Source organism: Myotis daubentonii, chromosome X (genome assembly GCF_963259705.1).
Source record: "Myotis daubentonii chromosome X, mMyoDau2.1, whole genome shotgun sequence".
In the NCBI taxonomy this organism is placed as follows: Eukaryota; Metazoa; Chordata; class Mammalia; order Chiroptera; family Vespertilionidae; genus Myotis; species Myotis daubentonii.
The window spans coordinates 124,841,252-124,985,430 of record NC_081861.1 but is presented as its reverse complement, the minus strand read 5'-3'; the positions used below and the strand labels follow the sequence as shown (position 1 = coordinate 124,985,430).

General features: G+C 43.6%; 4 protein-coding genes, 2 long non-coding RNA genes, 1 other non-coding gene and 4 pseudogenes across 11 annotated transcripts; 9 read left to right on the top strand and 2 right to left on the bottom strand.

Moving 5' to 3' along the window:
* The first annotated feature begins 807 nt into the window (after positions 1–807).
* Positions 808–1,041, top strand: LOC132223360 (protein CEBPZOS-like). Its single transcript, XM_059678605.1, has one exon. The coding sequence runs from the start codon at positions 836–838 to the stop codon at positions 1,013–1,015; it is 180 nt and encodes a 59-aa protein (XP_059534588.1). The 5' UTR covers positions 808–835; the 3' UTR covers positions 1,016–1,041.
* Positions 1,042–4,078: 3,037 nt separating this feature from the next.
* Positions 4,079–4,611, top strand: LOC132223718 (histone-lysine N-methyltransferase NSD3-like; annotated as a pseudogene).
* A 7,295-nt stretch (positions 4,612–11,906) lies between these two features.
* Positions 11,907–33,067, top strand: LOC132223717 (OTU domain-containing protein 6A-like; annotated as a pseudogene).
* Positions 33,068–41,185: 8,118 nt separating this feature from the next.
* On the top strand, positions 41,186–41,391 carry LOC132223817 (protein CEBPZOS-like). Its single transcript, XM_059678850.1, has one exon. It carries the CDS (start codon positions 41,186–41,188, stop codon positions 41,363–41,365), a length of 180 nt encoding a protein of 59 aa, XP_059534833.1. The 3' UTR covers positions 41,366–41,391.
* A 3,037-nt stretch (positions 41,392–44,428) lies between these two features.
* LOC132223716 (histone-lysine N-methyltransferase NSD3-like) lies at positions 44,429–44,962 on the top strand (annotated as a pseudogene).
* Positions 44,963–55,855: 10,893 nt separating this feature from the next.
* LOC132223715 (OTU domain-containing protein 6A-like) lies at positions 55,856–56,801 on the top strand (annotated as a pseudogene).
* Positions 56,802–73,650: 16,849 nt separating this feature from the next.
* Positions 73,651–99,441, bottom strand: LOC132224422 (uncharacterized). The gene is made up of 3 exons (XR_009450678.1): positions 99,360–99,441; positions 75,783–75,936; positions 73,651–73,818 (listed from the first exon to the last, which is right to left on the bottom strand). It is a non-coding gene; the product is annotated as an uncharacterized LOC132224422 (long non-coding RNA).
* Positions 75,193–92,965, top strand: PRDX4 (peroxiredoxin 4). 2 transcript variants are annotated; one of them, XM_059679619.1, is made up of 8 exons: positions 75,193–75,567; positions 79,045–79,162; positions 80,980–81,096; positions 83,026–83,148; positions 88,854–88,984; positions 89,982–90,016; positions 92,586–92,632; positions 92,852–92,965. In XM_059679619.1, exons 1-8 carry the CDS (start codon positions 75,324–75,326, stop codon positions 92,853–92,855), a joined length of 819 nt encoding a protein of 272 aa, XP_059535602.1. In that variant the 5' UTR covers positions 75,193–75,323; the 3' UTR covers positions 92,856–92,965. The 2 variants fall into 2 exon arrangements, with proteins under 2 accessions (XP_059535602.1, XP_059535601.1); XM_059679618.1 differs by lacking the exon at positions 92,586–92,632.
* A 7,788-nt stretch (positions 99,442–107,229) lies between the features above and the next one.
* ACOT9 (acyl-CoA thioesterase 9) lies at positions 107,230–140,687 on the bottom strand. Of its 4 annotated transcripts, XM_059679614.1 has the most exons (16): positions 140,531–140,687; positions 132,597–132,694; positions 131,145–131,171; positions 130,494–130,539; positions 126,926–127,096; positions 126,648–126,685; positions 121,685–121,768; positions 120,721–120,824; positions 115,344–115,417; positions 110,805–110,872; positions 110,217–110,328; positions 109,739–109,829; positions 109,167–109,252; positions 108,484–108,571; positions 108,188–108,338; positions 107,230–107,530 (listed from the first exon to the last, which is right to left on the bottom strand). In XM_059679614.1, the coding sequence occupies exons 1-16, from the start codon at positions 140,548–140,550 to the stop codon at positions 107,403–107,405; spliced, it is 1,386 nt and encodes a 461-aa protein (XP_059535597.1). In that variant the 5' UTR covers positions 140,551–140,687; the 3' UTR covers positions 107,230–107,402. The 4 variants fall into 4 exon arrangements, with proteins under 4 accessions (XP_059535597.1, XP_059535598.1, XP_059535599.1 ...); XM_059679615.1 differs by lacking the exon at positions 131,145–131,171; XM_059679616.1 differs by lacking the exons at positions 131,145–131,171; positions 132,597–132,694; positions 140,531–140,687 and adding an exon at positions 131,118–131,141.
* On the top strand, positions 114,169–114,239 carry LOC132225388 (small nucleolar RNA SNORD56). Its single transcript, XR_009450901.1, has one exon. It is a non-coding gene; the product is annotated as a small nucleolar RNA SNORD56 (small nucleolar RNA).
* A 143-nt stretch (positions 140,688–140,830) lies between the features above and the next one.
* LOC132224420 (uncharacterized) lies at positions 140,831–143,305 on the top strand. Its single transcript, XR_009450676.1, has 3 exons — positions 140,831–141,005; positions 141,877–142,303; positions 142,336–143,305. It is a non-coding gene; the product is annotated as an uncharacterized LOC132224420 (long non-coding RNA).
* Positions 143,306–144,179: the final 874 nt, after the last annotated feature.

Here is a 144,179-nt window from a genome sequence, read left to right as displayed (position 1 = left end):
TGATGACAGAAAAATTCCCGTACCTGATGAAAGAAATAGACTTACAAGTCCAGGAAGCGAACAGAACTCCCAAAAAGAGGAATCCAAAGAGGACCACACCAAGACACATCATAATTAAAATGCCAAGGGCAAAAGACATACAGAGAATCTTAAAAGCAGCAAGAGAAAAACAGTTAGCTACCTTACAAGGGAGCACCCATACGACTGTCAGCTGATTTCGCAACAGAAACCATGCAGGCCAGAAGGGAGTGGCAAGAAATATTCAAAGTGATGAATACCAAGAATCTACAACCAAGATTACTCTACCAAGCAAAGCTATCATGTAGAGTTGAAGATCAGATAAAGAGCTTCACAGACAAGAAAAAGCTAAAGGAGTTCATCACCACCAAACCAGGATTATGTGAAATGCTAAAGGGTATTCTTTAAGAAGAGGAAGAAGAAAAAGGTAAAGATACAAATTATGAACAACAAAGGGACAACAAATACATATTTATCAACAAGTGAATCTAAAAATTAAGTCAATAAAAAAATCTGATGAACAGAATAAACTGGTGAATATAATAAAAGCAGGGGCATAGAAAGGGAGTGGACTGACAATTCTCAGGGGGAAGGGGGTATGAAGGGTGCGGGAAGAAACTGGACAAAAATCTTACACCTATGGATGAGGACAGTGGCAGGGGGTAAGGGCATGGGGTGGGATGGGAACCAGGTGGAGGGGAGCTATGGGGAAAAAAAAGAGGAATATCTGAAATAATCTGAACAATGAATATTTTTATATAAAAAAGGAAAGCATCCAAGGCAAGGTTGATTTGGGCTACCCAGAGTGGGTGTACGGATGGCCCAAATTTTGGAAACACTGGCAAAGAAGATCTTTAAAGGAGTTTTAGTAGCTGAATTGTGGGCATTTTTTTTAGCATATATTTTGTTTAATAAGAAGAACGCAAGTCAGGTTTATTACAAATCCATCAAATATTCTAGAATGTATGGAGTCAGACAGCAAGATCAAGAAAAATGATTGAACAACAAAAGTTAGGAATTTGGTCACTGGTACAGGTGTACCCTATTGCATAGTATCAGCCATGATTAAAATTCCAAAGTTGACATTGATAGATTTTGGAATATGTAAGGCAAAACGTAAATTCCAATTAAGCCAGAGGTTTTGTTCTTTGGACTACCTGTGAAGAAATTATGGAAGGTATATTGATCATGTTATAAATAAAGTTTTGCTTATACTTTAAAAAGGAACACCCAAGAGTAGCACCCAGGGAGACAGAAAACCCCAACAGAAAAGAGAACAGCAAAGGCCTGGGTATTTAGGGGAGTTTAATGTCCAGACAGAAGCTGCACCCATGGAGCCCTCAGATGAAGGTGGGCATGCTCTCGTACAGCCGAGTGCAAAGTACGGCCCGCGGGCTGGATCCGGCCCGTTCGGCTGTTCTATCCGGCCCACGGAGCCGAAAGAGCGGAGGGTTCTCTTGCTCTCCCCTCCGATCCTTCACCAGCAGCAGTGTTAACATGTAATAGTTCACACAAACACTCCATCCATGCTTTGGTTCCGGCCCCCCGGTCCAGTTTAAGAACCCACTGTGGCCCTCGAGTCAAAAAGTTTGCCCACCCCTGCTCTAGTATGTGGCTCACATAGGAAGAGAAGCTAGGGATGAAGATGCCCTGAAGAGGAAAGGAATGTGTTTCCAAAGTCAATATGTACTAGTACACGCTGAGGAAGCAGTAACGGTGGGAATTTTCTCCACCCCCATGAGGAGAGGACAAGACAAGGATCACCTCCTCCTGACCTTCATCAAATGAAAACAAGCTTGAGAAAGCTTGGCTCCTGTCTTCTTCAGTCAGCTGGACCCCAGAACCACTGCCTGACTCATGCAAATGAAATCGGGAATCGGGGGCTGAAAATGCCTGGCCGGACCACACAATAAGGCTGGACTGAATAAATAGGACCTGCACTTCCACCACATGCAGAGAGGGACTGTGATGGCCATAGTCCACATGAGAGCCCTGCAAAACCAAGTGTCCTCCGTTGTCTGATAAGGAAAGCACAAAGGCAGAGCACCCAGAGAAGCAATGACCCTGACACAAGTGTGGCTCAAGGAGACTAGGAGGTGAGGGGGAGTTCGGTGGCCAGTTAGAAGAAAGGCACCCGATGAGACCGGAGCCAGCAGTCTGTGGTCTCTTTAGGAAGTTCAAAATGGACCCATAAGGGCATGGGCTCGGGATTTCCTCTGTTCCCATTACACATTTAATGACCCTGCCAGGGTGTGTTCTTCTCCACGTGCACTTTTCTCCCTGGAACCACATCTGGAGTGGTGGTCAAGTGGAGGAAGGACATGACAAGAGAAAAGGCAAAAAGAAGTACTCCATTCAACCCATACACAGACACACACACCACTAGCAAGACTACAAAATCCATGAAGGGGCCAGTTTCCACTAGACAGAAATTTCCCAGTATTTAGAAGTGTAGGGTTTTGACTGGTACAGGACACTAGGCTACTAACTGCTTCAAAGGGACCACAAGATGACTGGGTATTTAAGAGGGAAAATTTGGCTAAGAGACCTTTTGGAGATTTCCTGCCAGACCAGGGAAGAGTAAATCCCAAAGGCAGCTTTCATGCATAAGTAGAAAGAGACTATGGTTACTTTCTTTTATGCTCACCAAAAGACGCTCAATGAGCCCTAGCCTGTATGGCTCAGTGGATTGAGCACTGGCTCACAGGCTGAAGTGTTCTGCGTTTGATGCTGATCAAGGGCACGTACTCAGTTGCAGGCTTGGTCCCCGGCCCTGGTCGGCGCACACACGAGAGGCGACCAATCGATGTGTCTCTCTCACAGATGTTTCTCTCTGTCTCTCCCCTGCTCCGTTGCCTTTCTCTAAAGTCAATGGGAAAATATCCTCACGTGAGCATTAATAAACAAACAAGAAAACAAAACAAAAGGATACTCAATGAATGGTTGTTAAAGACCTACTCTGCAAGAAAGCCTATCTTTTGGAAAAGTTTCTGCTTTTCCTCCAACAAATGTAATACAACAGTATCAGAAAAGTTACCCGGCCGGTTTGGCTCAGGGGATGTAGCATCAGCCTGCAGACTGAAGGGTCCCGGGTTCGATTCTGGTCAAGGGCACATGCCGGGTTTGCGGGCTTAATCCCCAATAGAGGGTGTGCAGAAGGCAGCCACTCAATGATTCTCTCTTATTGTTGATGTTTCTACCTCTCTCTCCCTCTTTCTTCCTCCCTGATATCAATAAAAGTATGTTGTTGTTGTTGTTAAAAAAAGCTACAACATTCTTAGACAGGGCTGTGCAAATGTGCAAAGGTCACTGTGGGAGAGTCGGGGTGGGAGGACTTTGTGCACAGTGGCAGGAGCAGGCAGTGGTGGCAGCAACAGCCAGAAACCAGGTAGAGGCAGAGGGGACTTGTCCACTGGTAGCCATGGACAGGCACGCGAAGGCAAAATGGAGCCTCAAACCGGGAGGACCCTGCCGCCTTGGTCCAGCCACCAGCCACAGGCTACTCTCTGATAGCAGCAGCTGCACTGCGACCCACATTCCTCCACCTCCCCTGCCTATACAACCTCCTACACCAGGGGTGGGCAAACTTTTTGACTCGAAGGCCACAATGGGTTCTTAAACTGGACCGGAGGGCCGGAACAAAAGCATGGATGGAGTGTTTGTGTGAACTAATATAAATTCAAAGTAAACATCATTACATAAAAGGGTAAGGTCTTTTTTTTTTTTTTTTTTAGTTTTATTCATTCCAAACGGGTCTTATCCGGACCTAGGGCCGTAGTTTGCCCACGACTGTCCTACACTCTTCCTCCTCTGGTCTCTAGGCCAGGCCCTGTGCCTGCCGCCATGGCAGACGCATCTGACATCAGAGAAATCTAGCCCAGAGATTTCCTATGGCCTAGGTTGGTACCATCTCCTCCCCCTGCAGCCCCAGTGGCTGCCTGTACCCAGTGCCACTCTGGGCCTCGTGTCTCTCCTGTGATAATACTGACACAGCCAGCAAGTTAGAATGGAACAAACTGAAGACCTGATGAGAGAAAGGGAAAGTTGCTGGAGCAAAACAATGGATTTCCCTTTCTCTTTCAGGCAAGGGATCATGGGAAACACCATTCAGCAACCTCCTCAACTCATTGGCTCCACCAACATCTGTCAGAAAGATGCCTTTGATGACAACAGTGACAACAGAAGATCTTCCTCCACTCACAAATGGCTTTCCACCAAAATCGGCATGTATGAAACTCAAACCAAATACCAGTCTTCTAAGCAGTAACCCAATGCATCAGCCAATGGCTTGGGTGCAATTAGAAACTTTAGCCCCGCTATTACCATTCAGAAATCCCAAACACAAGACCACATGAACTTCTGGAAAAACCTTCTCCTCCACAGCTACCACCTCCTCCTTCAGTACTACAAACTGTGATTCCAAAGCAGATTGGCTCACCTGAAATTAAACGGAAAATAACCAAAACTCACCAGGATGGCAGGGAATTGTTTGAGTCTTCCCTCCACGGATACCTTTTCAATTAAGTACAGGCAAGTGAGCACACACAGTCAAACCATGAGCGCAGAAAAGCAGAGGGAAAGCAACAAGCATGACTCTTCTATATTAGAAGAGCACAACTCACGCAAAATCCCCAAATTGGAAACCGAGGAACAATCAAAGGGTTGCTTCTGGGGGGAAAAAACAACAAACACACAAGAGAAGATCCAGCCGGACCGGTTTGGGTCAGTGGATAGAGCGTCAGCCTGCGGTCTAAGGAGTCCCGGGTTCGATTCAGGTCAAGGGCATGTACCATGGTTGCGGGCACATCCTCAGTGGGGAGTGTGCAGGAGGCACCTGGTCGATGTTTCTCTCTCATCAATGTTTCTAACTCTCTATCCCTCTCCCTTCCTCTCTGTAAAAAATCTATAAAATATTTTTTTTTAAAAAAAAGGAGAAGATCCAGTACTAAAAGAGGAAACCTTGGTTTAACCAATATTACCTTCTGTTCCAACAACAGAAGTGCCTGCTGGACAGGGAGCCCCTGCTACCTGTACAGGCACTCCCATGCCAGGAGCGGCTCTGGTGCGGAGCCCATGACATTCTGAAGGGAGGAGCAGCGGAGGCCAGGAGTGCAGCCACACCAACACCCACACTGGCCTGAGACAACACGCCAAACCCGAACAGTGAGCCATGTGCCAGCAGTAACTGGCAAAGGACCCCTGCAGCACCCCTGCAGTGAGTGGCGCACTGCCTCACCACGGGCTCCCAGGTGACTGCAGTGAGCACACACCAGAGAGACCACCTCCCTGTCCTGGTTCCAGGATCCAGCGCTCCAGGACTCCAGGCTGTGAGTTCAAGCCAGGGGCGCGCCTGCCCAAGACCCAGGACAGGCTGAAAGTGAGACCCAGGGGCAGCCAGCATGGTGCCCTGCCCTGGCCCCAGGACCACACGGAGGTGTGAGCCAGAGGTACCAAGCACCACGCCCAGGCCCCAGGACTGTGCTGCCAGTGCGTGCCAGAGGGACATAGGGTGCCACCCTCCCACAGGCGCCGGGGCTGCACTGTGAATTGCATGCCAGAGCGCTCTGGAATCTCACAGGGAGTCGTACACCAGAGAAACTATGCATGTGCCCCTACCCACCACAAACATCTGCAGCAGACAACTGAGGGACCAATCCATGGGGGAAGGGAGTACAACTCAGAGCAAAGACAATAAAGGTGTCAGACTCAAGGCAAACCCAGCCTCTGGGCTAAGGAGTCCTGGATCATTGGACCGCTGGGGGCTTCAACTTCACAGACCTCAAGCAGGTTGCCCAGGGCCACAACGAGACAGCAACTCACATTACATACAAACAAACACAAAGGCATTGCGGAAATGTAGCAGGACACAAAATTCACACCCAGAAATCTATGGCATTTTTACACACCAATAATGAACTCACAAAAAGAGAAACTAAAAACGAAATCCCATTTAGCAGTGCAACACAACAATTAAGATACCTAGGAATAAACTTAACTAAGGAGGTAAAAGACCTGTACTCAGAAAACTATAAGATGTTGGAAAAAACAGGTAGAGGAAGATATATACAAGTGGAAGAATATACAGTGTTCATGGATTCGTAGAATCAACATCATTAAAATGTCCATACTACCCAAAGCAATCTATAGATTCAATGCAATCCTCATTCAAATACCAACGGCATATTGCACAGACCTAGAACTAACTCTCGAACATTTTATATAAAATTAAAAGGGACCCCCGAATAGCCACAGCCATCCTGATAGAAGAACAAAGTTTGAGGGATCACAATACCAGATAGCAAGTTATATCACAAAGCCACTGTTCTCAAAACAGCCTGGTACTGGCAAAGAAAAACAGACAAAACACCAATGGAACAGAACAGAGAACCCAAAAATTGACCCAAGCTATCATGCTCAATTAATATTTGATAAAAGAGGCAGGAGAATACAATGGAGTCAAGACAGTCTCTTCAATAAATGGTGCTGGAAGATAAACAATCCAATCAAAAAATGGGCATAGGACCTAAATAGACACCTTTCAAAAGAGGACATCCAGAAAGCCAAGAGACATATGAAAACATGCTCAAAGTCACTAATCATCCGAGAGATGCAAATCAAAACAGCAATGAGGTACCATCTCACACCTGTCAGACTGGCTATCATCAACAAATCAACAAATGACAAGTGCTGGAGAGGATGTGGAGAAAAAGGAACACTTGTGCACTGCTGGTGGGAATGCAGACTGGTGCAGCCACTATGGAAGACAGTATGGAGTTTCCTCAAAAAACTACAAATGGAACTCCCATTTGACCCTGTAATCCCACTTCTAGGAATATATCTCAGGAAACCAGAAACACCAATCAGAAAGGATATATGCACCCCTATGTTCATAGCAGCACAATTCACCATAGCTAAGATCTGGAAACAGCCTAAGTACCCATCTGTAGATGAATGGATTAGAAAACTGTGGTACATCTACAGGATGGAATACTATGCTGCTATAAAAAAGAAGGAACTCTTACCATTTGCAACAGCATGGATGGAACTGGAGAGCATTATGCTAAGTGAAATAAGCCAGTCGTTGAAGGAAAAATACCACATGATCTCACTCATTTCTGGATAATACAGACCATTATAAACTTATGAACAAAAATAGATACAGAGGCAGAGCTGCCTCCAACAGACTGTCAAACTACAGCAGGAAGGCCGGGGAGGGTGGGAGGGCAGGAGGGGGGCGGGTAAGAGATCAACCAAAGGACTTGCATGCATGCATATAAGCATAACCAATGGACATAAGACACTGGGGGGTAGGGGAGGCCAGGGGATTGTCAAGGGCAGGGGGGAAAAAAGGAGACATATGTAATACTCTTTGTACTACTTTAAGCAATAAAAAAAAAAAGAACTCGTTGTGAATCAGAGAAATCCACTGTGGTTGTGCCAAAGAAGAAGACAAAAAGGGAGCAGGTTCAGACAGTTCCTCAGGCTCCAATGAAGACTGGATTACACAAAGGGTCAGTGCACAGGGGAGTGCAGGACTCTGTCAGATTCAAGGACAGTGCTGTCTCTGCAGCAACTAAGGAAACTGGACTGAGATTCTTATCCAATTCCATCCCAGAAATTCCAAACTTGTCATCTCCTCCCAAGCATTCTTTGCTGGCAGCTCTATAAACAGTTTCTTGGTTTCCAATTTTGATTTTGCCAGCCATCATTATTGACATTTTCCTGGATTGTTTCTTTGTCAAAACTCTGAACAATTGGTTCAAAGGATTGTTTTTTGTCTCAGCTGGATAGGTACAGCTTAAATCATGGAGCCAGCCTAAAACCACTCTTTACCTTATGTTGATCAATTTCAACATGGACTATCTTTGTTTTTAAATAAAGTATCAGTAATGCACATCAGCAGAGTTTTGCCAAACTGTATGCATTACAATAATTAAAAGCTTTTGTTTTTAACGTTAGTGTAGTTATGATGGAGCACAGCATAGCAGCTGTCTTTGACAGGCTGTGGTTTTTCTGTCAAAAATTAAAAAGGAACCGCATCTATGAAGCAAGACATGGTAACATCCCACATCACAGCTATGATGCTCAAAGAGAGCATCCAATTTCAGCCTACAGGAAATCACCTGTGTATTCCCAATGGAGCACTGTGACCTTAGCAGCCTCCATGAGGAAGGAGTTCAAAATTCCATGGATCATTCTGTCAAAAGTGTCTGAGAGCTCAAAAGCTTGGGCCAGGGACCAACATGAAGACAATCCACTCCAAAGCGCCTCCACTGCCATGTGTGCAAACTGAGGCTCGGGCTTCCTGGCGTGGCCAGAAGCCCATAGAGCCTGGAGGCCTGGCATGCTGCTTTACAAACGGCAAAAGGGATACAACTGTGAGAAACTAGTGTTCACCAAAATGAAGCGCTGCCTACACTGCCAGCCAGATGGACTAGTCACTAGATGCATGAAGTTGCAGTGAAATCAGTAACCAGAAAACACTAAGACTTGTTAAGGGGCCTTTACAAAACAGGCTTCCTGGGAGAACCCAGTAGGCTAACCGCCCAAGACTTGAAAGTGAAGAAACAAAATCACACCAGAAATAATTCAATGTGGAAATTTTCTGAGAACAACCAAGAGAGTTCTGGTCCAGACATATCTGACAGCAGTCAAATATGTGGGGGGTCTCTATGCACTCCAACAACTCCGGTGAGGATGAAAGGAAAACTAGCTTCCCTCACTTTTCCCCAGCACCACTTTCCAATATTCTCTCCTATACCCTCTTTTCTCTCTTTCTCTGGCACCTTCCCCGTTTCCCCACTTCTCTCCTATTCGCACTCATTATGCAAAGGGATATCTAGAAGAATGGAGTGCTTCTCTGGGTCAGGTAAGAGCCCCCAGGTCTACAAGAGGCCTTTCTTAAGGGTACCTGCACATGGCGTCCTAATGGAATCTATTTTCCCAATTTCATCTTACATATGTATGTTTTCCTAAAATATATACACCTACAAAGAAACCTGAGCCTTAATTAGGTGTTCCTCCCTCCCTTTTTATAACCAACTTCTATTACAAACTATAAAACCCTTCACATGAAAAACAGTTCTCTTTGCAACCACGTGTTACACATCAGTTTCTTCAGTGTGACACCAAAAGCACAAGCAACCAATGGAAAAGTACTTTAACTGAAAAGTCATCACAATTTAACAACTTTTGTGTCAAAGGGGAGTGAGTATCTACAAAGTAAAAAGACAATCCACAAAGTGGGAAAATATATTTGCAAATTATATATCTAATAAGGTTGTAGTATCCATAATATACAAAGAACTCTTAAAACTCCACAATCAAAACACAACCATATTAGCCCGAGCTGGTATGGTTCAGTTGGATATTGTCCCATACACTAAAGCAGGGGTCCTCAAACTTTTTAAACAGGGGGCCAGTTCACTGTCCCTCAGACCGTTGGAGGGTCGGACTATAGTTTAAAAAACACTATGAACAAATTCCTATGCAAACTGCACATATATTATTTTGAAGTAAAAAAAAAAAACAGGAACAAATACAGTATTTGTATTTGCATGTGGCCCACGGGCCGTAGTTTGAGGACCCCTGGTCTAAAGGCTTGCTGGTTCAATTCCCAGTCAGGGCACATGCCTGGTTGCAGACTGATCCCCGGTAGTGGGAATGCAGGAGGCAGCCGATTGATGTTTCTCTCACTCCCTCTCCCTTCCTCTATCTAAAAATCAATTAAAGATCTTTTTTAAAAAAGACAACCAGCCCTAACCGGTTTGGCTCAGTGGATAGAGCCTCGGCCTGTGGACTGACGGGTCCCAGGTTCAATTCTGGTCAAGGGCATGTACCTTGGTTGCAGGCACATCCCCAGTAGGGGGTGTGGAGGAGGCAGCTGGTCGATGTTTCTCTCTCATCATTGTTTCTAACTCTCTATCCCTTTCCGTTCCTCTCTGTAAAAAATCAATAAAATATTTATATTTTTTTAAAAAAGACAACCAAATTATACAATGGAAAGCATGAACAGATAGTTCTCCCAAGAAGATACACAAATGGCCAAAATGCACATGGAAAAGATGCTCAAAAAAGCTAAACATCATTGTCATAAGACACATGCAAATCAAAACCACAATGAGATTTCAATTCATAACTACAAGGATGGCTATATCAAAAAGTCATTAACAACTGTTGCAGAGGATTTGGAGAAATCAGAACCCTTGTACATTACCAGAATGCAATGGTGCAGTTGCTGTGGAAAACACTTTGACAAGTCCCCAAACGTCAAGCATAGTTACCTATGGTCCAGAAATTCCAGTATAGGTATATATACCCAAGAGAACTGAAAACTTATGTTCACATAAAAACTTATCTTCAAAGGTTCATAGAAGCATTATTCATCATAATAATAAAAAACCTAGAAACAACCCAAATGTCCATCAGCTCATAAATGGGTAAAACAAAGTAGAGTAGAGAGAAATACCACCCTTCCCCACAGCACCACACAGCCGGCCGCAGTTCCTCGGTCCCTGCATCTCCAGGAAAACTAGGCCCCTGTATGGGCACCAAGGGGCAGTCAGTGCACAGAGCTCATCAATCGCATCCCAGGAGAGATGGAGGGTGGGCCTGCTGGAAAACCGGCAAAGACGACGAGGAAAGGCGGTGAACTACACAAGTGGAGCCAGTAACACCCAGAAGCATGACCTTGCCACTCACCCATCAAGAGGAGTCAAGTTCTCTACCCCCTTGAGTCTGGGTGGACTTGGTGACTTGCTTAAACAAAGGAACGCAGGAGAGGTGACCTGGGACTTCTGAGGAGAGGCTGGGCAAGACCTGCAGGTCCCTTATGGGTCATCGGGGATGCTGACTCCCTCTTGGAACACAGTGCCTGCTAGAAGAAGGCCAAGCCACATGGAAAGACCAGGTGCAGACACTCTGGTCAACAGCCACGGGAGGGAGCCATCTCACATGTCCAGCCAAAGTGGACAACCGCAGTCCCGCTGTCAGCAACTGCACAACAGACCCAAGAACCACCACTGAGATTCAGCGAATTCAAAGTATTCAATAGAGGAGATCGGGCCACACACATCATGAAGACTGCGAGGTAGGCGACTTTCCAACTCCACGCAGATACATAGCACCCTCTCTAGGCGGTAGGACACGTGGCCTGAGAGGAACTCTACCCGGCCCGGATCCTGGGCCACACAGCCCTGAAATGGAGGAGTGAGTACAAAGCGACTGCTGCACCTGACTACGGCTGGTCCAGACCTATAACCTCCATGATGACGACAAGGAAGTGCCCTCACTCTCCAGGCTCATCGCTGGTTTTTTCAGCACCTGGCATTTATGAAGTTCACAATGCTTCAAAGATGAAAAGCAAGGTCCTTTCACTTCCTACCAGAATCCACAATGTGCCCACCAACCGTTAAAGTCCCCACATTCTCCCTCTGAGCCGTGCCGCCCAGCCGTGGTGCCTGCAGACTCTCAGAGGACAGAGGGCACTGGATCCCAGTGAGCATGTATAGCCTCTAGTGGTGGGTAATGGACCGTGCACAAAGTGTGGGGACAGAAAGAAACACGCTGAAAAAGTCTGCAAAACCACTAGCACCAGCAACAACCTGCTAGGTACCTTTAAGACGGTGATATTCCACGTAAAGCTCTCCACAGCTTTTTGTAGTTCTCACTCCTTCAGACCTTCCCTGGTGCCTACGCTGTGCAGGTGTTCATGCAATTCCATGGCTGAAAGAGACAAAAAGACAAAGTAGATTCCTTCTTCCTCCACTTTGAGCTAACGAGCCAGCAATATTTCTTTTTCTAGGTATTGCTATGTGATTCCAATTCCGATGGAATTTCGTGGACATGCCCATTTAAGAATGTAATAATGGGGGAAACACTCAGAATTCATGGCATCAGCAAGTCGGAAGGTATGCCAGAAATCTGTGGTTGTTCCACATGGATTTGAAGGGCGAAAAGGACACACGGGTTCATTCTCCTCGTTTCACAGGTGAGGAATCTGGGTTCAGCACGGTACAGAGCTTGATGCCTTTGGAGGGAGCAGGAGGAAGAGCTGGGACGAGAACCCAGGTTTGGGGAATCTCAGAGGCAGATTTCAGCTCTGTTGAGGATGCAATGCCAGCAATTATCTTTTTATTATATTGTTTCTCCACGGACCACCGGTTGGCGAACAAGGTTAGACGACCAAGTCCATTAGCCACCTCACACTTGGAAGCAAGCATTTCTCTGGATTCTACCAGGGGGGGATATTTAAAGGCCACATCTATCTTTTATTAAAGGGAAGAGTAAGATCTTGCTAAACTTCCAATTCAAATTTAAATATACAGGGTTTTCACGTACTACATATATTTTTAAATTTATGCTTATTTCTTATCTGTCATGGGGAAGTCTTAATTCCTAACCACCTCAACATTACTTTTACTAGTAAAATTGCTGAATCTAATTTAAACTATTTGTTAGCCTTGGAATGTATCTTACTGAGACTGTTGGGTAAAAATACTGTATTCTAGAGCAGCCCGCCACTGGAGGCTGAGATCAGCTACCTGTTGGAGGTTGGAGCAGTTGGGCTGAACTGTGGCGGGTCCTCTCGCTGCCACCAAACGTGGGTTCTCGCCAAACACCAGGCAGATCTGCAGCTTGAGTACCAGCGGCTGAAGCGTCGCCACGTCCGCCAGAAAGAAGAGCTGCAGGAACGCATCCAGGCCATGAAGAACGCGGTCCCTAAGAACGACAAGAAGAAAAGAAAGCAGTTGCTCCTTGCCGTGGCCGCCTTGAGGCCGAAATGCAGCAGAAACAGCAGCGGGAGCTGGGGAGGTTCACAGAGCTTCCCCCTGCCAGCAGCAACCTCGATTCCCTCGCTGAGGGTCTGGCCAAGATGGCTCCTGAGAACCGGCCTCCTTGCCTTCGAGGGTCCACAGAAGGCGCGAAAGCAGGGCCACGCCGCAGAGAGCGCGCCAGAAGATGGCAGCGGCCGACACCGAGTGGGGTACCTGGCCAACTATGGCCGGACGAGTAGGAGAAGCTGGCGGTCACCCTCGAGGCCAAGAACCTGGAGATGGAGATCCCGGCCGACAGCCACTGCATGTGCCGCGCCGTCCAAGACCAGCTGCCCTTCTCCGTGACCGTGGAGAGCCTGCGGGGCTGGACCGCCAACTACAAGTGCAAGCACGTCCACGAATTCCTGCCCTTCTTCAGCGACCCCGAAACCCGCGAGGTCTACACCCGCGAGGACTTCAGCTACTGCGACAACATGGTGCACCACGCATCCTGGTGAGGCCAACTCGTGCTGAGGGCCCTGTCGCATGTCCTGCAGGGCCCCATTGAGGTGATCTGTAGGGCCCATCGAGGTGATCTGGAGGACACCAAGAAGCCGCTCACCCTCCTCTACAGGCGCTGCACCTCCAGCTTTGGCGGGGAACACTACGACTCGGTGAAGCCGCCCGAAGCTGAAGCCGAAGCCGAAGCCGCAGCCGAAGAAGCCGAAGAAGCCGAAGAAGCCGAAGAAGCCGAAGAAGCCGAAGAAGCCGAAGAAGCCGAAGAAGCCGAAGAAGAAGCTGAAGAAGCCGAAGAAGTTGAAGAAGCCGAAGCCGAAGCCGAAGCCGAAGCCGAAGCCGAAGCCGAAGCCGAAGAAGCCGAAGAAGCCGAAGAAGCCGAAGAAGCCGAAGCCGAAGAAGCCGAAGCCGAAGCCGAAGCCGAAGCCGCAGCCGAAGCCGCAGCCGAAGCCGCTGAAGCCGAAGCCGAAGCCGAAGCCGAAGCCGAAGCCGAAGCCGCCGAAGCCGAAGCCGAAGCCGAAGCCGAAGCCGAAGCCGAAGCCGCAGCCGAAGCCGCAGCCGAAGCCGCTGAAGCCGAAGCCGAAGCCAAAGCCGAAGCCGAAGCCGAAGCCGAAGCCGCAGCCGAAGCCACCGAAGCCGAAGCCGAAGCCGAAGCCGAAGCCGGACCCGAAGCCGAAGCCGAAGCCGAAGCCGAAGCCGAAGCCGAAGCCGAAGCCGAAGCCGAAGCCGAAGCCAAAGCCGAAGCGGAAGCCGAAGCTGAAGCCGAAGCCGAAGCCGTGGGGGCCTTTGCCCCGTGGTTCTCATAAGCTGTGGGTGCCCCGCTGCTGTTGCTGTTCCCGCCTGTGCTGGAGCCGCCGCCTGGTCCCCTCAATAGGCTCTGTTATTCCCTTTGCCTTGCTGCTCTGGCTTTTCTCTTCTTTGTCTTGTTCAAAATTGAACAGCCCCGCTTTTCACCTGGTCTTGCTTCCTCCTCCCCCTTTCCGTCTTTGCCTCCTTCACAGGGTGGGGCACATGGACTAGGCACTGGGAAGGGATCTGTATTGTACCGCTTGAGGGGGTCAGTTGGAAAGTGCCAACCGCATCTTGCCCTTAAGGGTTTTGCCTCCCTGCCCGATGAGAATTGGTTATGTTACAAACAATGTGGGGGTTAAAATGGAAACTGGGATTGATGGCGTTCTTAACTTGGGGAAAAATCAGTTTAGCTCAGCATCTTCAGACTGTCCATGCATATATTGGATTACTTAGATATACTTGGCGTTTATGTACTCGGAATGCCTTGTGAATGCCTTATGCCTTTTGCCTAGTTCTTGGTGGGGGGAGGGATTGTTTCGTGGGCTGTTTGGGGTTTCTTTTTTTCTAACTACTGAACATGTTGACATAATTAATCACCTATCTCGTCTCCAGCTGTAAGTTACAATAATATTGAAGTGCTTCAGGTTCTCTACATATGGTATTACCACTCACTATTGACTTTTGAGATCATCTCCTTTAAGAAGACTTCTATGATTTTATAAACTTTTGAACAATAATAGATACAGAGGCAGAGCTGCCTCAAACAGATTGTCAAACTGCAGCGGGAAGGCCGGGGAGGGTGGTGGTGCAGGAGGTAGGGGGGTAAGAGATCAACCAAAGGACTTGTATGCATGCATATAAGCATAACCAATGGACATAAGACACCGGGGGATAGGAGACGCTAGGGGACTGTCTAGGGCGGGGGGGGGGTGGGAGGAAATGGACACATATGTAATACCCTTTGTAATACTTTAAGCAATAAAAATAAATAAATAAATAAAAAAGAAGACTTCTATGAACTCCCTGGAGAGGATTCCCTCCTGGATGTTTCTGTCACACCCTGTGTGTGTCACCATACCATGTGTCTGTCTCCCTCACCTAGTTGGTAGAGCCTTTGGAGCAGAGTATGCATATTTATATCCCAGCAGCTACCACATAACAGGTTCTCAGTAACTATTTAGTTGACTCAAAAATAAATATATATATATATATATATATATATATATATAGTATTCTAAGGTCAGTCAGAATAATTCTTTTCTCTACATGGTTATGTCACCAACAAAGTACAACTAGATTCACTTGTTTCTTTTTCTTTTTTCATTTTGTGTGTTTTTTTCTGGTTATAATTGCCTCAAAACTTTATTCCAAAGTCATATTATATACCAAGGTGTATTCAGATAAGTTTTGCCCCCATCCTGGTCTCCTCTACCCTGACCCCTCCCACCCCCTATATAGTTTTATTTGTTCTTATTGTCTTTTTATTATATTGTTTCTCCTCGAAAATATAAGCAAATGTGAACAAATATTAAAAAAATACAATATATCATTACAGTGAAATATTATCTATACTAATGAAAGGCTAATATGCTAATTAGGCCGGGAGACCTTCCGGATATCCTTCCGGATAAAGCCATGGTGGCAGGGCTGAGGCAGAGGCGGTTAGGGGCGATCAGGCCAGGAGGGGAGGGCAGTAGGGGTGATCAGGCCAGCAGGGGAGGACAGCTGAGGGAGAGCAAGCCGGCAGTGAGGTCCAGTTGGGGGCAAACAGGCTAGCAGGGTTGGGGGGGGGCATTGGGGGATAAGCAGGCGAGCAGTGGGGGAAAGTTGGGAGTGAACAGGCAAGCAGAGGGGGGCAGTTAGAGGCAAGAAGGCCGGCAGGCAGAGTGGTTAGGGGCAATCAGGCAGGCACGTAGGTGAGCGATTAGGAGACAGCAGTTCCGGATTGTGAGAGGGATGTCCGACTGCCGGTTGAGGCCCAATCCCACAGGGCCATGAGGGATCCCACAGGGACTGGGCCTAAACTGGCAGTCAGACATCCCCCGAGGGGTCCCAGATTGAAGAGGGTGCAGGCCGGGTGACGGACAACACTCCCGAGGCATGAATTGCATGTACCAGGCCACTACTACACCTATGAAAAAGAATGCAGGCAGAGCACAGAGGATTTTTAGTGCAGTAAAAATATTCTGTATATTATAATGATGGAAATACAGGGTGGGGGGAAAATAGGTTCACATTTATGAGTACACAAAACAGTTCATTCTTGTATTATTTGTTAACTATTGTTTCTCAAAGGAATAACGGTAAACCTACTTCTGCCCCACCCTGTATGTCAGTATACATTCATCCAAACCCATTCCCATCACACCAAAAGTGAACCCTAGGTAAACTATGGAATTTGGGTGATAATGATGAGTCAATGTAGGTTCATCCTTGGTTAAAAATGTATCCCTCTGGTTAGTGATGCTGACAGTGGGAGAGGCTATGCATGTGGGAGGGCAGCAGGTATATGGGAGATCTCTAAACTTCCCCTGGATGTTGAAATGAACCTAGAACTACTCTAAAAGAAAGTCTTTTTTAAAGAAAGAAGAAATGATTGACCTGTCCTGCAACACAGATGAACCTTGAAAACACTATGATACCTAAAAGAAATCATTCAAAAAAAAGAAAGAAAAGGAACACCTATTGTGCCCAGCTGGTGTGGCTCTGTGGTTGAGAGTCAACCCATGAACCAAGAGGTCATGGCTCAATTCCCAGTTAGGGCACTGCCTAGGTTGAGGGTTTGATCCCCAGTTGGGGGTGTGCAGGAGGCAGCCGGTCAATAATTCTCTCTCATCCCTTATGTCTCTATCTCTCTCTCCCTCTCCCTTCGTCTTTCTTAAAATAATAAAAATATCTTTTTTAAAAATCACAAGTTCTATGTTTCCATTTATAGCAAATGTCCACAATAAGCAAATCCTTAGAGTCAGAGAGTAAATTAACAGTTTTTAGGTGATGGGCAGTAGACAGAACTAAGGGTGACTGCTACGAGGTATGGGCTATGATTTTGAAGAGATGGAAATATTCTGGAATGAGACAGTGGCAATGGCTGCATAACAATGAATGTATTAAAGAGCACTGAACTACACACTCTAAAATGGTAATAGTTATGTGTATGAACTGTGTTTCAAAAAAACCTTCAAAATTAGGCAATAATGAACATTTTCCAAACTCACTGTTGGTGTGGGTCGTGAACTCAGGAACTGAGCTAGGTGGTTCTGGTCCAGGAGGTCACATGAGGCTTCAGTTGAGATGTCACCGGGGCGGCAGTCATCACAACTGACTGGAGCTGCAAGCTCTGGTTCCAAAGAGGTGCAGTCACAAGGCTGGCGAGTTGGTGCTGGCGGCTCCTGGGAGGTCTCAGTTTCTTCCCACCGGGGCTTTTCCAGGAGCTGCTTGAGTGTCCTGATCACTTGGTAGATGACTTCTAGAATGAGAGACAAATGTTGCTACCTCAAGCAAATGACAAAAAAGTTTCAGAAAGCTGTGTCTCCTGGTAGGATGAGGAACTAGCATCTGACCCACACAAGTAAAGTCTAGAGACCAGAGTTGGAACTGCCTGTGGCAGAAGGGACAATAAAATGATAGCCGTAGATGTAAACTGAACTGCCAGGAGACGCAGAAAAATATGTGTTTCCGCTGAATAGATAAGGACCCGACAAGAAACAGTAGGCTGAGATTGTCACAGAAGGAGAAAGAGCCAAGCAGGCCACCCAGGGAAGCAGATGAACCCAAATACAGGGGTGGGTCACTAATGGCCTGGGGACTGGGAGGTGGGGGAGTATAATGACCACTCAGGGGGACTAAAAACATAGGTTCACATGAAACCTGTACAAAACTGAATCAGGAAGAATCACAAAACCTGAACAGGCTGAAAACACCTGATGAAACTGAAGCAGTAACCAAAAGACTCCAAGCAGACAAAAGCCCTGACCTGGATGGCTTCACAGGGGAGTTTTACCAAACAGTCAAAAGAGAACTAACACCTATCCTCCTCAAAATATACCAAGACATTCCAGAGAAACGAACACTCCCAAGTTTTTTTTTTTTTTTTTTGCAAGACTAGCATTATCCTAATTCCAAAACCAGATAAGACATTGCAAAGAAATGGAATTACGGTATAGGCCATACCCCTGATGAGCAGAGATGCAAAAATCCTCAACAAAATATTAGCAAATCAGATCCAGCAATATATTAAAAAGATCATACATCATGACCAAGTAGGATTTATTCCAGGGATGTACGGCTGGCACAAAATTTGCAAATCAATAAATGTGATACATCACATAAACAAACTGAAAGACCAAAACACATGATAATATCAATAGACCCAGAAAAACACTTGACAAAATCCAACACCCATTTTTCATTTAAAAACAGCCCTCAGTGCCCGGCCGGCGTGGCTCAATGGTTGAGTGTCAACCTATGAATCAGGAGGTCATGGTTCCATTCCCTGTCAGGGCGCATGCCTGGGATGGGGGTGGATCCCCAGTAGGGGGCGTGTAGGAGCAACCAATCAGTGATTCTCTCTCATCATTGATGTTTCTCTCTCTCTCTCCTTCTCCCATCCTCTCTGAAATCAATAAAAAAAAAAAAAGTTCTTAGCAAAGTGGTAACAGAGGAATGATACCTCAGCATATTAAAGGCCATGCATGACAAACCTACAGCCAACATCATAGTCAATGGGCAAAAAACTAAAACCATTTCCCCTAAGAACAGGAACAAGACAGGGATGTCCGCTTTCACCACTCTTATTCAACACAGTACTGGGAGTCTTAGCCACAACAATCAGAGAAGAAAACATAAAAGGCATCCAAATTGGGAAGGAGGAAGTAAATCTATCATTATTTTCAGATGATGTGATATTGTACTTAGAAAACATAAAGACTCCAGCAAAAAAAAGAAAAAACTACTAGATTTAATAAATGAATCCAACAATGTGGCAGGATACAAAATTAACTCCCAGAAATCGTTGGCATTATTATACACCAATAATGAACTCACAGAAAGAGAAATTAAAAAAACAATCACATTTGCCATTGCAACAAAAAAATTAACATACTTAGTAATAAACTTAACCGAGGAGGTAAAAGACATGTGCTCAGAAAACTACAGGTCACTGAAAAAAGAGATAGAGGACGATTTAAACAAGTGGGAGAATACACCGTGGTCATGGATTGGTAGAATTAGCACCATTAACATGTCCCAAAAGTAATCTACAGATTCAATGCAATCCCTATTAAAATACTAACGGTATATTTCACAAATCTAGAACAAATATTCCAAAAATTTATATGGAGCCCAAAATGGACCCCAAATCGCTGCAACAATCAAGAGAAAAAAGGACAAAGTTGGAGGGATCACAACTCCAGATATCAAGTTATACTACAAAGCCACTGGCATCAAAACAGCCAGGTACTGGCACAAGAAAAAGCACATAGATCAATGAAACACAACAAGAACCCTAAAATAGACCAAGCCATTACGTTAACATTTGACAAAGGAGGCAAGAGCATACAATGGAGAAAAGACAGTCTCTTCAATAAATCGGGGGGGAGGGGAGATGGACAGGTACATGCCAAAAAAAAAAAAACCCTGGACCAGCACACACAAGAATAAATTCGCCCAAGCTGGTTTGGCTCATTGAATAGAGCACTGGCCCACAGACTGAAGGGTCGCAGGTTTGATTCCAATCCAGGGCACGAAACTCAGTAGAGCAGGCTCGATTCCTACCTAGCCCCAGTTGGGTGCAAGTGGAAAGCAACCAATCAATGTTTCTCTCCTACTCCCTTTCATACTCTCTAAAAATCAATACAAAAATAGCCTCAGGTGAGGAGTAACAAAAAAGTATAAAATAAATAAAAGTTTTTAAAAAGAATAAGCTCCAAATGCATAAAAGACTTAAATGTGAGTTGGGACCTTAAAAAATCCTAGAAGAAACCATAGACGGCAAAATCTCAGACATTTCTCAGAGCAATATGTCTGCCGGTACATTTCCTAGGGCAAGGGAAAGTAACGAGAAAATAAACAAATGGGACTACAGCCAAATAAAAGGCTTCTGCACAGCAAAACAAACAAACAAACAAACAAAAAACCCACATCAACATCCCGGCCATGGTGGGTCAGTGGTTGAGCGTCGACGTATGAATCAGGAGATCACAATTCAATTCCAAGTCAGGGCATATGCCCAGGTTGTGGGCTCGATCCCTGATCCTAAAAGGAGGAAGCCGATCAACAATTCTCTCATCAATGATGTTTCTATATCTCTCTCCCTCTCCTTTCCTCTCTGAAATCAATAAAAACATATTCAAAATAAATCAAGTTATCAACAAAATGAAAACGGAGCCCACTATATATGGGAAATCGTATTTTTCAATGATACATCTAGTAAGAGGTTAATTTACAAAATATATAAAGAACTCATACAACTTAACAAAAGAAACACAATCCAATTAAAAAATGGACAAAGAACCTAAGTAAACACTTCTCCAAAGTGAATATACAGATGGCCAAGAGACATATGACAAAATGCTCAAAGTCACTAATCCTCAAAGAGATGCAATTTAAAACCACCATGAGGTATCATCTTACACCTGTCTGAATGGCTGCCATCAACAAATGACAAGCCATGGCGAGGATGTGGAGAAAAGAGAACCCTCCTACACTGCTGGTGGGAATGAAAACTGGTGCAGCCACTGTAGAAAACAGTCTGGAGTTGCCTCAAAAAAATTAAAACTGAAACTGCCATTTGATTCAATGATTCCACTTGGAGGAATATATCCTAATATGAATGCATAAAAACAACTGTGGTACGTTTATACAATAGAATACAATGAAGCTATAGAAAAGAAGGATCTCTTACCCTTGGAGACAGTAGATAGACCTGAAGAGAATTATGTATACTCAGTGAAATAAGTCCTTCAGAGTAAAACAAGTACCATATGATCTCACTCATAAGTGGAATCTAATAAACAAAATAAACTGATAATCTGAGTGGATCCAGAGACATGGAAGCAGAGAACAGAGTGTGGAATCTCAGAGGGAAGGCCTGGGAGGGTGGGTGAGGGGAGGTACCCAACCAAAGACTTTGTATACATATATGCATATCCCTTGGACACAGACAATAGGTACTGAAGGCCTGGGGCATGGGGCGGGGGCTGGCTGGAGGGGGGGCAATGGGGGAATGAGGGAGACCTATGTAATACTTTTAACAATAGAGATTTATGAAGAAATAAAAATAAACGTACAAACAAAACAGATCCAGAGACACGGAAGCATGAGACAGAATGATGAATCTCAGAGGGAAGGTGGGGAGGGAGGTGGACAGATTAACCAAAGAAGTTATATGTATATATGCATAACCCATGGACACAGACATTAGTGTGGTGAAGGCCTCCGGGAAGGCGGCGATAGAGGAGGTCAATGGGGGAAAAAGGAGGACTTCTTTCATACTTTCCACAATAAAGATATATTTTTTAAAAACTTGTATGTAACAGGTTCCAAAATGGCGACCAGCAGGAAGGTAGGGAGGGAGAGAGTGTGAGAGCACAAGGAAGTGATAGAGGAGTGTGTGGACACGTGTCGTGTGGTGTGTGTGTATGAGCTAGGGACAGTTAGATTCTGCAGGTCTTCTAAGGGGCTGCTAAACCGGGCAGTCTTAGGCGGCAGAGTCCCGCTCCCTGCGTGGACACTCCTGGGCGGCCAGCACAGGCACGGCATGGCGACCACGCCATCTTGGGAAACAGAGCAGCTTGAGACTAGGATCCTGGCCTCAGCACCACCCAGTCTGATCTCAGACGCATACCAGGACCCTGCAGCCACTGGGGACAGAGACCTGTGACCACAGCTACAGACCTGCAGACACCAAAAGTTTAGAAATCCCCACAGCAGATCTGTGAGTAACAGAGCCCATCCCCCCTTCCTGCAGGCTTGTGGGAGCGCCAGAGTAACTAAGTGATAGACCCACCCCTTGACTGGCCTCAGTGCTACAGGAACTTTAGCCTGGAAGTGCGAAAGCACCTTGGAACTGATCCCGCATAGGGCTGGGTTCAGGAGTCCTGGGCTGGGAGCAAGCGCGCGAACCCCAGGAACTGATCCTACAGGCACTGCTGGCTTCTGAGCCCTGGGCTGGGAGCAAATGCGTGAACCCCAGGAACTGAGCCCATGCGCAATGCCGGCTTCAGAGCCCTGGGCTGGGGGCAATCACGCGAAAACCATGAATTTGTCCCGCTTAGCACAGGCCCAGGGACCCCGATTCTCTGGTCAGGAGGCAGCACCAAGCTACAGTGACTTGACTGTGTTTCTTATCACCTGTGCCTGAGATCCTGATTTCCTGTGCATTCATACTAAGAGCCAATGACTCCAATTCCTGGTGCAAGGGCACACAGGGACCCTGATTCTCAAGGCAGGGTCGCGCCAAGCAACAGAGACTCTGATACTGGATTCTGGGGAACTCTGACTCCTGGCGCACGCTAGGGGGCTCTGGTTTTCAAAACGCTTCAGGGGGGTCTCTGTTTCAGCATGGCGCAGGCAGGGTCCCTGATTCTAAGGGCACATATGAGGCCACATTGAGCGCTGACAACACTGACTCTGAGCGAGCCTGGTTCCCACCAACCCACAACAACCACACATCTTAGTGTCAGAGCTCTTCAGTGACACTAGGGTGGTGGGAGGCGCCCACTGCACACGGCCCAGCCCACGCAACTCAACGTTTGAACCATCGGGAGATAATCAGAATGAAGAGACGAAACAACACCCAGAGGAAAGACAATGAGGAGTCGCCAAGAAAGGACATTAATGAAGTTGAAGCATGCAACATGACAGAAAAAGAATTCAGAATAATAGTTGTACAATTCATTCACCGGATGGATGAGAAAATCAACAACCTATGCAAGAATCAGGAAGAAATCAAAAGTGATATAGCTACAATCAAAAGCACCATGGAAAGTTTCAACAGCAGACTAGAAGAAGCAGAGGACCGAATTAGTGAATTAGAAGGTAAGGCAGAGAAACAAGCTCAATCTGAACAGCAACTGGAGAAAAAAATTAAAAAGCAGGAGGAGAGCCTAAGGGAGCTTCGGGACAACATGAAACGAAGTAACATACGCATAATAGGGCCGCAAGAAGGACAAGAAGAGCAGCAAGGATTAGAAAATCTATTTGAAGAAATAATGTCAGAAAACTTCCCAGATATGGGGAAGAAAAAAGTTACACAAGTACAGAGAGTCCCAGGCAAGATGAACCCCAAAAGACCCACACCGAGACACGTCATAATAACGATGGCAAATGTACAAGACAAAGACAGAATCTTAAAGGCTGCAAGAGAGAAACAGAGAGTTACCTACAAAGGATCCCCCATCAGATTATCAAATGATTTCTCAACAGAAACGCATCAGGCCAGAAAAGAATGGACAGAAATTTACAAAGTGATGAAAAGCAAAGGACTGAATCCAAGAATACTCTATCCAGCAAGGCTATCATTCAAAATTGAAGGGGACATAAGAAGCTTCACAGACCAAAAAAGGCTAAAGGAGTTTATCACCACCAAGCCAGCAAAGCAAGAAATGCTAAAGGGACTGGTGTAAAAAGAAGAACTAAAAAGCCCACAAAGAAAACAGCCACACACAAAAATAGAAATATCTACAAACAAGTACCTTTCAATAATAACTGTAAACATAAATGGACTAAATGGTACAATCAAAAGACATCGAGTGGCTGAATGGATAAAAAAACATGACCCATATATTTGCTGTCTACAAGAGACCCACCTCATTAGAGGGGTCTCACACAGACTGAAAGTGAAGGGATGGAAAAATATCTTTCAGACAAATGGAAATGAAAAAAAAACCTGGGGTAGCAATACTTATATCAGACAAAATAGACCTCAAAGTGAAGGCCATAACAAGAGATAAGGAAGGCGACTTCATAATACTAAAGGGATCAATACAACAAGAGGATATAACCCTGATAAACATATATGCACCCAATGCAGGAGCACCCACATACATAAGAAAACTCCTGGAAGATATCAGGGGGGAGATCGACAACAATACAATCATAGTAGGGGACTTTAATACACCACTGACATCACTGGATAAATCCGCTAGACAAAAACTAAGCAAAGAAACAGCAATCCTAAATGACTCACTAGATCAGATGGACTTAACTGACATCTTCAGAACACTTCACCCCAAAGCCACAAAATATACATTCACCTCAAGTGCTCATGGGACATCTTCAAAAATAGACCACATATTGGGTCACAAATAAAGTCTCCCCAAATTCAAGAAGATTGAAATATTACCAAGCATCATCTCAGACCACAAAGCCATAATATTACAAGTAAACTACAACAAAAACAACTCAAAATACTCAAACACTTGGAAGCTGAATAGCACGGTATTAAATATTGATTGGGTTACCAATGAGATCAAAGACGAAATTTAAAAAATCCGGGAAACTAATGACAATGAAAACACAACAATCCAAAACCTTTGGGACCCAATGAAAGCAGTCCTGAGAGAGAAGTTTATAGCTCTACAGGCCTATCTCAACAAACAAGAAAAAATGGTAGTAAATCATCTAAATCTACAGCTCAAAGAATTAGAAAGAGAGCAAGAAGAAAATCCCAGAGTGAGCAAAATGAAGGAGATAATAAAGATTAGAGCAGAAATAAATGACATAGAGACCAAAAAAAAAACAATACAGAAAATCAATGAAACCAAGAGCTGGTTCTTGGAAGGGATAAACAAGATTGACAAACCTCTAGCCAGGCTCACCAAGAAGCAAAGAGAAAGGACCCAAATCAACAAAATCAGAAATGATAGAGGCGAAATAACAACAGATCCCACAGAAATACAAATGATTGTTAATAAATACTATGGACAACTCTACTCCAACAAACTAGACAACCTGGAGGAAATGGACATATTCCTAGAAAAATACAACATTCCAAAACTTGATCAGGAAGAATCTAAAAATCTCAATAGGCCAATACCTATGGAAGAAATTGAAGCAGTCATCAAAAAGCTTCCAGCAAACAAAAGCCCAGGACCAGACGGCTTCACAGGGGAGTTTTACCAAACATTCAAGGAATAACTAAAACCTATCCTCCTCAGACTACTACAAAAAATCCAAGAGGAAGGAACACTCCCAAGCTCATTCTATGAAGCCAGCATCACCCTAATACCAAAACCAGGTAAAGACAACACAATGAAAGAGAATTACAAAAAAGAAAAAGAAAAAAATAGAGAATTACAGGCCAATTTCCCTCATGAACATAGATGCCAAAATCCTCAACAAAATCTTAGCAAATCGGATCCAGCAGTACATCAGAAAGATCATACACCACGACCAAGTAGGATTTATCCCAGGGATGCAAGGATGGTACAATATCCGCAAATCAATAAACGGGATACATCACATAAACCAATTGAAAGAAAAAAACCACATAGTCATATCAATTGATGCAGAAAAAGCATTTGACAAAATTCAACACCCATTTTTGATAAAAACTCTCAGCAAGGTGGGAATTGAAGGATCATACCTCAACATAATAAAAGCCATATATGACAAAACCACAGCCAAAATCATACTCAAGGGACAAAAACTAACACCATTTCCCCTAAGAACAGGAACAAGACAGGGATGCTCACTCTCACCACTCCTGTTCGACATAGTTCTGGAAGGATTAGCCATTGCAATTAGACAAGAAGAAGAAATAAAAGGCATCCAAACTGGAAAAGAAGAAGTAAAACTGCCCTTATTTGCTGATGACATGATATTATACTTAAAAAACCCTAAAGACTCCATCAATAAACTGTTAGACTTAATAAAAGAATTCGGCAATGTAGCAGGATACAAAATTAACGCCAAGAAATCTATGGCATTTCTATACACCAATAGTGAATGTGCAGAGAGACTAAAAAAGCAATCCCATTTACCATCGCACCAAAAAAATTAAGCTACCTAGGAATAAACTTACCTAAAGAGGTAAAAGACCTCTTCTCAGAAAACTACAGGACGTTGAAAAAAGAGATAGAGGAAGACATAAACAGATGGAAGAACATACCATGTTCTTGGACTGGTAGAATCAACATCATTAAAATGTCCATACTGCCCAAAGCAATCTATAAATTCAACGCACTTCCCATTAAAATACCAATGGCATATTTCACAGACCTAGAACGGACTCTCCAAAAATTCATCTGGAATAAAAAACGACCCTGAATAGCTGCAGTGATCCTGAGAAAGAACAAAGTAGGTGGGATATCAATACCAGATATCAAGCTGTATTACAAAGCCACTGTTCTCAAAACTGCCTGGTACTGGCACAGGAACAGACTTATAGATCAATGGAATAGAATAGAGAGCCCAGAAATCAGCCCCAACCAATACGATCAATTAATATTTGACAAAGGAGGCAAGAACATACAATGGAGTCAAGATAGTCTCTTCAATAAATGGTATTGGGAAAATTGGACAGATACATGCAAGAAAATGAAACTAGACCACCAACTTACACCATACACAAAAATAAACTCAAAATGGATAAACGACTTAAATATACGACGGGAAACCATACAAATACTAGAAGAATCCAAAGGCAACAAAATCTCAGACACATGCCAAAGCAATTTCTTCACCGATACAGCGCCTAGGGCATTGGAAACTAAAGAGAAAATAAACAAATGGGACTACATCAAAATAAAAAGCTTCTGCACAGCAAAAGAAACCATCAACAAAACAACAAGAAAACCCACTGTGTGGGAAAACATATTTGCCAATGTCATATCTGATAAGGGCCTAATCTCCAAAATTTATAGGGAACTCATACAACTTAACAAAAGGAAGATAAACAATCCAATCAAAAAATGGGCATAGGACCTAAATAGACACCTTTCAAAGAGGACATTCAGAAAGCCAAGAGACATATGAAAACATGCTCAAAGTCACTAATCATCCGAGAGATGCAAATCAAAACAACAATGAGGTACCATCTCACACCTGTCAGACTGGCTATCATCAACAAATCAACAAACGACAAGTGCTGGAGGGGATGAGGAGAAAAAGGAACACTTGTTCACTGCTGGAGGGAATGCAGACTGGTGCAGCCAGTATGGAAGACAGTATGGAGTTTCCTCAAAAAACTGAAAATGGAACTCCCATTTGACCCTGTGATCCCACTTCTAGGAATATATCCCAGGAAACCAGAAACACCAATCAGAAAGGATATATGCACCCCTATGTTCATAGCAGCACAATTCACCATAGCTAAGATCTGGAAACAGCCTAAGTGCCCATCTGTAGATGAATGGATTAGAAAACAGTGGTACATCTACACGATGGAATACTATGCTGCTGTAAAAAAGAAGGAACTCTCTTACCATTTGCACCAGCATGGATGGAACTGGAGAGCATTATGCTAAGTGAAATAAGCCAGGCAATGAAGGAAAAATACCACATGATCTCACTCATTTCTGGATAATAAAGACCATTATAAACTTATGAACAAAAATGGATACAGAGGCAGAGCTGCCTCGAACAGACTGTCAAACTACAGCAGGAAGGCCGGGGAGGGTGGGAGGGCAGGAGGGGGGTGGGTAAGAGATCAACCAAAGGACTTGTACACATGCATATAAGCATAACCAATGGACATAAGACAGTGGGGGGTAGGGGAGGCCAGGGGATTGTCAAGGGGGAAAAAAAAAGGAGACATATGTAATACTCTTTGTAATACTTTAAGCAATAAAATAAATAAATAAATACATAAATAAATAAATAAAAACTTGTATGTGAATATTCATAATATCATTAATCATAAGTCTAAAAGTATAATCAACCTGAATATCCAACAATTTATTAATTTGTAACAAACACTGGTATATCCACACAATGGGATATTATTCAGCCATAAAAAGGAGTGGCTTTGCCCACCCACTTGGCTCAGTGCTTGAGTATAGACCTATGAACCGGAAGGTCACGGTTTGATTCCTGGTCAGGGCACATGCCCGAGTTACAAGCTCGATCTCCAGTTTGGGGCATTCAGGAGGCAGCCGGTCAATGATTCCCTCTCATCATTGACGTTTCTCTCTCTCTCTCTCTCTTCCCCTCTAAAATCAATAAAAAATATATATATTTTTAAAAAGGAGTGGCTTAATAGTTTCAAGGTTGATCCAATACATGCCACAACATGGATGAACCTTAAAACTATTAAGCCTAAAAAAAAAATTTTAATTATAAAAATAAAAACTATTACGCTTAGCCCTAGCCCATTTGGCTCAGTAGATAAGAGTGTCAACTGCGGCTTGAAGGGTCCCGGGTTCAATTCCGGCCAAGGGCACACCTCGATCCCCAGTATGGGGCTTGCAGCAGGCAGCCTATCAATGATTTTCTCTCATCACTGATGTTTCTATCTCCCTCTCCCTTCCTCTCTGAAATCAATAAAGAATACATACATTTAAAAATAAGTAATGAACCCGTTAAAAAAAAACAACAACTATTAAGCTTATGTGAAAGAAGACAGACACAAAAGGACAAATATTGTATGATTCTACTTATGAGAGGCACTTAGAGTAGTAAAATTCAGAGACAAAAAGTACAATGGTGGTTTCCACAGGCTGGGAGGAGTGGCGAATGGGGAGTTATTGTTTAGAGCAGTGATTCTATTTGCGGCGACCTTCCTAATGCTGGCACCCTTTAATACAGTTCCTCATGTTGTGGTGACCCCCAATTTCATTGTTACAAATTGAATATAATTAAAGCATAGTGATTAATCACAAAAACAATATGTAATTATAGAGGTGTTCTCCAATGGTCTTAGGCGACCCCTGTGAAAGGGTCGTTCGACCCTCAAAGGGGTCGCGACCCACAGGTTAAGAACCGCTGGTTTAGAGGCTCTAGTTTCAGTTTGGGAAGATGAAAATTCTGGGGGAAGATGATGCTGATAAGTGCACAATAATGTGAATGTACTTAATGCCACTTGACTATAAACTTAAAAATGGCTAAAATAGTATGTATATTTATCACAATAAAAAGACTGAAGTCCCAATATATACTACAACATAAATGAACTTTGCAAACATTATAGTTAAGTGAAAGAAGCCAGACACAATAGGACACATACTGTTTGATTTTATTTATATGAAATGTCTACAACAGGCAAATCCTATATAATATATAGGGAATATGCAAATTGACCATCACTCTGCCACAAAGATGAAGGCCCCCACAGTGGAGGCCGAGTTCCCCTAATGAGCCTTAATGAGCAATCAGCAGGGACCTGAGGCTTTGCCCCCCCTCTCCCTCCTGCTTCCACCATGGGGCTTGATAGGGGATCTCAGGCCACTGCCCCCGCCCTGGTGCCAGGCCAGGGGACCTCAGGCTGTGCCCCCCACCCAGCACGGCTTCACTGGTGACCTCAGGCCACGCCTCCCCACCCGAGCGGGGCTTGACATGGGGACCTCAGGCCACATCCCCAGTCCCAGCGCCAGGCCAGGGGATCTCAGGCCGCACCCGCCCACCCAGCGGGGCTTGACGGGGGACCTCAGGACGTGCCCCACGACCCTGCACCAGGCCAGGGGACCAAAGGCTTGGCACCCCGCCGGGCAGTGCTTGACGTGGGACCTGAAGGTGCGCCCCCGACCTGGTAGAGCTTGACGGGGGACCTCAGGCCGCAACCCCCACCCAGCGGGGCTTGGTGGGGACCTCAGTCCACACCCCAGGCCCCAGCACCAGGCCAAGGGACCTCAGGCCTAGCCCCTCTGCCCAGCAGGGCTTGAAGGGGGACCTTAGGCTGTGCCCCTCTCCTGGAGCCGGGCAGGGGAACCTGAGGCTGCATCCCCCGCCCAGTGGGGCTGGATGGGGAATCTCACACCACGCCCCCGACCCAGCAGGGCTTGATGGGGGATCTCAAGGCACACCCTCCACCCCGGACCAGGGAACCTCAGGCTACACCCCCCACCCAGCGCCCGGCCAGGGGACCTGAGGCTGCCACCCTGCCTGGCCAGGCTTAACAAGGGTGGGACCGGTCAGGGATCTGGATCTAGCCCAATGGGGGTGAGCCCGGCCGGGTCTGGGTTTGTGCGATTTCAAGGAGCATGTGGGTGGGCAGGGACTTGACTCTGGGTCCCGTGGTGCGCCCCAGACTCTGACAGGAGGAAGATTTTCATATACATTTTATTCTTTTTTTTTCATCTCTGACACTATTATAGAGAAAGGGTAAATAGCAGTATTAAAATACTTCCTCTAATTAATCCCCTTTGAATGTGCACAAATTTCATATACCGGGCCACTAGTGTATGTGTGCATATATATGTATGTATATGTGTGTGTGTGTGTATACACACACACACACACACACACACACATACATACACATAAATATCAGATTTGTTTTTGCCAGGGGCTTGGGGAAAGGGAGGAATTCACTGCTAACAGACATGAGGTTTCTTTTTGGAGATGACAGAAACGTTCTGGAATTAGACAGTACTGAGCACAAAGAAGAACAATAGGACTATACTAACAATCACTGAATTACACATATTGAAAGGATAAATTCTATGTCTTGTGAATTTCATCTAAAAAAATGTCTGGACAAAAAGTGATCTACATCCAAGACAGATGAAAACAATCCTTTTTATGATTTGGCCTCAGAAGTCACAAAGCATTCCTCCTGACCTGTGCACCAGAAGTGAGTCCCTAAGTCTGGCCCACATTCTAAGTTAGGTTTTACACTTATATCATGAAACTCATTCTCCTTTCAGTCTCACACGGGGAGGGTATTAACGTCACCCATTACAGATGAAAATCAGGCTCACAGAGATTCAATACCCTTCCCAAAGCCACAAGGACAGCGGCGGTAGAATTCACATTGGCACCAAGAACCAGCTGACTCCAAACCCGTGCTATTAACCTCCATCCGCCAGTGGTGGTTTTTCAGCCGACACATCGTTTGTGAAACCATAGACACTTGCGACCACCCCCCTGCCCCAGGACCTCTTAAATCATTTCTGGGGCTTGTTCTATACACTTGAATGTTTTCCAGCTCCCCAGGTGTTCTTCAGGTGCATTCTACATATAGAACCACCCCTATGTGTCTGATGGTTTTATACTATTAACATGGGTAACTGGCTCCAGCTGGGTGGTGACTGCTTTGGGGACAGTGCCCCTGCCCAAGCTTCCTGTGACTGCCACTGTGACAGCACAATGCCTGCCAGCAGGAGGCAGGCACTCAGGCAATATCATTGGACAGAAGGATTCAGAGCAAACTGCCACTCAGAATGTCAACTGCCAAAGGATTCGGCAGGAACTGAGGGGCACACAGTTGGCGCTTGGGAGCTGGCCTATCTGGCCATTCTCTAAAAGGGGGCAGGAGGTTCACGGGCCCACTTGGTGGGCAACCCCTGCTGCCAACTGGGGCACCTCAGCTCAGCCCAGAGCAGAGGTGTTAGGAAGCAACTCTCTACCCAAGCTTCCTCTCCCAGTTCCCAAACTTAGAGCCCCAGCATAGGGCCTAGAATTCACTGAAGCTGTTCATTCAACAGCCACTCAATCAACATGGATCACCAAAGCCGATCTCGCAGCAGAGGCCTGAGCCGCATCCCTGGGACTCATCCCCGAACCCCCAGTGCCTCACTCCCCTTGCATGTGGAACGGGAGGCCAGGGAAGGAGAATGGGAGCAGCGAGAGCTCCCTGGTCAGAGGACTGCTACCTACTCGCCCACGGAAACTGAAGACTTGCCAGACAGTGTTATGGGTAAGGACAAGCTCTCCCCTTCTAGGCAAAGGGAGGTGGCTTCATATTTTTCTTCCTTTACCCACAGAAAACGGGGGTCAGGGAACAGAAAGCACAACTTACAATGGACAGGACTGGGGTGAGGGATGAGTTGGGAAAGGCAGGTTCCTATCTGCCTCAAAGGGCTGCCACAGGACCAAAGATATAATACGTGAAAGTAACTGAAACCGGGACAGGCGGTTGGGAACTTTATTAGGTGTTATTTACAAAACCAAGTACTTACAATAGCAAATCCATGTGCCAGGAGCCTTGGGAAACAGATGAGTTGGACATCGACTTCGACCCCAGGTCGCTGACTATCTGATAGAGAAAAGTCAAACAGTTAGGATAGCTTCTGTGGGATTCAGAAAGATGGCAGGGGCTCAGGAAGATAGGAGGGGTCCTGGGGACAACGAAACTGCCCATGGTGCCCGTCTTTTCAGTGGGTGCTGGGTGTCACCTCTCCCGCCCTGCCCTCGTTCTCCCCTGCCATTCTAGCAAATGGGTGAGTAATGGGGTAACTGTCGGAAGATGGAACAACACTGTGCTGGGAGAGAAGGGAAGTTCTGCGAACGTACCAAGTGCTGATTTTAAAAAATAAGACGTACCTTAAGGCAGACAGTGTTAAGTCACCAAGCTGTGGCTTCCCGGCTGGAAAAGTTCCTTTCCTGCTGGAAGACAATAAATTGTCTTAAGATACCGCTTTTCAGGTTAGACTTTTGTCCAAGTTTTCCCAGGACTTACAAGGGCTGCAGCCGGTGCGGGAAGTCAGGGCACTGTTCACCCAGCTCGGCGCCAGGAAAAGGAAAAGAAATGCTAAAGGTATAAAAGGCACACATTTCAGAGGCAGAGGGTTCATTGCACCTTTGGGGAGGAGGCAGGCTGGTGTGCTGCAGTGAGGCTCTTTAGGAGAGGGCGTGGGCAAGGATGAGAGGCTGTAAAACAGGCTGAGTGCAAACCCCCGCATCTGTAGGGGCGGCAGGCCCGGCTCCTGTAATGGCCGCAGGCCAGTCTGCAAGGGCGCTTGTTGGAAGAGATGGGCCTAGAAGGGCGAGCAGGGCCTAAGACGATGCTGGAGCCCCCAGAAGAGAGGGCAGGAGAGCGGGAGACCGGGCAGAGTCGACGCCATGAAGGCATCTCCCACCACTTAGACTTCCGGCTGGCCGCAGCCTAGGCATGCGCATTGCGGTCCGCCCCAGGGCGCATGCGCACGTTGCCGTGAGGGCGGGGCATAGAGCGGGCATGGCCAGGATGAGGGACAAGGGTGAACAGGGCAGGTTTCCTCTCTGCCTCCAAGGGTCCTCGCAGGTGTAAGGACATAATACATGAAAACAGCTTGACACTGAGACAGGCTGCGGGGACTATTAGGTGTTCCTTATAAAATCAAGTGCTTACAGTAGCAAATACCATGTACCAGGTGCCTTGGGAAGCAAAGATGGAGTCGACATCGAGCTAGATCCCAGGAAGCTGACAGTCTAATAGACTCCTGCGGGATTCAGAAACATGACAAGAGCTCACAGGAGGATAAAAGGGATTCTGGCCCCTGTAATGTCATGGGATAATTGTCATAAAATGGAACAATAATGTGCTGGGACAAAGTCTGGTCCTCCGGGAACTTTTCAAATCTTGATGGAAAAAGAGAGAGAAAAGAAACCTTGAGACAGGCTTAGGTCACCTAAGTGCCTGGCTGCCCTTGCTTGCTGGAGAATAAATGATTAGGCCTTTCTACTCCCCAGTTTCTCAGGACTTAAAAGATCTGCAGCTAGAGGGGGTAGTCATGGCACTGTCACACAGATCACTTCAAGGAAAAACCTGTTAGAAGTATAAAATGCAAGCGTTCAAAGGCAGATAGGTTAGTTTCACTTTGTTAAGGAGGATGGTGTGCTTGCGGTGTTGAGGCTTTTTAGAAGAGGTGGGCTTGGAACCCTTGCAAACGGGAGTGCTTGAGGCGACAGTCAGTCACTGGACAGGCCAGCCACTGGCCACTCCAGAAAAACTGCTGAGCTGGGCTGAGCACCAGGCTGGTCCGCCCCAAGGCGCAGGCGCAAAAGTGGGCAGGAGCCAGCAGGCCAAGTGGGAGGGCTTAGAGGTGGGGGTGCAGTGAGGGTAGCTGTCAGGGCAGCCTGGAATCTCTACAGGGGGGAGGGGGGAGGGGGATGGAAAGGGGGGGAAGGGGGGAGGGGAGGGCCGTGATGGAGGGCGGGGCAACTCTCACAAGGCCAAGCCCAGTCTAGCAGGGGCTTCCAGCCAGGGACTGTAACTGCCTGGTGGCGGGAGAAGTAGCACTGGAGCCAAAGAACATATATCTGTGCTCGCGTGGTCATGGAGGTGCCGGTGCACAACATGAAGGGCTCCCCACAATGAGAGACCTAGTTTGACTTGGTGCCTGAAGCTGCAGTGACAGACAGCCGACAAATACCAAGACACTGTATGTGGCTTTTAAATATACAGAACAGGCTGCCTCAGAAAATCCCCAAGTCTAAATACCCAGGTTTGAAAGTGCAGGGACAGTATCATGCTGGAGCTATTCCAATATATAAATTCTCTCTAACAACAATCGGGAGGACTCAGACCTAGAGAGAAATGAAAGCACTCCCAGATGTGGAAGGTCTGCATTCTCCTTGACTACTATATGGATGAGAAAAGACACTGGCTTTTCCCCACTTTACCCCATCACAACCTTCCTGGTATTCGTACCCATCTCCTCTTTCCTCTTCTTTTCTCCACTTCACTCCACAAATTCCCTTTCTCTGTTTTTCACCACTCCTATTTTCACTCATTCTGTCTAGGTGTATTTATGAAGTATGCAGTGTTTCTCTGACGTGGGTCAGGACCCCAAACCTACAAGGAAGGCGGCTGTGCTACGTGGACAAAAAGGAGCCACATGCTAACCTGACTAGCTCAGGGAAGGCCTGAATGGCAGCCTTGCAAACTCAGAGGCCTAAAGCAATCACAAAAATAGGTCTGAAATTAAAATATTTTTAACTAAGAGCACCTTATGGTGAGTAGTCATGTCCTAAGCCAGTATTTTCCCTGACAAAGGTCAATCTTTACCTCAACTGAGTCTGTCTTTGTCTTTTTACATCTATCATAACATATCATTGGAATATCAAAAGTAATTTTCCTTTGCTCACACTCCTCAAAGCATAGGCACCACTCTGCAGAGACCACAAATCCCCTCAATGTTATTGAGTTAACTGTTGACTCTTAACCATCCATAACCAACCTATGTAAAAGAAGTATGTCTATCATTTTACTTTTTATCACAGAGGTTTACCCGCTTTGCTTTCTCCTGCCCCCTAACCTATCACCAATAGATTTCATGTAACCCACAAACGTCTCCTCTTTTGATTGTAAGGTATAATAAAATAAAGTACAAAACTGCCAGGCTCTGGGGTATTATCTCAATTCACTGAGATTTTGCTCCCCGGCAACTGTCGACAGTTTTGGCTTAGATAAACTCACAAAAATTCTTCACAGGTTTGAATGTCTTATGTTAACAGGTGTATGATACCAAGAGCTGTAACAAGGCTACATATTTATCATCTCATTTCATCTCACACATGGTGAGGGTCATGAAATATCTCCCACCCACACTAGAAGAAAGTCAGGCTCGGAGAGAAAATAAGATTAAACACCTCATGTGCTGACACAGGGCCAATAAACAGTAGGTGTCAACTGCAAGTAGGAGAGAATTTTTCAGTAATCAGGAGTTGGGGTTATTAACTCTAGATTGGGTTGCTAATTTCTTGGAAGTGATCACAGGATAGGTTCTTTAAGACCAACCATGTCACTATGGGAACTTCCTGAGATTGCTTCCCATACATAGAAAGAACAGATTCCTAAGCCAATTTTCATACATAGAAAAACAGAACTTTCTCTTCATGCCCATGAAGGCAAGCTCAACAATCACACAATTGCAGACAGAGTGAACAAATTCCCATCGAATACACTGCAGAGGAATTCAAAGTTAGGTCATCGTAGCAAGAACTGCAGGAGACCTTCCACTCTGGACTTTCTGCTAGCCCAAGACAGTAGATTGTGACACACGGTGACTTCTCAGCTAGGAACAAGGCTAGTGTTCTAGCATCTTTAATTAAACATAGAAAATATGAAGGAGGGAACTGCATGAACTGGGCTAGGTTCACAGCCCTTCCTGCTGCCAGGCCCTGGCCCCTGAGGTGGCACCCTTAGTCCTCCGCCCAGAAACAGAGCCACTGAAACTATGGCTCCAGAGTGGCTGTGGCAGAAAAGATGAAAAACAAAACTGCTACCATTGTCTTCTTTTCACAAGGTTAGTTCAAAATCAAGTTGAAAAAAGAAGCATTTGAGAGGTTTGCTGAGAAGCTGACTCTAATACTGCAATAAAAATATAACAAAGGGTCCTGTGTCAAAATGGGCTGCATCTGGCAGACGCACTGGGTCCCCTGGGAGGAATGCTGGAGCCTGGGGTTCCGCACATGCACGTGGCCGGGACCCAAGTGGGCCAGTGGTTGCACTGGGATGGGTCCCTGGTTGGGTCTTTGGACAGAGGCTGCCCACATCCTCACTGTGCGCATTTTTCAAGTTTCCTACCTTCACTGCCTTCCAGTGTAGACGAAGGCAGAAGTTTGGAGCCACCTGTTTAGCCACAATGGCCGAAAATGGTGATGAAAAATGGCTGCTCTGGAGGCCAAAATCTGTCATAAACTTGAGTATCATTTTGTGACTTCAATTTGCCACAGGACAAATTTTTAAAGGGATAAATCAAACTGGATGAAGGCTGGTGACCTTTGGAAATAATGATCAAATTCAATCGGTTAAACCATCTAACAGACTTTACTGTAATAGTAGAAACATTGAACAAAGCAAAGGCAGAACTCATGGAAATAAGTGAAGATAAAACTAAACTCCAAAGATCTCCAGACAAGACCCTTCCTGAACTTACTGATGAGTATAAACGTGATGTAAAACAGATCTATTTAAGAAAATAGAAAAACAGATCTGTTTAAAGGCTTCCCTACTGATACAACACTTAATGACATAAAAGAATAGTTAGAACTGAAAGGGAGCACCTTTCAAACTGCAAACCCCATGAGACCGGGGCCTGAATGCCACGTAGATCGCGAGCACCTTTCAAGCTGCGTGGGTAAAACCCGTGAGACTGGGTCCTGGCCTCTATGTGCTGCCACGTAGATCTCAGCGGCCAGCAGCCGCCTCTTCCCTGCTCCCCGGCCCCCTCCCCCCTCCTCCGACCCCCGTGATCGGAGAAGTACCTGTATTTTTAATAATTTCTTGACATGGTAAAAGAATTTTACATTGCAATCCAAGGGTGGTGGGGTGAGGAGAAGGAGCAGCAAAACAATCCAACAGACAAAAAGGGAAACAGAAATGCATGGTGGAAGGGATTTCAAGGGTGGGTAGGGGCATTGCCCAACTAAAATGCAATTGGTTTGTTACTGAGTACTATTCATGGGAAGACAGCATCCTGATTCCTTCTCTATACAGCATACTGGGAGTAAATATGATGCATCCAGGTGGAAATGTGATTAAGGGTTGGAAGACAGACAGGGAAAGAAGAAGTCAGAAATAGACACTGAGTGAGTTACTGGCTAGCTGGCTGCAAATACTGAGTCTCCAATAGTGATAGAATAAACAAGTGGGGGATATGTCTGGAAGATTCAAGAGATAGGGGGCAACTCTTCTATGGTTTTAACTTGCCCAGCAGATTTCCACATACACACGTGTACACGCCTATGTTTGCATGCACACACATATACACATAACTGACTGCCCTCCCTGGAAGCACAGAAGAAGAAGCCACCAGAAGAAGAAGCCGCCCACCCTTGGTCCAGGCGCCAGCACCTGCGGCTGGCTGCAGCCCAGGAGACGGACAAGCCACCCACCCGAGGTCCCAGGCTGCAGCCACCCGGAGAAGCTGCCAGTCCTATGGTCCAGGGCGCCAGCACCTGTGGCCAGAGAAATAGGTTCCCTCTTCTCCTACTGCAGTCATTACTTCAATATTCCCCTTCTGAATTTCTCTCCTGTGCTGCAAACCAACTCCACTTTTCATCCGAAGGATACGGAACAGAGAGAGCAGTGTTAAAAGCTTACATTTTTAAGCCTGTAAGGTTGATACTTAAACATATAAATGGAAAACTAGAGTCCTTAAGGTCACAAAGGCTACAAAGGACTGGGACAGCGCATGACCTATTGTATCCAGCAATCCATATGGGGACTGAAAACTTTGCAATGATGACAATTACTGAAGATTTGAATCAACTAAAATAGTTGACAGAGACAATTCTTCTATCTTTGAAAATATCTACATCAAATCTGTTTAAATAGATTTTCATCTGCATAATATAACACATTCTGACAAGACCACCACCACCACCAATGTGCTCAGTGTTGTGCCGATAAATGTTTAGTAACTGAGGGAAACCCCCCTTATCCCCCCCGCCCCACAGTGCACAAATTTTTGTGCACCGGGTTACTAGTATAGAAATAATACCTGATGCTGGAACTGCTCCTGCCAGTGAAAATGGAAGGGGCTGACATGAGAGAGGATTGCAATTCCTCCAGCAGCACAAGAAAAGGAATGTGTTTTCCAAAGATTGCATGTAGACCCTGAAAAGGGGACAATAGTGGGTATTTTCTCCACCCTCACAAGGGAGAGACAAGGATTACTTCTCCCCATGCCTCAAGCAAATGACAAACACCTTCAGAAAGCGTGACATATGTCCCCTGGAGTTAGAGACAGTGGAACCAGTATGTGATTCAATGAAGCTGAGCCTGGGGCAGGAACTGACTGGATCTGACTGTAGAAGAGAGGGCTGGTTTGGAGCAAACAGTACTTCTAACACCTGCTAAAAGAAAGACCGTGTTTTCCATGACTGACATATGGAGTCTGAGAAAGTCAATGGACAAAGACTGTCTTAAAAGGAAAGCATCCGGACAACCAAGATGGCGGCCTAAGGCATATACCTGTACCTCCCGCCCCTCACAACCACGTTAAAACTACAACTAAAAGGCAAAACGGTTATCATCCAGAACCACGGGGAAGCTGGCTGAGTGGAAGTTCTACAACTAGAAGGAAAGAAAAAAGCGCACTGAGGCTGGGTAGGAGGTGCGGAGGCCCGCGAACAGGGCTGCACCTGGGCGAGCGGTTTTTGTCAATCGGGAGATACAAGCTCCCGACTACACTGACCTCATTTCCAGCGAGACTCTAGGGACCCAGACTCCTACAGGGAGAAACTGAACTATCCAGCATCGGGCCGGAAAGTGAGGGTGGCTTTCTTGCAGAACTGCTCGCAGGAATCATTGTTACTGTGGGGGCACAGGATGCAGGGACATGGAGAATCCAAGACACGGAGACACCAAGGCGCAGAGACAGCTGATGGACAGCCATTGCTATTTGCTGCACCCTGGTGATTCTCTGAGACCCCACCCCAGCCAATTTACAACCCCACCTAAGCTGTGTGTAGTGGCGCAAATGAATCACCTGTCCTTTTGCAGCCTGACCTAACAAACTGCAGCTGGGTCAGAGAACTGCAAAATTTCCAAACCCCAAACAAAGAGGAAAAATCTGCAGATCTCGCGGTAGCTCCTGCTGGGTGGACTCACACAGTGGTTGAATTTGTACCTCCTTGGAGATCCAGGAGCCAGCATACCTAGTGGTTAGATACCAGATGTCAACTCCTCACATCCATAAGTACACACTCAAGAGGCAGACTCAGTGAGCACCAAAGCCTCACTGAAGCAAGTCCTGCCCAATAACAGTGTCTCCAGCACAGCAATTCTTCCACTACAGACACAGAGTGTGCTTGCAGTCAATTGGCCTGGAGATCATTTCCTCCCAGGGATACCAACAGCAATCAAGGCTTAACTACAACAAAACTGTACACCCAGCCCACAAAGGGGTGCACCAAGAGTGTCTACCTCAGGTGATTGGGAAGGCTGAGCCACTGGGCCTAATAGGACACCTACCACACAAAGCCACTCTATCAACACAGGGAAGCAGCCAAAATGCAGAGACAAAGAAACATGCCACAAATGTAAGAAATGGAGGAAAGCAAATTACTGGACTTAGAGCACAAAACCACAGTTATAAGGTTATGCAAGAATCTTCTACAAACCTCCGAGGAACTTAGTCAGACCTTCAAGGATCTTAATGAGAATGCCAAAAAAAAAAAAAAATGGAAAAGAACCAGTCAAAAATTAAGCATACACTGACTGAAATAAAGAATAATATACAGAGATCCAACAGAAGACTAGAGGATCCCAAGAATCAAGTCAAAGATTTGAAATACAAGGAAGCAAAAAACACCCATCCGGAAAAGCAAAAAGAAAAAACAATCCAAAAATATGAAGATAGCGAAAAGAGCCTCTGGCTCAATTTCAAACGTACCAACATCTGAATTATGGGGGACCCAGAAAAAGAGGGAGAGCAAGATACTTAAATCCTATTAGAAGAAATAATGACAGAAAAATTCCCGTACTTGATGAAAGAAATAGACTTACAATTCCAGGAAGCAAACAGAACTCCCAAAAAGAGGAATCCAAAGAGGACCACACCAAGACACATCATAATTAAAATGCCAAGGGCAAAAGACAGAGAGAGAATCTTAAAAGCAGCAAGAGAAAAACAGTTAGCTACCTTACAAGGGAGCACCCATACGACTGTCGGCTGCTTTCTCAACAGAAACCATGCAGGCCAGAAGGGAGTGGCAAGAAATATTCAAAGTGATGAATACCAAGAATCTACAACCAAGATTACTCTACCAAGCAAAGCTATCATGTAGAGTTGAAGATCAGATAAAGAGCTTCACAGACAAGAAAAAGCTAAAGGAGTTCATCACCACCAAACCAGGATTATGTGAAATGCTAAAGGGTATTCTTTAAGAAGAGGAAGAAGAAAAAGCTAAAGATACAAATTATGAACAACAAAGGGACAACAAATACATATTTATCAACAAATGAATCTAAAAATTAAGTCAATAAAAAAATCTGATGAACAGAATAAACTGGTGAATATAATAAAAGCAGGGGCATAGAAAGGGAGTGGACTGACAATTCTCAGGGGGAAGGGGGTATGAAGGGTGCGGGAAGAAACTGGACAAAAATCTTACACCTATGGATGAGGACAGTGGCAGGGGGTAAGGGCATGGGGTGGGATGGGAACCAGGTGGAGGGGAGCTATGGGGGAAAAAAAGAGGAACATCTGAAATAATCTGAACAATGAATATTTTTATATAAAAAAGGAAAGCATCCAAGGCAAGGTTGATTTGGGCTACCCAGAGTGGGTGTACGGATGGCCCAAATTTTGGAAACACTGGCAAAGAAGATCTTTAAAGGAGTTTTAGTAGCTGAATTGTGGGCATTTTTTTTAGCATATATTTTGTTAAATAAGAAGAACGCAAGTCAGGTTTATTACAAATCCATAAAATATTCTAGAATGTATGGAGTCAGACAGCAAGATCAAGAAAAATGATTGAACAACAAAAGTTAGGAATTTGGTCACTGGTACAGACAGGTGTACCCTATTGCATAGTATCAGGCATGATTAAAATTCCAAAGTTGACATGGATAGATTTTGGAATATGTAAGGCAAAACGTAAATTCCAATTAAGCCAGAGGTTTTGTTCTTTGGACTACCTGTGAAGAAATTATGGAAGGTATGTTGATCATGTTATAAATAAAGTTTTGCTTATACTTTAAAAAGGAACACCCAAGAGTAGCACCCAGGGAGACAGAAAACCCCAACAGAAAAGAGAACAGCAAAGGCCTGGGTATTTAGGGGAGTTTAATGTCCAGACAGAAGCTGCACCCATGGAGCCCTCAGATGAAAGTGGGCATGCTCTCGTACAGCCGAGTGCAAAGTACGGCCCGCGGGCCGGATCCGGCCCGTTCGGCTGTTCTATCCGGCCCACGGAGCCGAAAGAGCGGAGGGTTCTCTTGCTCTCCCCTCCGCTCCTTCACCAGCAGCAGTGTTAACATGTATTAGTTCACACAAACACTCCATCCATGCTTTGGTTCCGGCCCTCCAGTCCAGTTTAAGAACCCACTGTGGCCCTCGAGTCAAAAAGTTTGCCCACCCCTGCTCTAGTATGTGGCTCACATAGGAAGAGAAGCTAGGGATGAAGATGCCCTGAAGAGGAAAGGAATGTGTTTCCAAAGTCAATATGTACTAGTACACGCTGAGGAAGCAATAACGGTGGGAATTTTCTCCACCCCCATGAGGAGAGGACAAGGATCACCTCCTCCTGACCTTCAGCAAATGAAAACAAGCTTGAGAAAGCTTGGCTCCTGTCTTCTTCAGTCAGCTGGACCCCAGAACCACTGCCTGACTCATGCAAATGAAATCGGGAATCGGGGGCTGAAAATGCCTGGCCAGACCACACAATAAGGCTGGACTGAATAAATAGGACCTGCACTTCCACCACATGCAGAGAGGGACTGTGATGGCCATAGTCCACATGAGAGCCCTGCAAAAGCAAGTGTCCTCCGTTGTCTGAAAAGGAAAGCACAAAGGCAGAGCACCCAGAGAAGCAATGACCCTGACACAAGTGTGGCTCAAGGAGACTAGGGGGTGAGGGGGAGTTCGGTGGCCAGTTAGAAGAAAGGCACCCGATGAGACCGGAGCCAGCAGTCTGCGGTCTCTTTAGGAAGTTCAAAATGGACCCATACGAGCATGGGCTCGGGTTTTCCTCTGTTCCCATTACACATTTAATGACCCTGCCAGGGTGTGTTCTTCTCCACGTGCACTTTTCTCCCTGGAACCACATCTGGAGTGGTGGTCAAGTGGAGGAAGGACATGACAAGAGAAAAGGCAAAAAGAAGTACTCCATTCAACCCATACACAGACACACACACCACTAGCAAGACTACAAAATCCATGAAGGGGCCAGTTTCCACTAGACAGAAATTTCCCAGTATTTAGAAGTGTAGGGTTTTGACTGGTACAGGACACTAGGCTACTAACTGCTTCAAAGGGACCACAAGATGACTGGGTATTTAAGAGGGAAAACTTGGCTAAGAGACCTTTTGGAGATTTCCTGCCAGACCAGGGAAGAGTAAATCCCAAAGGCAGCTTTCATGCATAAGTAGAAATAGACTATGGTTACTTTCTTTTATGCTCACCAAAAGACGCTCAATGAGCCCTAGCCTGTATGGGTCAGTGGATAGAGCACTGGCTCACAGGCTGAAGTGTTCCGCGTTTGATGCTGATCAAGGGCACGTACTCAGTTGCAGGCTTGGTCCCCGGCCCTGGTCGGCGCACACACAGGAGGCAACCAATCGATGTGTCTCTCTCACAGATGTTTCTCTCTGTCTCTCCCCTGCTCCGTTGCCTTTCTCTAAAGTCAATGGGAAAATATCCTCACGTGAGCATTAATAAACAAACAAGAAAACAAAACAAAAGGATACTCAATGAATGGTTGTTAAAGACCTACTCTGCAAGAAAGCCTATCTTTTGGAAAAGTTTCTGCTTTTCCTCCAACAAATGTAATACAACAGTATCAGAAAAGTTACCCGGCTGGTTTGGCTCAGGGGATAGAGCATCGGCCTGCGGACTGAAGGGTCCCGGGTTCGATTCTGGTCAAGGGCACATGCCGGGGTTGCGGGCTTAATCCCCAATAGAGGGTGTGCAGAAGGCAGCCACTCAATGATTCTCTCTTATTGTTGATGTTTCTATCTCTCTCTCCCTCTTTCTTCCTCCCTGAAATCAATAAAAGTATGTTGTTGTTGTTTTTAAAAAAACCTATAATATCTTAGACAGGGCTGTGCAAATGTGCAAAGGTCACTGCGGGAGAGTCGGGGTGGGAGGACTTTGTGCACAGTGGCAGGAGCAGGCAGTGGTGGCAGCAACAGCCAGAAACCAGGTAGAGGCCGAGGGGACTTGTCCACTGGTAGCCATGGACAGGCACGCGAAGGCAAAATGGAGCCTCAAACCGGGAGGACCCTGCCACCTTGGTCCAGCCACCAGCCACAGGCTACTCTCTGATAGCAGCAGCTGCACTGCGACCAGCATTCCTCCACCTCCCCTGACTATACAACCTCCTACACCAGGGGTGGGCAAACTTTTTGACTCGAGGGCCACAATGGGTTCTTAAACTGGACCGGAAGGCCGGAACAAAAGCATGGATGGACTGTTTGTATGAACTAATATAAATTCAAAGTAAACATCATTACATAAAAGGGTACGGTCTTTTTTTTTTTTTTTTTTTTAGTTTTATTCATTTCAAATGGGTCGGATCCGGACCGCGGGCCGTAGTTTGCCCACGACTGTCCTACACTCTTCCTCCTCTGGTCTCTAGGCCAGGCCCTGTGCCTGCCGCCATGGCAGAAGCATCTGACACCAGAGAAATCTAGCCCAGAGATTTCCTATGGCCTAGGTTGGTACCATCTCCTCCCCCTGCAGCCCCAGTGGCTGCCTGTACCCAGTGCCACTCTGGGCCTCGTGTCTCTCCTGTGATAATACTGACACAGCCAGCAAGTTAGAATGGAACAAACTGAAGACCTGATGAGAGAAAGGGAAAGTTGCTGGAGCAAAACAATGGATTTCCCTTTCTCTTTCAGGCAAGGGATCATGGGAAACACCATTCAGCAACCTCCTCAACTCATTGGCTCCACCAACATCTGTCAGGAAGATGCCTTTGATGACAACAGTGACAACAGACGATCTTCCTCCACTCACAAATGGCTTTCCACCATCAGTCGGCATGTATGAAACTCAAACCAAATACCAGTCTTCTAAGCAGTAACCCAATGCATCAGCCAATGGCTTTGGTGCAATTAGGAACTTTAGCCCCGCTATTACCATTCAGAAATCCCAAACACAAGACCACATGAACTTCTGGAAAAACCTTCTCCTCCACAGCTACCACCTCCTCCTTCGGTACTACAAACTGTGACTCCAAAGCAGATTGGCTCACCTGAAATTAAACGGAAAATAACCAAAACTCACCAGGATGGCAGGGAATTGTTTGAGTCTTCCCTCCACGGATACCTTTTCAATTAAGTACAGGCAAGTGAGCACACACAGTCAAACCATGAGCGCAGAAAAGCAGAGGGAAAGCAACAAGCGTGACTCTTCTATATTAGAAGAGCACAACTCACGCAAAATCCCCAAATTGGAAACCGAGGAACAATCAAAGGGTTGTTTCTGGGGGGAAAAAAAACAACAAACACACAAGAGAAGATCCAGCCGGACCAGTTTGGGTCAGTGGATAGAGCTTCAGCCTGCGGTCTAAGGAGTCCCGGGTTCGATTCCGGTCAAGGGCATGTACCTTGGTTGCGGGCACGTCCCCAGTGGGAAGTGTGCAGGAGGCAGCTGGTCGATGTTTCTCTCTCATCAATGTTTCTAACTCTCTATCCCTCTCCCTTCCTCTCTGTAAAAAATCAATAAAATATTAAAAAAAAAAAAGAGAGAAGATCCAGTACTAAAAGAGGAAACCTTGGTCTAACCAATATTACCTTCTGTTCCAACAACAGAAGTGCCTGCTAGTGTTAAGTGCCATGTTGGTGATCATGTTTAGTCTCAGGAGGCAACCTATCCTTGGTGGCCTTGTATGGTTTCAAGAGATCCCAGCTCGAGGTTCATACCAAAATTAACACAAGAGGTGCTCGGGAATAGCACGTCCAATTTTTTTTTAGCAACCAACCAGAGAGGGCATGGGTTCATAAAAAACGGGTATGAAAGAAAAAAGGTCACAGACAGCATGAAGAATTACTGACTGAGGCAACCAAACAAGCCTGCAACCACACTGAGAAACACAAGATGTGGATACCCCGACCACAGAGAGATCGCGCACAATGGGAAACTGACATTCCCCATGCAGAGAAAGCGTGGAAAATGATTGGAGAGGAAAGAATAAAAAAGTTACTTTGTACATACTGATGAACATCCTGAGGCGGCTTTATCGCAAACGAAAAAGAATGCTGCCCCTAAAGCCGAAGTTTAAAACCAACAGGAAAAAAAAAACAGAGACCAAGATCAATGCTGAGTACTCAGCCAGAACAGACCAAGGCAAGTGAAGTGGCCTCCACTATCAAGTGCTGATTCAGAGACATAGCCAGTAGCAGCACACGAGTGTGAAAGAAGAACCACCTCCATTAAAATAGCCTAGAAAGGGAGGATCCCAACATGGTGGCCAGCAGGACGGCAGTGAGGAAGAGAGTGTGAGTTAAGGAGAGGGGAGTGTGTGGACGTATGTGCTGTGTGTGTGGGTGAGTGAGGGACAGTTAGACCTCCCAGGAGTCTGGGGACTGGAGGATCAGGCCCTGCTGGACAGGGAGCCCCTGCTACCTTTACAGGCACTCCCAGGCCAGGAGCGGCTCTGGTGCAGAGCCCATGACATTCTGAAGGGGGGAGCAGCGGAGGCCAGGAGTGCAGCCACAACAACACCCACACTGGCCTGAGACAACACGCCAAACCCGAACAGTGAGCCACGTGCCAGCAGTAACTGGCAAAGGACCCCTGCAGCACCCCTGCAGTGAGTAGCGCACTGCCTCACCACGGGCTCCGAGGTGACTGCAGTGAGCATACACCAGAGAGACCACCTCCCTGTCCTGGTTCCAGGATCCAGCGCTCCAGGACTCCAGGCTGTGAGTTCAAGCCAGGGGCGCGCCTGCCCAAGACCCAGGACAGGCTGAAAGTGAGACCCAGGGGCAGCCAGCATGGTGCCCTGCCCTGACCCCAGGACCACACGGAGGTGTGAGCCAGAGGTACCAAGCACCACGCCCAGGCCCCAGGACTGTGCTGCCAGTGCGTGCCAGAGGGACATAGGGTGCCACCCTCCCACAGGCGCCGGGGCTGCACTGTGAATTGCATGCCAGAGGGCTCTGGAATCTCACAGGGAGTCGTACACCAGAGAAACTATGCATGTGCCCCTACCCACCACAAACATCTGCAGCAGACAACTGAGGGACCAATCCATGGGGGAAGGGAGTACAACTCAGAGCAAAGACAATAAAGGTGTCAGACTCAAGGCAAACTCAGCCTCTGGGCTAAGGAGTCCTGGATCATTGGACCGCTGGGGGCTTCAACTTCACAGACCTCAAGCAGGTTGCCCAGGGCCACAACGAGACAGCAACTCACATTACATACAAACAAACACAAAGGCATTGCAGAAATGTAGCAGGACACAAAATTCACACCCAGAAATCTATGGCATTTTTACACACCAATAATGAACTCACAAAAAGAGAAACTGAAAACGAAATCCCATTTAGCAGTGCAACACAACAATTAAGATACCTAGGAATAAACTTAACTAAGGAGGTAAAAGACCTGTACTCAGAAAACTATAAGATGTTGGAAAAAACAGGTAGAGGAAGATATATACAAGTGGATGAATATACAGTGTTCATGGATTCGTAGAATCAACATCATTAAAATGTCCATACTACCCAAAGCAATCTATAGATTCAACCTCATTCAAATACCAACGGCATATTGCACAGACCTAGAACTAACTCTCGAACATTTTATATAAAATTAAAAGGGACCCCCGAATAGCCACAGCCATCCTGATAGAAGAACAAAGTTTGAGGGATCACAATACCAGATAGCAAGTTATATCACAAAGCCACTGTTCTCAAAACAGCCTGGTACTGGCAAAGAAAAACAGACAAAACACCAATGGAACAGAACAGAGAACCCAAAATTGACCCAATCTATCATGCTCAATTAATATTTGATAAAAGAGGCAGGAGCATAAAATGGAGTCAAGACAGTCTCTTCAATAAATGGTGCTGGAAGATAAACAATCCAATCAAAAAATGGGCAAAGGATCTAAATAGACACCTTTCAAAAGAGGACATCCAGAAAGCCAAGAGACATATGAAAACATGCTCAAAGTCACTAATCATCCGAGAGATGCAAATCAAAACAACAATGAGGTACCATCTCACACCTGTCAGACTGGCTATCATCAACAAATCAACAAATGACAAGTGCTGGAGAGGATGTGGAGAAAAAGGAACACTTGTGCACTGCTGGTGGGAATGCAGACTGGTGCAGCCACTATGGAAGACAGTATGGAGTTTCCTTAAAAAACTGAAAATGGAACTCCCATTTGACCCTGTGATCCCACTTCTAGGAATATATCCCAAGAAACCAGAAACACCAATCAGAAAGGATATATGCACCCCTATGTTCATAGCAGCACAATTCACCATAGCTAAGATCTGGAAACAGCCTAAGTGCCCATCAGTAGATGAATGGATTAGAAAACTGTGGTACATCTACACGATGGAATACTATGCTGCTGTAAAAAGGAAGGAACTCCTACCATTTGCAACGTCATGGATGGAACTGGAGAGCATTATGCTAAGTGAAATAAGCCAATCAATAAAGGAAAGATACCACATGATCTCACTCATTCATGGACAATAGAGACCATTATAAACTTTTGAACAATAATAGATACAGAGGCAGAGCTGCCTCAAACAGATTGTCAAACTGCAGCGGGAAGGCCGGGGCGGGTTGGGGGGCAGGAGGTAGGGGGGTAAGAGATCAACTAAAGGACTTGTATGCATGCATATAAGCATAACCAATGGACATAAGACACTGGGGGATAGGGGAGGCTAGGGGACTGTCTAGGGCGGGGGGATAAAATGGATACATATGTAATACCCTTTGTAATACTTTAAGCAATAAAAAAAAAGAAAATAAAAATAAAATAAAAAAATAAAATAAAATAAATGGTGCTGGGAAAATTGGTCAGATACATGCAAAAAAAATGAAACTAGACCACCAACTTACACCATACACAAAAATAAATTCAACATGGAAAAAAAACTTAAATGTAAGATGGGAAACCATAAAAATCTTAGAAGAATCCATAGGCAACAAAATATCACTCATATCTAGTAGCAATATGTTTCCTGATACATCTCCTAGGACAATGGAAATTAAGGACAAAATAAATAAATGGGACTACATCAAAATAAAAAGCTTCTGCACAGCAAAAGACACCACCAACAAAATAATAAGAGAGTCTGCTGCATGGGAGAACATATCTGCCAATGTTAAATCTGACATGGGTTTTATCTCCAAAATTTATAGGGAATTCATACAACCTAACTAAAGGAAAAAAATGGCAAAAGGACACTTCTCAAAAGTGGACATACAGAAAGCAAAGAGGCATATGAAAAAAACATGCTCAAAGTCACTAGTCATCCAAGAAATGTAAATCAAAATGACCCTGAGGTATATCACCTCAAACCTATCAGAATGGCGACCATCAACAAATCAACTAACGACAAGTGCTGGTGAGGATGTGAAGAAAAGGGAACCCTCGTACACTGCTGGTGGGAATGCAGACTGGTGTAGCCTCTGTGGAAAATTATATGGAGTTTCCTAAAAAAATTAAAAATGGAACTCCCATTTGACCCAGTAATACCACTGCTAGGAATATATCCCAAGAAATCAGAAACACCAAACAGAAAAGACAGATGCACGCACCCCTATGTTCCTAGCAGCGCAACATACAATAGCCAAGAATTGCAAACAGCCTAAGTGCCCATCAGCAGATGAGTGGATTAAAAAGCAGTGGCACATCTACACAATGGAATACGATGCTGCTGTACAAAACAAAGAACTCTTACCATTTGCAACAGCATGGATGGACCTGGGGAGCATCACGCTAAGCAAAATGAAACAAGCCAGTCAGAGAAAGATAAGTATCACATGGTCTCACTCATTTGTGGAATATAATGAACAACATAAACTGACGAACAAAAATAGATGCAGAGACATAGAAGCATCAAACAGACAGTAAACCTCACAGGGAAGGCAGGGGATATTGGTGGGGTGAGGGTAAGAGATCAACCAAAGGACCTGTATGCATTTAGCATAACCAATGGACACAGACAATAGAGGGGTGAAGGCCTGGGTTGAGGGTCAGGAGTGGGCTGGGAGAGGTCAATGCCGGGGAAACGGAACATATGTTAACACTTTCAACAATAAAGAATTTTTAAAATAAATCAATTAAACAGCCTGGAAAATGGCAGCAGCCAGGATATCTTTACCAGCTTCTATTACAATGCAGAAATGGAGCTTGGATGTGCAGAACTGTAACATGTCTCCAGTTGTCAAAATTTAGTAAGTGTTTGCTCTTCAGAATGCTACAGAACATGGGAAATTAATCCATCATGCTTGTGTATTCAATGAAGGGAATTGGGAACAAAACGAAACTAAGTGTCAGGGGACAAGACACACATCATTTGCACACCAAACCACAGAGATGAAAAGGTAACTCAGAATGTTATCTTCTACGGAAGCAACATCTGGTTCTGCGGGCTCAGAAAAGAAGCAATAGAAAAGGTCAATTAGAACTCATTCTGGTCGAAACCGGTTTGGCTCAGTGGATAGAGCGTCGGCCTGCGGACTGAAAGCTCCCGGGTTCGATTCCGGTCAAGAGCATGTACCTGGGTTGCGGGCATATCCCCAATAAGAGATGTGCAGGAGGCAGCTGATCGATGTTTCTCTCTCATCGATGTTTCTAACTTTCTCTATCTCTCTCCCTTCCTCTCTGTAAAAAATCAATAAAATATATTAAAAAAAAAAAACTCATTGTGAATCAGAGAAATCCACTGTGGTTTTACCAAAGAAGAAGACCAAAAGGGGGCAGGTTCAGATAGTTCCTCAGGCTCCAATGAAGACTGGATTACACAAAGGGTCAGTGCACAGGGGAGTGCAGGACTCTGTCAGATTCAAGGACAGTGGTGTCTCTGCAGCAACTAAGGAAACTGGACTGAGATTCTTATCCAATTCCATCCCAGAAATTCCAAACTTGTCATCTCCTCCCAAGCTTTCTTTGCTGGCAGCTCTATAAACAGTTTGTTGGTTTCCAATTTTGATTTTGCCAGTCATCATTATTGACATTTTCCTGGATTGTTTCTTCGTCAAAACTCTGAACAATTGGTTCAAAGGATTGTTTTTTGTCTCAGCTGGATAGGTACAGCTTAAATCATGGAGCCAGCATAAAACCACTCTTTACCTTATGTTGATCAATTTCAACATGGACTATCTTTGTTTTTAAACATCAGCAGAGTTTTGCCAAACTGTATGCATTACAATCATTAAAAGCTTTTGTTTTTAACGTTAGTGTAGTTATGATGGAGCACAGCATAGCAGCTGTCTTTGACAGGCTGTGGTTTTTCTGGCAAAAATAAAAAAGGAACCGCATCTATGAAGCAAGACATGGTAACATCCCACATCACAGCTATGATGCTCAAATGAGAGCATCCAATTTCAGCCTACAGGAAATCACCCGTGTATTCCCAATGGAGCACTGTGACCTTAGCATTCTCCATGAGGAAGGAGTTCAAAATTCCATGGATCATTCTGTCAAAAGTGTCTGAGAGCTGAAAAGCTTGGGCCAGGGACCAACATGAAGACAATCCACTCCAAAGCGCCTCCACTGCCATGTGTGCAAACTGAGGCTCGGGCTTCCTGGCGTGGCCAGAAGCCCATAGAGCCTGGAGGCCTGGCATTCTGCTTTACAAACAGCAAAAGGGATACAACTGTGAGAAACTAGTGTTCACCAAAATGAAGCGCTGCCTACACTGCCAGCCAGATGGACTAGTCACTAGATGCATCAAGCTGCAGTGAAATCAATAACCAAAAAACACTGAGACTTGTTAAGGGGCCTTTACAAAACAGGCTTCCTGGGAGAACCCAGTAGGCTAACCACCCAGGCTTGTAAGTGAAGAAACAAAATCACACCAGAAATAATTCAATGTGGAAATTTTCTGAGAACAACCAAGAGAGTTCTGGTCCAGACATATCTGACAGCAGTCAAATATGCGTGGGGTCTCTATGCACTCGAACAACTCCGATGAGGATGAAAGGAAAACTAGCTTCCCTCACTTTTCCCCAGGACAACTTCCCAATATTCTCTCCTATACCCTCTTTTCTCTCTTTCTCTGGCACCTTCCCCTTTTCCCCACTTCTCTCCTATTCTCACTCATTATGCAAAGGGATGTCTAGAAGAATTGAGTGCTTCTCTGGGTCAGGTTAGAGCCCCCAGGTCTACAAGAGGCCTTTCTTAAGGGTACCTGCACATGGCGTCCTAATGGAATCTATTTTCCCAATTTCATCTTACATATGTAGGTTTTCCTAAAATATATACACCTACAAAGAAACCTGAGCCTTAATTAGGTGTGCCTCCCTCCCTTTTTATAACCAACTTCTATTACAAACTATAAAACCCTTCACATGAAAAACAGTTCTCTTTGCAACCACGTGTTACACATCAGTTTCTTCAGTGTGACACCAAAAGCACAAGCAACCAATGGAAAAGTACTTTAACTGAAAAGTCATCACAATTTAAGAACTTTTGTGTCAAGGGGAGTGAGTATCTACAAAGTAAAAAGACAATCCACAAAGTGGGAAAATATATTTGCAAATTATATATCTAATAAGGTTGTAGTATCCATAATATACAAAGAACTCTTAAAACTCCACAATCAAAACACAACCATATTAGCCCGAGCTGGTATGGTTCAGTTGGATATTGTCCCATACACTAAAGCAGGGGTCCTCAAACTTTTTAAACAGGGGGCCAGTTCACTGTCCCTCAGACCGTTGGAGGGTCGGACTATAGTTTAAAAAACACTATGAACAAATTCCTATGCACACTGCACATATATTATTTTGAAGTAAAAAAAAAAAACAGGAACAAATACAGTATTTGTATTTGCATGTGGCCCACGGGCCGTAGTTGGAGGACCCCTGGTCTAAAGGCTTGCCGGTTCAATTCCCAGTCAGGGCACATGCCTGGTTGCAGACTGATCCCCGGTAGTGGGAATGCAGGAGGCAGCCGATTGATGTTTCTCTCTCTCCCTCTCCCTTCCTCTATCTAAAAATCAATTAAAGATCTTTTTTAAAAAAGACAACCAGCCCTAACCGGTTTGGCTCAGTGGATAGAGCCTCGGCCTGTGGACTGACGGGTCCCAGGTTCAATTCTGGTCAAGGGCATGTACCTTGGTTGCAGGCACATCCCCAGTAGGGGGTGTGGAGGAGGCAGCTGGTCGATGTTTCTCTCTCATCATTGTTTCTAACTCTCTATCCCTTTCCGTTCCTCTCTGTAAAAAATCAATAAAATATTTCTATTTTTTTTAAAAAAAGACAACCAAATTATACAATGGAAAGCATGAACAGATAGTTCTCCCAAGAAGATACACAAATGGCCAAAATGCACATGGAAAAGATGCTCAAAAAAGCTAAACATCATTGTCATAAGACACATGCAAATCAAAACCACAATGAGATTTCACTTCATAACTACAAGGATGGCTATATCAAAAAGACATTAACAAGTGTTGCAGAGGATTTGGAGAAATCAGAACCCTTGTACATTACCAGAATGCAATGGTGCAGTTGCTGTGGAAAACACTTTGACAAGTCTCCAAATGTCAAGCATAGTTACCTATGGTCCAGAAATTCCAGTATAGGTATATATACCCGAGAGAACTGAAAACTTATGTTCACATAAAAACTTATCTTCAAAGGTTCATAGAAGCATTATTCATCATAATAATAAAAAACCTAGAAACAACCCAAATGTCCATCAGCTCATAAATGGGTAAAACAAAATACAGTAGAGAGAAATACCACCCTTCCCCAGCAGCACCACACAGCCGGCCGCAGTTCCTCGGTCCCTGCATCTCCAGGAAAATTAGGCCCCTGTATGGGCACCAAGGGGCAGTCAGTGCACAGAGCTCATCAATCGCATCCCAGGAGAGATGGAGGGTGGGCCTGCTGGAAAACCGGCAAAGACGACGAGGAAAGGCGGTGAACTACACAAGTGGAGCCAGTAACACCCAGACGCATGACCTTGCCACTCACCCATCAAGAGGAGTCAAGTTCTCTACCCCCTTGAGTCTGGGTGGACTTGGTGACTTGCTTAAACAAAGGAACGCAGGACAGGTGACCTGGGACTTCTGAGGAGAGGCTGGGCAAGACCTGCAGGTCCCTTATGAGTCATCGGGGATGCTGACTCCCTCTTGGAACCAGTGCCTGCTAGAAGAAGGCCAAGCCACATGGAAAGACCAGGTGCAGACACTCTGGTCAACAGCCACGGGAGGGAGCCATCTCACATGTCCTGCCAAAGTGGACAACCACAGTCCCTGCTGTCAGCAACTGCACAACAGACCCAAGAACCACCACTGAGATTCAGCGAATTCAAAGTATTCAATAGACGAGATCGGGCCACACACATCATGAAGACTGCGAGCTAGGCGACTTTCCAACTCCACGCAGATACATGGCACCCTCTCTAGGCGGTAGGACACGCGGCCTGAGAGGAACTCTACCCGGCCCGGATCCTGGGCCACACAGCCCTGAAATGGAGGAGTGAGTACAAAGCGACTGCTGCACCTGACTACGGTGGTCCAGACCTATAACCTCCATGATGACGACAAGGAAGTGCCCTCACTCTCCAGGCTCATCGCTGGTTTTTTCAGCACCTGGCATTTATGAAGTTCACAATGCTTCAAAGATGAAAAGCAAGGTCCTTTCACTTCCTACCAGAATCCACAATGTGCCCACCAACCGTTAAAGTCCCCACATTCTCCCTCTGAGCCGTGCCGCCCAGCCGTGGTGCCTGCAGACTCTCAGAGGACAGAGGGCACTGGATCCCAGTGAGCATGTATAGCCTCTAGTGGTGGGTAATGGACCGTGCACAAAGTGTGGGGACAGAAAGAAACACGCTGAAAAAGTCTGCAAAACCACTAGCACCAGCAACAACCTGCTAGGTACCTTTAAGACGGTGATATTCCACGTAAAGCTCTCCACAGCTTTTTGTAGTTCTCACTCCTTCAGACCTTCCCTGGTGCCTACGCTGTGCAGGTGTTCATGCAATTCCATGGCTGAAAGAGACAAAAAGACAAAGTAGATTCCTTCTTCCTCCACTTTGAGCTAACAAGCCAGCAATATTTCTTTTTCTAGGTATTGCTATGTGATTCCAATCCCGATGGAATTTCGTGGACATGCCCATTTAAGAATGTAATCATGGGGGAAACACTCAGAATTCATGGTATCAGAAAGTCGGAAGGTATGCCAGAAATCTGTGGTCGTTCCACATTGATTTCAAGGGCGAAAAGGACACACGGGTTCATTCTCCTCGTTTCAGAGGCGAGGAATCTGGGCTCAGCACGGTACAGAGCTTGATGCCTTTGGAGGGAGCAGGAGGAAGAGCTGGGACGAGAACCCAGGTTTTGGGAATCTCAGAGGCAGATTTCAGCTCTGTTGAGGATGCAATGCCAGCAATTATCTTTTTTTTAAAATATATTTTATTGATTTTTTACAGAGAGGAAGGGAGAGAGATAGTTAGAAACATCGTTGAGAGAGAAACATCGATCAGCTGCCTCCTGCACACTCCCCACTGGGGATGTGCCTGCAACCAAGGTACATGCCCTTGACCGGAATCGAAACTGGGACCCTTGAGTCCACAGGCCGATGCTCTATCCACTGAGCCAAACTGGTTAGGGCAGCAATTATCTTTTTAATATATTGTTTCTCCACGGACCACTGGTTGGCGAACAAGGTCAGACGACCAAGTCCATTCCCCACCTCACACTTGGAAGCAAGCATTTCTCTGGATTCTAACAGGGGGCGATATTTAAAGGCCACATCTATCTTTTATTAAAGGGAAGCGTAAGATCTTGCTAAACTTCCAATTCAAATTTAAATATACGGGGTTTTCACGTACTACATATATTTTTAAATTTATGCTTATTTCTTATCTGTCATGGGGAAATCTTAATTCCTAACCGCCTCAATATTACTATTACTAGTAAAATTGCTGAATCTAATTTAAACTATTTGTTAGCCTTGGAATGTATCTTACTGAGACTGTTGGGTAAAAATACTGTATTCTAGAGCAGCCCGCCACTGGAGGCTGAGATCAGCTACCTGTTGGAGGTTGGAGCAGTTGGGCTGAACTGTGGCGGGTCCTCTCGCTGCCACCAAATGTGGGTTCTCGCCAAACACCAGGCAGATCTGCGGCTTGAGTACCAGCGGCTGAAGCGTCGCCACCTCCGCCAGAAAGAAGAGCTGCAGGAACGCATCCAGGCCATGAAGAACGCGGTCCCTAAGAACGACAAGAAGAAAAGAAAGCAGTTGCTCCTTGCCGTGGCCGCCTTGAGGCCGAAATGCAGCAGAAACAGCAGCGGGAGCTGGGGAGGTTCACAGAGCTTCCCCCTGCCAGCAGCAACCTCGATTCCCTCGCTGAGGGTCTGGCCAAGATGGCTCCTGAGAACCGGCCTCCCTGCCTTCGAGGGTCCACAGAAGGCGTGAAAGCAGGGCGGCGCCGCAGAGAGCGCGCCAGAAGATGGCAGCGGCCGACACCGAGTGGGGTACCTGGCCAACTATCGCCGGGACGAGTAGGAGAAGCTGGCGGTCACCCTCGAGGCCAAGAACCTGGAGATGGAGATCCCGGCCGACAGCCACTGCATGTGCCGCGCCGTCCAAGACCAGCTGCCCTTCTCCGTGACCGTGGAGAGCCTGCGGGGCCGCACCACCAACTACATGTGCAAGCACGTCCACGAATTCCTGCCCTTCTTCAGCGACCCCGAAACCCGCGAGGTCTACACCCGCGAGGACTTCAGCTACTGCGACAACATGGTGCACCATGCATCCTGGTGAGGCCAACTCGAGCTGAGGGCCCTGTCGCACGTCCTGCAGGGCCCCATCGAGGTGATCTGCAGGGCCCATCGAGGTGATCTGTAGGGCCCATCGAGGTGATCTGCAGGGCCCCATCGAGGTGATCTGTAGGGCCCATCGAGGTGATCTGGAGGACATCCAGAAGCCGCTCACCCTCGTCTACAGGCGCTACACCTCCAGCTTTGGCGGGGAGCACTATGACTCGGCGAAGCCGCCCGAAGCCGAAGCCGAAGCTGAAGAAGCCGAAGCCTAAGAAGAAGCCTAAGCCAAAGCCGCAGCCGAAGCCGAAGCCGCAGCCGAAGCCGAAGCCGCAGCCGAAGCCGAAGCCGAAGCCGAAGCCGAAGCCGAAGCCGAAGCCGCTGAAGCCGAAGCCGAAGCCGCTGAAGCCGAAGCCGAAGCCGAAGCCGAAGCCGAAGCCGAAGCCGAAGCCGAAGCCGAAGCCGCTGAAGCCGAAGCCGAAGCCGAAGCCGCCGTAGCCGAAGCCAAAGCCGAAGCGGAAGCCGAAGCGGAAGCCGAAGCCAAAGCCGAAGCCGAAGCCGAAGCCGAAGCCGAAGCCAAAGCCGAAGCGGAAGCCGAAGCTGAAGCCGAAGCCGAAGCCGTGGGGGCCTTTGCCCCGTGGTTCTCGTAAGCTGTGGGTGCCCCGCTGCTGTTGCTGTTCCCGCCTGTGCTGGAGCCGCCGCCTGGTCCCCTCAATAGGCTCTGTTATTCCCTTTGCCTTGCTGCTCTGGCTTTTCTTTTCTTTGTCTTGTTCAAAATTGAACAGCCCTGCTTTTCACCTGGTCTTGCTTCCTCCTCCCCCTTTCCGTCTTTGCCTCCTTCACAGGGTGGGGCACATGGACTAGGCACTGGGAAGGGATCTGTATTGTACTGCTTGAGGGAGTCAGTTTGAAAGTTCCAACCGCATCTTGCCCTTAAGGGTTTTTGCCTCCCTGCCCGATGAGAATTGGTTATGTTACAAACAATGTGGGGGTTAAAATGGAAACTGGGATTGATGGCGTTCTTAACTTGGGGAAAAATCAGTTTAGCTCAGCATCTTCAGACTGTCCATGCATATATTGGATTACTTAGATATACTTGGCGTTTATGTACTCGGAATGCCTTGTGAATGCCTTATGCCTTTTGCCTAGTTCTTGGTGGGGGGAGGGATTGTTTCGTGGGCTGTTTGGGGTTTCTTTTTTTCTAACTACTGTACATGTTGACATAATTAATCACCTATCTCGTCTCCAGCTGTAAGTTACAATAATATTGAAGTGCTTCAGGTTCTCTACATATGGTATTACCACTCACTACTGACTTTTGAGATCATCTCCTTGAAGAAGACTTCTATGAACTCCCTGGAGAGGATTCCCTCCTGGATATTTCTGTCACACCCTGTGTGTGTCACCATACCATGTGTCTGTCTCCCTCACCTAGTTGGTAGAGCCTTTGGAGCAGAGTATGCATATTTATATCCCAGCAGCTACCACATAACAGGTTCTCAGTAACTATTTAGTTGACTCAAAAAAAAAAAAAATATATATATATATATATTGTATTCTAAGGTCAGTCAGAATAATTCTTTTCTCTACTTCGTTATGTCACTAACAAAGTACAACTAGATTCACTTGTTTTTTTCTTTTTTCATTTTGTGTGTTTTTTTCTGGATGTAATCTGTGTTATAATTGCCTCAAAACTTTATTCCAAAGTCATATTATATACCAAAGTGTATTCAGATAAGTTTTGCCCCCATCCTGGTCTCCTCTACCCTGACCCCTCCCACCCCCTATATAGTTTTATTTGTTCTTATTGTCTTTGTATTATATTGTTTCTCCTCGAAAATATAAGCAAATATTTGTGTACAAATATTAAAAAAATACAATATATCATTACAGTGAAATATTATCTATACTAATGAAAGGCTAATATGCTAATTAGGCCGGGAGACCTTCCGGATATCCATCCGGATAAAGCCATGGCGGCGGGGCTGAGGCAGAGGCGGTTAGGGGCGATCAGGCCAGGAGGGGAGGGCAGTAGAGGGTGATCAGGCCAGCAGGGGAGGACAGCTGAGGGAGAGCTAGCCGGCAGTGAGGTCCAGTTGGGGGCAAACAGTCTAGCGGGTTTGGGGGGGGGCATTGGGGGATAAGCAGGCGAGCAGTGGGGGAAAGTTGGGAGTGAACAGGCAAGCAGAGGGGGGCAGTTGGAGGCAAGAAGGCCGGCAGGCAGAGTGGATAGGAGCAATCAGGCAGGCACGTAGGTGAGCGATTAGGAGACAGCAGTTCCGGATTGTGAGAGGGATGTCCGACTGCCGGTTGAGGCCCAATCCCACAGGGCCATGAGGGATCCCACAGGGACTGGGCCTAAACTGGCAGTCAGACATCCCCCGAGGGGTCCCAGATTGGAGAGGGTGCAGGCCTGGTGACAGACAACACTCCCGGTGCATGAATTGCATGGATCAGGCCACTAGTACATCTATGAAAAAGAATGCAGGCAGAGCACAGAGGATTTTTAGTGCAGTAAAAATATTCTGTATATTATAATGATGGATATACAGGGTGGGGGGAAAATAGGTTCACATTTATGAGTACACAAAACAGTTCATTCTTGTATTATTATTTGTTAACTATTGTTTCTCAAAGGAATAACAGTAAACCTACTTTTGCCCCACCCTGTATGTCAGTATACATTCATCCAAACCCATTCCCTCCACACCAAAAGTGAACCCTAGGTAAACTATGGAATTTGGGTGATAATGATGAGTCAATGTAGGTTCATCCTTGGTTAAAAATGTATCCCTCTGGTTAGTGATGCTGACAGTGGGAGAGGCTATGCATGTGGGAGGGCAGCAGGTATATGGGAGATCTCTAAACTTCCTCTGGATGTTGAAATGAACCTAGAACTGCTCTAAAAAAAAGTCTTTTTTATTTTTTTTATATTTTTTTTATTGATTTTTTACAGAGAGGAAGGGAGAGAGATAGAAAGTTAGAAACATCGATGAGAGCGAAACATCGATCAGCTGCCTCCTACACATCTCCTACTGGGGATGTGCCCGCAACCCAGGTACATGCCCTTGACCGGAATCTAACCTGGGACCTTTCAGTCCGCAAGCCGACGCTCTATCCACTGAGCCAAACCGGTTTCGGCAAAATAGTCTTTTTTAAAAAAAGAATAAATGATTGACCTGTCCTGCAACACAGATGAACCTTGAAAACATTATGATATCTAAAAGAAATCATTCAAAAAAAAAAAAAGGAACACATATTGTGCCCAGCTGGTGTGGCTCTGTGGTGGAGTGTCAACCCATGAACCAAGAGGTCATGGCTCAATTCCCAGTTAGGGCACTGTCTAGGTTGCGGGTTTGATCCCCAGTAGGGGGTGTGCAGGAGGCAGCTGGTCAATAATTCTCTCTCATCCCTGATGTTTCTATCTCTCTCTCCCTCTCCCTTCTTCTCTCTGAAATCAATAAAAATATCTTTTTTAAAAATCACAAGTTCTATGTTTCCATTTATAGCAAATGTCCACAATAAGCAAATCCTTAGAGTCAGAGAGTAAATTAACAGTTTTTAGGTGATGGGCAGTAGACAGAACTAAGGGTGACTGCTACGAGGTATGGGCTATCATTTTGAAGAGATGGAAATATTCTGGAATGAGACAGTGGCAATGGCTGCATAACAATGAATGTATTAAAGAGCACTGAACTACACACTCTAAAATGGTAATAGTTATGTGTATGAACTGTGTTTCAAAAAAACCTTCAAAATTAGGCAATAATGAACATTTTCCAAACTCACTGTTGGTGTGGGTCGTGAACTCAGGAACTGAGCTAGGTGGTTCTGGTCCAGGAGGTCACATGAGGCTTCAGTTGAGATGTCACCGGGGCGGCAGTCATCACAACTGACTGGAGCTGCAAGCTCTGGTTCCAAAGAGGTGCAGTCACAAGGCTGGCGAGTTGGTGCTGGCGGCTCCTGGGAGGTCTCAGTTTCTTCCCACCGGGGCCTTTCCAGGAGCTGCTTGACTGTCCTTATCACTTGGTAGATGACTTCTAGAATGAGAGACAAATGTTGCTACCTCAAGCAAATGACAAAAAAGTTTCAGAAAGCTGTGTCTCCTGGTAGGATGAGGAACTAGCATCTGACCCACACAAGTAAAGTCTAGAGACCAGAGTTGGAACTGCCTGTGGCAGAAGGGACAATAAAATGATAGCCGTAGATGTAAACTGAACTGCCAGGAGACGCAGAAAAATATGTGTTTCCGGTGAATAGATAAGGACCGGACAAGAAACAGTAGGCTGAGATTGTCACAGAAGGAGAAAGAGCCAAGCAGGCCACCCAGGGAAGCAGATGAACCCAAATACAGGGGTGGGTCACTAAAGGCCTGGGGACTGGGAGGTGGGGGAGTATAATGACCACTCAGGGGGACTAAAAACATAGGTTCACATGAAACCTGTACAAAACCGAATCAGGAAGAATCACAAAACCTGAACAGGCTGAAAACACCTGATGAAACTGAAGCAGTAACCAAAAGACTCCAAGCAGACAAAAGCCCTGACCTGGATGGCTTCACAGGGGAGTTTTACCAAACAGTCAAAAGAGAACTAACACCTATCCTCCTCAAAATATACCAAGACATTCCAGAGAAACGAACACTTCCAAGCTCTTTTTTTGCCAGGCTAGCATTATCCTAATTCCAAAACCAGATAAAGACATTGCAAAGAAATGGAATTACGGTATAGGCCAGTGATGGCGAACCTTTGGAGCTTGGCGTGTCAGCATTTTGAAAAACCCTAACTTAACTCTGGTGCCGTGTCACATATAGAAATTTTCTGATATTTGCAGCCATAGTAAAACAAAGATTTATTATTTTGATACTTATTTTATATATTTAAATGCCATTTAACACAGAAAAATCAACCAAAAAAATGAGCTCACATGTCACCTTGGACACGCGTGTCATAGGTTCGCCATCACTGGTATAGGCCATACCCCTGATGGGCATAAATGCAAAAATCCTCAACAAAATATTAGCAAATCAGATCCAGAAATATATTAAAAAGATCATACCTAATATATTAATTAGGATTCCTACCTAGCCCTGGTCAGGATGTAAGGCTGGCACAAAATTTGCAAATCAATAAATGTGATACATCACATAAACAAATTTAAAGACCAAAACACATGATAATATCGATAGACCCAGAAAAACATTCGACCAAATCCAACACCCACTTTTCATTTAAAAACAGTCCTCAGTGCCTGACTGGCATGGCTGAGTGGTTGAGCGTCAACCTATGAATCAGGAGGTCATGGTTCCATTCCCTGACAGGGCACATGCCTAGGTTGTGGGTTCCATCCCCAGTAGGGGGCGTGTAGGAGGCAGCCAATCAATGATTCTCTCTCATCGTTGTTTCTCTCTCTCTCTCTCTCTCTCTCTCTCTCTCTCTCTTTCTCCCATCCTCTCTGAAATCAATTTTTTTAAAAAGTTCTCAGCAAAGTGGGAACAGAAGAATGATACCTCAGCATATTAAAGGCCATACATAACAAACTTAGAGCCAACATCATACTCAGTGGGCAAAAACTAAAACCATTTCCCCTAAGAACAGGAACAAGACAGGGATGTCCGCTTTCACCACTCTTATTCAACACAGTACTGGGAGTCTTAGCCACAACAATCAGAGAAGAAAACATAAAAGGCATCCAAATTGGGAAGGAGGAAGTAAATCTATCATTATTTTCAGATGATGTGATATTGTACATAGAAAACTCTAGAGACTCCAGCAAAAAAAACTACCAGATTTAATAAATGAATTCAGCAATGTAGCAGGATACAAAATTAACACCCAGAAATCACTGGCATTTTTATACACCAATAATGAACTCACAAAGACAAATTAAGAAAACAATCGCATTTGCCATTACAACAACAAAAATTAAGATACTTAGTAATAAACTTAACACGTTAAATGCCCAGCCTGTTTTGTCTTCGGGACGGAAAGTATAGTTTCAGTCACCAGTGACTGACTGGGTGCTTAACGTGTTAACCAAGGAGGTAAAAGACCTGTACTCAGAAAACTACAGGTCACTGAAAAAAGAGGTAGAGGAAGATATAAACAAGTGGGAGAATACACCGTGGTCATGGATTGGTAGAATTAGCACCATTAACATGTCCCAAAAGTAATCTACAGATTCAATGCAATCCCTATTAAAATACTAACGGTATATTTCACAAATCTAGAACAAATATTCCAAAAATTTATATGGAGCCAAAAAAAGACCCCAAATAACCGCAAAAATCATGAAAAAAAAGGAGAAAGTTGGAGGGATCACAACTCCAGATATCAAGTTACACTACAAAGCCACTGGCATCAAAACAGCTAGGTACTGGCACAAGAAAAGGCACATAGATCAATGGAACACAACAAGAACCCTAAAATAGACCAAGCCATTACATTAACATTTGACAAAGGAGGCAAGAGCATACAATGGAGTAAAGACAGTCTCTTCAAAAATAGGGAGACGTGGGGGAGGAGGGGGGAATTGGACAGGTACATGCTAAAAAAACAAGATCACCACACACAAGAATAAATTCACCCAAGCTGGTTTGGCTCATTGGATAGAGCAGTGGTCGGAAAACTCATTAGTCAACAGAGCCAAATATCAACAGTACTTCTTCAAAATAGACTCGCCCAGGCCGAAAAACCAACTTCTGTGCATGGGCCACGAAGTTTCAATCGCACTGTACATGCGCGCCCGCATGTGGTATTTTGTGGAAGAGACACACTCAAGGGGCCAAAGAGCCACATGTGGCTCGCGAGCCGCAGTTTGCCAACCACGGGGATAGAGCATTGGCCCGCAGACTGAAGGGTGGCAAGTTTGATTCCAGTTAAAAGCATGTATCTCAGCTGCGGACTGGATTCCTACCTAGCCCTGGTCAGGGTGCATGTGGAAGGCAACCAATCAATGGTTCTCTCATCCTCCCTTTCACTCTCTAAACATCAACAGAAAATTATCCTCAGGTGAGGATTAACAAAAAAGTATAAAATAAATAAAAGTTTTTAAAAAGAATAAGCTCCAAATGCATGAAAGACTTAAATGTAAGTCGTGACTCTAAAAATCTTAGAAGAGACCATACAGCAAAATCTCAGACATTTCTCATAGCAATATGTCTGCCGGTACATTTCCTAGGGCAAGGGAAAGTAACGAGAAAATAAACAAATGGGACTACAGCAAAATAAAAAGCTTCTGCACAGGAAAAAACAAACAAAAAAAACCCACATCAACATCCCAGCCACGGTGGCTCAGTGGTTGAGCGTCGACGTATGAACCAGGAGATCACAATTCAATTCCAAGTCAGGGCATATGCCCAGGTTGTGGACTCGATCCCTGATCCTAAAAGGAGGCAGCCGATCAACAATTCTCTCTCATCAATGATGTTTCTATATCTCTCTCCCTATCCTTTCCTCTGTGAAATCAATAAAACATATTCAAAATAAAACAAGTTATCAACAAAATGAAAAGGGAGCCCACTATATATGGGAGAACGTATTTCTCAATGATACATCTAGTAAGAGGTTAATTTATAAAAATATAAAGATCTCATACAACTTAACAAAAGACAATCCAATTAAAAAATGGACAAAGAACCTAAGTAAACACTTCTCCAAAGTGAATATACAGATGGCCAAGAGACATATGACAAAATGCTCAAAGTCACTAATCCTCAAAGAGATGCAATTTAAAACCACCATGAGGTATCATCTTACACCTGTCTGAATGGCTGCCATCAACACATGACAAGCCATGGCGAGGATGTGGAGAAAAGAGAACCCTCCTACACTGCTGGTGGGAATGAAAACTGGTGCAGCCACTGTGGAAAACAGTCTGGAGTTGCCTCAAAAAAATTAAAACTGAAACTGTCATTTGATCCAATGATTCCTCTTGGAGGAATATATCCTAATATGAATGCAGTTGTTTTTACAACTGTGGTACATTTATACAATAGAATACAATGAAGCTGTAGAAAAGAAGGATCTCTTACCCTCTGAGACAGCAGATAGACCTGAAGAGTATTCTGTATGCTAAGTGAAATAAGTCCATCAGAGTAAGACAAGTACCATATGATCTCACTCATAAGTGGAATCTAATGAACAAAATAAACTTCTAATCTGAGTGGATCCAGAGACATGGAAGCATGGAACAGAGTGTGGAATCTCAGAGGGAAGGCGTGGGAGGGTGGGTGAGGGGAGGTAACCAACCAAAGACCTTGTATGCATATATGCATAACCCTTGGACATAGACAATAAGTAGTGAAGGACTGGGGCACGGGGCGAGGGCTGGCTGCAGGGGGGTCAATGGGGGAATGAGGGAGACCTATGTAATACTTTCAACAATAAAGATTTATGAAGAAATAAAAATAAACGTACAAACAAAATAGATCCAGAGACACGGAAGCATGAGACAGAATGATGAATCTCAGAGGGAAGGTGGGGAGGGAGGTGGACAGATTAACCAAAGAAGTTATATGTATATATGCATAACCCAGGGACACAGACATTAGTGTGGTGAAGGCCTCCGGGAAGGCGGCGATAGAGGAGGTCAATGGGGAAAAAAGGAGGACTTCTTTCATACTTTCAACAATAAAGATATATTTTTTAAAAACTTGTATGTGAATATTCATAATATCATTAATCATAAGCCTAAAAGTATAATCAACCTGAATATCCATCAATTTATTAATGTGTAAACAAACATTGGTATATCCACACAATGGGATATTATTCAGCCATAAAAAGGAGTGGCTTTGCCCAGCCCACTTAGCTCAGTGGTTGAGTGTTGAGCTATGAACCAGGATGTCACGGTTTGATTCTTGGTCAGGGCAAATGCCCGAGTTACAGGCTCGATCCCCAGTTTGGGGTGTACAGGAGGAAACCGATCAATGATTCCCTCTCATCATTGACGTTTCTCTCTCTCTCTCTCCCCCTTCCTCTCTAAAATCAATTAAAAAATATATTTTTTAAAAGGAGTGGCTTAATAGTTTCAAGGTTGATCCAATACATGCCACAACATGGATGAACCTTAAAACTATTAAGCCTAAAAAAAAATTTTTTTTTAATTATTAAAAATAAAAACTATTAAGCTTAGCCCTAGCCCGTTTGGCTCAGTAGATAGAGTGTCAGCTGCAGCTTGCAGGAGGAGTGTCAGTATGGGGCTTGCAGGAGGCAGCCCATCAATGATTGACTCTCATCACTGATGTTTCTATCTCTCCCTCTCCCTTCTTCTCTGAAATCAATAAAGCATACATACATTTAAAAATAAATAATGAACCCGTTAAAAAACAACAACAACTATTAAGCTTATGTGAAAGAAGACAGACACAAAAGGACAAATATTGCATGATTCTACTTATGAGAGGCACTTAGAGTAGTAAAATTCAGAGACAAAAAGTACAATGGGCCGAAACCGGTTTGGCTCAGTGGATAGAGCATCAGCCTGTGGACTGAAAGGTCCCAGGTTTGATTCTGGTCAAGGGCATGTACCTGGGTTGTGGGCACATCCCCACGATGTGCAGGATGCAGCTAATCGATGTTTCTCTCTCATCGATGTTTCTGACTCTCTATCCCTCTCCCTTCCTCTCTGTAAATAATCAATAAAATATATATTTTTTTAAAAAGTACAATGGTGGTTTCCACGGGCTGAGAGGAGGGGCGAATGGGGAGTTATTGTTTAGAGCAGTGGTTCTCAACCTTCCTAATGCTGCGACCCTTTAATAGTTCCTCATGTTGTGGTGACCCCCAATTTCATTGTTACAAATTGAACATAATTAAAGCATAGTGATTAATCACAAAAACAATATGTAATTATAGAGGTGTTTTCCAATGGTCTTAGGCGACCCCTGTGAAAGGGTCGTTCGACCCTCAAAGGGGTCGCGACCCACAGGTTAAGAACCACTGGTTTAGAGGCTCTAGTTTCAGTTTGGGAAGATGAAAATTCTGGGGGAAGATGATGCTGATAAGCGCACAATAATGTGAATGTACTTAATGCCACTTGACTATACTTAAAAATGGCTAAAATAGTATTATGTATATTTATCACAATAAAAAGAATGAAGTCCCAATATATACTGCAACGTAAGTGAATTTTGCAAACATTACAGTTAAGTGAAAGAAGCCAGACACAATAGGACACATATTGCATGATTTATATGAAACTAGAGGCCTGTTGCACAAAGAGATTCGTGCAATAGGCCTTCCCTTCCCCTGGCTGCTGGCACCGGTTTGCCTCTGGCACCCGGGGCCCAGGCCTTCACTCTGGCCGAGTTCCGGCCGGAGCCGGCCCGGGAAACGGCAGGCTTCGCTGCTCTGCCAACCCCGGAGCCCTGAGGCCTTGCTGCTCCACCAGCCCCGGAAACATCAGGCCTCGCTGCTCCCCTGGCCCCGGAAACATCAGGCCTCGCTGCTCCGCTGGCCCCAGAAACATCAGGCCTTGCTGCTCTGCCGGCCCCGGTGCCTTCAGGCTTTGCGCCACTGCTTGGAGCCTATGTATGCAAATTAACTGCCATCTTTGTTGGTGGTTAATTTGCATATCACGCTGATTAGCCAATGGGAGGCATAGTGAAGGTATGGTCAATTACCCTGTTTGTCTATTATTAGATAGGACTAGGGGCCCAGTGCACTAAATTCGTGCGGGGGGGGGGGGAGTGTCCCTCAGCCCAGCCTGCCCCCTCTCACATACTGGGAGCCCTCAGGGGATGTCCTATTGACGGCTTAGGCCCGCTCCCTGCTCCCCTTGGGGAGCGGGCCAAAGCTGCAGTCTGGCCTCCCTTTGTGGGAGGTGACCGGGCTGATCAGGGGAAGGAACCAGGCCCATCACCCCGCTGCTGCAGCCACTGCCAGTCACCGCAGCCACCAAGGTGTTTTCATCAACACGGACTCCGGTCCCTTCACCATGAAAAAATGACAACTTTCTTTAGGCATTTTCAAGATGTGTCTTTCATATAATAATAATTTCTTTATTATTTTTTTATCCTCACCTGAGGGTATGTTTCCATTGATTTTTAGACAATGTGAAAGAGAAAGGGAAAGACAGAGAGAAACATCAAAATGAGAGGAAGACTTTGATTGGTTGCCACCTGCATGAGCCCTGACCTGGGCCCCGGCCAGGGAGGAGCCTGCAACCTAGGTACATGCCCTTGGTCAGAACTGAACCCAGACCCTGCCATCAGCAGGCCAAGGCATTATCCACTGAGCCAAAGTGACTAGGGCAGGATATGACATTTCTTAGCCCTCCAGCAGCAGACCTTCGTTTTTTTCACCAGGAATGTGGTGAAAAACCCTAGATCACCGTTTTGGATTCTTATTACCCAAGTTGCTAAGAATATTACCAGTGGCATACAGGGAGCTTAACCAATGAGCGGTCAGAAAAGGTGCTTCCTCTGTAGTTCACACCAATTGGCGGCTTGGCACCCACCCACCCCCGCCCCAGGCTTGACACCTCTGGCCCAGGCTTTGGGCCTCGGCAGGGGATCCCCATCTCCCCTGATCACGGGCTCCACCCTTGCCCAGGCCTTGGCCAGCGGCATTGACCCCCATCACCCTCCGAACGCCAGATTGGCCCCTTGCCCAGGCCTGATGCCTCCACCAGAGGGTTAGGCCTGGGCAAGGGACCCCCAGCTGCCCACGATCACTGACTCCGCCCCTGCCTAGAACTAACACCTCTGGCCAAGGCGTTAGGCCTGGGCAGGGGAACCCCAGCTCCCCGCGATCTCCCGCTCTGCCCCTGCCTAGACCTAATGCCTCTGGCCAAGGCGTTAGGCATGGGCAGGGGACCCCCCAGCTCCCCGCGGTTGCAGGCTCCGCCCCTGCCCAGGCCTAATGCCTCTGCCCAAGGCATTAGGTCTGTGCAGGGGACCCCCAGCTCCCCGCAATTGCAGGCTCCACTCCTGCCCAGGCCTAACATCTTTGGCCAAGGCTTTAGGCCTGGGCAATGGACCCCTACTTCCCCGGACTGACAGGTCCGCCCCTGCCCAGCTCCCATTGCCGGCTCTACCCCTGCTTCCTGCTATCACTGGCTGGGGCGGCAAAGGCGCCAGATTCTCCGATCATGGCTGGGGGGCAGGGAGCCGCCTTTGCCCTGCCCCCCGGCTCTTAGCTCCCCCCTGAGTTTCCGATCACTGTCAGTGGCAGGGGGCTTCTTCCGTCCTTTCCCTTTCGCCTCCCAGCATTGTGCTTACATATGCAAATTAACCGCCATCTTTGTTGATGGTTAACCACCATCTTAGTTGGCGGTTAATTTGCATATCACGCTTATTAGCCAATGGGAAGGGTAGCGAAGTTATGGTTAATTACCATGTTTCTTCGTTCCCGGGTTTCGGCACAAAAAAAAAAAAAAATTACCATGTTTCTCTATTATTAGATAGGATGTCCACAATAGGCAGATCCTATATAATAAAGATGGAATATGCAAATTGACCATTACTCCGCCACAAAGTTGATGGCGCCCACAGCGGAAGCTGGGTGGCGGTGGGGTTTCCAGAACACAAGATGGCTGCACCCATAGCGGAGACCGAGTTCCCATAACGAGCCTTAATGAGCAATCAGCAGGGACCTGAGGCTATGCAGAGGGGCTTGACAGGGGACATCAGGCAGCTGCCCCCACCCTGGTGCCAGGCTATGTCCCCCACCCAGCACAGCTTCATGGGTGACCTCAGGCCATGCCCACCCATGCCAGCGGGGCTTGACAAGGGGACCTCAGGCCATGTCACAGTCCCGGCGCCAGGCCAGGGGACCTCAGGCCATGCCCCCCACCCAGTGGGGCTTGACGGGAGACCTCAGGACACACCCCCCGCCACTGCACCGGGCCAGGGGACCTGAGGCTGTGCACCCCGCCCAGCAGTGCTTGACTGGGGACCTCAAGGTGTGCCCCCCACCCGGTAGAGCTTGACTGGGACCTCAGCCCACACCCCCCGCCCGGTGGGGCTTGATGGGGGACTTCAGGCCACAATCCAGGCCCCAGCACTGGGCCAGGAGACCTGAGGCTGCAACCCCGGCCGGGCGCCGGGCCAGGTGACCTCAGGCTGTGCCCCCTGCCCAGTGGGGATTGACGGGGGACCTCAAGGTTCGTGTTCCCCACCCCGGTGCTAGGCCAGGGGACCTCAAGCCACGCCCCCCCACACAGCAGGGCTTGAAGGGGTAACTTAGGCTGTGCCCTTCTCCCAGCGCCAGGCAGGGGAACCTGAGGCTGCACCCCCTGTCCAGTGGGGCTAGACGGGGAATCTCAGACCACACCCCTGGCCCAGCGGGGCTTGATGGGGGATCTCAGGCTGCGTCCCCCACCTGGCAGGGCTTGATGGGAGACCTCAAGGCACAACCCTGCCCTGGGCCAGGGAACCTCAGGCCTCGCCCCCCCAACCCTGCGCCGGTGGGGCTTGACAGGGGACCTCAAGCCATGCCCCCCGCCTGGTGGGGCTTGACCAAGGACCTCAGACTGCAACCCTGGCCCAACGCCCGGCCAGGGGACCTGAGGCTGCGACCCTGCCTGGTGGGGCTTGACAAGGGTAGGGCCAGTCAGGGGTCTGGATCTAGTCCAATGGGGGTGGGCCTGGACGGGTCTGGGTCTTGCGCAATTTCGAGGCACACCTGGGTGGGCGGGGACTTGACTCTGGGTCCCGTGGTGCGCCCCAGACTCTGACAGGAGGAAGATTTTCATATACATTTTACTCATTTTCTTTCATCTCTGACACTATTATAGAGAAAGGGCAAACAGCAATATTAAAATATTTCCTCTAAATTAATCCCCTTTGAATGTGCACAAATTTCTTTTTTTTTTCTTTTTCTTTTTTTTATTATTATTATTTTTTTATTGCTTAAAGTATTACAAAGGGTATTACATATGTATCCATTTTATCCCCCCGCCCTAGACAGTCCCCTAGCCTCCCCTATCCCCCAGTGTCTTATGTCCATTGGTTATGCTTATATGCATGCATACAAGTCCTTTAGTTGATCTCTTACCCCCCTACCTCCTGCCCCCCAACCCGCCCCGGCCTTCCTGCTGCAGTTTGACAATCTGTTTGAGGCAGCTCTGCCTCTGTATCTATTATTGTTCAAAAGTTTATAATGGTCTCTATTGTCCATGAATGAGTGAGATCATGTGGTATTTTTCCTTTATTGACTGGCTTATTTCACTTAGCATAATGCTCTCCAGTTCCATCCATGACGTTGCAAATGGTAGGAGTTCCTTCCTTTTTAGAGCAGCATAGTATTCCATCGTGTAGATGTACCACTGTTTTCTAATCCATTCATCTACTGATGGGCACTTAGGCTGTTTCCAGATCTTAGCTATGGTGAATTGTGCTGCTATGAACATAGGGGTGCATATATCCTTTCTGATTGGTGTTTCTGGTTTCTTGGGATATATTCCTAGAAGTGGGATCACAGGGTCAAATGGGAGTTCCATTTTCAGTTTTTTAAGGAAACTCCATACTGTCTTCCATATTGGCTGCACCAGTCTGCATTCCCACCAGCAGTAATGTGCACAAATTTCATGCACCAGGCCACTAGTGTGTGTGTGTGTGTGTGTGTGTGTGTGTGTGTGTGTGTGTGTATACACATATCAGATTTGTTTTTGCCAGGGGCTTGGGGAAAGGGAGGAATTCACTGCTAACAGACATGAGGTTTCTTTTTGGAGGTGATAGAAATGTTCTGGAATTAGACAGTAGTGAGCACAAACAAGAACAATATGACTATACTAACAATCACTGAATTATACATATTGAAAGGATAAATTCTATGTCTTGTGAATTTCATCTAAAAAAAAAAGTCTAGCCGAAACCGGTTTGGCTCAGTAGATAGAGCGTCGGCCTGCAGACTGAAAGGTCCCAGGTTCGATTCCGGTCAAGGGCATGTACCAGGGTTGCGGGCATATCCCCAGTAGGAGATGTGCAGGAGGCGGCTGATCGATGTTTCTCTCTCATTGATGTTTCTAACTCTCTATCTCTTTCCCTTCCTCTCTGTAAAAAATCAATAAAATATATTTTAAAATAAAATAAAATAAAATAAAATAAAATAAAATAAATGTCTGGACAAAAAGTAATCTATATCCAAGACAGATGGAAACAATCCTTTTTATGATTTGGCCTCAGAAGTCACAAAGCATTCCTCCTGACCTGTGCACCAGAAGCGAGTCCCTAAGTCTGGACCACATTCTAAGTAAGGTTTTACACTTATATCATGAAACTCATTCTCCTTTCAGTCTCACACGGGGAGGGTATTAATGTCACCCATCTACAGATGAAACTCAGGCTCACAGAGATTCAATACCCTTCACAAGGCCAGAAGGACAGCGGCGGTAGAACTCACATTGGGACCAAGAACCAGCTGACTCCAAACCCGTGCTATTAACCTCCATCCGCCAGTGGTGGTTTTTCAGCCGACACATCGTTTGTGAAACCATAGACACTTGTGACCACCCCCCTGCCCCAGGACTCTTAAATCATTTCTGGGGCTTGTTCCATACACTTGAATGTTTTCCAGCTCCCCAGGTGTTCCTCAGGTGATTTCTACATATAGAACCACCCCTATGAGTCTGATGGTTTTATACTATTAACATGGGTAACTGGCTCCAGCTGGATGGTGAGTGCTTTGGGGACAGTGCCCCTGCCCAAGCTTCCTGTGACTGCCACTGTGACAGAACAATGCCTGCCGGCAGGAGGCAAGCACTCAGGCAATATCATTGGACAAAAGGATTCAGAGCAAACTGCCACTCAGAATGTCAACTGCCAAAGGATTCGGCAGGAACTGAGGGGCGCACAGTTGGCGCTTGGGAGCTGGCCTATCTGGCCATTCTCTCCAGGGGGCAGGAGGTTCATGGGCCCACTTGGTGGGCAACCCCTGCTGCCAACTGGGGCACCTCAGCTCAGCCCAGAGCAGAGGTGTTAGGAAGCAACTCTCTACCCAAGCTTCCTCTCCCAGTTCCCAAACTTAGAGCCCCAGCATAGGGCCTAGAATTCACTGAGGCTGTTCATTCAACAGCCACTCAATCAACATGGATCACCAAAGCCGATCTCACAGCAGAGGCCTGAGCCGCATCCCTGGGACTCATCCCCGAACCCCCAGTGCCCCACTCCCCTTGCATGTGGAACGGGAGGCCAGGGAAAGAGAATGGGAGCAGCGAGAGCTCCCTGGTCAGAGGACTGCTACCTACACGCCCGCGGAAACTGAAGACTTGCCAGACAGTGTTATGGGTAAGGACAAGCTCTCCCCTTCTAGGCAAAGGGAGGTGGCTTCATATTTTTCTTCCTTTACCCACAGAAAACGGGGGTCAGGGAACAGAAAGCACAACTTACAATGGACAGGACTGGGGTGAGGGATGAGTTGGGAAAGGCAGGTTCCTATCTGCCTCAAAGGGCTGCCACAGGACCAAAGATATAATACGTGAAAGTAACTGAAACCGGGACAGGCTGTTGGGAACTTTATTAGGTGTTATTTACAAAACCAAGTACTTACAATAGCAAATCCCATGTGCCCGGAGCCTTGGGAAACAGATGAGTTGGACATCGACTTCGACCCCAGGTCGCTGACTATCTGATAGAGAAAAGTCAAACAGTTAGGATAGCTTCTGTGGGATTCAGAAAGATGGCAGGGGCTCAGGAAGATAGGAGGGGTCCTGGGGACAACGAAACTGCCCATGGTGCCCATCTTTTCGGTGGGTGCTGGGTGTCACCTCTCCCGCCCTGCCCTCGTTCTCCCCTGCCATTCTAGCAAATGGGTGAGTAATGGGGTAACTGTCGGAAGATGGAACAACACTGTGCTGGGAGAGAAGGTAAGTTCTGCGAACGTACCAAGTGCTGATTTTAAAAAATAAGACGTACCTTAAGGCAGACAGTGTTAAGTCACCAAGCTGTGGCTTCCTGGCTGGAAAAGTTCCTTTCCTGCTGGAAGAGAATAAATTGTCTTAAGATACCGCTTTTCAGGTTAGACTTTTCTCCAAGTTTTCCCAGGACTTACAAGGGCTGCAGCCGGTGCGGGAAGTCAGGGCACTGTTCACCCAGCTCGGCGCCAGGAAAAGGAAAAGAAATGCTAAAGGTATAAAAGGCACACATTTCAGAGGCAGAGGGTTCATTGCACCTTTGGGGAGGAGGCAGGCTGGTGTGCTGCAGTGAGGCTCTTTAGGAGAGGGCGTGGGCAAGGATGAGAGGCTGTAAAACAGGCTGAGTGCAAACCCCCTCATCTGTAGGGGCGGCAGGCCCGGCTCCTGTAATGGCCGCAGGCCAGTCTGCAAGGACGCTTGTTGGAAGAGATGGGCCTAGAAGGGCGAGCAGGGCCTAAGACGATGCTGGAGCCCCCAGAAGAGAGGGCAGGAGAGCGGGAGACCGGGCAGAGTCGACGCCATGAAGGCATCTCCCACCACTTAGACTTCCGGCTGGCCGCAGCCTAGGCATGCGCATTGCGGTCCGCCCCAGGGCGCATGCGCACGTTGCCGTGAGGGCGGGGCATAGAGCGGGCATGGCCAGGATGAGGGACGAGGGTGAACAGGGCAGGTTTCCTCTCTGCCTCCAAGGGTCCTCGCAGGTGTAAGGACATAATACATGAAAACAGCTTGACACTGAGACAGGCTGTGGGGACTGTTAGGTGTTCCTTATAAAATCAAGTGCCTACAGTAGCAAATACCATGTACCAGGTGCCTTGGGAAGCAAAGATGAAGTCGACATCGAACTAGAATCAATGATGGCGAACCTATGACACGCGTGTCATTTTTTTGGTTGATTTTTCTTTGTTAAATGTCATTTAAATATATAAAATAAATATCAAAAATATAAGTCTTTGTATTAGTATGGTTGCAAATATCAAAAAATTTCTATATGTGACACGGCACCAGAGTTAAGTTAGGGTTTTTCAAAATGCTGACAAGCGGAGCTCAAAAGGTTCGCGGTCACTAAACTAGATCCCAGGAAGCTGACAGTCTAATAGACTCCTGCGGGATTCAGAAACATGACAAGAGCTCACAGGAGGGTAAAAGGGATTCTGGCCCCTGTAATGTCATGGGATAATTGTCATAAAATGGAACAATAATGTGCTGGGACAAAGTCTGGTCCTCTGGGAACTTTTCAAATCTTGATGGAAAAAGAGAGAGAAAAGAAACCTTGAGACAGGCTTAGGTCACCTAAGTGCCTGGCTGCCCTTGCTTGCTGGAGAATAAATGATTAGACCTTTCTTCTCCCCAGTTTCTCAGGACTTAAAAGATCTGCAACTAGAGGGGGTAGTCATGGCACTGTCACACAGATAACTTCAAGGAAAAACCTTTTAGAAGTATGAAATGCAAGCGTTCAAAGGCAGATAGGTTAGTTTCACTTTGTTAAGGGGGATGGTGTGCTTGCGGTGTTGATCCTTTTTGGAAGAGATGGGCTTGGAACCCGTGCAGACGGGAGCGCTTGAGGCGTCAGTCAGTCACTGGACAGGCCAGCCACTGGCCACTCCAGAAAAACAGCTTTCGCTGAGTTGGGCTGAGCGCCAGGCTGGTCCGCCCCAAGGCGCAGGCGCATAAGCGGGCAGGGGCGAGCAGGCCACGTGGCAGGGCTTGGGGGTGGGGGTAGGGGTGGGAGTCGGGGCAGCCTGGAATCCGGAGAGCCGGGAGCAGGGGGCGGGGGCGGGGGGCGGGGGTCCGTAGGCGGGGGGGGGGGGGGGGAGGGCGGGGCAGCTCTCGCGAGGCTGAGCCCGGGCTCGCGGGGTTGTCAGCGCGCGATTGTAGCTGCCTGGCGGCGGGAGAAGTAGCGCTAGAGCCAAAGAACGTGTGTCTGCGCTCGCGTGGTCATGGAGGCGCTGGGGCTGCCGCCAGCCGCGAAGACTTCAGCCCCCAGCCGGAGCTTCCGGCTGCTGCTGCTGCCACTACTGCTGTTCCTGCTGCTGGCCCAGACTCTGCGGGGCTTGGAGGCAGAGGAGAGGCCCCGAACCCGTGAAGAGGAGTGCCACTTCTACGCGGGGGGACAAGTGTACCCGGGGGAGGCGTCCCGAGTTTCGGCCGCCGACCACTCCCTGCACCTCAGCAAAGCCAAGAGTAGGTGGTGCCCCGCCAAGGGGGGTTGACCGGTGGCTGAGGGAGGCGGGAAGTTGGGAGGACCACGGGACACGTGTGCCCTGCTTAGGCTACCTGGGAGCCTGACTTGGGCGGCGCCCCCTGTCCTGCCTCTGGTCCCTGGGCGGGCCTGGCTCTTTCATAGTGGGGCAAGGGAGGAGGGTTCCTGCTTTGAGAAAGGGATTGTTTCCACTTACCAGATTTTGTAAGTAGTGGTTACCCCAAAAGCCGCAGACAAAGGAACGGGGGTGGTCCAGGTCCTCTTGCAGGCATCGGAGGATGTTGTGCAAACTGAAACACTTCCTCAAACATTGTAAAGTGGCTGCAGCATATCGCGTCTGTTTCCAAGTACTATTCCAGGGAAGAATAGGTTAAGTTGAATAATGATTCATAGAAAGTTTGATTAAACAGAAAAGTGGCTAAACAAAATGTTCAGGAGAGCAAACATTTCACCTTTCTCTTTCCTTTTGTTTTCATCTTATAAAGACTATTAAAAGCCCTTCCCCAAAACATACATAATAAATGGGTATTCTTTGTGTCTCTTAGAAATGAAGACCTTCTTACAGGGTGTATTTTGAAGGCTCTTTGTAGGGAAAGGAAAAAAGGTTCAAAGTAATGTATTTTGGTTGATGATAAACCTCATGGCAAATTTGTGTCCTGCCAGTTTGGCTTTTGATTATTTGCATTTCTGTCCAGTGTACACAGGTAATGGCCACTTTCAGGAAGGACACGTCAGACTGAGACACTGAGAAAGTTATGGCCTGCTGCATCTAGATGTTAAGATTAGCTAAAAAGAACTGAGCAGGGATTAAAGGATAAAGACTGTCCCTTGCTTGCTTTAAGTAACCCGTTTTTCCTACAGATCAATTAGCATTCTGAAGATATGTATTGTGGTTCAAATACACCATGTTCTATGCCCATATTCAGTGAAAAAAGTATGCTTCACAGTTATGAATCCTCAGTGTTAAGTGGGATGTTACGACTTAGGATGGAGTGGGAGTAATAAATAAGAAAAACTCTTTTGCCTTCTTAAACATGTGGAGTTCTTTCCTACTGAAAGTTAACTACTTTTGGATTTTTTGTTTTTAAGAAACCAGTCTCACGCTTTTATTTTTTAAACAACATGTGTTTATTATTTCACAGGAGGCCTTAGCTGGGTTCTCTGCTCAGGGTCTTATAACACTGTAGTCAGGATGTTGGCTGGGCTGCATTCCTTTCTGGAGCTCAGCATCTCTTCCCAATTCACATGGTGGTGGGCAGAATTCAGTTCCTTGAGGTTAAGGACAGGGTCCCTGTTTTCTTCCTGGCTGTGACCTGGTGCCATGCTTAATTGCTAGGAACCAGTTTCTGTATTCACACGCGCTCTCTTTGCATGGCAGCTTATTTTGAGTCCCAGTCTTGGGCTTTTAAAATCACAGCATTTCAAAGTGTCATTAGTTTCACTTACCTGGGAAGATATTTTGAACTGTGTCAGCCAGTTAAGTGTTCAATGGCATTACATTATATTTCCCATAAGAAACAAATCCCATCCAAGTCTGCTCATAAAAGCGTAAGACAGTGGTAATAGATTTCCCTTTACCAGAGAACTTCAAATTTTAGATATTTGCTACATCTCTGTGTCATGTAGGTTTATCTAGAATTAAAGATACGAGGACTTTTATTCATAGAGTGGAATATTATAGAGCCATTAAGGTCATACTTTGAAATAATTTTTAGTGACATGAAAACTGTTAGATTTACTGTTGCTTTTTTTTAAAGGGGTTCAACATGATCCAAATTTGTGTTTAGAGAAAAGACTAGAAGTAAAGACATCAGAATGTTAACAGTAGTTAAATTAATGGGGTTATGGGAAGAGAAGGTTTAAATATCCTTTATACTGCTTTGCATTTGCCAGAATCTGTTACATGATTTATATTTGAGATTTTAATACACACAAGGGGTTTCTTTGGGAATTCCATTTATAGATCTTAGCAAAGTTAACTGCATTCTTTTTTTTGCTCCATGAATTGATGACAGTTTTTTTTTCTTTGAACTAACTTTGTAATTCTTAAATCAAGAACCCAAAATTTTCAAACTCAGAATTTTGAGAACAAAATTTATTCCTCAGATTTGGTTTTCCTCATATGCTAAAATCATTAAGGAATAACAGGTCATTATAATTCCAACCACAAATCTACTTAATATATCCTGTTAACCAATCCCATTGAGTAGCATTTTCAGTAATGTATACAAAGCATGTATAGTTCAGTATCCTTCTACTAATTCCCCTCTTGGCCTTTACCTAATCAGATCAGGATATTTATATGAGGTAGGCTGCTGACTCAAGACAAGTAATCATATGTTATATATTAACTTCACAGAGAAATTCATCTTAAGTTTACGTCTCTTTTCAGAGTGACCAAAAATGCTGGCTATTATACAAAATATAGTAAATGCTGGCTATTCTGAGCCTTACTTTCTAGGAACCATAGTCAAACTTGGAAACAAGGATTGACTTCAATATATGTAATGGTTCTGAAAGTTTAAGTGTTATCTGAATGTAACAGAAGATCAAGGTATATTATCAAAGCGCATTGGCTAGAATTACAGCATGCCCTTACAAGAGAGCAGCACCAACTATTCAATTTCCATTAGGTCACTTGAAACCTGTTCAAGGGGGTCTCTTCTCTCAAAGCCCTCTAGGAAAATAATCTCATTGTCTGGGGTTGTACACTTCTGGCCTGATGTATTTGCAAATTTCCTACTCTTTGAGTGTGGCAACAGGTCCTCCATGAGTATGTGAGAAACTGGCCAAATGTTTAAATTAGTACATATGAAAGACTGCCATTAGGGAAAGGCATATCTAATTACTTGAAATATAGGAAGTTATTCAACTTGGAGGGGCTATAGTGAAGGATCCAATAGAGTGTAGTGCAGGGATGGAATGTGGGGGGGGTGCTGTGAGCATGAATATAATTAAAAGTATCATCAATAACCTCCAACTGAAATTGAGCATTTCTTTCCATTATAAACATCAGCAATGAACCACATTAGCTTCAGCAGTACTTGCTTGTACCTGTTGTCAATAGACCCCCAGGTATTTTCATGCCATATTGTGGTTGTTGGTTGTTACAGGTATCCTGAAACATCATTTACACTCTTCACTATTTTTGGTAGTTAATTAGATCACGCTAGATCCTGCATTTTTAAAGTCTTAATAAAAGGGAACATGTATTACTACATCACCAATATGGGTCTTTTCTATTTGGATAATTTCATTTCAATATAATTGCTTTCCTTTGTAATTGTATATATTTTATATATCCAATAACACTATTCTGAGAAGTATGTAAGCTTCACCAGACTGCTAGAGAGATCCAAAGGTTTAGAAGCCTTGATTTTTAGTGATTTCCTAAAGCTCTTCTGTCATCCCATCAGTTTTCTCAGTGTTAAAAAACATCCTATATTTTTCTTTCTTAGTTTCCAAGCCAGCACCTTATTGGGAAGGAACCGCTGTGATAAATGGAGAATTTAAGGAGCTCAAGTTAACTGATTATCATGGAAAATACCTGGTTTTTTTCTTCTACCCACTTGATTTGTAAGTAATACATGTACAAAGCAGCTAGTAAGACCTCAGTTATTACCGATCATTAATCAAGGTCAGGCTCAATCCCCAGCAGGGGGTGTGTAGGAGGCAGCTGATCAATGATTCCCATCATTGATGTTCTGTCTCTCCCTCTCCCTTTTCTGAAATCAATAAAAATATATATTTTAAAAATTGTTTAAAAAGAGTTTATTTACAAATAGACTAGATTTGGCCTGTGGCTGAAAGTTTGCTGACACCTAGTCTAACCAAATGGGAAGGATTCTCATAAAAATTAGTACATTGAGACTAATACAAGTCATGAAGCTACATAATACATACCTTTTAAATTAGCTTGACTAGCTAAAATGTATAATATATTCTAATTTCCAATAGAAACCAGAAGTTGAAGTTTTAATATATAAAAAGTATAGGCTTTCTAAATTCATGTTATAAAACCAAAAAGTTAAAACATATGTAAAATATAACATTAAACCTGAATTCTGAAATTAGTCTAACATAGCAGACAAATATGCTCTGTCTCTCAAGTGTTATTTAAAACTCCATAATGAATAAGACATAGCTAATTATGCATGATGTTAGCAATGGTCTTCTGGCTAAGATCGCTTCTTACTGTTGTTTCTGTATAAAGTCAAACTGGGCCTGGTTAGATAAGGAAGAATTCTCAGGCATTTGCCACAGTCTATAACAGTGATGGCGAACCTATGACACGTGTGTCAGAGGTGACACGCGAACTCATTTTTTTGGTTGATTTTCTTTTGTTGTTAAATGGCATTTTATTTAAATTTATTTATATATTTTATAAAATAGAAATCAAAAATATAAATCTTTGTTTTACTATGGTTGCAAATATCAAAAACTTTCTATATGTGACACGGCACCAGAGTTAAGTTAGAGTTTTTCAAAATGCTGACACGCTGAGCTCAAAAGGTTCACCATCACTGGTCTATAAGCATGAAAGTCACAAACAATCCTTCAGTTTTCTGCCAGACCTTTTTCTCTGTCTTCACTAAGAAGTCGGGCAAATAAATGTGTCTCTAGATAGCATTTCTTGGGATAAGAGGAAGGAAGATAGGGACTGACCATTCCTACATTGTGGAAAATATTAAAAATATACATTATAGCCCAGGTTCCAGGGACGTAATCTAAATTAGAACTTTATGCTTGCATATGACAATCCTCCACCTGAACAACTGAAACATTTGAAAAGCCTATGTTGGGGTATGGTAGGAACTTGGCCCCTAAATCTACATTTTTCAAACTTTCTTGGCCATCACACACAATAGGAAATAAATTTTCAATTGCTGCCCAATACACTTACACACACATAAACGGTAACATTCAGTGTGTATGCACCAGTATAGCCGTGTTATACTGAAATACTGAAAAACTTCCATACCAGAGGGTAAATAGCCACTTTCTCAACCCCTTCCCCAAGTTGCTCCTCCTACCTGATCCTTTTTCAAAACCTCCAGCACTGAAGCCCATATATGTGTGTGTGTGTGTGTGTGTGTGTGTGTGTGTGTGTGTGTATACATATATATATATAAAGCCTAAGCAATCAGCCAGTAGGTATGATGTGCACCGACCACCAGGGGGCAGATGCTCAACACAGGAGCTGCCGAGTGACAGAGCGACAGCAACTTTACAGAGTGCCCTCTCACACTCCGGGACCCCTCGGGAGATGTCGGACTGCCAGTTTCAGCCTGATCCCTACAAGGCCAGGCCGAGGGACACCACCTGCCAGAGGGGTCAAACTTGCATATATGTGTATTTTGAGAATACTGAATATATTTTCTTTTTACTTTCAGCACTTTTGTGTGTCCAACTGAAATTATTGCCTTTGGTGATAGAATTGAAGAATTCAGATCCATAAACACTGAAGTGGTGGCATGCTCTGTCGATTCACAGTTTACCCATTTGGCCTGGTCAGTATCTTACACTTAACATTTGTAGGAAAAAGAATGGATTTACTTTTAAATTATGGGCAGACAACTCAACATGATAGGAATATAGTTATTTATCAGACAATTCAGAATATTTGTCTAAGAAATGCTAGTTCAAGGAAATTACATAAAAAAAATAAAATTGGGGGGAAAGTTCAATGCAAAAGATGTCCATAACAAAACCTATTGAATTGTATGATTATTTTATTTTAACAAATTTTGGGTAGCCTTAATCTGGAGGAAAAAATCCTTAAAATACCATTTCTCTGTTATACAGTTGTTTAGTATTAAGCCAAACTCAAAATAGTTTTTATAATTACTTTTCAAGAAGCAATGATTTTTAAATTAATTTTAGAAATATTTTTAATTAATTGTTTCACCGAATTAATTGCAAGGTAAAATGACAAGAGATGTCATTCTTTTCCCCTGTCTGATTGGCCAATATTTCAAATTTGAAAATTTTCATGTAGTGATTACAAAGGTGGGGAGAAACAGCACTCCCATACACACAGGTGGTTCAGCATTTCTGGAAAGTAGTTGGGCAACATGTTTCAGAATCTGAAATGTGTATGTTGATGTGTTTTTTAATCGTGTCCACAATTTTTTGCACAAAATTTTATGCATGATAAAGACTGTTCATTGTTTTTAAAACTTAACATTAAATTCATAGAGTAGTAAATTCAAAACATTCACAACTATATGTGCTTGTATATGTATATAAAACTAAAATTTTAATTGGTTCAGGAGCTACAGTTCAACTTTAATTTATATTCCCTTAAGTATTTAACTCTCTTAAGTATTTTTAAAAGCAGTTTATATTTTATTTCCCTTGAGTATCCCAAGAACATAAGCAATTCTTATAATCTAATAAATAGATATGGTACATCTTAAGTCCTTTTAAATTGTTTCATTACTATTTATAAACTGAATAAAATTTCAATGTACACATTTTAAATTGGAATCACAAAGTATATCTGTTATTCTAATATGCCAAATGCTCTTAAACATTATAAATAACTCATTATACAAATATGTACTGATTATTTCTCAATGTAAGAATATTAAAAATATGGGTTTAATTTGCTTTATCACTTCCATAGTAATTCTGTATCTCCATATGATTAAAACACAAATCCACTAAGGGAAACATCTATGTCATCCCAAATAATTTGGGATTGTTTTTCCAAGGAATTTTTTTGTATAAATTCTCAGCTGGATAGGTTTCATATCAACCAGATATTTCTACTTGGATGTCAGAACTGGGGCTGCAGACATGGGGAGCATTATTTCCCTGTTTTCTGGCTGTTATGTCAATGCCTTCCAGTTGGGGCACCAGCCCACATCCCCCAGTTTCAACTTAAAGAATACTTAAATCTCAAGACTGATGTGTCTGAGATTATAGCTTACTTCCTTCACTGCTGCAAGTAGACTGTATTTCTTTGTCTCTCAGAATATTAAAATACCCAGTTGCTTCCTGACTGTCTCTCAAGGAATTGCCTTATGATAACAATTCTAAGGTTATGACAGTGTCTATTCTTTATCCATCAATTCTTCTAGAAATTAATCAGACAAGTGTACAATGTTAAGAATACAAGGATGTTGCCAGCAGTGTTTATAAAAGCAAAAAAATGGAAGCAATTTAAATGTATGTCAGTAGAGATTAGTAAAATGTGGTATGTCTATACATTAAAAATGTGATGGATGTGTAGCTCCATATTTAGTGTTAAAAGGATATGAATATATTGTTAAGTGGGGGAAAGGGCAAGAAAATAGAATGTATATTAGCCTGTCTTTTTTAGAGAAAGAATAGGTGTGTGGGGTTTGTTCATGTGTGTGCACATGCAGAGAAAGAGTGGTTTTGATATATGCCATTTACTTAACTCTAAGAGGTAAATGTTCTGTTTGTTTCAGGATTAACACCCCTCGAAGACAAGGAGGACTTGGACCAATAAAGATTCCACTTCTTTCAGATTTGACCCATCAGATTGCAAAGGACTATGGCGTATATCTGGAAGATTCAGGCCACACTCTTAGGTACCTTTTTAGTGATTTTACATTATGACCAATCCAAATATATTTGTAACCCTCATTGAAATGGAGTTAGAAAATACAAAGTTTGATCAAGAAATGTTATTTGCTGTACTTGCAAAAATGGTATAGATACTCTTTAAAATAATTAGTGAATGTCATAGACTGTTAGAACTGAAAGATTATGTAGAGGTCTTTGACCAACCTTATCTTTATTTTACAGATAAACAGATTCATAGAGTTCCATGAACTTAGCCAGAGAAATATAATTGGTTAATGGCAGAGTGCAGACTTGAATCCAGGTCCCCAAACTCCTTGTCCATTTCTTTCTCCTCTTCTTCAAACTAACTCCAATAATGGTTTTCCTAAATACAAGTATCATAGGATTTAGCAAATCTGTGTCTTTGGAGTAGGAAAAATTAAGGAAATATTTTACCCAACAGCTCTCACTGGGTTACTTGAGCTAATAAATGCTAATAGAATTCTTTGGGTGAAAAGGGGCAATTTTAGCCGAAACCGGTTTGGCTCAGTGGATAGAGCGTCGGCCTGCGGACTGAAAGGTCCCAGGTTCGATTCCGGTCAAGGGCATGTACCTGGGTTGCAGGCACATCCCCAGTGGGAGATGTGCAGGAGGCAGCTGATCGATGTTTCTCTCTCATCGATGTTTCTAACTCTCTATCTCTCTCCGTTCCTCTCTGTAAAAAATCAATAAAATATATTTTTTAAAAAGGGGGGGGGGCAATTTTAGCTTAAACCAACTAATTTTGTTATAGTTGTGTTGTTTATTAGCTTTTCAATGCTAATAATTTCTTTTTTAAATGTTTTATGTGAAAGTGTCATTATTTTATAATCCTGTTTTTAAATAACAGCTTTTCTGAGATATATCATCCTATATAATAAAGAGCTAATACGCTAATTAGACCAAATAGCAGAATGACTATCCGGACAAAGTCGGGGCTGCGAGGGCCAGCTGGGGCTGTGAGGGCCGAGCCCCTTGCATGAATTTTGTGCATCAGGCCTCTAGCATTCTATATGACTCACCCAATATAAAGCATGCAATGCAATACTTTTAGTATATTGAGTTTTGCAGTGATCACCACAATCAATTTGAGAACATTTTCATTATTCCAAAAACAAACCTCATACCCATTTTATTTCCCCCTTTCCCTAATTTTCTAGCTCCTACTCTTGCCTGCCTTGTTTTAGTAACACACATCTTCATAGATTCTTAGTAAAAGGTCATTAGAAGGTAAAATGGTTTGAGACCTTACATGTCAGATAATGTTTTTATTCTACTCTCATGTTGATTAATAATTTGGCTGGATATAGAATTGTAGATTGAAAGGCAATTTTCCTGCAAACATTTGAAAGCATTGCCCTACTACCTTTAGCTTCTGGGGCTGTTATTGAGATGTCTGTTGCCATTTTAATTTCTGATTTTTATAAGAATGACCTGTTTCTTCTCTGTGGAAGAGACATACATGTATATTATACCAAGTATGGCAAATGCATTCATCTCAAAGTCTACCAAAGAAGCAGTACACAAAATTAAAACAGAAGACAGAAGCTAGAATTTGCTAGCAAAGGAAAGGCAGATTTGTTTTGTGTGGTGTGTGTTGGTATAATGTGTGTTACAGAAGAAAGCTCAAAATTTTAGATCAGGCTCACTTACTTCAGAACAGACTTGATTACCATTGACAACAGTTTTCAGCTGTAAAAGCTACATGAAAGAACACCCATATAAATAATAATTAAGCAAGTTGACCTGGTCCAAGAGGTGTGAGTCCTAGTTATTGCAGACATCAAGTTGCTCACTCAAAAAATGTATTGTGAGCCGAAGCCGGTTTGGCTCAGTGGATGGAGCGTCGGCCTGCAGACTGAAGGGTCCCAGGTTCGATTCCGGTCAAGGGCATGTACCTGGGTTGCGGGCACATCCCCAGTGGGAGATGTACAGGAGGCAGCTGATCGATGTTTCTCTCTCATCGATGTTTCTGACTATCTCTCTCCCTTCCTCTCTGTAAAAAATCAATAAAATATATTAAAAAAATGTATTGTGGGATAAGCAGGAATACTTTAGTAATGTTTAATATGATTATGAAACAAGATATCATGAAATAGATATGTAATTCCATATATTTCTACTAAAAATATTTCATCATGTATAATACTTGTACACAAGCAATTAGCCCCAGTACCTGAGATCTTTTTCTAATCTAAAGTATTAGGTTGAAATTCATATTGACTTAAATAGACAATAAATCCTTTGAAAGTTTTTTTTTCTTTTTTTTTTTTATTGCTTAAAGTATTACAAAGGGTATTACATATGTGTCTTTTTTTTTCCCCGCCCTTGACTATCCCCTGGCCTCCCCCACCCCCCAGCGTCCCATGTCCATTGGTTATGCATATATGCATGCATACAAGTCCTTCGGTTGATCTCTTATACCCCTCCCTCCTGCCCCCCAACTTTCCCCGGCCTTCCCGCTGCAGTTTGACAATCTGTTTGAGGCAGCTCTGCCTCTGTATATTACTGTTCAAAAGTTTATAATGGTCTCTATTATCCATGAATGAGTGAGATCATGTGGTATTTTTCCTTCATTGACTGGCTTATTTCACTTAGCATAATGCTCTCCAGTTCCATCCATGCCGTTGCAAATGGTAGGAGTTCCTTCTTTTTTACAGCAGCATAGTATTCCATCGTGTAGATGTACCACAGTTTTCTAATCCATTCATCTACTGATGGGCACTTAGGCTGTTTCCAGATCTTAGGTATGGTGAATAGTGCTGCTATGAACATATGGGTGCATATATCCTTTCTGATTGGTGTTTCTGGTTTCCTGGGATATATTCCTAGAAGTGGGATCACAGGGTCAAATGGGAGTTCCATTTGTAGTTTTTTGAGGAAACTCCATACTGTCTTCCATAGTGGCTGCACCAGTCTGCATTCTCAACAGCAGTGCACAAGTGTTCCTTTTTCTCCACATCCTCTCCAGCACTTGTCGTTTGTTGATTTGTTGATGATAGCCAGTCTGACAGGTGTGAAATGGTACCTCATTGTTGTTTTGATTTGCATCTCTCGGATGACTAGTGACTTTGAGCATGTTTTCATATGTCTCTTGGCTTTCTGAATGTCCTCTTTTGAAAGGTGTCTATTTAGGTCCTTTGCCCATTTTTTTTTTCTGTTTTATATATATTTTTTTAATTAAATCTTTATTGTTTAGATTATTACATTTGTTCCTTTTTTTCCCCCCCATAACTCCCCTCCTCCCAGTTCCCGCCCCACCCTCCGCCCTCACTCCCCACCCACTGTCCTCATCCATAGGTGCACGATTTTTGTCCAGTCTCTTCCCACATCTCCCACACCCCTTTCCCCCCCAAGAATAGTCAGTCCATTCCCTTTCTATGTCCCTGATTCTATTATAATCAACAGTTCATTCTGTTCATCAGATTATTTATTCACTTGATTCTTAGATTCACTTGTTGATAGATGCATATTTGTTGTTCATAATTTGTATCTTTACCTTTTTCTTCCTCTTCCTCTTCTTAAAGGATACCTTTCAGCATTTCATATAATCCTGGTTTGGTGGTGATGAACTCCTTTAGCTTTTCCTTATCTGTGAAGCTCTTTATCTGACCTTCAATTCTGAATGATAGCTTTGCTGGATAAAGTAATCTTGGTTGTAGGTTCTTGGTATTCATCACTTTGAATATTTCTTGCCACTCCCTTCTGGCCTGCAAAGTTTCTGTTGAGAAATCAGCTGACAGTCGTATGGGTATTCCCTTGTAGGTAACTGAGTTTCTTTCTCTTGCTGTTTTTAAGATTCTCTCTTTATCTTTTGCTCTTGGCATTTTAATGATGATGTGTCTTGGTGTGGTCCTCTTTGGATTCCTTTTGTTTGGGGTTCTCCGTGCTTCTTGGACCTGCAAGTCCATTTCTTTCACCAGGTGGGGGAAGTTTTCTGTCATTATTTCTTCAAATAGGTTTTCAATATCTTGCTCTCTCTCATCTTCTGGCACCCCTATAATTCTGATGTTGGTACACTTGAAGCTGTCCCAGAGGCTCCTTACACTATCCTCGCATTTTTGGATTCTTTTTTCATTTTGCTTTTCCGGTTGGATGTTTTTTGCTTCCTCGCATTTCAAATCATTGACTTGATTCTTGCGCTCCTCTGGTCTGCTGTCGCTTTGCCCATTTTTTGATTGGATTGTTTATCTTCCTTTTGTTAAGTTGTTTGAGTTCCCTATAAATTTTGGAGATTAGGCCCTTATCAGATATGACATTGGCAAATATGTTTTCCCACACAGTGGGTTTTCTTGTTGTTTTGTTGATGGTTTCTTTTGCTGTGTAGAAGCTTTTTATTTTGATGTAGTCCCATTTGTTCATTTTCTCTTTAGTTTCAAGTGCCCTAGGAGCTGTATCAGTGAAGAAATTGCTTTGGCATATGTCTGAGATTTTGTTGCCTTTGGATTCTTCTAGAATTTTTATGGTTTCCTGTCGTACATTTAAGTCGTTTATCCATTTTGAGTTTATTTTTGTGTATGGTGTAAGTTGGTGGTCTAGTTTCATTTTCTTGCATGTATCTGTCCAATTTTCCCAACACCATTTATTGAAGAGACTATCCTGGCTCCATTGTATGTTCTTGCCTCCTTTGTCAAATATTAACTGAGCATATTGGTTCGGGCCAATTTCTGGGCTCTCTATTCTATTCCATTGATCTATATGTCTGTTCTTGTGTCAGTACCAGGCAGTTTTGAGAACAGTGGCTTTGTAATACAGCTTGATATCTGGTATTGAGATCAATCCTTTGAAAATTTTTGTCTCTAGTCTACTTTAACTCTTATAATGCCATCACTATCTCAGTAACAGGTCTTTTTTTTAAATATATTTGATTTTTTACAGAGAGGAAGGGAAAGGGATAGAGAGTTAGAAACATCGATGAGAGAGATTCATCGACCAGCTGCCTGCTGCACACTCCCCACTGGGGGGTTGTGCCCACAACCAAATTACATGCCCTTGACCGGAATCGAACCTGGGACCCTTCAGTCAGCAGGCCGACGCTCTATCCACTGAGCCAAACCGGTTAGAGCAGTAACAGGTCTTTTTAATCAAACTACTTCATTACTCCCCAGGCCATAGAAATGAATCACACAGATATTTAGAGGGAAAGGTGACTTCACTTATATTGGTGACCTTGTCTTTTACCACCATTAAAAGGAAATAAAGAGACATTCCAAACAGCCAGTGAAGAGAAAGATGAATCACTCCTTCACTTAAAGGAAGGCTCTGCTGTGTAGTTTCATTATTTCATTTACAGTACAGTAAAATCCCAAACCTAGTGCACGTGAAGATTAAGCTGTAAATACTACAGGACATTTCAAGACAAAAACAAAATTTTAAAGCTAATGGGAGGGGGTGGGGAGAGGTAAAAGAAGGTAAAGGAGAAATGTATACCTGAAACCTATATAATTTCATTAACCAATGTCACCCCAATAAATTTTATTTTTTTAAAAAATTTAAAGCTACCATTTAACAATTATAATCCCAAATTATATAGTAGGTGTGTGTGTGTGTGTGTGTGTGTGTACCAGTCAAGTAGGTAGTGTGTTGGTTCTGTATAACAATCCTGTGTGGATGCTACAGGGATTCGCATTAACAAATATTTGTCTTAACTGAGATGAAATGGCCTCACCCCTACCACTCTTGTGTTTTATAGAGGTCTCTTCATTATTGATGACAAAGGGATCCTAAGACAGATTACTCTCAATGACCTTCCTGTGGGCAGATCAGTGGATGAGACCCTGCGTTTGGTTCAAGCATTCCAATACACTGATAAACATGGAGAAGGTACTCTTTCCTTCTAAACATCATAGCCTTTGGATTTTTTAGTTTGAGAAGAGGTAGCAGTAAATTGGATGGTTCCAAAGTCATCTGATTGTTTTCAAATTATTAGCTAATCTTTTTAGTAAATCAAATTATTAAAGTGCTTTTAATGAAATATCACTAATATATTCTACTTACTGAATTAAAAGATCCAAAAGTATTCATTATTTGCATAGTCCTTTTGGATAAGCACAAAGAGAAAAGTTTCTGCTGCTATAATATTTCAAATTGTTTCTATAAACTTAAAATGTACCATCCTGGCAATATTTAGTAATGTAGGTTTCATTTGCATCTGTACATTATTTGATTTAGATTTTTTCCTCAAGGTAATTCAGTGATCAGCAAGGTTATTCAGGATCACACTAGTATTCTATTGGTTCATCCTTTCACTACAAGTTTTTGCGGTAGCTAAATGGAAAAGGTTAGATTTTCCTAAAATAGAACGTATGTTTTATATTCCTTTCAAATGTGTAACTCAATGCCTGGGTCAAGGTATATTCCAAATAAAATCCTACTTTCTGAATAATTTTAAAGTCTCTTTTGATAAACAGCAAACCATGGCATCAGTACAAAATACTACAGGAAACAGCAAATCAGCTTATTTTAAGTTTATGTAAATTCAGAGAAATTTTTGCCATGCCCAGACCTTTCAGTTCACCACATCCCCAAAGTTTCCAACTTTCTTAGAGGAACACTCAATTTGGTTTTTTATACTGTAAATGCAAGTAAACATAATTGACAAAAATGAAAATAGATTAGCTACCTACTGCTAAGCTCTGTGACCAAACTTCCTTGGTGCAAGCAAGCAAGCTAACAGAGCCAGGTGTTCAGTGGCCTAGAAATGTTCTCATTAATGCAGGCTCCATTTTTAATTTCATTTGGGAAAAGAAGAGCCAAGAGTTGCTGAAGAGAATTGAACTCTGTTTTTAAACTGTCTTTTGCCAATTTTTGTTCCTTTCAGTCTGCCCTGCTGGCTGGAAACCTGGTAGTGAAACAGTAAGTCAAATTGATTTTTCTGTTAAGGGGATGTCTGGGGCCAAACAAAAATGCCAACCTTAAGATCATCTGTAACAGCACTGTCTTGATTTTGTAAATGACTTAAGCATTGCTCGGCAAAAATCAGAAGAGTACAGGCATTCTTTGAACTGTAAGGAGAGTAGCTGACACTGGAGAAAGCAGAAGATAGGACTTCATGCTGTGAATTTTAAAGCCAAATATCCAACGGAATATGCCATTAAAATCAACAACAAAAGGGAGCAGCGGAGATTTGGTAGAATAAATTCAGAGGGCTGAGAGAGCATTTATGGAATTCCTTCCTATATTGTGAGCAAAGAAAACAGTCACAAGCAAAGCTTTTCTATATATAGTAAAAAGCTTTTGAAAAAATATCAGGCTTAACTAACAATGAAGCTAATGATTTTCTCATCATTTGAAGGAAGAAAAGATTAAAACAAGTACATTCAGAGGGAGGCTGTATAGTTTATAGACAGTCCCTGAAGTAGACTCTGGCCAAAATACAATTTGGAAACTTGCTTGAACCTTTTTTAAAAATATGTTTTAATTAATCTTGAGAGAGAGAGGAAGGAAGAGGAATAGAGAGATAGAAACATCGAAGAGAGAGGAACATCATCGATCAGCTGCCTCCTGCACAGCCCCTGCTGGGGATTGAGCCCACAACCCAGGCTTGTGCCCCGACTGGGAATCGAACCAGCAAACTCTTGGTTCCTGGGTTGATGCTCAACCGCTGAACCACACCAGCCAGGCTTGAACCCTTTTTAATGAACGTGTTATCTTCTAAAAATCAAAGAGCTTTACATAAACTCCAGTTGGGAAAAATACCTAGAGAATTAGAGGAAGAAATAATTATCTTAGGATAAAAGAAAAATACAGACTCCTAAGACTTTCTTCCTTAGCACACAACAACAACAAAACAGTACTATTGGCTGTACACAATGAGAGGTAGAAATTCACTCTGTAACCTCACTCAGATTAGTTAAAATAGCATTTCATTGACTTAAATTAGTTTTGATGAGTGTGCAAAGCAGCTTTGCCCTTGTGGGTCAAAGTTAATGCTACAATACAGTATTCACCTCTACACAGATCTGATGAATTTGAAGTTAAGCATGAGACTTAGAGCAGCACTAGGTACTTTAAATTATAAATCAGTCATTGGGTTAATTTAGTTATTGATTGTGAGGCTCACAGATAGAAATATGAATCAGAAGCTACAGGTATCACCTAAGAAGGCTTAAAAAGCATCAAGCTCTGGGCACTTCCCCCTGGAGCTATAGCAGAATCAACAGTGACTGATGCATAACATCACCTTGTATTGCAGGCATGTGCTGAGAGCGCAGGATGAAATAAAGATTAAATATGAAACTAGTATAAGAAATACAGCTGTGGGGGGGAGAGACAGAAAGAAGGTAGAAGAGGAGAATATAGGGTCAGAAAAGGTTTTGTGCTGAAGTTTAAGATAGATGAATTTTTCATCTCCATATCCCTCAGTTTTCCCCTGTATATTGCACAGACCTCCTGATTTATCAGTATCTCTCCTCTCCAATGCATGTCATTCTCCAGACCAGAACCTTTTAGCGGCCCACCATCACTCACAGGACAAAGTCCAGATACTCAGGGCACAGCCTTCAAGCCTTTGCATTCAGTTCCCACCAATCTTTCCCAGGTTATCTTCCCTGTGATTTATGCACAAATGCTGTGCTCCCACCTAATCATGACTCATCTTTCCTCCAATTAAGCCCTGTTTTTTCACACTTTTGTGACTTTGTTCAGGTCTTTCTTTCCAGAGCCTGAAATACCTGTCCCCTTCTCTAAATTCTACTCCTCTTTCAAGACCAAATTAAATGTCACCTCCACTCGGAGACCATCCCTGATGCCATCTCAGCCCCCACTGAATCACACAGCCTGTGTCATACACAGTCGTACTGTGCATTGCATCAAAACAGCCACATACACAGACATCCTTCCCACGTGCTTGTATGAGCCTCAGAGGTGGTGCCCATGGTAGTTTTCCTATATCCCCATTGCCAGCACACCATTGGCACTAAGTAGTTATTCCATGAGTACCTAAAAATTGAATTTAAATGCAGAGGGGTTATAAAGTGACAAAAACAGAATGCTCCTTGAAGTGATGCCTGCAAAACTAGGTAATGTTTATTTTATGCTAAAGAAAAATTATGAAGAAGACACATATAGGACTATCATAAGCTGATTACAACAGGTTTTTTTTATATGTAGGGATAGATGCACTTTACCTATAACTATCAAGTAAACAGGTCTAGTAGGGAGCTTTTTTGTTTGTTTGTTTGTTTGGAGTATTTTTCCATTCACTAAATAGTTATTGAAGTTAATGCTCCATGGTTGTATTTGAATATTTTTTTTACCTTTGCAGTTTGAGGTTAAAGGTTGCATTTTGGACCTCCAAAAAATCCACTTTGAACACACTGCCCCCTTTTCAGGTTGTTGGCACCCCAACACTTCACCAGCAGAGAATTTTAGAAATACATTAACATCTGTAGCCATGCTCTCTTAATGTGTTTGGTTTAATTAGATCAAACCAGAAGATGCCATGAAAGCCTGGTGGCCGAGAGAAGAGCTGTAAGTAAATTCGGGGGTGCTTGAGTACAGATGTTAATTTATTGACAAATGATTTTCCTTTTGGCATAGCTGAGATTAGTAGGTTGGACAAATCCAGTGTTTCCTATATACATCTGATATAATTTAATACACAAACACAGTCTTATCTTCTTTAGTCAAGAGATGGGCAACTATTATCAGACAACTAATGATGAATGATCTGCTTTTTTCTTTCAATAGATAATCCCAGATCCAGCTGGAAAACTGAAGTATTTCGACAAACTGAACTGAAAATACTTCCTCAGGCCACGATGCTTGAACGCCTTCAATAAAAGGCGCCATGTTGTTACCACATTGTGTTATTGTAGTTACTTCTTGGAGAATATAAAACATCCATGTCAGGGTCCAAAGATATTTACTGTTGCAGTCAGACACTGATGCCAAAAGATAGGCAGTTATTCTCTCTTTCCGAACTAAGAAATGTCCAATTGAATGAAACTAGTAACAACAGTAACTTCCATTTGTGTGGTACAGCTATCTGCCAGGCATTTTGTTAGGCAGGTTAGGTGCACTATTTCATTTATTCCTCACGGCAACTCTTGAGTTCTTTATTCTACAGATGAAGAAATTGAAGCTCAGATCAACTATTTACTCAAAGTCACACAGCTAGATAGAAAGGTAGAAGCAGACTTTGAACCCCAGACGGGCTCCTTCCAGTTTGTGGCTCTTACCACTCCACCGTGGCTCACCTCTCTGTACCTTTGAGGGTGACAACAAAGGACAGGTTTTGAGCACAGTCATCTTCCACGCTTTTTGGTAAGGGACAGCTGAACCCAGAGCTCACTGCTCTGTACAGCATAAAACTATGTGGACACACACACCCCTTCTCTAAATTCATGTTTTCAACTTATACCAAATATATAAGTAGCAATTTACATGTTTAAATTTAGTTTAACAAAATTTGAATCAGTAAGCATATGTAGCTAGTTCTTTATATGTAACGCTGAACCCCAATGCTATGTCATCACCCCTTTTGCCACCCCAATATGGCAATGTCTTTCATAAGTACCTATAGGTGTGCCATGTAAGTATGTTCTAAATGCTAGCTTACAGTTGAAATTTTAGAAGCCAACCTATTAATAAAGTTGAAAAGTGCTAGTACTTTGCTGTTTAAACAGGGTTGTAATAATCTTGTCACTACTTCCAATACAATTGGAATCCTATTCTCAGATTTCCTCTTTCCAATCTGAAGAGTACAGATTTTTTACTCATGGAATAAGCCTGTCTCTTGGAGCTTTTCTAACATGTTCATTTCAGGTATGTTTATAGGGAGGACAGCTATTTTTATATCAATTCCAAAAAGCCAGTCATTACTGTTTCATTCAACACACAGCAGCCAGTGATCGCCTACTCTACACACTTGGTATATATCAGTAACCAAAGATAGTTTTCTGCCCTAAAGGAGCTTAGTATTTGATTACTGAAGCAGGTGTTGATAGTGTAGTAATTTCTGGAGACCAACAAATGAGTGAAAATACATCCTGACTCACCACTTTCATATTAATTGGGTAATGTAAGTAGCCATGAATAAAAAAGCATTAAATGCACTCCTTTTCAGTGCCTTTTATCAACTATCCCTTCAGACAACTGACTTCTGAGTGCTCACACGTCCAAAATTACATCCTCAAGGTGATCTCATGTGGCCATTTACAGAAGATGAAAAGAAGAGCACCCAGAAAGGATAGTCCCCCTGGAGAGGATGGGCCCTGGGCTTGACAGGGTCACAGCTATAGGAGACCTAGTCCCAGAACATGCTGACCTACACAAGCTAGAGAAGTGCTACTCACTCAGGGACAATTTGCCCCCAGGGGACATGGTAATGTCGAGATGGTTTTGGTTGTCACATCTGTGGGGGTGCTGCCAAACATTCTACAATGGACAGGACAACCCCACAACAAAGACTTACCCAGTCCAAGATGTCAATAGTGGTAAGGTTGACAAATCCCTAGAGACAGCTGCCAACAGATTAAGGTAAGGAGACCAGTACAGTTTAGTAGCTGCCTCTGCAGCAGGACAGACCATGCCATGACATTTGGAGCTTATCCAAAATAATAGTTCGAGTTACTTGGAGGTTCTATGAAATCACTAGGCAATCTCTTCAGTGCACACACATATATATATACACACATATATATCATCTATAATTCCATGCTTCTCCCTCCAAGTTCTGATCTTCTGTTGCATATTTCCCAGTTAAGTCTTGCCAGTATGCCAGGCTTTACAGTGATTGTAGCAGACTGTTCTTCCAGGGATTTCTGAATCCCCAGAATCTCATGCAAGAAATCAGTCCCCACTCCCATCATTTCTTTTCTGTCCATAGTCACATCTAATCCTACATCCTAAACTTGCCATCTGTCAGTAGACTTCCTGGCTGTATATTTTGTTCTCAAATATATTAACCACTATTTCACTAGGTAATGATGCTCTGTACTCTAACCACCCCCCATCTGATATCACAGAATGCATCATTGTATTTCATTACCCATGAACTTTCTGATGCTATGTCACTGAAATATTTTTGAATAGATTTATCCTCCTATATAATAAAAGGGTAATATGCAAATCAACCAAACTGTGGAATGACTGGTCGCTATGACATGCACTGACCACCAGGGGGCAGGCGCTCAATGCAGGAGCTGCCCCTGGTGGTCAGTGTGCTCCCACGGGGAGCACCACTCAGCCAGAAGCCCAGAAGCTGGACCCATGGCTGGTGAGCACAGTGGCAGTGGCAGGAGCCTCTCCCACCTCCACAGCAGTGCCAAGGCTATCCTACTGATGACTTGGGCCCACTTGGACATCCCCTGAGGGCTCGCAGAGAGTAAGAGGGCACAGGCCGGGCTGAGGGACGCCCCCCCCCCCCCGTGCACGAATCTCATGCACCAGGCCTCTAGTTAATATATGAATGAAATAAAACATGTATCTCAGGTAAACAGCTCCATAAAGGTCTCCATGTCAGGGGAGATAGATATATATGCTTGTGTGTGTATAGATATATAATACACACATATATATACACACATGCTTCCATAAACTCATTAAAAATTTTACCTAGCTTTTAATAGGAAGGAAAATATTTAACACTAGAGGCCCGATGCACAAAATTGTGCAAGGACCTTGGCCCCCACCACTGGCAGCAGCGGCCTCTGCCTCAGCCCCCACTCACTGCAGCTTTGTCCGGAAGGAAGGACGTCAGAAGGATGTCTGGTCTAATTAGCATATTATGCTTTTATTATTGTAGATGGTATTTAGTCTTAGACAGCAAAGCAACTTTTACATAATAACACAATTTTGGCATAATGTACACTTATGTAAAATCCTGAAAATATAAAGGTCCACCTTCTTGAGGCTTAACCTGACAATTTTTAAATTAAAAAATTCAAAAGCCAAATCAAACACCCAAATTCACTTAAATCATTCATTTGTTCATACACAAAATATTTATTACTTACACATGTACAAGGCACTTTGCTAGTCAATGCAGATATAAAGATATGACATCTCTTCCCACAAGAAGCCCACAGTCTCCCAAATGAAAGCATGCAGAAAGAGCAAGACGGTGTAATAAATGCTAAAAGACTGTCACCTGTGGTAGCTCCAAAGTGAGCATAGCAACTAAAAGGAAAAACTGAGATGAGGGAAGGTATCACAGAGGAGGGGATTGTAAACCCATTTCCCATTGCTTCACTGAAAACTGTCACCTATGAGTGCACTGTCCTTATATGAAAAGACTGTACCTGTGGCCCAACTTCAAGAGACAAAGCACTGACTGGATATCCTCTCATGATAATCTGCTGGGAAATGGCACATACTTTTAGAGCTCACTGGCTACAGTCAGCAGAGAGGGTGTGGCCAAGGTGAGATGAAAGGTAAGAATTGAATCTGCAGCCCTACCAGCATGGCTCAGTGGTTGAGTGTCAACCTATGTACCAGGAGGTCACGGTTCGATTCCTGGTCAGGGCACATGCCCGGGTTGTGGGCTTGATCCCCAGTGTGGGGTGTGCAATGGGCAGCCGATCAATGATTTTCTCATTGATGTTTCTCTCTCTCTCTCCCTCTCCCTACCTCTCTGAAATCAATAAAAACATATTTTAAAAAAAATTAAATCTGCAGGTGTGGTTTTTTAACTTTAAATTCTGGTCATTTGTACAGCTCAGAAACAGGATTTACAAGTTTTTGATTAAAGGGGGTACACTGCATTGTAACCCAAAGGCCACGAGATGGCGCTCCGCGCACTGAAATCCCTCAGCCATCAGCCAGGTACTAAGCCCCGCTTTCAGGCTACAACTAATTAGCAACAACTAATGCGAACATTTTTATGTGGTTTTTTAACCAATATAATTTAGAAAAAAAATCAGACCAATTCAAAACTAAGTACAACTCAAGTAGGCATCTTAATTTGTACTGAGTATACTCCCATTAATGACCCTGACCCAGTTAAAAGTACATTTTACATTGTGACCTAGTATACAGATGCATGCGTGTGCAACATGCATGTTCACAATGAGTTTCACACACCATTATCATGCATGATGCATTCTGAGCTTTTATTTTTCTAATGTTGGTTACAACCCACTAAATTTCATAGCCCAAGATATATATATTCAGGATAAAATAAATGCCTACTATATCAATACATGGTCATCTGTAATTTTCATTTTAGTTCCATTATATTGTTTTCGCCATGTTACCCATATTATTCCCTCTATTAGAGCACAATTTCTGTGAAACAAAAATCACAATATCCCACCCGGCTGGTGTGCTCAGTGGTTGAGTGTCAATTGATGAACAGGAAGTCAAGTCATAGTTGGATTCCCAGTCAGGGCACATGCCTGGCTTGTGGGCTTGATCACCAGCAGGGGGTGTGCAGGAGGCAGCTGATCAATGATTCTTTCTCATCATTGAGCTTCTATTCCTCTCTCCCTCTCCCTTCCTCTCTTCTGAAATCATTTTTTTAATTTAAATAAAAATATTCCTACCCTGCCCTGACCGGTTTGGCTCAGTGGATAGAGCGTCCATCTGCGGACTGAGGGGTTCCAGGTTCGATTCCAGTCAAGGGCATGTACCTTGGTTGCGGGCACATCCCCAGTGGTAGGTGTGCAGGAGGCAGCTGATCGATGTTTCTCTCTCATCGATGTTTCTAACTCTCTATCCCTCTCCCTTCCTCTCTGTAAAAATATCAATAAAATATATTTTTAAAAAAATATTCTTACCCTGTCTTTGGTTACTATAATCCTTTCTCTGGGGTATTAATTTCTCAGTGCCTCTGGATTACTAAATGGTTTTCAGAATGGCCTCTTTTCTTCTGAGGCTCTTTTTCTTTTTAGCATACAAATCTTAAATAGGATTTGATTTTTAAGATGCTATTTAATGAAATATTCATTAAAATATTTCACTAACGGAACAGCTGAATCAAGTGAAGGAATATAGGTCTAAATCAGAAGACTGTGGGATAAGAAAAATGCCCCTACTTTTATGGAGGAAGACTCAGACCTGAAGCAATGAATCCCCCCACCCTACCCCTTGAACTAGAGGCCTTCAGACATAGACCAATCTCACAGGCGTGAACATTCAGGCCATCATGCTTCTCCCACATCACACTGCCTGCCAGAAACACACCCAACTGAACCCAAGCACCCCTAAATCCACCTCAGGTTGAGTCCCTTAGATCAAAATAATCTTATGATACAATAGTTTCATGAAATATCATAATTCTAAATATCATAATGTAATTTATTAAAGACCCTTAAGTCCATTTTAAACTTACCAACTCCTTTTTTCTTTAAATTCCTCTTTCCTGTTACCTGTTTTATAGTAATTCATTATTTGTTGCCAAGCGAGGGGGAGAAGACATTCACAAGTCAATTTAAAGAGTCAATCACAAATGTAGCAAAAGTTTTATTCTAAGAGGTTTTTTTATGCTAAAAATATTTCAGCCAACCTCATCTATTTTGGTTGAGATTCTATCATGTTCTGACATTATATATATATATATACTTTTCATACCATATACATAAAATCATTAGTTAACTTATCATATCAGCTGAGAAAATATGTATAAAATGTGGCAAAGGGCCAAGATTCTAGATCTAGTCTGTGTCTACCGCACCTATAAAGGTATAGGGTAGGCCTTGGGAGATTATGTTCCCCTCTCTAAGCCTCACTTTCCTCATCTGCAAAATGGGGGTAATAATAGTACTTACCTCAAAGGGCGATTGTAAGAATTAAATGAGAAAGTTCATTTTTAAATTTTATTTATTGATTTGAGAGAGAAACATCAATTTGTTGTCCCACTTATTTATGCATTCATTGTTGATTCTTGTATGTGCCTTGACAAGGGATCAAACCCATAACCTTGGCTTATTGGGACAATGCTCTAACCAACTGAGCTACCCAGGCAAGTCATGAAAGTACATTTTAATGTCATCAACACAGTGCCTGACACATAGAAAGAATCCAGTATGCTTTAGCTATACATAAAAATTCTTATTTTGTAATGATTACATCTTATAACTGATTTTTTGCCACACTTCACTAACATACAAGTTGCCATGGGATTCTAGAACCAAATAAAGAATCCCTAAGTTTTCATGTTAAAGCACTAAGCATTGATTTTGAACTTCAGGCTCTTGCCCAGAAACAGAAATGGGTATTCTATGTACCAAAACAGACGCAAATCTTATAAACTAACCTTCACCTTCCTCCTGATGCACTTCCTTTCACCTCCCTCTTCTCATCTGTAAAGGATTAAATGCTATAAGATTATTATTCAGCCAAAACCGGTTTGGCTCAGTGGATAGAGCGTCGGCCTGCGGACTGAAGGGTCCCGGGTTCGATTCCGGTCAAGGGCATGTACCTGGGTTGCGGGCACATCCCCAGTGGGAGATGTGCAGGAGGCAGCTGATCGATGTTTCTCTCTCATTGATGTTTCTAACTCTCTATCTCTCTCCCTTCCTCTCTGTAAAAAAATCAATAAAATATATTTTAAAAAAAGATTATTATTCAGAATTCCTTGTACAGTTAAACACTTTGCTAGAAGTTAATTTTATAAAACATCAACAATGACAGCAATTATACTCCAAAGCAAAACTGCTAACTCTTGAGAGATGAAAATGTCAGTGGGATCTAAAATGTTATCCAAAATTTGGTTTTAAGAAACATAATACTGCCCTGGCCGGTTTGGCTCAGTGGACAGAGCATCCACCCATGGACTGAAGGGTCCCAGTTCAATTCTGGTCAAGGGTACGGACCTTGGTTGCAGGCTAATCCCTGGCCCTGGTCCAGACACGTGCAAGAGGCAACCAATAGATGTGCCTCTCTCACACTGATGTTTCTCTCTGTGTGTCTCTCTCCCTCCCTTCCACTCTCTCTAAAAGATCAATGGAAAAATATGCTCTGGTGATGGTTAACAGGAACAAAAAAGAAACATAATACTAATATTTGATTCTTCAGAGCAAAAGAGTGCAAATGATTTACTCCTTGGACATAGACTATACTGCCCTTTCATGTAACAAAATAGAATAAAGAGTGTCATCCCAGCTTTGTAAGAGTTATAAAAACTCCTAGTGTTTTTTATTTTTTTTATAGGTGTTAACAAAAAGAAAAAGGTCCATGGTCAAGTTAAACAGGTGTTCTTACGGTCCTACTTTTCAGTCTTTTGTAAGCTAATATCCATTCTAACATATCAGAGGAGGGTTATCCTAGGCAGTTTCCCAATGTTACTTGTCAATAAAATGTTTATAAAACAGCATCTCACTAGCACCAGTGCCCAAGGAATTCACCCATGAAAGAGAGCTGGACGCTTGCAATGACTCAGCCCCTTGTCATGCAGCTTTTTGAAATTGTTTTCTTTTTCTTACCAGCACCTCTCCATCATCCAACCTGTAGCCTTTTCCCAGTGCTCATCTTTGTCAGCTTCCATGACACCACTGATCATTCCCTCCACAAAAATGGCTTTGAGAGGCAGGAGGATGATGTAGTTATGGCGTAAGAATGTGTCTGGCTCCTCTTGGACCCCTTGAGCCGCCATTGAAGAAATTCAACCAGCCTATTAGAGAGGCCTGGGCAGCCCCCACCCATGCCAGCCACCCCAGCTGAGGTGCCAGATGTTCCCACACTAGGCAAGCTCCCGGATGAACACAGCTGCCCCAGTGACCCCAGCCAATGCCACATAAAGCAGAAGAACCTCCAGGTGAGCCCAGCCATCCCAAAGAATCAAATGTCTTTAGAAGGAGAAAAGGTCTCTCCCTGTACAAACTCATCAAAAAGAAAATGCTGAACTCCCTAGGGGTAAGAGAAGGACTTCAGTTCTTCAGGAATCAAGCTCCTGGTTCTATATAAAGAGATGAGAGAAAGTAGATCATGTCATAGAGCATGCAGGCAGCAAAGGGAACATGGACAGGGTATTCGGGTTGCAAGAAAGGATCTATCGCAGTGGTTGCCAACCTTTCAGACCTCACAGACCACCAGTGGTCCGAGGACCACCGGTTGGCGACCACTGATCTATAGTATAGCATCACTTGGGCACATATGACACAGTGCAAAGCACACCAGCATGAATGAACTCTTTTCTGAAGAAACCAGTGATAAAGGCACAACCCTTAAAGACTGCCTATTTCACAGAGAAAAAGGAAAGGACCCCTCACTGAGCCTTTAGATCCCAAGGCCAGCATTCTCTCCCCATTCCCAAAGAACAGTTTCTTTACTTAACAGTCCTGATACTATCAGAAGCTGAACTCATTATCAGCCAAACTTTAGCATGTTATCACTAAGGAAAAATGTGGTGGTTTCAAATCCAAGCGGCTGGGGGCCTGGAAACTGCAGTCCTAGAAGGGGCTGCAGGGCCAGCTCCCTTCCCCCCTCCACCCTTTCTCCAGCCTAATTGGCCTAATTGGTAACTTAAAAGCTTTGGAGTATTGCTGGGTTAAATGATAAACATCTAAATATTTCAACAAGTTTTCAGTTCACCTGATTTTAGCTTTTGTTACAGAAAATCTATAGTAGATTTGGAAATGTTAATGTAATGTCTTTGATTGAAGGTGTGTTTAAGAAATACTGGCTGTTTACTTTTTGGTTATCATTGGAAAATTAAGGTTTCTCTAATTAAATTGGAAGGAAATTGGCCCTAACCTGTTTGGCTCAGTGGATAGAGCGTCGGCCTGCTGACTCAAGGGTCCCAGGTTCGATTCCAGTCAAGGGCGTATATCTTGGTTGCGGGCACATCCCCAGTGGGAAGTGTGCAGGAGGCAGCTGATCATGTTTCTCTCTCATCGGTGTTTCTAACTCTCTATCCCTCTCCCCTCCTCTCTGTAAAAAATCAATAAAATATATTTAAAAAATAAAATAAATTGGAAGGAAATTGTATGGTTTTGATAATAGAGGACATGAGGCATGGACATACATTTTGAAGATGAAAAAAGTGAGTTAAAGTTATAAGAATGTTTGTGGTTCTCAACCCTCCTAATGCCGCGACCCTTTAATACAGTTCCTCATGTTGTGGTGACCCCCAACCAGAAAATTATTTTCGTTGCTACTTCATCACTGTAATTTTGCTACTGTTATGAATCGTAATGTAAATATCTGATATGCAGGATGTATTTTCATTGTTCGTGACCCACAGGTTGAGAACGCTGTGAGAGAAAAATATTAAAAGGAAGTTATATAAGTGACACATGCCAATAAGCCAGGATAAGTATAACAGGGAAACTAGATGGTTAAACAGAGTAAATCCCATTTTCTCTAAACCAAGGACACTTAAGAGTAAATGATTAGCATTTTGCCTCCCTAACCAGAGGGCAAATAGCTTATATCAAAGTACTCAGGGAGCCCTAACCGGTTTGGCTCAGTGGATAGAGCATCAGCCTGTGGATGCTAGGTTCTCAGGTTTGATTCCGGTCAAGGGCATGTACCTTGGTTGTGGGCACATACCCAGTAGGGAGTGTGCAGGAGGCAGCTGATCGATGTTTCTAACTATCTACCTCTCTCCCTTCCTCTCTGTAAAAAAACAACAGCCCTAACCGGTTTGGCTCAGTGGATAGAGCGTCGGCCTGCGGACTGAAAGGTCCCAGGTTCGATTCCGGTCAAGGGCATGTGCCTTGGTTGCGGGCACATCCCCAGTAGGAGGTGTGCAGGAGGCAGCTGATCAATGTTTCTCTCTCATCGATGTTTCTCACTCTCTATCCTTCTCCCTTCCTCTCTGTAAAAAATCAAAAAATTATTATTTAAAAAACAACAACAACAGCAACAAAGTACTCAGGGAGACAAATAGCAGAAATCCAATTGGTGTCACTTGCTGGCTACACCCAAGGACAAATGAAGTTAAACGTTTTTTCTTGACCTACAGTTGGCTTTAGGTGATTCCAATAGGCCCTGGAATGCCTCAAGATCTTCCTACAATGGAGACTAGGGGCCAATTTCTTAAGAACTGTGTACTGAGTATCTCTTCTACTTGAATCTCTCTCAGGTTAGAAGGCCTCCTGATCCAAGGCCCTCCTCTCGCATTTCTGGTTCATCACCATTGACCGGGAGACTACATTTGTTCTAATTAAGACTTGGAAGGGAAACAAGTTGGAACCCTCCTGGGAAGGACCCTACCTTGTCTTGCTTACCACAGAGATTGCTGTTCAGACTGCAGAATGAGATTGGACCCATCACACACAGGGTAAGGGCGGACACGCCTCAGCTTGGATGGCCATACCAGGACATATCCCCTTAAAAAATTAATGCTAAAAACTTTGAGCTGTCTTAATAAAAACATATATATAATTAAATTAAAAAGACTGCCCGTTGAAGAAATACCTAAGCAAAAAAATAAAGAACTTGTAATAAATGCCTGAAGTAATACTGGGATCTCTCAGCATGGACTAAACCACATCCAACCCACATTAGGAAATTCCACACTAGATATGTGGCAGAGCTGGTACTGGTTAAAAGTTTGCTAGTCTTTAAAGCAGAGAGACAGAACACTAAATATCTAGAATCTATTGTGTATCCTACATAGTCTACTTCCTCTCATCTTTTTAAAATCCTATATTAAAATTCTAGTTCTTGCCTAGCCAGCGTGGCTCAGTGGTTGAGCATCGACCTGTGAACCAGCAGGTCACGGTTTGATTCCCAGTCAGGGAACATGCCCGGGGTTGTGGACTTGATCCCCAGGGTAGGGTGTGCAGGGGGCAGCCGACCAATGATTCTCTCTCATCATTGATGTTTCTATCTCTCCCTCTCCCTTCCTCTCTGAAATCAATAAAAAATATATTTTAAAAAACCTCTAGCCCTAACCAACTTGGCTCAGTGGATAGAGCCATCAGCCTTCGGACTGGAAGGTCTGGGGTTTGATTCCGGTCCAGGGCATGTACCGTGGTTGCGGGCACATCCCTAGTGGGGGGTGTGCAGGAGGCAGCTGGTCGATGTTTCTTTCTTATCGATATTTCTAACTCTCTATCCCTCTCCCTTCCTCTCTGTAAAAAAAAAAAAATCAATAACTTATATTTTTTAAAAAATTAAAAACAAACAAAAAAACCTCTAGCTCTAATCATTTAAAAAACTATATTGGTAGATAACATATTTGGGGTTAAGACTCCAGTATCCAAAATTACTCGAACAAGTAACAACTAAAAAGACAATGAGCCCTGGCTGGTTTGGTTCAGTGGAGAGTGTCAGCTAGCAAACTGAAGGGTCCCAAGTTCGATTCTGGTCAAGGGCATGGACCTTAGTTGCAGGTTCCTCACCAGCCCAGGCCTGGTCAGGGCTCATGCAGGAGGCAACCAGTTGATGTGTTTCTCTCACATCAGTATTTCTCTCTGTCTTTCCCTCTCTTCCACTGTCTCTAAAAATCAATGGAAAAATATCCTCAGGTGAGGATTAAAAAAGACAGTGAGCAAATTTTTTAAAGTTCAATCTCAGAATTAAAAGAAAGGCAATTAATGAATGTCATTTTTTTTGCCTATCAAAATGGCAAAGATGTTTTTAAAAGAACAGGATAAAATGTGGCTAAGTTAAGGCCAACTGCTGATGAGTAAGTGAACGCGTGCAACTCTTCTGGAGGGTAATGTGAAATACACTCAAAGCCTTCAACATGTATGTACTTCAACATATGAACATGTGCCACTGTTCTAGAGGGGTATGTGAAATATACTCAAAGCCTTCAACACATATGTACTATTTTGCCCTGGACATCACTTCTCTACAATTTTCCTAAGAAAATAATTTATAAGAGTTAAATATTTTAACTACTTAAGATATTTATTGCAACGCCAGAGGCCTGATGCACAAAATTCGTGCAAGAGTAGGCCTTCCTTCCCCCAGCTGCCGGTACCGGCTTCCCTTTGGCACTCAGGCCCCGGGCTTTCCTCCGACATCTGGGACCCGGGCTTCCCTCGCAGCCCCATCTTCATCTGGAAGATTGTCCAGAAGGACGTCTGGAAGGACATTGGTCTAATTAGCATATTATGCTTTTATTATTATAAATTACTTAAAATAGCAAGGAAAGTTTTAGAAAAAGCTACAGTGCACAGCAATGAATGGATGAATGGATAATGTACATTTCACACAACAGGATTAGGTCTCTTAACTGAACTCCACTGAACACATTCACACAACTCCTCAGAGCCCATCCCTCTCCCTTCATCCCTTCCCAGCAGCCCCCTCAGGGGCCCCACTGGGTTGTGGGTAGATATGCAAAACACTGTGCTGAAGGGCCAGATGAAGCTCAGGAGGCAAAGGCGGATGCTAGCAAACTACTCGAGTGCCACACGGGCTGCTGTTTGTTCCCAGGACTGACGATGTCAGAAAGGTTTGTTCATGGTAACTGTGATTTCCATAAAAAGCATCATTTTTAAAAGCATGCCAGCTAATTCTGAGGCAGAGCCAAGTTTGTGACTACTGATATGGAACCCACACTAAAGACTGCTTCCTTCCTTTTCAGAGATGACTTTTTTCTTCTCTGCAGCCTGGTCTTTGTCTCTTCTGACCTTGATCAACTTCCTGTCCCATCCAGGAAGAAACTGTGTCTTGGCTGTGGACTCAAGGGAATACCTCCCTTTGGTAATTGAGATATTGGGTACAGTCTCCCTAGGTGACACTGTGATTGATACTGGGTGTGGCCTCCCTTGCTACATTTCTAGAAAGCAGTATAGTGTACTGGTTAAGAGTACTCTGGCCCCAGAGTCTCATTCTGAATCCCAGCACCACCACCTACTAGCGGTAGGACCCTGGCAAGTTACTTAACCTCTCTGTACTTCAGTTTCCTGACCTACCCCTATGATGGGGTTACAGAACCTATCTCATAGCACTGATGGAAGAAATAAATGAGCTTGCCCAGCCGGTGTGGCTCAGTGGTTGAGCATCGACCTATGAACCAGGAGGTCATGGTTTGATTCCTGGTGGTCACGGTATATCCCCAGTTGTGCGCTCAATTCCCCAATGTGGGGCATGCAGGAAGCAGCCAATCAATGATTCTCTCTCATCATTGATGTTTCTATCTCTCCCTCTCCCTTCCTCTCTGAAATCAATAAAAATATTTTTTAAAAAGAAATAAATGAGCTACCACAGAGCAAGTATGATCCACAAGCATAAGCAGCTGTTATTATTGTTCTTGGGTGTGTTTTTGTTGTTGTTGTTAATCCTCACCTGAGGATATTTTTCCATTGATATTTAGAGAGTTTCTGGAAGGGAGGGGGACAGACAAAGAAACTTTGATGGAAGAGAGACACATCAATTGGTTGCCTCCTGCATGTGCCTCAGCCCCGATAAGGGCCAGGGATTGAGCTTGCAACCAAGCTACGTACCCCTGACTGGAATCAAACCCGTGACCCTTCAGTCCGCATGCCGATGCTCTATCCACTGAGCCAAACCAGCTTGGAATTGTTTTTTAAGTATATATCCCACCAGCAGAGAGTACTAGGAGCTGTCTAGTGAGAGTGAACACATGGTCCTGTTTCTTCATCTGGCTCATCTCTGAACACCTCCGCTTATGGCTTTGGATCTAAAGCTTCCCACAAATCTTTCACAATACCACCTCTTTCGTCAAATCCCTTCGCCCCCACTTTTTCTTTTTTTGTAAATATTTTATTGATTTTTTAAAGAGAGGAAGGGAGAGGGATAGAGAGTTAGAAACATCGATGAGAGAGAAACATTGATCAGCTGCCTCCTGCACACCCCCTACTGGGGATGTGCCCGAAACCAAGGTACATGCCCTTGACTGGAATCGAACCTGGGAACCTTCAGTCCGCAGGCCGACGCTCTATCCACTGAGCCAAACTGGTCAGGGCTCGCCCCCACTTTTTATCTACCCTTTGCTAACAACGAAAGCTGGAAAGCAGGGGGAGGCAAAACACTAAGGAATCATGGAGGGTTGCTGGGATTTAGAGGACACAGGGGAACTGCCGCAAAGGTCAGGCTGAAGGAAGTTTTCCCTCTTGCCTCTAAATGCCTTGGCAAGAAACCATGGACACATGGATAGTCTGTGATATGTGTAAGAAAAAGATGTGTTCAATGGCATACAAAGGCATCTGTCCTGATTTCTTCAGCAGACAGGAAGCAACATGGTGGATTCACAATTTCGATCATTTTGAAAGTGTTTATTATTTAATAACTCTCTCTCCCTCTGTCCCAGCCAGCCGCTCTCTTGTTCTACTTTTTTAGTCATCCTAAAAGCTGAATACATTCTTTTTCTCTGTGGGGGATGAGCATAAACACTAAACCAATAAACGTGATGAGGCCTGCATCAGGCACTAGGTCACTGAGGAACGCTGGTCTCCAACAAGCGTGGCTTTCCCTGGGGCTTCAAAAGGTAGTCCTTTTTCATGGTATCCGATGCACTCATGGAGTTAAAATGCCGCTGCCCATCTAAATACAGCATGGACTCTGAAACACAAGAGAGATAACCATGGAGAAACTTGCAGTGCCTGAGAACAGCAAGGTATAAACACAAGACTACTCTGGAACACTGGGCAGCAGTGAGAACGCAGAACAGGTGCCCAGCAAGTGCTATTGGGCCAGGGGTACGCAAGGTTCCCAAGCCTCGACTCCCACCCCTTTCCTTTGGCTGGACCAGTCTTTGACCCCCAGTGGCTGCTTGCAGCTGGCACCCGCCCTTCAGACAACAGCCAGGTGGGCAGAGCAGCCACAGCCACCTGTGGGGCCAGGAGGCATCCTGGCCTTCAGGGCTGCAGAACCTGAAAAATGCACAATCTCCTAAAGATGTGCTCAGTGGTTGAGCGTTGACCTATGAACCTGGAGGTCATGGTTTGATTCCCCGTCAGGGCACATGCCCGGGTTGTGGGCTCGATCCCCAGTAGGGGGCATGCAGGAGGCAGCTGATCAATGATTCTCTCTCATCATTGATGTTTCTCTTTCTCTCCCCCCCTCCCCCTTCCTCTCTGAAATCAATAATATATATTGATTTTAAAGATGTGCTCTTGAGCTAACAGGCATCAGTGTGCTTCCTACAACAATTTGAAAGGAGAAAATTTCTTGAAAAGTTCCTGCCTTTGTTAGGGACACGCCATCCTGGCTGCTTACCTCCATATGTTCTGGGGAAAACCAAGGGCACTTCATTCTCCGACATGAACGTGAAATGAAAGACATTGGTGGTCGTATGTTCTTTATTGTGCAGAGAGGCCACTTCGCTGTGGACTCTGACTTGAATGTAGTTGCCTTGAGTAAAGCAAACCTAAGAGATTATAGATACGAGTGAGCCAGTCACATTGGGAAGGGGGAACAGGCAGTCACAAGAGAAGCAATAGCTGTAGGATATCAAAACTGCTCTTCTAGGCCCAAATGATCATAAATTGTATTTTATCTCATCGCACACCTACCTGGGAAGACAGAAACAGCAATGATCCAACCTCAACAGGTTTCTGAAACATGATGTCATCCACCGCCACGACAAATGGACGGGAACCACTATTGGGAAAGGCAGAATTTGGGGTCAAGTGTAAAATTCAGATGCTATTTTTTCCCTAACAAGTGACTGAAGCAAAATTTAAATGATCAAAGAATAAACCTAGAGAAGGGGAAAGCAGTCATACCAGCGAGGAATGGTAAGACATGTCACTGTGACGAGATCAGTGCCAAAGTCACTGTATCTTTTCCCTTCAGCATATTATCACCTCCCTTTCTCATAGGTCTTTACAGGCAGACCTCGGAGATATTGCAGGTTTGGTTCCAGACCACCTCAATAAATAAGCATTGAAATAAAGCGAGGCATAACCTTTTTGCTGATGGAAGGTCTTGCCTTCAATTTGTAAAAAACACAACATCTGTGGAGTGCAATAAAGTGGAGCACAATAAAACGAGGTATGCCTGTAATGTACTAATTTACCTAGTCAGAGTAACAGGCTTCTAAAATGAGGATCAAACCCAGCTGGTATAAGTGTGATATTTATTTTAAAAACACAACAAATTCCCCAACACATCCAGACTGGTCCAAAATGTTTCATTTCAGTGGGGTAGTAAAAATTGCTTCTCAGAAGTCAATACTACCTTAAATCTAACTTACCCAAAGTTACAAGCAGTAGCCCATCCGAGTTCATATGCTTTCCTCATAAGGAAACCACCAAAGATCCGATTGAAAATATTCCTCTCCTATAGGGCATAAAATGAATGATAGGAAACACAAGATCATGGCCACCCTCATATACAGAACAAAGGAATTAATAATGCCAAAGAACAGAGACCAGTTTAAAGATATTATATCTTAGATCAGTGGTTCTCAACCTTCCTAATGCCGCAACCTTTTAATACAGTTCCTCATGTTGTGGTGACCCCCAACCATAAAATTATTTTCGTTGCTATTTCATAACTGTAATTTTGCTACTGTTATGAATCATAATGTAAATATCTGATATGCAGGATGTATTTTCATTTTACAAATTGAACATAAAGCACAGTGATTAATCACAAAAAACAATATGTAATTATATATGTGTTTTCTGATGGTCTTAGGCAAACCCTGTGAAAGGGTCGTTCGACCCCCAAAGGGGTCGCGACCCACAGGTTGAGAACTGCTGTCTTAGATGAATATCATGGATGCAAGTTATCCTATTTAGGTTTTTCACCATATCACAATACCTGAGGGTGGCAAATTTCCAAGCTCTTCAGTTTTGATTTCTCCATCCATACTGCATTAGGGGGCAAAACTCGACTTTGAAAACTTATAGTCCTGTGCAAATAGAGAATCAGTAAACCCTGTTAGGGCCATGGTTTAGCTGCTAAAAAGTAAAATATTTGCAAAAAATTTCCAATATGTTCAGGCAAGCCTGGCTATGGAGAACACCAAGTATTAATGCATCCTAATGTGTAATCTCACCAGCCTAACTTACTTTTTGTTTTAAAATATTCTTTATTTCAAAGAGAAAGGAAGAGGGAGAGAGAGATAGAAACATCACTGATGAGAATTATTGATCAGTTGCTTCCTGCATGCCCCCCCCACTGGGGACTGAGCCCACAACCCAGACAGGTGCCCCGACCAGGAATCGAACTGTGACCTCCTGGTTCATAAGTCAATGCTCAACCACTGAGCTACGCTGGCCGGGCCAGCCTAACTTACTTCTGATCCAGTGTGTTAAGAAACATCTCATGGATGGTCGTCCTCTCCTCAGCACTGGGAGCCATTTTCAGTAATGACATGGAGCTGAAGGCAACCCTTCTCCCCTTGTTCACTGAAATATGGGACAATAAGGAACCATGGTTAGGAGGGTCACACTGCACACTGGGGTTTCTGAACTGGGATGTACTTCTAGACTGTAACAATCCCCCTGGAAATTGTCCATACGGCTCACAAAAACTTTCTGTGATTCTTTGCTTTCACAAGGAAATTGTATCAGCTCACTGTAAAACCAGCTATAATCATCCTGACCTAGAGCCCCAACCAAGTTATTTCATTAAAGATACATTTACCATTTCATGAACAATGAGAAAAAATTACTTCAATTAATAAATATTGGCTGATTGATAAAATTGTTCAAAGTATGAACTTCATGGAACAAAAAATAAGGTATTTTTAATTTCAATAAATTCTTGGAATGAGTAAGACACCTGACTAATATGAGTCCATGCATACTCTTAAAAATAATCTCTTCTGCAGTACAGTTAATGTGCTTTTAAAAGTTTATCTTATTATAAAAAATTAATATACATTCTCCTTGTTTAAAGAGCGCTTCTTCCTTAGGGCCTTCAGGGATGAGTGGATTTACAAATGCCGACCTAAAGAGAAGAAAAGAGTATAAATTAAAATGTTATTATCTTCCCTAGGCAGTTTGGCTCAGTGAATAGAATGTTGGCCTATGACTAAAGGGTCCTGGATTCGTTTCCAGTCAAGGGCACATGCCCGGGTTGCGGGCTTGATCCCCAGTGGGGGGCATGCAGGAGGCAGCTAATTAATGATATTCTCTCATCATTGATGTTTCTATCTCTCTCACTCCCTTCCTCTCTGAAATCAATGGCAATATATTTTACAATATTCTTTAAAAAACAAGCAAACAGCAAAGACTTGAAAACTGGTGGGTAATAGTTAATCTTCCATTTTTATTAGATAATAACATTTTTAAAAATATATTTGATCGGCCTTCTACATGCCCCCTACTGAGGACTGAGCCTGCAACCCGGGCATGTGGCCTGACCAGGAATCGAACTGTGACCTCTTGGTTCGTAGGTCGTAGGTCAACACTCAAGCACTGAGCCACACCAGCAGGACTTTGCTGTTCATTTTGAATAATGCTTACTGACTGCATCACACAAGGACTCTGGAACAATAGAGGAGGCTTCTGGTTACAGACCCATCTGCATAGTAGGAAGTTCACATTATCAAAAGGACATGACTGCTTGCCAACATGTTTCACCTGATCCTAATCACAAGGAAGCAGTCAAAATTGGTTGCAGAACATCCTACTAGACATCTGGACTCGACTCTTCAAAAATGTCAAGACAGAAAATGACAGGGTGACTAATTTAAAGAACCATGGTAACCAACTGCAATACATGATCCTTGATTAGATCTACCTTAGGGGAAGAAACCATAAAGGATATTTTAGGGACAACTGGAAAAGTTTGGATATGGATCATATATTGCATAATACAATTATATCACTGTTCAATTTCTTGGGTATAATAAAAGCATTGAGATTATGTAGGAGAATTATCTTATTCTTAGGAGATATATGCTAAACTATTTATGGGCGGAGCAGTCTCAAACATTCGAATGATTCAGGGGGGAATGTGTATATATATTTATAGAGGACGGGAAAATAGGTTGGTGGCAAAACATTAATTGGCGAATTTAAGTAAAGGGTATATATAAGTGTTCATTGAATTATTCTATTTGTCTGTAGGTGTCAAATTTTTTAAAATAGAAAACTGAGCAAAAAGGAACATAGTATTTCACTGTGGTAGAATCCAAAAGTTTGACGAAACAAAAGACCTGAAATGGCAGTTTGGGAAACTGAAATACATCAGCTGGGAGAGGAATTTTAAGTAATGCCCTCCCCAGTGCTGGCAAAGGAGCCCCAGGCCAGGCACCAGAGCAGCAAGCAGGTCAGCCGGGGACGGTGGGAGGACTGAAGCTAGGTGGGTGCATTCTTTGCTCAGACCAGTCGTCAAGGTATTTTTCAATCTTAACACATTTTCCATGTCAGCTTTTCACGCAGCAGAAATGACGTCTCATTGCAAACTCCTCACTCAAGTTTCTAATACAAATTAGACTCCCCAAAGGCATCTAGACTAGCAGTTCTCAACCTGTGGGTCGAGACCCCTTTGGGAGTCGAACAACCCTTTCACAGGGGTCACCTAAGACCATCGGAAAACACATATATAATTACATATTGTTTTGTGATTAATCACTATGCTTTAATTATGTTCAATTTGTAACAATGAAAATACATCCTGCATATCAGATTCATAACAGTAGCAAAATTAGTTATGCAGTAGCAACGAAAATAATTTTATGGCTGGAAGTCACCACAACATGAGGAACTGTATTAAAGGGTTGCGGCATTAGGAAGGTTGAGAACCACTGCTCTAGACAGTCCTGTACAAACAGCAATCCTGTAACACTCTCTCCCACCCTACTCCCCCCACACAATTGGATGGTTTTTCTCAGTTTGAAGGCCTTGGGTGTAATTGTTGTTAGGAACCAATAAATCAATTTAAGAGAAAAAAGATAAAGTAGAAAGCCAAATGAGTTAAAGCTTGTATAATTAAACTTGAAAATGACACTATAAACTCATGAGGTTGTTTATTTATTTGCTTTATAATATACACCCAAGCTCTGTCCACTAATAAGGCCTAGACATGACGATAAACTAGTAACAATACAGTTCTAGTGCCTAGATTTTGGTCTCTAAATACCAGTTCCCACTAAAAGGAACCCCAGGACTCCTTGGGGAAATGGCTGTTTCTAGGCCTGGGGCAGGAAATGTGTAAGATGAGCCCAAGATAACTCCTTGCACCAGAGAGCAGGCAGGTATCAAAAACCAATGGGGAAATGTCAAAAGGGCTTATCACAGGAGGCAGCTTAAAGGGGCTCCCACTGACCAAAGAGAGTATACTCTGAGCACTGGCTACAATTCGTGGAAATACATTTATATGTTAAAATCCATGCATTCATAATGATACTTTTTTTTTAAAAACCAAAAAAGTAGAAAAACCATGCTGTCACTAGCTCGTTCTTTTGCAAATGTGTAAGTAAAACACAGGAATGAAACATTCATCTTACTTCCCTTTACAAACCAAATTGCCCTAGTTGATAAGGGACAGCTCTTCTTCACAGAACTCCAGCTAATAAATGTTGCAAGAATGACAGAATTTGAGAATCCTTTCACACTCCCATATGATTAAAGCAATGATCAACAAAGGGCATTAAGAGCCGTGGAAAAAGACGGAAGGGGAGCTAGCTATGTGCAGGATGACAAAATATACATTGGATACACCCTACCCTGTAGATCATTGCTGATCATAAGCGGATAATCTGAACTTGATAGTGGCAAGATCAGGTTGTCACTATTTGAGCCCACGCATCAATCTTAGGATCGCTAGGAGGGAGACCCTCTATACCTCCTTATATGACGCAATACAAGACACAAGATACACAGCATCACCCATGAAGTGCTCTCACCCAATAAGCTGAACCTGAATCTAATCAAGGCTCTAGCTCTAACTTCAGTTTATAGAAAATACTAGAAATAAAGAAACAAGTCCATGCTTCCTCATGGTATTTTTTTTTCTTGAAAATCCAGAAAGTTGGACAGTGTCTAGAACAGGGGTGGGGAACCTTTTTTCTGCCAATGATATTTATGACATCATTCGTAGGCCATCCAAAATTATCAGTTTAAAAATGAGCCTGCTCTATTTGGTCAAACATTTAATTAACTCACCCCTACTGCCTTGGCAGGGCCAGGCCAAATAATTTCTCAAGCCTTATACAGTCCACGGGCTGGATGTTTCCCACCCCTGGTCTAGAAGAACCCATTGGGCCTTTCAATGAGTTGATAAAACAATAAGGATGCATGCAATGATGTTAACATTTTGTGTCAACAGCAGCTCACCTAGTGAGTGTTGATACTTTGGGTCTGAGTGGGGGGAAAAAGGGGAACAGTGGAGACACACAACTATTCTGGATTTAAACAACCTCTAGAGACCACACAACTGTGAATACACTAAAATCCATAAAATTGTACACTTTCAATGGGTGAATTCTTTTTTTTTTTATAGGTTAGAGTCAAACCAGGGTCTGACTTTTTGTTTCTTTTTTTAAAAAAATATATTTCATTGATTTTTTTACAGAGAGGAAGGGAGAGGGATAGAAAGTCAGAAACATTGATGAGAGAGAAACATCGATTGGCTGCCTCCTGCACACCCCCCACTGGAGATGTGCCCGCAACCAAGGTACATGCCCTTGACCAGAATCGAACCTGGGAACTTTCAGTCCACAGGCCAACGCTCTATCCACTGAGCCAAACCAGTCAGGGCTCAATGGGTGAATTCTATATGTGAATTATATCTCACTGAAGCTATTAACAACAAAACAGGCTTATGAGACATAAAAATCAAATATAATATGTGGACTTTGTTTGTATCCTAATTTGAACAAATCATTAAAACGATATTTGGGAAAAATGGAATATGAATTATTGGAATATACTAAGGACTGACTAGTATTTTTGTCAGGTGTGCTAATGGTAGTGTAGTTATTTAAGAAAATATTCTCATTTAAAAAAATATTTTAATACGTTTTTTTATTTCAGAGAGGAAGGGAGAAAGAGAGAGAAACATCAATGATGAGAGAGAATCACTGATCAGCTGCCTCCTGCACACCCCCTACTGGGGATTGAGCCCACAACCCGGGCATGTGCCCTGATCAGGAATTGAACCCTGAGCTCCTGGTTCATGGCTCGATCCTCAACCACCAAGCCACATCAGCCAGGAAAAAATATCCTCATTTTTTAAGAGATGCCTAAACTAAAGTTTTTAGAGGTGAAATGTCATTATGTCTGGGATTTGCTTTAAAATATTATAAAGAAAATAATATACTTTAAAAAAACAGATGAAGCAAATATGGCAAAAATATTAAAACTCTTAAGTGTAGGTGATGGGCATATAGACATTCATTATGCTCTTCTCTCTGGTGTTATGTATCTTCAAAATTTTTCAAAATAAAGAATTAGAAAAAAAGAACAATTACCCCTTATTTTCAGAATCACGGGCCACCATTACAAATGTTGCTTCCAAAACAGGACAAAATTCACTGTCTTGTAACTAAAGAACAAAGGAAAGAAAATGCAGATGTAAGAAATGCATTTCCTGGGAAGACCTGCTACAATTCTAACAGAGAGCGTGCATGCTTTGAGAAAGGCAGCAATTAGAAAAAGAGGAGAAAGTGTGGTACATTTATACAATGGCATACTATGCAGCTGTAAAAAAAAAGAAGGTTCTCTTAACCTTTGAGACAGCATGGATGGACCTGGAAATTATTATACTGAGTGAAATAAGCCAGTCAGAGAAAGACAGGTTATCACAGGATCTCACTTATATGTGGAATCTAATGAACAAAATAAATTGACAAACAAAATAGATCCTGAGACATGGAAGCATGCAAGAGACTGACAGACCTCAGAGGGGATACGGGGTGGGGGAGGAGGAGAGATTAACCAAAGAACTTATATACATATATGCATAGCCCATGGACACAGACAACAGTGCGGTGAAGGCCTGGGGTGGGTCAGGAGTCCGGAGGAGGGAGGCAAAGGGGGGAAAAATGGGGGACATCTGTAATACCCTCAACAATTTTTTTTAAAAGAAACAAAAAGAGAAGTGCATTCATGAACCACCAGCTGCTGAGTTTCCAGGCACAGAACTAGGCTCTGTGTGGGGACAGCAGCGTGACCAGGAACCTGTGGTCTAGCAGGAGAAAGACACCCCAAAATTCCAAACAGTGCATTGCGGGACATGCTGGGATGGACATGAGCTAGAGGCTACGGAGCTGAGCCTGACTGGGACCCAACAACAGGGGTCACAGAAGGACCTACTACATCATCATTTCACTGTCCTGCTTCAGAGCCAGGTGGACCTCCTGCCACTCTCATAGACATTAGCATTTTCAAGAACCTTAGTGTGCCAACTACCAACATGTCTAGGATTCCTTAGCTGAGCACAGGGGCTCCCAAGAAGGAATAAGATCAGTGACAAATCCGTGGATTAAGCTAAATACTTACAATGCACAAAAGCCTTTGAAGTTTTAAGGTGTTTCTTTATCCTTTAGAAGTCTGTACTTCCAGGACAATCATATCATAAAGTCCTATCATAACCTGAGGGTCCATTCAGTTCCTTCCTCATCACTACTCCTCGTCACTAACACCTGTTTGGGCCCTAGTACCTCTCCCCTTGACTTTCTTCTAGCACCTGCTCAAAGCCTGTTGGCCCTGTATATACAGCCCTCCACCAGAGCCCAAATTCCTCTCCAGCTGTTCCCAAACACTTCCTCATACCCGCACCTTTTCCCCCAGCCACGGCCCTGGAATGGACCATGCTGTTGAATACCTCTGTTCCATGCCTTCGCCTGATGCCTCCTTCCTCATGGCTACATTCATCACTACCACTCCCCCCGCCCCCCGCGGCCCAGTCAGTAAACACGCATCCCTTCGGCCCAGACACAACTCATCATTCCCTCCTTTGTTTTCCACTAAATGCAAAGTCCTCTCCTGACAGTGGTTCTCACCCCTGTAGAGTTATTTGGAAATGTGTAGGGTTGTCACATGACTTGGGAGGCATTACTAGTGGGATGGGGGTGAGCAAGGAGCTGAACACTTCACAATGCAAGGGGAAAGTCCTGCAGAACAGGGAATTTTCCCACATGTAATGCCAATAGTGTCCCTGTTGAGAAATGCTGCATCATACTTAATATACTATACCATGATCATTTATTTAAGTGGCCGCCTCCCCATTGCATCATGAGTTCCTTGAGGACAAAGGCCATTTTCATTGACATTTGTACCCTAAGCACTTAGCACAAAGACTGCCTATAGCAGATATCTGATCAATGACAGCCAATGTATGAATCAAGGTAGGTAATTATTGAGGACTACCAAAATGAAAACTCCAAGAAAATGGAACTGGGTTTTGCTCACGGCTGTATACCTAACACAGAATGGCAGGCAATAAATGATTGCTAAGTGAACTGTTAAATGAGTGGACGTCAGGAAGTGGGCTTGGTGACTCACACCCAGATCCTGTTGTTGAGAAGCATGTGACCTAGTAGAAGAGAAAACATGTTCCTACGAAGCTCTGAGGAGCAGAGGTCAGCAGATCAGAGAAAGGGTTCTGAGGAAGGCATCATGGGAAGGAACAGGTATTATGAGCTGGAGGACCAGGGAAGGATTCGAGCATGGAGTGACTTGGAAGCACACGTGGAATGTGGATGTGCAGAGCACACAAGGATTTCAGGAAAAGGAAAAAGCATAAGCAACGATATCAGCCACTTGCTTACTGGTTTATTATAATGAACACCTACTAGCGCCAAGTATCGGGAATGCCAAAATGAACAACTCCCTACTCTCAGGATGCTCAAAGATGCTCTAAGAAGGTATTTAAGTGATGTTGGAGCTAGTTTCTGGAGACCCTTGGATCCTAACTAGTCAAAGGAGTTTAGACTTTAATGAGCAGATAATGATCAAGGTTTTTAGAAGGAGAGTGATGTGATTTAAGATCAGCTTTGGAAGGTCTATCTGATAAAAATGTATAAAATGAACAGAGGGTGAAAACATGCAACAGGCCGGCAGACTAACTGAAAGACAGTTCAGGTACTCACACAGAGGCAGTGGGGGCTTGAACAGGACACAGGGGCCAAGGGCAAGGGGGAGAAAGGACCGTGGTGAGTTGCGGAGGATGATGAATTTGTAAAACTTGGCCAAAGGCTGCACAGGAAAGGGAAAAATTTAAGCTATCACAAAGGTATGCAGCTGGGAAACCAGGAGGATGACAAAGGGGAAACACTGAAGGAAGATCAGGATTAGAAGGGAAGCTGACACTCAATTTAAAACGCACTGGACTGGAGGTAGCAAGAGCCCGCGTAGGGGGAGATATAATAGGTGCTTGGAAAGTTAGGTCTGAAGGTCAAGCCCAGAACAGAGATTTGGGATCATCTCCATAGTAACAATAAATAGCATTATTGTCAACATGTGATTAGTAGTTACTGTGTGACAGGCAACGTAACAAGTTCTTCATATGGGTGGGATGTTTTCCATTTCATCTGTACCACACCATATAATATGGTACTGTTACCGCTTCCATATTGCACTTGAGAAAACAGAGGCTCAGGGAAGGTGATTTACCCACAGTCACGTGGCTAATAAGCAGCAGAGCTGGGATTTGAACCTACATGCACACAGACCAGAGGCACCTATTGCCAAGCTCCTCTCTGGAATGGAAAGGACCACTCAAGTAATGAGTTATTAGGCAAAATAGCCAATGAGAAATGAAAATTAAAAACAAAAGTTCGTACTTGCCTAACACTGATTTTCATTGGGTCTCTCCTCCTAATAATCTCTTATCTCTTTTTCAAACGACTTGTCCAAGATTCAAATTGTCAAGTTTCCCTAGAAAGCTGGTCCGATGGCAGCAATCTGCTGCACGTGGCACTAGGAACCAACCATGAAGATTTAAAAAGTGTGTGGACAAATCATACAGATCCCCAACTTTATTGTGTTTTGTTTTAAAAACAGTACTACCGCCGAACCGGTTTGGCTCAGTGGATGAAGCGTCGGCCTGCGGACTGAAGGGTCCCAGGTTCGATTCCGATCAGGGGCATGTACCTTGGTTGTGGGCACATCCCCAGTGGGGGGTATGCAGGAGGCAGCTGATCGATCTCTCTCATCGATGTTTCTAACTCTCTGTCCCTCTCCCTTCTTCTCTGTGAAAAATCAATAAAATATTTTAAAAAACAAAAAATAAAACAAAAAATAAACATAAAAATAAAAACAGTACTACCGTCAGTTACAGCTGCACTGGAGTTACAGAATCCAACCGCTTACATATAGCATCAAATACAAAACTACTTAAGCACTACCCAGGAAGATGAGTTATTTGGGGCACTGCCCCACACACTGAAAGGTTGCAGGTTCAATCCCCAGTCAGGGTGGGTATGGGAGGCAGCCAATCCCACATCGATGTTTCTCTCTCCTCTCCCTTCCTCTCTCTCTAAAATCAATTCTAAAAATCATATCCTTGGGTAAGGATTAAAAAACTACTTAACTATTTTTGACAAATAACTATTGTTGTTTTTTTAGAGAAAGAGAGGAAGGGAGAGAGGGAGAGAGAGGCAGAGAGAGAGAGAGAGGCAGAGAGAAACATCAATCTGCTGCCTCCCATACTGACTGGGGATAGAACCTGCAACCTAGATTTGTGCCCTGACCAGGAATCACACCCACAATCTTTTGGTGTGCGGGATGATGCTCTAACCAACTGAGCCACCCGACCAGGGCTTTGACAAATAACTTTAATTACTGCAGAGCAAGCTTCAAACTTTTTCCAAAGGTGAAGTGTTTCAAAATTCCGTAACAACAACAAAAAAATGTATCTGAATAACAGGTCTACTGAATACCCTGGCTAAACTAAAAAAGGCATTCTTAAATAAGTGTTCATAATAAAATCTTAGACATATGCTGAACTATTTGATTTCTGTGCTATTATCCCCTTTGAGGTAGTTTTCCTTGTCAAATTTCTCCATTTCTTTATAGTAGCTATTCTATGTTTTGCTCATTAGAGGTTCCTAACTGCTGTGATAGTCTAAGTGTCTGTTCTGGGTTAAACTGTGTCCCCAAAAATATATGTTGAAGTATCTACAAACACGCATTTATTTGGAAATAGAGTTGTTGCAGATATAATCAGTTAAGATGAGGCCATACTAGAGTAGGGTGGGTCCTTATCCAATATTATTAATGTCCTTATAAAGAGAGGAGAAGAGACATGGAGACACAGATGCACAAGAGGAAATGCCATGTAATAATGAGGCAGAAATGGAAGGGTTACAGCTACAAGCTAAGGAATGCCAAGGACTGGCAGCAAACTACCAGAAGCTGGGAAGGAGCAAGGAAGGATTCTCCCTTACAGATTTTAGAGGGAGAATCCTGCTGAGACCTTGATCTTGGACTTCTATCCTCCAAATTGTGAGAAAATACATTTCTGTTGTTTTATGTCACCTGGTTTATAGTATTTTGTGATGGCAACCCTAGAAAACTAACACACTGACCAATCCCATGCATGCCTAACGTAACTCAGACATTTGTGCAACTCTCCACACAAAAGCAGAAGCAAGCACCTTACCATGGAGCTGAAATGATTTGAAAGTAATAAACACTAAACATAAACACCAAATAATGTATCGGTCTTTGTCCAGGAGGAAGATATTAATAATTCACCATCTGTGTGACCTGAACTTTCAATAGTTTTTCTAGAAGTGGTGAGCTACATACCTGTCTACAGACACACAGGTAAATAAGCTTTCCTTTAACTAAGACTAGTGGGTTGTATTGAAACAAAGGGGCCATCTTTAGGTGCTTACAGACCTGGAACATTTGCATCTTCGCTTCCATAGATGTCTTCCCAACCCAGCTAACATGGCCAGTGAACTTGATGTCCCGTTCTGGGCTTAAGCTCTTCTTACACATATCTGCAAAACAGAAAATCAATCTGAGTTCAAACCACACCCAAACTTTCCTGTGCTGCAAATGGAGAATTTCATTTAAAATGTTCGTAAATTCCATTTCGTTTGAAATGTTGGTAAATTCCACTACATTTCTTGTCTTCCAAAAATAATGACATTGTTGACACACAAAAGAAATTTGTATGTCTTTTTTTAAAATATATTTTTATTGGTTTCAGAGAGGAAAGGAGAGGAAGACAGAGATAGCAACATCACTGATGAGAGAGAATCATTGATCGGCTGCCTCCTGCACACCCTCTACTGGGGATCAAGCCTACAACCCAAGCATGTGCCCTGATCAGGAATCCATCCATGACCTCCTGGTTCATAGGTCGACACTCAACCACTCAATCATGTCAGCCAGGCTGTATGTCTTTTTTTAAAATGTAGACAATGTAAAGAATATAAAAAATAAAACTAGAACCACACAAAATCCTTCCACCTAAAGATAATTATAATAAATATTTTTGTATATAGCATTCTAGACATTTCCACATGCATAAAAATTCCCCCATAAAATTTTAATCTCAATAATATCTTGTAATTAAGTTGCATGTTACAGAATAGTCATGGGGATGTAAAGTACAGCATAGCGAATACAGTTAATAGTATTCTAATAACTGTGTATGGTGTCAGATGGATACAATATTTATCAGGATGATCACGTACTAAGTTATATAATGTCTCATCACTGGGGTGCACACCTGAAACTATATAATATTGTATTTCAACTGTAATTGAAAAATAAAAAATGATTTAAATTTTTAAAAATAATATCTTGTAATTTTTAAGAATTTTAAGTGTGCATAGAAAATAATATCACTTACCAATTTTGTCCACCAGGGCTGTAACTATCGATAAAGGAGACATCTTAGCTTCATGAACTTTGGTGTGCATGTAGCAAATAAGAACTGTAGGAAAACAGAAGAGAACCAAATAAAAGCAAAATAGAATTACTTCTCAACATTTACAATTCACTCCTGAGATCTAGAAAAAGTCTTATATTGTTTTGAAGACCCAACCCCCCATGTCCCACTTGTGGTCTTATCCTATGACCCAAGACTTTTATACATTGAAGAAATCTGCGGATCCTCTAATCTAACTGTCCAATCAGTTTCTGATTTGGTGAGGAAATTGAAGCCCAAAGCATAGGCCGATCAGGTGGCTTGTCACCAGTCCAGAAAGACACAGTGCCGTCAAAGAAAGACCCCAGCACACAAGTCTGATGGCATCAGACATCTTCAGAAAAGAAAAACAATCACAGGGACTCAGCTACCTGTTTTTCTCCTGACTCTTTCTTAATCATGAAGCAATTAATTCACTCAGCATTACCCCACCTTCCCCATAACACTCTGTGGCTATCTGTATATTTTCCATCACTTAGCAACCATTTGTATGTGCCAAGTATGGTTCTAGGCACCTTCTGTATTTTGTGGCCTCCCTGCTTCCCCCATGATTCATTCAAATGTTTACCACCAACAGGACTGGGTGTGTGCTCAGTAAGTATTAGCTGTGTGACAATGAATTCTTCCATCCATGTACCTGCTAAAGGACGCACTGGGGGAATGAGAAGCTAAAGGCAAAGAAATTCCATTTAAAAGCCTTTGTGGTACCCCGCCCCCCAAAAAAACACACATAGTCGTCTAAGAGCAGTGGAAATAAAGAGAAAAGATCTAAGAGCTAAGAAGAAGGGAGACTTGACTAAAGCCAGGTTTCCAGCTGGCATGAATGAAGATGGTATACCATTCACTGAAAAAGATAATACAGGAAGAGGAAAAGGGGCTGTTTTCCACATGTTGAATTCAAGAAGCCTCTGGCCCATCTAAATGAAGATGTCCAGGAGATAGGACAAACTGGTCTAGAACTCAGAAAAGTAGGCCAGGAAATGTACCTTCCTAAGTACAGTGGGGCCTTGACTTACGAGTGTCCCGACTAAGGAGTTTTTTGAGATACCATCTGTCTCTTGGCTGATTTTTTGCATTGAGTTGATAGAGTAATTTGAGTTAACGAGCTCCTTAACAAGCTCGGTCTTGGAACAAATTAAACTCGTAAGTCAAGGCCCCACTATATTCCCCATACTTTATCAACTAAAGCATGGGGAGTAAAGGAGATGATTTCTAGAGAATGTGAAAATAACCAAAAAAAGGGGGGGCAGAAGACAAAACCCTGAGGGTAACTGACATTTAAGGGATCAACAGAGACAGAGGAGCCTACACAGGAGAAGAGGAAGGAGCAACCCGAGAGACAGGAGGAACTGGCACCTGAGCCCAAGGACAAGTCTGACAGCAGTAGGAGCCGCAAAGGAGCTGAGTAAGCCCTGAAGAGTAGATCATGCAATGAGGGGGCCAATGGAGAGCTTGGCAAGAGCAGTTCAATGGCATAAGGAGAAACCAGAACATGGAGGGTTGGGAAATAACAAGAGGTCAGGAGAAAGAGGCAACAGGAGCATATGATTTTTTCTAGTTCTTTCCAGAAAGTTAGTTCTGAAGTGAAAGAGACAGCTGGAGAGTGTTAGAGGGAAGTGAATTTTGCCTACTTTTCATTTTAAGATAAAAGAGGCTTAAAGCCCTAACCGGTTTGGCTCAGTGGATAGAGTGTTGGCCTGTGGACTGAAGGGTCCCAGGTTCGATTCCGGTCAAGGGCATGTACGTTGGCTGCGGGCACATCCCCAGTAGGAGGTGTGCAGGAGGCAGCTGATGGATGTTTCTCTCTCACCGATGTTTCTAACTCTTTATCCCTCTCCCTTCCTCTCTGTAAAAAATCAATAAAATATTTTTTTTAAAAAGAGAGACTTAAAGACGTAATAAGGCAAGTTCCTTGAAGAAATGGAAGAAATAGGATCAAGTAAACAGGTGAAAGGGATTGGCCACCAATAGGAGGTAATGAAGAAAAAACAGGGGAGTTTGTAAATTTAGGGACACTTATGTAAATCAAAGTCAAACGTGTGTGTTTAATTTTCTTAAAGGCCATTAAGAAATTGTAACCTGGTTTATTTAACCTGACGACAATAGTAGCTAGGTGTAAGCCTAACAATGGACTTACGTCTATATTTTTTAAGTTATTAAAGCCTTTCTTTAAACCCTTTCCCATAGTTCAATCCACAAGTCATTAGTTAGGAGTAAACAAGGTCGCCCAGAGCAGGATGTTGAAAGCCAAGTGGGGTCAGGAGGACAAGCAGAGAGGTAACAAGAGCGATGGCCCAGCATGGTGACCCTGAGTACAATGAGGACAGTGACCTGCAGAAAGGGACTTGCATGGAGTAGGCCCCAGTGAGGGGAGCAGCCATGAGAGGGAGGGATGGCAGAGATATGGCATTGGCTACATCCAGGGGAACCAATCAAGTAAGTAAAATATTAAGGATAATGGAGCCAGTTGGAGAAAGGAATTACAAATATGAAAAGGAAAGAAATAACAATGAAACTGTGGTGTGGAATTGGAACTATCAGTATGAACCCCTGGTTTTCACACAGAAACAGACAGATAGATAAACACAGAGGTAAATGTATGTATGTGCATACATTCCCCAGCTCATTCAATGAAAGGGCATGGGGACAGTCATACCCCAGCAGCAATGACCACTCCCCTCCCAGCACCCAGACCTTGGTTTCTAAATATCATTCTCCATCCCGGCCGGTGTGGCTCAGTGGTTGAGCATCAACTCCAGAACTAAGAGGTCCCCGGTTCGATTCCTGGTCAGAGCACATGCCCGGGTTATGGGCTCAACCTTCAGTAGGAAGCATGTGGGAGGCAGCTGATCAATGATTCTCTCTCATCCATGTTTCTATCTATCTCCCTTCCTTGCTCTTTAAAATAAACATTTAAAATAAATAAATAAATATTCTCCACTAAAAAGAACCAGGGCTGATTCCAGGACTGGGGCAGGGAAAGTACAAGTGAACCTAGAACAGTGATGGCGAACCTTTTGAGCTTGGCGTGTCAGCATTTTGAAAAACCCTAACTTAACTCTGGTGCCGTGTCACATATAGAAATGTTTTTATATTTGCAACCATAGTAAAACAAAGACTTATATTTTTGATATTTATTTTATATATTTAAATGCCATTTAACAAAGAAAAATCAACCAAAAAAATGAGTTCGTGTGTCACCTCTGACACGCGTGTCATAGGTTCGCCATCACTGACCTAGAACATCTTGCCATGTCACAGAAAGACAGAAAGTGCTCAAAAAATGATAGGGACACATCAAGAAAAACCCACAAAAGCTAGCTTGAATGGATTAGGCCAGTCCTGGGACAATTAGAGTATCTAAACAGATGATAGTACAGGTAACATATTATAACCCATTCAATAAAATAGGAATCCCTGAGTCCATATTGATTTTATTTCCCTCCTCCTCCTCCTCCTCCTCCTCCTTCCCCTTCCCCTCCTCCTCCTCTTCTTCTTTTTTTGTTAATCCTCACCCAAGAATATTTTTCCAGTGATTTTTAGAGCGAGTAGAATAGAAGGCAGGGGGAGAGACACAGAGAGAGAAACATTGATGTGAGAGAGACACATCAATTGGTTGCCTCCCACATGTGTCCCAACCAGGACAGAAGATAGAGCCTGCAACCAAGGTACGTGCCCTTGACCAGAATCAAACCCAGGACCCTTCAGTCCGCGGGCCGATGCTCTATCCACTGGGCCAAACTGGCTAGGCCCATATTGATTTTAAAGTAGTAAGTTGAAAGTCTGATGAGGAATAGGATATTTACAAGGTCCCAAAGTACCTCCCTTCAAAGTACTTATTAGTTACAAAGGAGAAAAAGAGTAACTTCAGTGAAGAAGCCTGGCAAACACCACCTTCAACAAGGAATCAAAGTTAACATCACGGTAATGGGGCAAATCAGAATCATGTACCACTTGATAAGACGCAATAAAAATACAGCATCCCTTCTGTGACATTCCTGCCAAAGATGCACATCCTCAATCTAAACTTGGGGAAGCATCAAACAAACCCAAATGGAGAGAAATTCCACAAAAGTAGTGGCCTATAAACTTCAAAAGTGTCAAGGTCATAAAAGTCAGAGAAAGACAGGAACTATCCCTGACATGACAACTAAATGCAACATATGATTCAGAGCTGGATCCTTCCACTATAAAGTCCCATGGGTGAAAGTTGAATGGCGTCGAAGGACTAGACCCGTGGTCAGCAAACTGCGGCTCGCGAGCCACATGCGGCTCTTTGGCCCCTTGAGTGTGGCTCTTCCTAAGCCTTAGGAGTACTCTAATTAAGTTAATAACAATGTACCTACCTATATAGTTTAAGTTTAAAAAATTTGGCTCTCAAAAAAAATTTCAATCATTATACTGTTGATATTTGGCTCTGTTGACTAATGAGTTTGCCGACCACTGGACTAGACAATGTAATGTACCAATGTTAACTTCTTGATGTTAATGATTGTATTGTGGTTCGGTAAGAGAAGGACCTTATTGGTAGGAAACAGACATGAAAATATTTGGGGATGATATGCATGTCAGCAACATACTCTTCCATGATACAGGGAAGAACAATTCTTTGTACTTGTTTGCAACTTTTCTGTAAATTTAAGACTTTTTAAAAAGTTATTAGAAAGAAAAAAAAGTTATTAGAAAGGAGAATTAATCAGTTTCTAACTGATAAGTAGGAGTCCACATTTTGGGGGGGAATTATGCCAATTCAGAGGTAGTAGCTGTTCTTTTTCTCCTCTTTTACAATATCCTCATCTGTGCAAGTTAATAAAAAATCCCTTTCTAGATATAGGATTCAATGTATTAGTCTAAGTATTTCAAAATACTAAAATAATACCAGTACCTCCTAAGCTGTCAAGATCCTCAAGAATCCTGCCAAATCTGTGAAATAAAGAAAACAGAATTAAGTGAAAATAAGTTCTGTAGAAATAAATAGCACACTTTGGGGTGATGAAAATGTTCCAAAATTAATTGTGGTAATGGCTGCACAATTCTCTGAATATACTAAAAACCATAGAATTGCACACTTTCAATAAGTGAATGATATCTCAAAGTTGCAATAAAGAAAGGAAATGAAATAAAGGCAAACAAACAACACAAATAAAAACAGTGCTATGTTACCTTACGGTATTTTGAACAGTCAAATATTTCTCTCGTAATTCAGGCTGACTGCCCAAAGGCAAGAGAACTTCAACATAACTGTCTTTCATTCTCCTAGGGGGCAGTGCTTCCTGTGACTTTGCCAAAAAACTACGAAGTAATTTTCTTTCCTCCATTGCTTTCATATGGTCTCTGAGAAGAAAGGACAAAAGCTTCATGAAACACAGGAGCAGTGCTGTCCCGCAACCCCAGTTGTACACAGGCCAGACAGGCACCATCAAAGGAGGAAAGAGGTCTGGGCCTACCTCATCTCCTCTTCCTTCCCTCCCTTCACACCTGCTACTTAGTGAAATTAAAATTTTCTGTTAACACTTCTTAGGCTAGTAGATAGGAAAAACATACTTATAAGTGATATGGATATACCCAAATGAACCATTTATGCACCCTCATCAAAAAGTGTATTCAAATAATAAAATATTTGAAATCAAAGTAAAAATATAGAGAGGGACACAATAGTATATATACATACATGGGTTAAAGAATGACATGGCCACTGAATTCCATATTCCCATTTCTCTACTTGACAGTTCTGATATTCTCTGTGCCCCAACTCTCTTATTTTCTCTTCTTCCTTTCTCTCTCTCTCTCTCTCTCTCTCTCTCTCTCTCTCTCTCTCCCTCCCTCCCTCCCTCCCTCCCTCCTCTCTCCCTCCCTCCCGCCAATTTCAGGAAAAAGATAGCAGAGGAAAAATCTAGTATATCCAAAAGAGGTATGGAAGGCAGAGCAAAAGGTAAAGAGGAAGAGAATATGAGGAGACAGAAAGGGAAGGAAAAAGAAGAGGCAATTAAGGTGGAAGAGAAGAGAGAGACAAGGGACTAGGAAACTAAAATGTCTACAATATCATTAAATAAGATATCTTTTTGCCCTAGCTGGTTTGGCTCAGTGGATAGAGCATCGGCCTGCAGACCAAAAGGTGCCCAGTTCGATTCTGGTCAAGGGTATGTACCTCGGTTGCAGGCTCCTCCCTGGCCCAGGCCCTGGTTGGGGCTTGTGCAGAAGGCAACCAATCAACGTGCTTCTCTCACATTGATATTTCTCTCTGTCTTTCCCTCTCTCTCCCATTCTCTCTAAAAATCAAGGGAAAAATGTCCTCGGGTGAGGATTTTAAAAAATAATAAAATAAGATGTCCTTTTAAGCTTCACTTATGAAGTATTTATTATTGCCAGAAAAGTTTAGCCTGCAAAAGATATAGGGGATAGAGGAATAAGTTAAATGGCACCAGGTAAATCCAGAATGTGGACCATTCTACAAGACAAATGGGTTGGCCTTAAAGTCAAGCTTGTGGTGATAAAAAAAAAAAAAAAGGGACAGAGGGATAACTATTATTCTAGATTAGGGGAGACTAAAGAGTCCTAACCACCAAATGCAATATGCAATCCTTTACTGGATTTTGATGGTTTGTTTTTGTTTTTGAAATATGTTTTTATTGATTTTTTTTTTAGAAAGTGAGGAAGGGAGGGGGATAAAGAGATAGAAATACTGATGAGAGAGAAACATCACTGATCAGCTGTCTCCTGCATGCCTCCTACTGAGGATCGAGCCCAAAACCCAGGCATGTGCCTGACCAGGAACTAAACTGATGACCTCTCGGTTGCTGGGTTAATGCTCAACCACTGAGACACACTGGCTGGGCTGGATCCTGATGCTTTTTAAAAAGCTAGACTTGCCGAAACCGGTTTGGCTCAGTGGATGGAGCGTCAGCCTGTGGACTGAAAGGTACCAGGTTCGATTCCGGTCAAGGGCATGTACCTGGGTTGCGGGAACTTCCCCAGTAGGAGATGTGCAGGAGGCAGCTCATTGATGTTTCTAACTCTCTATCTCTCTTCCTTCCTCTCTGTAAAAAATCAATAAAATATATTTTTTTAAAAAAAGCTAGACTTATGTGCAAACCTGGGCATTCTGGGAAAGCGATTTTAGGTGGGGGGGGGAGCTATAAAAGACATCTGAGGAACAGCTGAGGAATTATGAATATAAATGTGTAATATACTGCTAGGGAATTATTGTCAATTTCATTATGTTACAGACTGTCTTCCTTGTGGAAGATACATGACTACTGATTTTGTTACATAGGAGAATATATTTATGTATTGGAGATGTGTGCTGAAGTGTTGTAATAGCTATAATTAACTTAGAAACAGTTCAGCCAATTTGTGTATATTGGCAAATCTGGGGAAATGTTAATAAGCATCCAATCCAGATGGTCGGGACATAGGTATTCTTTTTCCTAGTTTTTAGAAAGGCGAAATTTTCCTGTAAAGAAGTCATTAGATGACTTTTATACCAACAATGGGTTATGATTTTTATTGACTTGAGAGAAGAAAAGGGGGGGAGGGAGGGAGGGAAGGAGGGGGAGAGAGAGAGAGACATTGATTTGTTGTTCCACTTATTTATGCATTCACTATTTGATTCTTGTATGTGCCCTGGCTGGAGATCAAACCCGCAACCTTGGCATATCAGGATGATGCTCTAACTAACTGAGCTATCAGGGCACCAACAATAGATTATTGCATGCTTAGTGATCACTTGAACTTTTTATCTCATTTTAGCCTCAAAATTCTGTGCACCAAGAGGAACATTATCCTATTTTACATCAGGAAAATACTGAAAGAGAAAGACTGTATAAGAACCTGGTTGCCCTAACCGGTTTGGCTCAGTGGATAGAGCATCAGCCTGCGGACTCAAGGGTCCCAGGTTCGATTCCGGTCAAGGGCATGTATCTTGGTTGCGGGCACATCCCCAGTAGGGAGTGTGCAGGAGGCAGCTGATCAATGTTTTACTTTCATCTTTGTTTCTAACTCTCTATCCCTCTCCCTTCCTCTCTGTAAAAAAAAATCAATAAAATATATTTTTCTTAAAAAAGAACCTGGTTAATTGTGAACTAACAAGATGCAATAAAGTAGTCAGACTGCATGAAATAGAAAAACCAGGAAACTTGGGTTCAAGTCCCAAACCCTAATAATGGTTGAATCTCTTGAAGTTTCTGTTTCATCATCCATAAAAAGGGATAGGAACATATGCCATAAGCCTTTCACAACTCTTGTTGAGAACCAGTGAAGTAATATACCTGAATGCACTTTGAAAAATGTGGAGTACAGCCCTGACCGGTTTGGCTCAGTGGATAGAGCGTCGGCCTGCGGACTGAAGGGTTCCAGGTTTGATTCTGGTCAAGGGCATGTATCTTGGTTGCGGGCACATCCCCAGTAGGGGGCGTGCAGGAGGCAGCTGATTGATGTTTCTAACTCTCTATCCTTCTCCCTTCCACTCTGTAAACAATCAATAAGATATATTTTAAAAAAAAAAGAAAAATGTGGAGTACATGTAAATCACATTATTTTATGGCAACAATGCATCAACTGATGAACATGTTGGAATGTTGATCTTCTCCCTCAAGTAAAAAAAGCACCTTTCAATCTATTTCCATACACAGCTCCTCCCTCCCCCACCCTACAATGAGACCATCAACTGACCCTAATTACAGCCTCACATACCACTTCAGGGATGAAAGAATGAATATGCAAGAGTGCGTACCTCCAGTTGGTAGATACTCCTACTATTTCCCGCAGCTTATCTCGAACTGAAACAAAAATAAAGAGGTCATCCCTTGAAACAAAGAAATATGAGAACGATGGCAACAAGTGCAAGAACTAAGAAAAGCGATCCATGCACTGAAAAGCTTTAAAGATCCATGAATTTTCATTTAATGCCACAAAAATAGCTCAGAGAAGGGTTCAGGTCTCTGCTTCCTGAAAACGTGAAACTATTGTCTCCTTAGCACAGAAAAGAATACCCTTGTGCCAATCACTAGGGTTTACATAAGCAAACAAAAAAGAATAATTCCAATTATTCATTGATGGGGCTATATCAGTGTTAACAGGAGTCCCTTTTTGATGGAGATACTAGGAACAAAATCCCCATCTATCTTATAGGCAGTAGATCAAATTAGTTCAGGAACTAACAATAATATCCAAATCTGAGTATCATTCGAATTGATTTCTCATATACTTACGTATACTATGCTAATTGTTAGAAAAGCCTAAGCCAGAAAAATGAAGCAAAAATGTAAATCAAGGGAAGGCAAAGAATGCAATTTAATTTTTGTTAATGCCCACTGCCCAAAAGTAGAAGAAAGAATTAGTATAAAAAAATAATCACTTGGTTGATACTAATTACCACACACACCATTATTCACGTGTAAAGGTGAAGATGCTATATGGATAAAGGGAAAATAAATTAGATAAGAAGTTGTGATTCAAAACTAAAAAATAAATCCTTAGGATTTCAAATAATGTGTTGAGTTCATGTTTTTTTTTCTAGCATTTAACAATATATATTCAAGTTACAGGAAATTAATGGTCCTTGTCCTTCAATAACTAACTGAGCAAAACCAAATATGGTAAGATTAACATGGGAAAATGGTTGATATATATATATATATTTTTTTTATTGATTTTCCACAGAGAGGAAGGGAGAGGGCCAGAGAGTTAGAAACATCGATGAGAGAGAAACACCAATCAGCTGCCTCCCACACCCCCCCACTGGGTATGTGCCCGCAACCAAGGTACATGCCCTTGACCGGAATAGAACCTGGGACCCTTGAGTCCACAGGCTGATGCTCTATCCACTGAGCCAAACCGGTTAGGGCATGGTTGACTTTTTTGTCAATTATATATATCCCATAAATTTGGTGCAAACTCTATAAAATAAATCATAGAAAATTACAAAAATTAATTAGTAAATTAGTATTATTTCTGATTTTTTTTCTCCTGAGTTCCTTAAATAAATGAACAGAAAGTACCTGGAACAGCATACAGACTACTGCTGCTCGCTAACATAAAACAATTATTACTAGTTTAGTCAGTGTAAGAAGAAAGGCCAGTGCTGAGGGCCAAAAAGGAAAGTAGAATTTTAAATTATATTTCTACATATATGTTTATGTAGACCTTTTAAAGAACCCACAATTTTTCCCTAGCTGGTTTGGCTCAGTGGATAGAGCATTGGCCTGCGGACTGAAGGGTTCCAGGTTCAATTCCGGTCAAGGGCACATGCCTGGGTTGCGGGCTTGATCCCCAGTAGGGGGCATGCAGGAGACAGCTGATCAATGCTTCTCTCTCATCATTGATGTTTCTATCTCTCTCTCCCTCTCCTTTCCTCTCTGAAATCAATGAAAATATATATTTTTAAAAACTTTAAAAAATCCACAATTTTAATTATAATGAGTACTCCTAAATTGATAAATACATCCATAACTTGCATATCAGATTAATAATTGAAATTAATTTCAATTAAACATGGATTAAACAGGGTCCCTCTAACAAAATGGTGTACTAAGAGCATTTAGTTGGTACAACTAAAGTACCCATCTCTTATTTATGCATTAGATTTCTTTTTTCTGTGTCTTCCTCTTCAGTACCTACACATGGGAAGTGGAAATCATTTAACTACTAAAAGAACTCAGTCCCCAAGGTTCTGAATGTGATTTCTACCCACAGCTATCCTGGTCATTTTATAAATAAGAAGTTTATGAAAGATCTACCTGTAGTATGCCTCATCTGCCCTGAATTATCTATCTACATGCCTCCCAAATAAAATAGGGTTTTTAACCACTTGAGTCTAAAAAGTAAACACCCTTGCCTTCATGAATGTGGAAGACTCTCTGTTTTTCAGGATTCTGGAACCCTTGAGTCAGTCCTCTGCCAGGAGTAAGCAGCCCCCTGCTCAAAGTACAAAGCCTGCAAAACAAGAATAAACACACTTATTTGTTTGTGGGTAGTTTTTATCACGCGCTAACAGGTGGCGCGGGCCATTTTTGCTAATTTTTTGCGCAAATGGCAACGTTTAGTAAAAATACAATAACTTTAGTTTACGTATTTATACGTTACCCACATTCTACCGCTAGTCTATAAAAAACGTATTAATACATGTCCCGCGCTCTACTACCAGTCAACGCTACCAGTCAACGTAAAACGTATAAATACGTTTCCTGCATACAATGTGTTAAAGTAGGTTCCATGGCTTCTCCCCTGGCAACCCCAAAGACCTGCGCCTCCTCCCAGAGCACTTGACTGTCCCACATCCTTAGCCTAATCATGCACCAAATAACAACATTTTGGTAACAACAGACCGCATATGTGACATGATATACCATATAGCCTAAGAGTGTAGTAAGCTATACCATCTAGGTTTGTGTTGTGTAAGTTCATTCTATCTATAATGTTCACACAACGACATAATCACCTAACAAAGCATTTCTCAGAACTATCCCTGTCATTAAGCAATGCATGACTGTACTGTATATTGTCTTCTAGGGGTCTATACTTATTTCTCCAGTGTATGCACATTTGCATATAAGGCTACTCTATAAATCATCTCTCCAACCAGAGTAAACATTTCTTTTTTTTATTTTTCAATTACAGCTTACATTCAATATTATTTTGTATTCGTTTCAGGTGTACAGCATAGTGGTTAGACAATCATATATTTTACAAAGTATTCCCCCGGTATTTTCAGTACCCACCATACATAGTTATTACAATAATATTGACTATATTTGCTTTGCTATACTTTACCTCCTGTGACTATTTTGTAACTACAAATTTGTACTTCTCAGTCCCTTCATGCTCACTACCCAGTCCCCCAAACCCCTTCTCCTCTGGCACCCATCAATCTCAGAGTAAATATTTTTTGTTTCTTTTTTTAAAATATTTTTATTGGCCCTAGCCGGTTTGGCTCAGTGGATAGAGCATCGGCCTGCAGACCAAAGGGTCCTGGGTTCAATTCTAGTCAAGGGCACATACATTGGTTGCAGGCTCCTCCCCACCATCAACCAATCGATGTATTTCTCTCACATCGATGTTTCTCTCTCTGTCTTTCCCTCTCTCTTCCACTCTCCCTAAAAACTCAATGGAAAAATATCCTTGGGTGAGGATTTAAAAAACATATTTTTATTGATTTTTACAGAGAGAGGAAGGGAGAGGGAGAGAGAGCAAAACATGGATCAGCTGCCTCTTCCACACCCCCTACTGGGGATCGAGCCCACAACCCAGGCATGTGCCCTAACCAGGAATTGAACTGGCAATCTTTCTGTGCACAGGACGACACTTAACCAACTGAGCCACACTGGCCAGGGCTCAGAGTAAATATTTTTTGAGCACAGAGACCAATTAGGTATCTAGCTACAAAACACATAAAAGATATCAACCAGGTTTAATGGATTTATTCTTGCTCTTTCTATTTTATTAGCTTCAGAAGCCCAGAATTGATTTGGTAAATGAATAAATTATGAACATGTTTTTTCATTATCACACCATATTTCCTCAACAGATAAGCTAAACCCAATTATAAGTTTACCAACTTTGAAAACAGAATTAACCCTTTCCAGATTCAAAGACAGTATTTATTTCACTTAGGCAGAAATTTTCTAATCCCCAATGAAATAAAATAAAAGCTAATTATCCAAATGTGCCTACCCTATTCTCCCAAAATAAGTTATTTAAGTTGATTTTTATTATTCACTATTGCTTTACATGTTGACTCCTAGCCATACACAGTCATATCACGAATAACACATATATAGTATCAGGGATTGACAAACTGATCTGTTGAGAGCACAGGTAAAGAAGACAAGGTATTAAAGAGGTCATGATCCCTAAATACTGTTACTCACTCTAGCTCAAGTTACTAGTAAATTCTTACTACCTAGTACCAGAACAAGTGATGACACCCCCCGCCCCAACATAAAGTATATTTTTCATTTTCTTTAGTGCCCAACTTCACTATAGATTTCTCTCTAGAATTATATACAGCATTCAGGAAAATTCTCTCAGTAAAAATATTTGGTAAGACCTACATGTAACTCCTTAGCCATCCAGTCATCACACTAGCTGTGATACAACCCCTGCTGGCCCACTAAGATCAGAACACTTGTTGGAGTATTTGGGGTTTGGGTTTTGTGTTTATTCCTTTTTTAAAATATATATTTATTGATTTCAGAGAGGCAGGGAGAGGGAGAGAGAGATAGAAACATCAATGATGAGAGAGAATCATTGATCGGCTGCCTCCTATACGCCCCACAGTGGGTATTGAGCCAGGAATCAAACCCGTAACCTCCTGGTTCATAGGTTGACACAACCACTGAGCTATGGCAGCCAGGACTTGTGTTTATTCTTTAATCAAATAAGTAATAAGTCTCTCTACCTTATATATTTTGGCTTTATTTTTTTTCCACAATAAACCTTCCACTTCTGTACTTTTATATGTATATTAATATTTCAGTCTTCTAAGTCTTGACCTTCTAGTTTGCATTTTCTCAGAACATGCATTTTCTTTTGTTCTCACTGTTTCACTTTACGTATTTTCTGTAGGTTCAAATCCCTTATTGAAGGAAACAGTCCTCCTTCTGCCTTCTCAGACACTAGCATTCTGCAACTGAATGTATTGGATTTTAAAAAGTTCACTGGAGAAAGCTAATATTGTAACAGTGGGCAACTGTAACTCACCCCACCACTGTTCTGACATTGTTTCTGTAAATGCTGACTCAGACTAATATGTAGCTTATAGGTAAACAGCGTCCTATATAATAAAGAGGTAATATGCAAATTAACCACCACGCCCTCACAAGATGGCTGCCTAAGACCAGGACAGCAGGGGGGTTAGTGAGGGACGACCAAACAACTGAACTGCAGGCTGCGTGGGGCAACCAGGCCGGCAGAGGGGCCATGAGGGGTGACCAGGCCAGCAGAGGGGGGGGGGCAGTAAAAGGCAACCAGACTGGCGGGGGGGGGGTGGAGTTAGGGGCGACCAGGTAGGCAGGCAGGTGAGCAATTAGGAGCCAGCAGTCCAGGATTGTGAGAGGGATGTCCGACTGCCGGTTTAGGCCCAATCCTAAACTGGCTGTCAGACATCCCCCAAGGGGTCCCAGATTGGAGAGGGTGTAGGCTGGGCTGAGGGGACCGCCCTCCCCCTGCCCCTCCCCCCCCCGCACGAATTTCGTGCACCAGGCCTCTAGTGTTTGTATAAGAATCCTAGGAACTAACTTCAGAAGATAGAGACTCTGACATTCAGTCATCACGGCTCTAGAATTGCTGACCTTCAACAGTAAAACCAGGATGATATAAGACCAGGATGATGTAAAACCAGGATGATATAAAACCAGGATGACACACACCAGACCATCACCTGAACAGAATGAACTGTATTGGCCTGCATGTAGAGAACTTTTCAACCTCCTCCCCTTGATCTCTGTTCTGCTTTCCCTCTCCCTCCTTATAAAAACCTCTTCCTGCACTGAAGTGTGAAGATGGGCTTTGGACAAAAGTGGCCAACACCTGAATAAACCTCTTTCTTTTTTCACCAGCATCTGTCTCATGCGTATGGCTTTTGTGGCGATATGCAGCCGAACCTTGATTTCAGTTACAATATTTCTCATTGCTACTATTAGCTGAAAGAGCAAAATATCATGCCCTCAAAATCTTAACTAGCAGTTATAATAGATGCATTAGATGCTCCCAATATAAGAAATAAGACCTGACTCTGAGTAGCTAAATATATTGAATATGCATGCATCACAAAGTAATGGGAGGTATATAACCATCTCATAAACTGGGTAAATATACATATACATAAGCATTTTTGTTTTGTTACAAGAAGAGACAGCATTTTCTGAAGAGTGATGAAAACCATCCCATGCTGCCTGAGTGATAGGCAGTACAGTACAGAGGTTAAGAGCCTGAACATGCTGTTTGTTAGAAGAGTGACCTTGGGCAAGTTATCTGACCTCTCTGAGCTTCAGTTTCCTCATCTGTAAAATTGGGAAACTAATAGCACTTATCCCATAGGATTGTCATAAGGATAAAGAAGCTATCATGTTGCCCTAGCTGGTTTGGCACAATGGATAGTGTTAGCCTGTGGACTGAAGGGTCCCAGGTTCGATACCGGTCAAGGCACATGCCTGGGTTGCGGGCTTGATCCCAGTGTGGGACATGCAGGAGGCAGCCAATCAATGATTCTCTCTCATCATTGATGTTTCTATCTCTCTCTCCCTCTCCCTTCCTCTCTGATATCAATAAAAATATATATTAAAAAAAAGAAGTTATAAGCCAAACCAATGGACATGGACAACGGGGGGATGGGAGCATGAGTTTGTGTGTGGGGGGGAGGTTGGGGGTTAATGGGGGGGATGAGGACACATTTGTAATACCTTAACTAATAATAAAAAAAAAGAAACTAATTTTGTAACTACTATAAAAAACAAAACAAAAAAAAGACAAAAAAAAACAACTATGGATAAGAACCAGCACAATAAATTAGAGAAAAAGCCAAAAAAAAAAAAAAAGAAGTTATCATGTTAAACCCTTAGAAGCGTGCCTGATACACTAGCAAAGTCCTCAAAAACATAACAACAATAAAAACACCCACATCAGCTATTACTATTGCAGAAAGTCATGCTTCACCAAAGTCTCCCCCAAAAGTAAAAAAGGACCAGAAATTTAGAAAGCATAAGCTAGGCACTATGATGGGCCATATCTGAATTGTGAACCAAATGGAGTTGATGGATGTAGAGAAACACTTGAGACAAATTATTTGGAAAACTGCGGTCCTGCAACCTTGTTCTTTGTATATTGCCTTAAAAATTTTGGAGATATACCCCTGTAACAGAACAAAGGCATAACTTGAATACTTTAAAAAATTGTTGACTCATCAAAAAATGGTATAAAAAATTTCTATTGCTCTTGAACATTCAGCTTATGATAACTTCCAATTTAGTATTCTATCTACTGATAATCTGATGAAAATTGATATATAAAAATGGTATATACTATTTCAGAAGGTTCACAGACCACCCCCTTTTGACACCCCCATAAGGCTCTTATATTTAAAAATTCTGCCGAAACCGGTTTGGCTCAGTGGATAGAGCGTCGGCCTGCGGACTGAAGGGTCCCAGGTTCGATTCCGGTCAAGGGCATGTACCTGGGTTGCGGGCACATCCCCAGTGGGGGGTGTGCAGGAGGCAGCTGATCGATGTTTCTCTCTCATCGATGTTTCTGACTCTCTATCTCTCTCCCTTTCTGTCTGTAAAAAATCAATAAAATATATTAAAAATAAAATAAAATAAAAATTGTGATTCAGATCAACCTCCTGAAAAACATGAAGTTCAAAGAATTAGATGATTTTTCCCAATGTCAGTCAACTAGAGAGAGAGCAGTTCTTCTGATCCCTCTTCCATACGTACTTATGCAGTTGCTCTTGTCACAATCTCAGCTACTTCCCTTTATATATGCAGCAGTGAGGAAAAGGGAGGGAGAATGATTTCATCATTACCCAACACCCAGGCACCCCAGGGTAACTGGCTTATTCCCTGAGAAGACTTCAGACGTTTAAGAGCAAAACCCCTAGGTCAGTGGTTCTCAACCTTCCTAATGCCACGACCCTTTAATACAGTTCCTCATGTTGTGGTGACCTCCAACCAGAAAATTATTTTCGTTGCTACTTCATAACTGTAATTTTGCTTCTGTTATGAATCGTCATGTGAATATCTGATATGGAAGATGTATTTTCATTGTTACAAATTGAACATAATTAAAGCATAGTGATTAATCACAAAAACAATATGTAATTATATATGTGTTTTCCGATGGTCTTAGGCGACCCCTGTGAAAAGGTCGTTCGACCCCCAAAGGGGTCATGACCCACAGGTTGAGAACCGCTGCCCTAGGCCTTTAAAAGAAACTGTCAAAAGGCTTTTGGGGCCGAAACCGGTTTGGCTCAGTGGGTAGAGCGTTGGCCTGCGGACTGAAGGGTCCCGAGTTCAATCCCGGTCAGGGACATGCACCTTGGTTACGGGCATATCCCCAGTGGGAGATGTGCAGGAGGCAGCTGATCAATGTTTCTGTCTCATCGATGTTTCTAACTCTCTATCTCTCTCCCTTCCTCTCTGTAAAAAAATCAATAAAATATATTTTTTTAAAAAAAGGCTTTTGGGGAAACTCAGGCCCTAGCGCTCCCCGATTGAATCTTTCCAACGAAAGAAGACCAAGGAGCCCGAGCTCTCCACGGCTTGCTTAAGGAGTCACATAAGTGTCTTGGCTCTGTTCTGGATCCCAAGCTTAGGGTGGGTGTCTGGGAAGAATTTTTTCAGTACAGTAACAGGCAATGCCATTCTCACCCTCCACTCTGAAGGAATGCTTCAATTTAGAAATAAACAAATTCGTGTGGCTCTTTTGTGAATGGGAGGAAAAGAAGCTACAGAGATCGCCCACCAGTCCAATAACGTAATCATCTTGGACAGTCCATATTCATTGATGAACTCTTTCTCTTAGGCACTAAGGAGTACCGTCTTAGGTTTCAATAGGACTCATGAGGAAGGAATGCAAATTTATGTGTATTCATTGCAAAGAAAGGGGACTTCCAAATTGGGGGAAGAGGAGATCAAGAAAGGTTTCCTGGAAGAAGGCACATGGGCAAGGCTGTGGAGTTTGTAGAGGGCCTTTCAGATGATGTCCAAATGTGGTCCTTCCTTTTTTTAAAAATCTTTATTGTTGAAAGTATTACATATGTTCCCCTTTTCCCCCTTGTGGTCCTTCTTTTAACCTGACTTTAAAGCTGTCTTCAAATAGTATAAAAAAGGGTGCTTTTTAAATGCTATAAACAAGAGACACACACACAGAAAACTTTTCTCAAGTGATAGCAAGGTCCACAGAGACCCCCTAAGAGAGAACCAGGCCCCCCCCCAAGATAATTGAGGGGGATCACTGTCAGAAGTACTGTGGGCCACACCAGAGGGGCCGGGCGGGGCACCTGTAGCTGGATGATTCCAGAAGGTAGAATGGTAAAGAGCCCCCTGGGGCCCAGACAGGCAGAAAGAACTTGAACAGCTGGAGTGCTCCAGTGAAGGGGTTTGGGCGAGAGCCAGCCACCCTGAAATCTACAGCCTGAGGCTTCATCTGGGTAAGCTGGGATGATGACATTTACAAAATAGCATCCTCTCTTCGTCCAAGTGACCCAATCAAAGCCCCCGCCCGCTTGCCTTGCTGCTCATTAAAGGTAAAGTCGCAGTCAGCACCAGGGGCCCTCGTCATACAGTCCTGAGAGTCCAGTAAGTACCCTACATTACAACACACTTAAGTCTGAGTCCAAGTAGGCCAAGCACTTAACCCTAAAAATGTTCTCCAAAGGAGGGCAAAGGGCTGAAAAGGTAATATGGGACTCCAAATACCAGCTTTCTGATAAGGGGCTACCCCCAAACCACACCCAGGATGAGCAAACGTAAAGGAATTTCAGGGAACACCCAACTTCCTCCCTTAAAGTGCCGCTTCGCTATTAATATCACACTCAAAGCCACAAGACGCTAAGGTGGGGAGCGCCGTGCCCCACCCCAGGCCGGCGCACCCGCTCCCGGCGTGGTCCCGGCAGGCGGGCGCCCTTCTCCTTCCAGCCTCACGTTCTGCCCAAATGCCCACGCATTCGTGCCGCCCGCCGCCAACCCCGCCCTTCCGCCCGGGCCCGCTAGCAGCGCCGGGGGCAGGCGTGGGCGCCCCCCAACAAGCCACGTCAGGCCCCCGGCCACCTACCGCAGCGCCACAGGCCTCATCGCGCTCCGCCGCTGTGCACGTGACCAGAGACCCGGGCCCGGCGGAGGGAAGCAGAAGCGAGGATAAGGGCGAGAGCAAGTGCGACAGCGAGCGCCACGGCGACCAGAACTCGCCGCCCAGGCCGACCGCACCCCGGCCGCCCGGCCCTCCGGGGGCGGACCCCTCCACCCACGCGGCCTGGGGGCGGGGCCTCGCTGCCAAGGGGCGGGGCCACGCTAGGCCTGCAGCTCAGCTCATTGGCGGGAAACTGGAGTCCGTCTCCGTGGAACTGCCCACTCTAGCAGCCTCAGGCTGGCCATGGTGGATTAAATGCACCGCGGAGCGTGGTCAGGGGTATGAGGTGGAGGCGAAGTGCTGCCGGGTCCTTAGAGCTTGTCCCCATTATCCCTCTTTGCTGAAAGCCGGGCGACTTTGACGGCCACGCCTCGCCTCCCCGTCCATCTTGTTCTTAGCTGTACGTTGTCATCTTCTAGGCATTTTTCCAAACTACTGATGCCTGGGCCCCACCCTGTGGAGACTTGATTTAGTTAAGTCAGGGGTGTGGCCTAGTCTTAAGGATGTGTCTGAAGGAGCCCCAGGTGATGCTAAAGTAAGCGAAGGTTGAGAACCACTGCCCTGAAGGGGAAAAAATCCGTTCCTCTTCTGATCTCAGCCTGACCCCTAGTGTTGACAAGGTAGAGATCTAGGCCGGGCCAGAGAAATTCAAGGTCACACCCTTATGATTTTACCCTAGGACCTTATTCTGCATTTCATTCAACAAATTCTTTTTGTTTTTAATTTATTGATCTTTTACAGAGCGGAAGAGAGAGGGATAGAGAGTTAGAAACATCAATGAGAGAGAAACATCGATCAGCTGCCTCCTGCACATTCCCCACCGGGGATGTGCCCACAACCAAGGTACATGCCCTTGACCGGAATCGAACCTGGCACCCGTCAGTCCGCAGGCCAACACTCTATCTGAGCCAAACCAGTCAGGACTCATTCAACGACTTCTTACTGGGCTGTTTGCAATGCGCCAGAACGTCGTTGCAGATGCTGGGGATGCAAAAAAACTGATAAAAAAAATTCCTGCTTTTTGGGGGCTTAATTAGCAGGAAAGGAAAACAAGTCAGCAAGCAAGTTAGCAAATAACATTTCAAATGTAGGAAAGTGGTCTAAAGAGGAAATAAAATAAGGTGATGAGAGGGTGTCTTTTGAAGAGATGGTAATTTCCTGGAAGGCAGGGTCCATGTTGTGTTTCTTCTGAAATCCCATGCTTACCAAAAATGTTCCAATTTTAATTAAACTGGCTTTTTATTCTCTTAATATGTCTTTATTGATTTCAGAGAGAAGAAGGAAGAGAGAGATGGAAACATCAATCAACTGCCTACTGAGGATCCAGCCAATAACCAGGCCATATGCCCTGACTTTGGATTGAACTGTGGATCTCCTGGTGCATGGGATGACACTTAACCCACTGAGCCACACCAGCCTGAGTAATCAGGCTTTTTAAAAAATCATTTTAGCCTTTGCTGGTTGCTCAGTGATTAGTGTAGGCTTATGGACTGAATGGTTGTGGGTTCAATTCTGGTCAAGGACACATACCTCGGTTGCTAAAAAATAAATGGAAAAAGATATCCTCGGGTGTGGATTAACAAAAAAATAATCTATACTAATAAAAGAGTAATATGCTAATTAGACTGAGTCAACTGGCCATCTTCTGGACGTCTGGCTTCCTTCTGGTGGTGGGGGCCGAGGCAGAAGCAGTTAGGGGTGACCAGGCCAGCAGGGGAGAGCACTTAGAGGCAACCAGGCCAGCAGGAGAGGGCAGTTGGGGGCATTAAGCAGGCAGGCAAGTGAGTGGTTAGGAGCCAGTGGTCCTGGATTGCGAGAGGGATGCCCACAGGGATCGGGCCTACACTGGCAGTCAGACATCCCCCGAGGGGTCCCGGATTGGAGAGGGTGCAGGCCAGGCTGAGGAACACCCCCTCCACACCCCACCCCCGTGCACGAATTTCGTGCGCCAGGCCTCTAGTAATTTCATAATTACAAATGGAAGATGGTTTTTGGCTTTCTCTTTCCTCGCCACCCATTTTTCCCTTTGATCAGGCTGGCATCCAGAACACTCTCCTTTTGGCCTGCAGGGATGTCTCCTTTATTTTGGTTCAGATTGTCTGCACCTGTTCAGTGATGGTTTTGTTTTGCTTTGTGTTAGCTATACTTCTTTATACTGCGCCACACCTAACACAGTGCAATAAATATTTTATTGAATTATACTCTTCGGGTTTTTTGTTTTTATTTGAACTTTTCAGTTGAGGTGACGGGAAGTTCAGGGAGAAAAATTAAGTTCAAGAGAGTTTTCCAGGTTACATACATGGTATAACAATGGGTACGGAAAGCTTATAATTTGTGTGCAATCAAGTCACCTTTCAGGCAGACATATTCTCGTTGGTGTGTAAACAGTATCAATTTGGACTGGAATTGCTGGAAGCAGGCTGTCCTTTGTGCGCTGGCTTCAGTCTTTTTTCTTCTGTATAATGCAGTGATGGCGAACCTTTTGAGCTCGGCGTGTCAGCATTTTGAAAAACCCTAACTTAACTCTGGTGCCGTGTCACATATAGAAATTTTTTTATATTTGCAACCATAGTAAAACAAAGACTTATATTTTTTATATTTATTTTATATATTTAAATGCCATTTAACAAAGAAAAATCAACCAAAAAAAATGAGTTCGTGTGTCACCTCTGACACGCGTGTCATAGGTTCACCATCACTGGTATAATGGCTTTCTCCGTGTGACAAAAGAAGCTCCATCTTACAACCACAGTCACGTGCATAGACATTGACCCCAAAATCTGCATCCCAAGTACAAAAAGTCTTGAGAAGAGATTCATTGGCCCAAAAGGTCTACATTTGAAATGTTACTTGCTAACTTGCTTGCTGACTTGTTTTCCTTTCCTGCAAGGTAAGCCCCAAAAGGCAGGAATTTTTTTTATCAGTTTTGTTGCATCCCTAGCATCTGCAACGACACTCTGGCACATTGAAACCCCGCTGGACTGGTTAACTATGGCAGCAGGGAAAGGTCTTATGATTGGCCCATTTGACTTCTCAGAAACCCCCTCAACCCAGACCCATTGCCAGGTCAGAATCTACTAACATGGCTATTTCCATAAGTAGCCACTGTGACGGGGATATTAAGCATTTTTAGGAAAAAGAGTACTAAGCGCCCAGCTGGCATGACTCAGTGGTTGAGCATCCACCTATGAACCAGGAGGTCGCAGTTTGATTCCTGGTCAGGGCACATGCCCGGGTTGTGGGCTTGATCCTCAGTGTGGGGCATGCAGGAGGCAGCTGATCAATGATTCTCTTTCATCATTGATGTTTCTATCTTTCTCTTCCTCTCCCTTCCTCTCTGAAATCAATAAAATATGTATTTTTTAAGAGTACCAAGCAGCCAATCTTACAGGTGTCCACTGCAGGAGTTATTTAAAGAGGAAAAATGATCTTATCACTTAGCTCAAATATCTCAGTCCTAAGCTCGGAGGACCCCAGCTAAAACCTAGCTGCCCAGAATTCATCCATGTGTCTACGGTTATTTCAACTGGCAGCATGCATAAATTATTAAAACAGCTTAGCAACCCTGATTTCT

Bases quoted from the DNA above. Each gene is read 5' to 3' on its own strand.
- LOC132223360 (XM_059678605.1), top strand. From the start codon at position 836: ATGGCCCAAATTTTGGAAACACTGGCAAAGAAGATCTTTAAAGGAGTT.
- LOC132223817 (XM_059678850.1), top strand. From the start codon at position 41,186: ATGGCCCAAATTTTGGAAACACTGGCAAAGAAGATCTTTAAAGGAGTT.
- PRDX4 (XM_059679618.1), top strand. From the start codon at position 75,324: ATGGAGGCGCTGGGGCTGCCGCCAGCCGCGAAGACTTCAGCCCCCAGC. The intron at 83,149-88,853 runs GTACCTTTTTAG...TGTGTTTTATAG, and splicing joins GATTCAGGCCACACTCTTAG to AGGTCTCTTCATTATTGATG. The intron at 88,985-89,981 runs GTACTCTTTCCT...TGTTCCTTTCAG, and splicing joins CACTGATAAACATGGAGAAG to TCTGCCCTGCTGGCTGGAAA.
- ACOT9 (XM_059679614.1), bottom strand. From the start codon at position 140,550: ATGAGGCCTGTGGCGCTGCG. The intron at 131,172-132,596 runs GCAAGGGTGTTT...TTATCCATATAG, and splicing joins AGTCTTCCACATTCATGAAG to CATCTTCACCTTTACACGTG. The intron at 110,329-110,804 runs GTATATTAATTT...CCCATATTTCAG, and splicing joins GCTCTTTAAACAAGGAGAAT to TGAACAAGGGGAGAAGGGTT.